Source organism: Aethalodelphis obliquidens, unplaced genomic scaffold, assembly GCF_003676395.1.
Source record: "Aethalodelphis obliquidens isolate GAN/ISIS:26980383/991018 unplaced genomic scaffold, ASM367639v1 scaffold58, whole genome shotgun sequence".
NCBI classification, from domain to species: Eukaryota; Metazoa; Chordata; class Mammalia; order Artiodactyla; family Delphinidae; genus Aethalodelphis; species Aethalodelphis obliquidens.
The window spans coordinates 8,603,440-8,747,618 of record NW_020838002.1 but is presented as its reverse complement, the minus strand read 5'-3'; the positions used below and the strand labels follow the sequence as shown (position 1 = coordinate 8,747,618).

General features: G+C 38.7%; 3 protein-coding genes across 15 annotated transcripts; 2 read left to right on the top strand and 1 right to left on the bottom strand.

The window, feature by feature from the left end:
* The first annotated feature begins 60,849 nt into the window (after window positions 1–60,849).
* Window positions 60,850–94,195, top strand: RNFT1 (ring finger protein, transmembrane 1). 4 transcript variants are annotated; one of them, XM_027087271.1, is made up of 10 exons: window positions 60,850–60,963; window positions 62,255–62,712; window positions 62,910–62,986; window positions 64,122–64,222; window positions 66,429–66,582; window positions 67,199–67,357; window positions 68,032–68,097; window positions 70,712–70,813; window positions 92,964–93,081; window positions 93,987–94,087. In XM_027087271.1, exons 2-9 carry the CDS (start codon window positions 62,310–62,312, stop codon window positions 93,057–93,059), a joined length of 1,158 nt encoding a protein of 385 aa, XP_026943072.1. In that variant the 5' UTR covers window positions 60,850–60,963; window positions 62,255–62,309; the 3' UTR covers window positions 93,060–93,081; window positions 93,987–94,087. The 4 variants fall into 4 exon arrangements, with proteins under 4 accessions (XP_026943072.1, XP_026943071.1, XP_026943069.1 ...); XM_027087270.1 differs by lacking the exon at window positions 92,964–93,081 and having other exon boundaries at window positions 93,987–94,195; XM_027087268.1 differs by lacking the exons at window positions 92,964–93,081; window positions 93,987–94,087 and adding an exon at window positions 71,693–72,587.
* RPS6KB1 (ribosomal protein S6 kinase B1) lies at window positions 74,477–113,190 on the bottom strand. Of its 5 annotated transcripts, XM_027087266.1 has the most exons (16): window positions 112,330–112,435; window positions 108,033–108,063; window positions 105,827–105,876; window positions 104,484–104,604; window positions 103,220–103,288; window positions 93,553–93,700; window positions 91,423–91,480; window positions 89,873–89,973; window positions 87,392–87,482; window positions 87,118–87,208; window positions 86,495–86,602; window positions 86,131–86,193; window positions 85,862–85,939; window positions 82,473–82,580; window positions 79,248–79,360; window positions 77,424–78,324 (listed from the first exon to the last, which is right to left on the bottom strand). In XM_027087266.1, exons 2-16 carry the CDS (start codon window positions 108,045–108,047, stop codon window positions 78,087–78,089), a joined length of 1,452 nt encoding a protein of 483 aa, XP_026943067.1. In that variant the 5' UTR covers window positions 108,048–108,063; window positions 112,330–112,435; the 3' UTR covers window positions 77,424–78,086. The 5 variants fall into 5 exon arrangements, with proteins under 5 accessions (XP_026943063.1, XP_026943064.1, XP_026943066.1 ...); XM_027087262.1 differs by lacking the exons at window positions 108,033–108,063; window positions 112,330–112,435 and adding an exon at window positions 112,916–113,190 and having other exon boundaries at window positions 74,477–78,324; XM_027087263.1 differs by lacking the exons at window positions 108,033–108,063; window positions 112,330–112,435 and adding an exon at window positions 112,916–113,190 and having other exon boundaries at window positions 74,484–78,288.
* A 178-nt stretch (window positions 113,191–113,368) lies between these two features.
* On the top strand, window positions 113,369–140,480 carry TUBD1 (tubulin delta 1). 6 transcript variants are annotated; one of them, XM_027087249.1, is made up of 9 exons: window positions 113,369–113,547; window positions 114,367–114,582; window positions 116,175–116,322; window positions 117,113–117,329; window positions 118,056–118,287; window positions 122,967–123,131; window positions 129,953–130,093; window positions 131,446–131,629; window positions 138,816–140,480. In XM_027087249.1, the coding sequence occupies exons 2-9, from the start codon at window positions 114,411–114,413 to the stop codon at window positions 138,874–138,876; spliced, it is 1,320 nt and encodes a 439-aa protein (XP_026943050.1). In that variant the 5' UTR covers window positions 113,369–113,547; window positions 114,367–114,410; the 3' UTR covers window positions 138,877–140,480. The 6 variants fall into 6 exon arrangements, with proteins under 6 accessions (XP_026943050.1, XP_026943048.1, XP_026943049.1 ...); XM_027087247.1 differs by lacking the exon at window positions 138,816–140,480 and adding an exon at window positions 133,836–136,984 and having other exon boundaries at window positions 113,371–113,547; XM_027087248.1 differs by lacking the exon at window positions 138,816–140,480 and adding an exon at window positions 133,836–136,984 and having other exon boundaries at window positions 113,371–113,620.
* Window positions 140,481–144,179: the final 3,699 nt, after the last annotated feature.

Genomic DNA, 144,179 nt, shown 5'->3' with positions numbered 1-144,179 from the left:
TCCCTTCTTCTTTCCTATCTCTCCAGAGATAATCACAATCCTAAAGCTGACTTATATTACTTCCATGCACACTTTTGTACTCTTTCTACTTATATCTATACTATCCATATTTACATCCATACTTTATGTCCATAAATAATATATGTTTATGTGTGGGGAAACATGAAGCCCAATCAGAAATTCCTTCCACTCGAGATGCTTTTCTTCCCCATTTCCCACCTTAAACAATAATTTGTTTTTTGTTTTAACAGTTTTTTCTTTTTTGTTTTCTTTTGTTTTTTGGCTGCATTGGGTCTTCGTTGCCGCGTGGGCTTTCTCTAGTTGCGGCGAGCAGGGGCTACTCTTCGTTATGGTGCACGGGCTTCTCATTGCGGTGGCTTCTCTTGCTGCGGGCTCTAGGCACATGGGCTTCAGTAGTTGTGGCACGCGGGCTGTAGAACGCAGGCTCAGTAGTTGTGGCTAGTGGGCTTAGTTGCTCCGCACCATGTAGGATCTTCCCGGACCAGGGATTGAACCTGTGTCCCCTGCATTGGCAGGCGGATTCTTAACCACTGCACCATCATGGAAGTCCCAATAATTTGTTTTTAATAAAACTTTGCTTTATCAGTATGAAATGACTCCAATTATAAATCTTGCACTCCAGATTAATGCATGTTTAGCTTTAAACCAAATAAAATTATAGAAATATAAGCCAAACCTCTCTGAAGGTTCCATGTAGAATAGTTTGCAATCCACATTTTAATTATGACTTTTAAAACATAGATCTTAGAAAAGTAATTACATCTTAATAAGTTTGTTCATTTATTAAATTGGATTTTACTCTAAAATATTTATGTTCTTATGTAAACAGAACAGATCTAATTAATCATGTCAACAAAGGAATGCACTTATACACAGAGATAAAATCTTTTTCTAAACCTTATTCAAATTTAAAGTGCCAAATCGTTGTTGGAAAAGAAGTACTACTTCTTCAAATTATTGCCAATCCTATCCCTTCAAATATTGTTTTTCAACCTGAAAATATAATTTATGGAGAGCTGTTACTGCAAACTACTACACCTTATTCGTACACATACAGATAGAGGATTACTAACGAATTGATGTCAACTTGAATGGTGAACCCATGCCATCTCCCACTGGTCACCACTTCTCTTCCTAAATAATCACAAACCATCCACTTTAAAAGCCATTCTAGGATTTTGTCTGCACTGGCTGCCAACCTTTTTTCTAGGATTGACAGAATTGAGCACCTGATTCATTTTGAAAACCAGCAAGTCTTCAGTCTTCCAGCATGTCTGTCGTTCACATTTCAGTGAAAATGATGCCAACAACTGAGTTACTGCACCTGTAAAATCTTTCATTCTTAGCTATAATCCCTCTGGGCCAAGAGCTTTAAACTCACTGAGATCATACAGTATTCTCTAAGCGTCACCACCACCATTGCTGGTCTCTTAAACATCTTATCACCTTTTCTGATCAGTATACCATTCTTCTTGATGGCAGCAAAGTAGAATTTGAATAGATCCCATCCTTCGCTTTTGCTTTTCCCTGAACATTATTCCATCCACATCAGGGAGTCTAGTTACTGCCATTGTTATTAAAAGCAAGGAAAAGAATAAAAGAGCTGGGTTCACCTTTTTCTAGTTCTTCCTTCTGCCATTGAGAAGCCATTAACATTCAGCTTCCTTCTTCTCTCCATACTTGTTTCCCCAACCATTGCCTCATAGGGAGATAAAGTCCCTTAGATTAGTGTAAGGGTTAAATATGGTAACATATGTAAAAGCCTTGGAACAGTGCTTAGCACATACAGAGTGCTCAACAAATTTTAGACAGTATTAATATTTACCCAAAATAATCTACAATTTAAAAGGAAAAATAAGTCTTTCAACAAATGATGTTGGAACAACTGAATATCAACATGCAAGAGAATAAAGTTGGACCCCCTTCCTCACACCACACACAAAAATCAACTCAAACTGATTCTAGACCTAAATGTAAGTGCTAAAGCTATTAAACTCTTAGAAGAAAATATAAGAATAAATCTTTGTGATTTGGGGTTAGGCAAAGCCTTCTTAGGTATGACACTGAAAGCACAACTGACCCAAAAAAAGGTAAGTTGGACTTCACAAACATTAAAAACTTTTGTGCTTCAAAAGATACCATTAAGAAAGACAAAAGACAACCAACAGAATGGGAGAAAATATTTGCAAATCATATATCTGATAATGGACTGGTATCCAGAATATATTAAGAAATGCTTACAACTCAATAATAAAAGACCAGTAGGGGTGTGGGAAAGGAGAATGGGATGAAGGCAGTCGAAAGGTACAAACTTCTAGTTATAAGATAAATAAGTACTAGGGATGTAATGTACAGATGATAAATATAATTAACAGTGCTGTATGTTATATATGAAAGTTAAGAGAGTAAAAAAGAAAAAAAAAGGAAAAAAGGACCAATAACCAACAACCTAAAAACGAATAAAATATCTGGATAGACATTTCTGAAAACATATACAATGGCCAAGAGCAAATGAAAAGATGCTCGCCATTAGGGAACGTTCAACATTATGTAAACATACTCATAATGTAGGGATTCTCAACATTGGTCATTAGAGAAATGCAAATTTAAGCCACAATGAGATACCACTTAACACCCATCATTATGTGAGTCAAAAAACAGATAATGACAAGTGTTGATGAGGATGTGGAGAAACTAAAACCCTTATTCACTACTGTTGGGAATGTAAAATGGTTCATCCACTTTAAAACAGTCGGGCAGTTCCTCAAAAGGTTAAACATAGAATTACTATGTGACCCAGCAATTCCACCCAAGAGAGATGAAAACATACATCCACACAAAAACTCGTATATGTATGTTTATAACAGCATTATTCACAATAGCCCTGAAATGGAAAGAATACAATGTCCATTAACTGATGAATGGACAAATGTGTATATCCATACAACGGAATATTATTCAGCAATAAGAAAGAATGAAAAAATGATACATGCTACAACATGGATGAGTCTTGAAAACATTATGCTAAGTGAAAGAAGCCATCACAAAAGACCATATGATTCCATTTATAGGAAATGTCCAGCACAGATAAATCTATAGAGACAGAAAGTACATTAGTGGTTGCCTAGGGCTGCTAGGGGGTTGGGGTCAATGGGGAGTGCTTACTGGGTCAAATGGGTATGAGGTTTCTTTTTGGGGTGATAAAAATATTCCAAAATTAATAGTGATGATGGTTGCATAAATCTGTGAATATACTTAAAAACCACTGAATGGTACACTTTAAGTGGCTGAATTGTATAGTATGTGAATTACATCTCAGTAAAGTTGTAGGTAGGTAGATAGATAGATATATAGATGCAGGAATTTAGGAAATTTCCAATGTTTAGGAAATTTAAGGAAGTTAGGTTCAGCCCTCTACTTACAACCTAAGAATTAAAGTGAGTGATAATGGTCTATGCATGTGAGTAGGAAAAACTCACTCTTCCCTCCTGTGTGTTTCTCCTTTACTACTCACACAGAACACTTCACTTGTGACACTTCTAGTCACCAAATGTGTGGATGTTTTTCCACCACAAAGCTATCCTCTGTGACATCACCTGGGTGTCCTATAATTCAATTCTGAAACTATCTACCTGGAGTTAGCATCAAATCTCACAGGATAAGGGCTCAGTCCCACAAGACTGCCCTCCCCCCACACTTCAGATGCCGAGTCCTAGCTTGTCACCTGTACTTCTGACAGACTGGCTATTGGCTATAAATCAGGGTTCCCATGACCCCCTTCTTGGCTTTGATAATTTGCTAGAATGGCTCACAGAACTCAGGGAAACATTTATATTTACTGGTTTATTACATAATAAAGGATATGATCAAGAATACAGACAACAGCCAGCTAAGGAGATACATAGGAGGAGGTCTGGGAGGGTCCTGAGCACAGGAGCTTGTTTCTGTGGAGTTAGGGTGCATCACATTCCACGAACATGGATGTGTTCACCAACCTGGAAGCTCTCTGAACCCCATATTATTGGCATTTTTATGGAACCTTCATCACACAGGCTTTCTTGACATTAAGAGAAGCCATTTTTGGCCTAAGCCATTTTGTGATCTAAGCCTGGCCACAATGCTACCGTTGAACAGGTCTCAGTAATTAACGATCTTAAGGGAACAAAAGAATGCAGAAGCAAATGGCTATTATCAGGGAAGAGAAGTAACAACAGCTAAGATAATATATCAATTGTAAAGACTCTCAGTTCTGTTTCAATGGTAAAGATTAGCCTGAAGTGCTCAACCACTAGATCAACTGGAACCTAAGGGATGATGATGTTGACCTTTTCTGATCCTTGTGATTTCAATCAACTCAAGCTTGGACTCTGTTGACTGCCCAAGCCCTTTCATGAATATGCATGTACCTTAGCTTAAAACTTCCCCAATTTTGCTGTTTGGGGAGACACTGCTTTGGGGAAGATCCCCATAGTGTTCTCCCATTTGTTATTTGGTTTTGAAAATTTATTTATTATTTGGCTGCGCCAGGTCTTAGTTGCGGCATGCAGGATCTTTGTTGCCGTGTGCAGGATCTTTTTCAGTTGCAGCATGCGGCATCTTTAGTTGCGGCATGCGAACTCTTAGTTGCGGCATGTGGGATCTAGTTACCAGGGATCGAACCCAGGCCCCCTGCATTGGGAGCGTGGAGTCTTAGTCACTGGACCACCAGGGAAGTCCCTTCTTCCCATATTTGGCTTGGTTGTATCTTTTGGTTCAACACCCACCAAGAGGCGAACGCAGTTTTTGGTTAACAGAACCACCCAGCTAAGGTACTCCAGGATTCCTGACACTCTGAAATGTGTGAGATAATAATTGTGTTTTAAGTCGATAAATATTGGGGTAATTTTTTATGTAGCACCAGACAACAAATACAGGGATATTATAGATGGTTCAGGTATTGTGTTGGACTATTCTGTCTTTTATGATCCCTTTGGCTTTGAGAAACTATGATCAGGTATGAGACGATGTACTTGCCTAAAAGATTATTCCCCTATGGGTAGTTAATACTAAGCAGATGAAAACAAACTGCCATTGATATACATTATTTGGGGGCTGCATAAATAGCTTTGCTATGTAGAACCTGACTTTAGTTGTGGTGATGAAATCATACTTCTGTAGAGTTGGTGTTAGCTGGAAGGTATGACAGGAAACATACCTGTCTCAGAAGGCTTTGAGATTCTAGAAATGAGAAGCAGCACTAATTAGAAAACTTGGGCACATAAAAACCATTCAAAGAATCCTGGACATCCACTCTGGGCATCTACTTTGCTTATTTCTTTTATGCTCTTTCTTGCTCTGGATCCATTTTTGGTTACCTGGTGAGGTTTTGGTTTTTTTTTTTCCTCCAGGCATTTCCTCATTTAATTATTTCAACAATATCTTGAGGGTGGTTTTATTACTACCACCCTTTTATACAGGAGGAACTGATCCTGACTTTGTCTTTGTCTATCCATTCCAACTCTCCACCCCTTTCTGGCTACCAGGTCTCTCTCTGCTCTTAGAATGCTTCTTACAGGTAGACCCACTATCCAACTCTTTACCATTTCTTTACTTTTGGTTCCACCCTTGCACCTCCATCTGCCTGGGCCTGACTGACTGCACCTGTCAGAACTTGGGGGTCATTATCCACTCCTGACCATGTTCCAGACCTAGAAAGTTTCCCATTTAGCCAATATTCCAGCCTGTCCTCTCCCTCCTTGCTGCCCTGGTCAATTAGTCCTAACACATGGACTCTGTGAGGTGCAGAAGGTGTTAGTGTAAAAAAAAAATAGGTGAGAGTCTTTTTTGGCAGGCTTCAGAGCTATATCATATTTTGAACACTCTCAAGTGGGGCACCCATCAAGGCTCATTCTGTCCTGGAAACCTATATTTTTGTGATTTCTACTCTACATCTTGTTGTATACATTGGATCTTTCTTTTACTTAACATCTTAAATAACTACCCAAGGTCTCCTCTCTGACAGGGAAACAATGAAACAATCTTTGGAGATTCATTTAAATAATTTATTTATAAAATTTTAAAGATGGTCTCTGAGATACAGCACTAGGGATTTCCCCTAAGTCTCTCAATACAAGTTTAATAAAATAGTCATTTTTCTTAGAGTTATAGGGCTGGAGAAGAATAGAGGCTGAAGAAATAGTGGTAGGGAAATAGAAGGTACGCATTTGCCTGTTTTCCTAGACTCTTTTTTTTTTAATTACCTATTTATTTATTTATTTATTTATGGCTGCATTGGGTCTATTGCTGACCGCGGGCTTTCTCTAGTTGCGGCGAGCCGGGGCTACTCTTCGTTGTGGTGCACGGGCTTCTCACTGCGGTGGCTCCTCTTGTTGCAGAGTACAGGCTCTAGGCGTGCAGGCTTCATTAGTTGTGGCACATGGGCTCAGTAGTTGTGGCTCGCAGGCTCTAGAGCGCAGGCTCAGTAGTTGTGGCGCACGGGCTTAGTTGCTCTGTGGCATGTGGGATCTTCCCAGACCAGGGCTCGAACCCACGTCCCCTGCATTGGCAGGCGGATTCTTAACCACTGCATCACCAGGGAAGTCCCCTAGACGCTTTTACTTTTAAGATTTTTTTGATGTGGACCACTTTTAAAGTCTTTATTGAATTTGTTACAATATTGCTTCTGTTTTATGTTTGGTTTTCTGGCCTTGAGGCATGTGGGATCTTAGCTCCCTGACCAGGGATCGAAGCTGCACCCCCTGCATTGGAAGGTGAGCTCTTAACCACTGGCCCGCCAGGGAAGTCCCTGTTTTCCTAGACTCTTAAACAAATTTTTGGTACAAACCAATGCCAACAACTGCATTAAAAGTAGATGAGAAAGAGTTATTTTGGATGAGTTTAGCACCTACAAAATACTCAAGTAAATTGTGACTACTACTTTCAGTCAAATAGATGATCAAAGACATCCTCTCCTTTTGATTCTAGTTGTTCGGATTCTATTGCTTTCCTCATCAGTAGAATTCACTGGGTGTACAGATAAAATCTGCAGAAACCTCAGCAATCAACAGGCAACTCCACAGCCTTTTAGCTATAGCGCTTTACCTTATTTTAGCACTTTATATTTCCCTACCACTTTATACCATGACATTCCTACACCAAAATCATTGTGTAAAATGAAATGTGAAGGGAAGCAGTTGTCAACCTTAGAAAGATCTGAGCATTTACACACCTGGATCCTTACAGTGGGCAGTTCAAAGGCAAAGCCATCTATCTAGTCAAAGAGGGAGGAGAGTTAAACTGAAATTATGACTATTCAGTGTCTTTATTACTTTGAAGACCAAAGTGTGTTTGATCCTTGCTCTGATACCCGCTTCCTGGTAACACTGTAGGGAGCAGATTGATGCATCTCAGAGTCCACTTTAGCATTTAATTCTTGCTCATACCACCTTCCCAAACAATCATGAGGAGCATAAAGAAGGAAAAGATTGTACTTAATAAACAAAAGTGATAGTGTGGGAAATAAATACTTACTTTTAAAAGTAGAGTTTTAAATTCATTTGGTCAATATAAAAGAAATACATCCTCATTATAGAAGATTTTGAGAGTGTCAAAAAGGAGAAAGATATAAAAAATCGTGTTTATATACCCACCATCCAAAAGATAACCATTAATAATACTTCACTGGATTTCCTTTTGGGCTTTTATTCATGTCAGTTTAAAAAAAAAAACATTCCTTTGATCATTTTATATATATATATATATATATATATATATATAGTGTGTGTGTGTGTGTGTGTGTCCTATTTTCACTTCCAATTATAACACAAGCAAAAATGGATACTTCAAAAGTTGCGAATACAGAGTTTAGTAAAAATATGTGTTTCATTTGAATTGGAAGTCAAGATTATAATATCACTTTGAACATCATAATACACATTTCTTCATTCTACCACATCCTTTTGTTGCATTATTTAAGTTGAATATTATATCTTTTCTAAATTTTGGAGAGTGTTATCATTTTGCACAGTGAATATGATTGTTAGCAGTTATTATATTTTATGACAAATTAAAAATGATGTTTTAAATTTGTTAGATTGCACTAGGTCTGACATTTATATCATGGAATATTTTATTCAACTCATTAACATATTATCAAAGATCTAGCATAACCTTTGACATGAAATAATTCTCTTTATAAGAATAATAATAGACTTCTGTGAATCAATGATTAAAAAACCCCAAATTACAAATATTTATTAAACTCTTCAATGTTACAGCAGTTTTCCTCCCACATACCCATACTGCAGTCTTGATATAAGACATATAAGGAGTAGTAATCAAGAATTAAAATTTTCTCTTTAAAACTGTCAAAAGCTTGCTACACCAGCATCCAGCAACAGGAGGAGAAATGTCTCCAGTCTACTACACTCCCCTCCAAGCCAGGTTTTAATTTGTTGAGAAGGGGGAAAAAGCCTATAAAAATCTTGGCAAAATACAGAGCTGCTAATTTAATCAATTTTAGTAGTTAAGGCAGTGATTCCAAGTGCTAACGCAATCTGTTGAAAGAACTAATTTCCAAGGGGAGATTCATTTATTTCTACTTTTTCTTGCCAGTTTTCCTATCTAAGGGTATGTGGGCAGCCATCATGCATCCACTGAGGGACACCCCCTCTCAAGGTTTAGTAGGATTAGGCTCTAACTCAAACCCTGAAGTAGCAGAGAAATACACTCTCCTTTTCCCAGGAGAGGGTTTTCCAGATGCCAATCAAGTATACCTCAGCTGATGTAGATACCTGCCTGAGAGTGCAGTAAAAACTAAAATCAGACTGAACCAAAAGAAACAGCTGGGTACCAGAGGTGGGGAGAGGGGGGAAAGACAGAGACAGACAGACAGAGAGACAGAGAGACAGAGAGAGAGACAGAGAGAGACAGACAGAGAAGGGGACGCTCTACTTCTTACCTGGCACTGAAATCTTCCAGCTCTCATTGCCTCTTGTCATTAAATTTTTTATAACAGTATAGTGGGGCACCATATTTTGATATATTGACAGATATGTTTATAATTCCTGCTAGTTCATTTATACCCCCATTTAAAGCTATACTGTGAAGCACTGATTACCTTGGAGAAGAGCTGTTACAGCAGGAAAGGTTTTTGAATATGACAAACCCAAACCCTGGAGCTCTCTGAGCATGGACAGTTTGGAAGATCTGTAGGTGCCACCTCTGAAAGTAAATAAAGTTTACGTGGACTGGAAGATGAAGAGAGAAAATCCAAAGGAAAGAAGAAGGTTTAGACACTGGTGGGTTCCTAAGAAAGAGTTCAGGGTCCTTCTCCAATTCTTCCCACGTGGTGTGAGGAACAGGGGTAGAGGAAACCTGTGGTGCATCCCCAGATAGAGCCCAAGGAGGTTTCAAGATACCAGAGTCCTCCTCACCCAGCATGGTGAGGGCATGGAAATATCTGTGCCTTGGCAGGTGGGACAGAGGCAGCCTTGAAGCATCCCTCGGGCCTCAGTGTGGCGTGGAGAGAAGCAAAATGTTTTCCACACACCTGAGAATAACACAGACTTGGGGCAGAAGCTTAGACACCCCACCTAGTTTTCTGCAGTCCAGGAATGGTGAGGGAACATGGAAGTAGGGAAAGAGAGTGTATCCAGAGAGGCTCTGCAGTCAGGAAGAGAGACAATGGAACTGCCACTTAGGCCAAAGACAGAGGAACTGGACAGGATGTGGTACACTCCAGCAGATGCTAGCATAGACTGATGAACAAGAACAAGACACTACCCATCCCCACCCTGATGCTGTGGCACTATATAAGGCCCCAGATGTCAGAGGAAAAGAGCAGTGGGAACCCTAAACTGACTAGGATTTAGTATCTGTCACTTGGCAGAATGATACTAAAGAAAGAGGAAATTAAGTTGTAGAAAAATGAAGAAGGGGGTTCCCTGGTGGCACAGTGGTTAAGAATCCGCCTGCCAATGCAGGGGACATGGGTTCGAGCCCTGGTCCAGGAAGATCCCACACACCGCGGAGCAACTAAGCCTGTGGCCACAACTACTGAGCCTGTGCTCGAGAGCCCGCGAGCCACAACTACTGAGCCCGTGTGCCACAACTACTGAAGCCCGCACACCTAGAGCCCATGCTCCCAACAAGAGAAGCCACCGCAATGAGAAGCCTGTGCACCACAACGAAGAGTAGCCCCCGCTCACTGCAACCAGAGAAAAGCCTGCGCGCAGCAACAAAGACCCAATGCAGCCAAAAATAAAATAAAAAATAAAAAATAAAAATGAAGAAAGGTACATTTCTTGAAAAATTAATTCATATATGATGAGATTTATGCCAATTACATGCATCCTATAGAATTTTCAATAAATGTACACCACAAACCAAACACCTTTCTAAAAATGTCATATGTATTACACTTTGAATAAGAGTTGGACATCATATAGGAGTATGAAGAAAAGAATATCATTGTTGTGTTCTGATCAATATTATGCTCAGATTGGAATCCCAGCTTTACCATATTTCTTTGGGGATGGGTTACCTATTTTCTTTCGTTTGTTCAAGAATGGATTGATTGATTCATCAAGATTCTAGAAATAACTGAAGGATTATGCTGTACTGCTAGCTTACACTAATGGCTCAGTTGGTGGACTGACAGAGCACTGTAATCATTTCTTCTAAATTCTTGTGACGAAGTAACCCAAATGTCATTACCAGTGTCTACTTCTCATCCACTTCCACATCTCTGCTATTCCATGACGACCTGGGATAAAGTCAGTGGGTGGGGACAAGGGTTGTCAGAAATCATAGATTAGACAAACCATAGGGGACTGAAGGAGAGCATTTATTTCAGTTCTTGCTTCTAACGTCTGCATCTAGATCATTCAAGAAGAATGATTATCTATTCTATTTTTAAAGATCCTCAAGGAAGGCAATCCCTAATAACCTGTTTTGATATATAATCTATATTTTGAGAAGGTCCTTCCTTTTAGCAAACCTAGACCTAAACCCATCTCCTTTTGCTCTCTTCTTAGTGAATTGTGATAAAAATACATTATATAGTTCTGTTTCCAAATGTTTTTGGCTTAAATATTGGATTTTGACTTAAAGATAGCATTTATTCTGCTATATATGTTGACCCTTTTAGAAAAAAGTTTCTGGATTAAATGAAGATTTTATAATTGGCAGATTACCAATTGCTAAAGTGGTGATTCTATGCTGTATGAGAAACTAATAGCTGGGGTACCTGGATTCTTCAGTGAAATGCTCTTTTTCTCAGAGGCTCCTTGTTTGGAGACATCCTTACAGGACCATACAGAGGAAGGAGGGAAGAAACAAGAAGTGGAACCTGAGGCAGGACACCTCATTACTTAACCCAACCCCCAAACAGGGTCACTTGATGGGTAGTGACTGTGACAGGACAAGCCAGAGTAGACATTTAGTGGTAAAATAGCCTCAAGTCCTGAAGTTTCTATGTGAACCTTGCAAAGGACATTACTCTGAGACAAGTATTTGAGATGAGTTAGAAAACAGAATTCCATCTGAGCCCAGTAAGAAAACCAGCAAAAGATTGTTAAGTGAGAAATAAAGGTTAAAGGTTAGTGGGAAATATAGTAAAATGTACTCAGGTGCTTATGGGTTTTGTTTAGCCCAATATTTCTAATTATATGAGCAATGCTGAAATACATTCTCTTTGCAAAAAAGCAAGCACTAGAATTATGGCTAAAGTCTCCTTTGGCCACCCCTTCCCCAATCCTATTAGTTTTCCTAGAGAGCTGGTCATTCCTCTGTGTTTGGGATATGACTCAGCTTTTCTGGTCAGTACAGCCCCTTCAACCTGGGGCAAGGGCAGGTGATGAAGTAGATGGTGGGGGAGAGTCAGTATTTCCTCTATTCTTAGACACTCAAAAGTTCAAAAGAGAGACCTTCAAGATGGCGGAAGAGTAAGACGTGGAGATCACCTTCCTCCCCACAAATACATCAGAAATACATCTACACGTGGAACACCTCCTACAGAACACCTACTGAACGCTGGCAGAAGACCTCAGACCTCCCAAAAGGCAAGAAACTCCCCACGTTCCTGGGTAGGGAAAAAGAAAAAAGAAAAAACAGAGACAAAAGAATAGGGACGGGACCTGCCCCTCTGGGAGGGAGCTGTGAAGGAGGAAAAGTTTCCACACACTAGGAAGCCGCTTCACTGGTGGAGACAGGGGGTGGGTGGGGAGAAGCTTCGGAGCCACGGAGGAGAGCACAGCAACAGGGGTGCAGAGGGCAAAGCGGAGAGATTCCCGCACAGAGGATCGGTGCCGACCGGCACTCACCAGCCGGAGAGGCTTGTCTGCTCACCCGCTGGGGCGGGCAGGGGCTGGGAGCTGAGGCTCTGGCTTCGGAGGTCGGATCCTAGGGAGAGGACTGGGGTTGTCTCCGTGAACACAGCCTGAAGGGGGATAGTGCACCACGGCTAGCCGTGAGGGAGTCCGGGAAAAAGTCTGGAGCTGCCGAAGAGGCAAGAGACCATTGCTTCGGGGTGCGCGAGGAGAGGAGATTGAGAGCACTACCTAAACAAGCTCTAGAGAAGGGCGCAAACCGCGGCTATCAGCACGGACCCCAGAGACGGGCATGAAATGCTAAGGCTGCTGCTGCCGCCACCAAGAAGCCTGTGTGCAAGCACAGGTCACTATCCACACTTCCCCTCCCGGGAGCCTGTGTAGCCCGCCACTGCCAGGGTCCTGTGATCCAGGGACAACGTCCCCGGGAGAACGCACGGCACGCCTCAGGCTGGTGCAACGTCACACTGGCCTCTGCCGCCGCAGGCTCGCCCTGCATTCCGTACCCCTCCCTCCCCCTGGCCTGAGTGAGCCAGATCCCCCTAATCAGCTGCTACTTTAACCCCGTCCTGTCTGAGTGAAGAACAGATGCCGTCAGGCGACCTACACACAGAGGCACAGGGAAATCCAAAGCTGAACCCCAGGAGCAGTGCGTACAAAGAGGAGAAAGGGAAATCTCTCCCAGCAGCCTCAGAAGCAACGGTTTAAATCTCCACAGTCAACTTGATGTACCCTGCATCTGTGGAATACCTGAATAGACAAGGAATCATCCCAAAATTGAGGTGGTGGACTTTGGGAGCAATGATATATATTTTTTTCCCTTTCAGTGTGTATGTGCATGCTTCTTTGTGTGATTTTGTCTGTATAGCTTTGCTTTTACCATTTGTCCTAGGGTTCTGTCTGTCCATTTTTTTTTTTTTTTAGTATAGTTTTTAGTGCTTGTTATCATTGGTGGATTTGTTTTTTGGTTTGGTTGCTCTCTTCTTTTCTTCTGTTTCTCTTTTTTTAATTTTAAAAATTTTAAATAATTATTGTTTATTTTAATAACATTATTATTATTATAATTTTTTTCTTTCTTTTATTCTCCCTTTTCTTCTGAGCCATGTGGCTGACAGGGTCTTGGTGCTCTGGCCGGGTGTCAGGCCTGTGCCTCTGAGCTGGGAGAGCCGAGTCCAGGACACTGGTCCACCAGAGACCTCCCGGCACCACATAATATCAAATGGTGAAAGCTCTCCCAGAGATCTCCATCTCAACGCTAAGACCCAGCTCCACTCAACGACCAGCAAGCTACATTGCTGGACACCCTATGCCAAAAACTACCAAGACAGGAACACAACCCCACCCATTAGCAGAGAGGCTGCCTAAAATCATAATAAGGTCACAGATACCACAAAACACACCACCGGACATCGTCCTGCTCACCAGAAAGACAAGATCCAGCCTCATCCACCAGAACACAGGCACTAGTCCCTTCCACCAGGAAACATACACAACTCACTGAACCAACCTTAGCCACTGGGGGTAGACACCAAAAACAATGGAAACTACGAACCTGCAGCCTGCGAAAAGCAGACCCCAAACACAGTAAGTTAAGCAAAATAAGAAGACAAGAAACACACAGCAGATGAAGGAGCAATGTAAAAACCGACCAGACCAAACAAATGAAGAGGAAATAGGCAGTCTACCTGAAAAAGAATTCAGGGTAATGATAGTAAAGATGATCCAAAATCTTGGAAATAGAAAGGAGAAAACACAAGAAACGTTTAACAAGGACCTAGAAGAACTAAAGAGCAAACAAACAATGATAAACAACACAATAAATGAAATTAAAAATTCTCTAGAAGGAATCAATAGCAGAATAACTGAGGGAGAAGAACAGGTAAGTGCCCAGGAAGGTAAAATAGTGGAAATAACTACTGCAGAGCAGCAAAAAGAAAAAAGAATGAAAAGAATTGAGGACAGTCTCACAGACCTCTGGGACAACATTAAATGCACCAACATTTGAATTATAGGGGTCCCAGAAGAAGAAGAGAAAAAGAAAGGGACTGAGAAAATATTTGAAGAGATTATAGTTGAAAACTTCCCTAATATGGGAAAGGAAATAGTTAACCAAGTCCAGGAAGTGCAGAGAGTCCCATACAGGATAAATCCAAGGAGAAACACTCCAAGACATATATTAATCAAACTATCAAAAATTAAATGTAAAGAAAAGATATTAAAAGTAGCAAGGGAAAAACAACAAATAACATACAAGGGAATCCCCATAAGGTTAACAGCTGATCTTTCAGCAGAAACTCTGCAAGCAGAAGGGAGTTGCAGGACATATTTAAATTGATGAAAGGGAAAAACCTACAACCAAGATTACTCTACCCAGCAGGATCTCACTCACATTTGATGGAAAAATTAAAACCTTTACAGACAAGGAGAAGCTAAAAGAATTCAGCACCACCAAACCAGCTTTACAAAAAATGCTAAGGGAACTTCTCTAGGCAGGAAACACAAGAGAAGGAAAAGACGTACAAAAACAAATGCAAAACAGTTAAGAAAATGGTAATAGGAACATACATATCGATAATTACTTTAAATGTAAATGGATTAAGTGCTCCAACCAAAAGACACAGACTGGCTGAATGGATACAAAAACAAGACCCATATATATGCTGTCTACAAGAGACCCACTTCAGACCTAGGGACACATACAGACTGAAACTGAGGGGATGGAAAAAGATATTCCATGCAAATGGAAATCAAAAGAACGCTGGAGTAGCAAATCTCTTATCAGACAAAATAGACTTTAAAATAAAGACTATTATAAGACACAAAGAAGGACACTACATAATGATCAAGGGATCAATCCAAGAAGATATGACACTTGTAAATATTTATGCACCCAACATAGGAGCACCTCAATATATAAGGCAACTGTTAACAGCCATAAAATGGGAAATCGACAGTAACACAGTCATAGTAGGGGACTTTAACACCCCACTTTCACCAATGGACAGATCATCCAAAATGAAAACAAATAAGGAAACACAAGCTTTAAATGATACATTCAACAAGATGAACTTAATTGATATTTATAGGACATTCCATCCAAAAACAACATAAAACACATTCTTCTCAAGTGCTCATGGAACATTCTCCAGGATAGATCATATCTTGGGTCACAAATCAAGCCCTGGTAAATTTAAGAAAATTGAAATCGTACCAAGTATCTTTTGCGACCACAACACTATGAGACTAGATATCAATTACAGGAAAAATTCTGTAAAATATACAAACACATGGAGGCTAAACAATACACTACTTAATAACCAAGAGATCACTGAAGACATCAAAGAGGAAATCAAAAAATACCTAGAAACAAATGACAATGAAAACATGACGACCCAAAACCTATGGGATGCAGCAAAAGCAGTTCTAAGAGGGAAGTTTATAGCAATACACTCCTACCTCAAGAAACAAGAAACATCTCAAATAAACAACCTAACCTTACATTTAAAGCAATTAGAGAAAGAAGAACAAAAAACCCCAAAGTTAGAAGGAAAGAAATCAAAGATCAGATCAGAAATAAAGGAAAAAGAAATGAAGGAAACAATAGCAAAGATCAGTAAAATTAAAAGCTGGTGCTTTGAGAAGATAAACAAAATTGATAAACCATTAGCCAGACTCATCAAGAAAAAAAGGGAGAAGACTCAAATCAACAGAATTAGAAATGAAAAAGGAGAAGTAACAAACGACACTGAAGAAATACAAAGGATCATGAGAGATTACTACATGCAACTATATGCCAATAAAATGGACAACCTGGAAGAAATGGACACATTCTTAGTAAAGCACAACCTTCCGAGACTGAACCAGGAAGAAATAGAAAATATAAACAGACCAATCACAAGCACTGAAATTGAGACTGTGATTAAAAATCTTCCAACAAACAAAAGCCCAGGACCAAATGGCTTCACAGGTGAATTCTATCAAACATTTTGAGAAGAGCTAATACCTATCCTTCTCAAACTCTTCCAAAATATAGCAGAGGGAGGAACACTCCTAAACTCATTCTACGAGGCCACCATCACTGTGATACCCAAACCAGACAAAGATGTCACAAAGAATGAAAACTATAGGCCAATATCACTGATGAACATAGATGCAAAAATCCTCAACAAAATACTAGCAAACAGAATCCAACAGCACATTAAAAGGATCATACACCATGATCAAGTGGGGTTTATCCTGGGAATGCAAGGATTCTTCAATATACACAAATCAATCAATGTGATACAGTATATTAACAAACTGAAGGAGAAAAACAATATGATCATCTCAATAGATGCAGAAAAAGCTTTCAACAAAATTCAACACCCATTTATGATAAAAACCCTCCAGAAAGTAGGCATAGAGGGAACTTACCTCAACATAATAAAGGCCATATATGACAAACCCACAGCCAACATCGTTCTCAATGGTGAAAAAGTGAAACCATTTCATCTAAGATGAGGAACAAGACAAGGTTGTCCACTCTCACCACTATTATTCAACATAGTTTTGGAAGTTTTAGCCACAGCAATCAGAGAAGAAAAAGAAATAAAAGCAATCTAAATTGGAAAAGAAGAAGTAAAACTGTCACTGTTTGCAGATGATATGATACTATACATAGAGAGTCCTAAATATGCTACCAGAAAACTACTAGAGCTAATCAATGAATTTGGTAAAGTAGCAGGATACAAAATTAATGCACAGAAATCTCTTGTATTCCTATACACTAATGATTAAAAATCTGAAAGATATTAAGGAGACACTCCCATTTACCATTGCAACAAAAAGAATAGAATACCTAGGAATAAACCTACCTAAGGAGACAAAAGACCTGTATGCAGAAAACTATAAGACACTAATGAAAGAAATTAAAGATGATACAAACAGATGGAGAGATATACCATATTCTTGGATTGGAAGAACCAACATTATGAAAATGACTATACTACCCAAAGCAATCTACAGATTCAATGCAATCCTTATCAAATTATCAATGTCATTTTTCACAGAACTAGAACGAAAAATTTCACAATTTGTACGGAAACACAAAAGACCCCGAATAGCCAAAGGATCTTAAGAAAGAAAAACGGAGCTGGAGGAATCAGGCTCCTGGACTTCAGACTATACTACAAAGCTACAGTAATCAAGACAGTATGGTACTGGCACAAAAACAGAAATATAGATCAATGGAACAGGATAGAAAGCCCAGAGATAAACCCACGCACATATGATCACCTTATTTTTGATAAAGGAGGCAAGAATATATAATGGAGAAAAGATACCCTCTTCAATAAAGCTAGTGGTGCTGGGAAAACTGGACAGCTACAAGTAAAAGCATGAAATTAGAACACTACCTAATACCATACATAGAAATAAACTCAAAATGGATTAAAGACCTAAACGTAAGGCCAGACACTATAAAACTCTTAGAGGAAAACATAGGCAGAACACTCTATGACATAAATCACAGCAAGATCCTTTTGGACCCACCTCCTAGAGAAATGGAAATAAGAACAAAAATACACAAATGGGACCTAATGAAACTTAAAAGCTTTTGTCCGGCAAAGGAAACCATAAACAAGACCAAAAGACAACCCTCAGAATGGGAGAAAATATTTGCAAATGAAGCAACTGACAAAGGAGTAATCTCCAAAATTTACAAGGAGCACATGCAGCTCAATATCAAAAAAACACACAACCCAATCCCAAAATGGGCAGAAGACCTAAATAGACATTTTTCCAAAGAAGATATACGGGTAGCCAACAAACACATGAAAGAATGCTCAACATCACTAACCATTACAGAATTGCAAATCAAAACTACAATGAGATATCACCTCACACCAGTCAGAACGGCCATCATCAAAAAATCTACAAACAATAAATGCTGGAGAGGGTGTGGAGAAAAGGGAACCCTCGTGCACTGTTGGTGGGAATGTGAATTGATACAGCCACTATGGAGAACAGTATGGAGGTCCTTAAAAAACTAAAAATAGAACTACCATATGACCCAGCAATCCTACTCCTGGGCATATACCCTGAGAAAACCATAATTCAAAAAGAGTCATGAAGCACAATGTTCATCGCTGTTCTATATACAATAGCCAGGACATGGAAGCAACCTAAGTCTCCATTGACAGACGAATGGATAAAGAAGATGTGGCACAAATATACAATGGAATATTACTTAGCCATAAAAAGAAACAAAATTGAGTTATTTGTAGTGAGGTGGATGGACCTAGAGTCTGTCATACAGAGTGAAATAAGTCAGAAAGAGAAAAACCGTATGTTTTTGTAAATTGTATGTAATTTGATATGTATTGAAATGTAAATTGATAGAGCCACTTTCGAGAACAGTATGGAGGTTCCTTAAAAAACTAAAAATAGGGGCTTCCCTGGTGGCGCAGTGGTTGAGAGTCCGCCTGCCGATGCAGGGGACATGGGTTCGTGCCCTGGTCCAGGAGGATCCCACATGCTGCAAAGGGGCTGGGCCCGTGAGCCATGGCCGCTGAGCCTGCGCGTCTGGAGCCTGTGCTCCGCAACGGGAGAGGCCACAACAGTGAGAGGCCTGCGTACCGCAAAATAAAAATATATATATATAAATAGAACTACCATATGACCCAGCAATCCCACTACTTGGCATATACCCTGAGAAAACCATAGTTCAAAAAGAGACATGTACCACAATATTCATTGCAGCACTATTTACAATAGCCAGGACATGGAAGCAACCGAAGTGTCCACTGACAGATGCATGGATATAGAAGATGTGGCACATATAAACAGTGGAATATTAGCCATAAAAAGAAACGAAATTGAGTTATTTGTAGTGAGGTGGATGGACCTAGAGTCTGTCATACAGAGTGAAGTAAGTTAGAAACAGTAAAACAAATACTGTACACTAACACATATGTATTGGATCTAAAAAAAAAAAAAGGTTCTGATTAACCCTGGGGCAGGGCAGGAATAAAGACACAGAGTAGAGAATGGACCTCACAACAAGGGGAGGGGGAAGGGTATGCTAGGACGAAGTGAGAGAGTAGCATTGACATATATACACTACCAAATGTAAAATAGATAGCTAGTGGGAAGCAGCTGCACAGCACAGGGAGATCAGCTTGATGCTTTGTGACCACCTGAACGGGTGTGATAAGGAGGGTGGGAGGGAGACGCAAGAGGGAGGGGATATGGAGATGTTCATGTAGCTGATTCACTTTGCTATACAGCAGAAACTAACACAACATTGTAAAGCAATTATACTCCAATAAAGATGTTTAAAAAATAAAATTAGGTTAAAAAATAAAATAGGGGACTTCCCTGGTGGTGCAGTGGTTAAGAATATGCCTGTCAATGCAGGGGACACAGGTTCAATCCCTGGTCCAGGAAGATCCCACATGCTGCGGAGCAACTAAGCCAGTGCACCACAGTTACTGAGCCTGCGCTCTAGAGCCCGCAAGCCACAACTACTGAACCCGTGTGCCACAACTACTGAAGCCCGCGCACCTAGATCGCATGCTCCACAACAAGAGAAGCCACCGCAATGAGAATCCCGCGCACCGCAAGGAAGAGTAGCCCCCGCTCGCTGCAACTAGAGAAAGCCCGCACTCAGCACCAAAAACCCATTGCAGCCAAAAATAAATAAATAAATAAAAATTTAAAAAATAATAATAATAAAATAATTTTTACCTTTTTTTTTTTTCCAAAAAAGTACCCTCTTAAGCCTTTTGGGAACAAATAGATAAGCAAATACAGTTAATCAGAACAGTGGATATTTGTAATTTGCCTCTCCAGCATAATAATAATTCCTTTTCCAAGTCACAGCCAGAGTTACTGCATACAGCTGCATAGGTTGTGCACCACACAACTCCAAGGGAGTCCCAATCACATTGCAGATTGTGTGAAAGGTAACCCTGGGAGTTGTGCAGCACACAACCTGCACAACATTCAAAGTAGACCTAGTCACAGCCGTAATTTTCCTTTGTGATTCACTGCTCACCCTGTCACAGTTAACATGATCTGACAGGGTATCACGCTAGAGTTAGAGCACATGACCAGGCCTAGTACATCCCATTCCCCTGGCCCCTGGGTCAGTGGTGGGCGCACGAACTAAACCTAAACTAGTCCAATCAGAGTGGATCTCAGGGATCCTTGGGAATGTACATCCTTATGGCATAATTTTCCAAATGAAAACCCCAACTTTTTTTTTCTCACTACTAGTCCCTAATGAAGACAGCAGCTATCAATTAAATGTGTCAAAATGAAGGACTCATGTTTTTTTCTTAGCAAGGATGATGGTATCTTCATTAACATAGTGACTCTCTTGTTTGGTCTCTCCTGTGCCCAGTTGACACCATTGAGATTGGGTTTCAAAGGGTCTTCTAGAAAAAAGTTTTGTCTGACAAAATGAGACTGAACTGGCATTGCCATAATCCCTAAGTAACCAGTCAAGGCTAGAACAAATGGATCAAAATGTACTGGAGGTAGTGAGTTTCCAACACCGCAGGTGATCAAATCGAGGCTGAGTGACTGTTTAAAGCATGTAGTAGAGGGGATTCAAATATCCACTGGGGGCTTGGACTATCATATTCCCAAGGTGATGTCTTCAATGTGGTCTTTTAAATAGTAAAGATATTCAAACATATGCACACAAACAGAAACATGATATTCTAAGAATTAAATAGACTGTGCTATCAATTTGCCTCCAGAAATCTTTGGAAGCGCGAGAGTGTGAAGATGCTTTCCTTTGTGGGGTATCATTCAACTGAATTGTGAAGCCAGTATGTCAAGATTATGAACCAGATTCTTGGGTGGTTTTCTTCACAATTTTGTTGAGATAGTCTACTTCTTTGTGCATTACGTTATTTTTATGTTACTAATTTTAAATTTTATGAAGCTTCCTCCTATATATTTTCCCTATGGAGCTATCTAAAAAACACATACACAACACAGTGACCAATTTTTTGTCATTTATGTCTTTTGCTTTACTAATTTATTTACAGATTTATAGTTCACTGACTTTCATAGTTTGAAAATTAATGTTAAACCAATACTTTGTACAAATTTATTATAGTTTTACTGTAAACTATTTTGCAATAGATTGTTTGACCAATGTGGCGTAAAACTCTGTTGTATATAAATGAACACATTAAGCAAGCTGAAGGCATAAAATCAGCTAGCACTCTAATATAGCAGCTTGTGAGTGTAAAACTATATAGCATTTTTATGTAGCATATGGGAAAATTGTGCAGCATGGGGGTTTTGAGTATTAATTCTACAGTTGTACTAAATCTAACATGACAGTCTCTATCTATAATCCAGCCAGATTTAAAGTGCTAAGTTTTCACTGATGCTGTGAATGCTGTATTATCTGAGTGGTGGTGTTCAAGAAAGTCCATCTTCATAAAGCAAGTTTAGACCCCTTAGCATCCATACATAGAAATCATCTTAACTACTGGGTATTCCAAAATGTAGTTTTCTTTAAAATTCAGGAGTGTTTCCAAAATTGCTCTACTATATTGAGCAATCTATTATCTTTTAAGTGGAAGAAAATACCTATCAATATAATGTAAAGTAAAAAACTTTTAAAAATTTTGATCATCCTATTTCTCACGGCTTAACTTTTATCCTTTTTTAATATAAATTTAGTTATTATTTATTTATTTTTGGCTGCGTTGGGTCTTCGTTGCTGCGCGCAGGTTTTCCCTAGCTGCAGAGAGCAGGGGCTACTCTTCGTTGCGCTGCTTGGGCTTCTCATTGCGGTGGCTTCTCTTGTTGCGGAGCATGGGCTCTAGGTGCATGGGCTTCAGTAGCTGTGGCACACAGGCTCAGTAGTTGTGGCGCACGGGCTTAGTTGCTCCGAGGCATGTGGGATCTTCCCAGAGCAGGGATCGAACCCGTGTCCCCTGCATTGGCAGGTGGATTCTTAACCACTGCACCACCAGGGAAGTCCTTAACTTTTATTCATTACCTGACTATCTTCTTTTGACAAATCATAAACTGGAAACTGCACAATTGACTTACATAAGGAAGAACACATACATAATAGCCACAGCATTTTTTAAAGGCACATACAAGTACAGATGAATGAATTTTCACAAAACAAACACATCCATATAATCCTCAACCAGATCAAGAAATAGAATGTTACTAACTCCCCAGAAGCAGCACTCAGACTCACTTCTAGTCACTAGCCACCACAACCCCCAAGATAACTACTATCCGCACTGCTAACTGATAGTTTTTCTTGTTTTGATACTTGATATAAACGGGATAATACATTAGTACTTTTGTGAATGGTTTCTTCCACCCAACTTAGATTTGTGAAATGTAGTCTTACTGTCATATATAGCTTGCTCCTTCTCATTCTTACATACTATTTCATTTTTTAAACATACCACAATTTCTTTCTCCATTATACTATCCATGGGCATCTGGTGAGTTTCTAGATTTTAGCTATTACAAATAATACTGCTATGAATATTCTGGAGCATATCTTTTAGTGAATATAAGTACATATTTTTGTTGAGTATATATCAAGGTACTATTTTAATTCTACACAAGTATGGTTAATACATCTACTCTTTATGTAATTATGTACTCAGCATCATGGACAATGACACCTTTTTTCTAGTCACGATGTTTGGAAGGCAGCAGACAGTTTTTCAGATCCAAGAAAGATACTGCATTTCAAAACATTCTAGTAAGACATTGGGAGCATATTTAGATTTTTACAGATTTAAGACCTTAACTCAGAAGTGCAAGAAATTAATTTTATTTTTATATCACTACACTTAATTCCTATTTTGAGCTACCATTCTGCCCAATGGGCAGGCACTTAATCTCAGTGAAAGCAGAATGTCCCTCTCCTACTTTTCCTGAGCTGCACCTAAATTCCGGAGATGGACATGATATTGGGGCCTCTAGTTGCCATCTATTCAAGCTGACATGTGTTCATTCCTACCCTGCTAGGTATTGGGATGCCTTCCTCCTTCTGACCTTTTTGGGTCTGCTGGCCCCTTTGCTGAGGTAGGCTCTCTCTCAGGCCTATTGCCTCACAATCCATGTTCACACTCATGAATAACATTCCTTTGTTCCCACAACCTTTTGGGCCCATAAACACTCTATTAGTCCAGAATGGAGTAGGCAGCCTGGTTCTGCGTCTATTCTACCAAATACACTGTTCATGGCAAGACCTTTATACTTTGAATCTTTTAGGCTTTGGGTTTCTGAAACTTAAAAGTTCAGGTTCTTGTAACTCAAAAGCTTTTCACTTGTATCATCCTTTGCTCAAAGCACTGAATTCTGATGACTGCAGGGGAATGGGGAAGTAGGTGGAAGGGAATATTGTTCCACCACTTAAATATATATTTGATTCTGTTGCTCCTTTGAACTCCTTTCATAACTTAATTTAAAAAACAAATACCAGGGACTTCCCTGGCGGTTCAGTGGATAAGACTCCGTGCTCCCAATGCAGGGGGCCTGGCTTCCATCCCTGGTCGGGGAATTAGATCCCACATGCCACAACTAAGAGTTCGCATGCCGCAACTAAGACCCGGCACGGCCAAAATAAATAAATACATAAATATTTTTTTAAAACACCAAGTGCCAAACAAAACCCTTTTACATTACTACCTTATCATAATCACAACTAGATTTACATCAGATTGAATTCAGTGTACAATTTGGTAAAGCTGATAGCTGTTTGTCGTTTCTGACACAGCTTAAAAATCTTGGAGAAAGAAAATTCAATAACGGCAAACTACTACTAGCTACCATTTATTGAGTACAAACTATATAACAGGTGCTATATATGTATTCCCTTATTTAACTTTTATAGCAACCTTACAAAGTAGGGTATGATTCCTTCATTTTATAAATAAGAAAACGGGAGGCACAGATAGGTGAACTAACTTGCTCAAGGTCACAAAACTAGGATTTGAAACTAAGAGCTGCTATGATAAACACCATGTTATACTATCTCAATGCAAGGATAGAATTTGGTAACTTTTTACTGCTTTCTCCATTAAAACATGAAAGTCCAAGAAGAAGTGCCCTTTCAAACAAAGAAAATTTGAGAGCTCCTTAGTACTGCTTTCTGGCTCCCAGTTCCCACAGCTTATTTGAACCTGGACCTACTATGTAAATATGGTGAACTATTTGTCACAATTTCTAAGGTCAGTTTGCAACATACAAAATTATATACATGAGGAAAATTACAAAACTCTGATGAAAGAAACCAAATAACTAAATAAATGCAGAGATTCCATGTTCATGGACAGAAATACTCAAGTTTTTCAAGATGTCAGTTCTTCCCAACTTGATCTATAGAGTCAATCAATCCCAATCAAAACCCTAGAAAATTATTTCGTGGATATTGACAAGTTCTTTAGTTTATATGGAGAGGCAAAATACCCAGAATAGCCAACTCAGTATTAAAAGAGAAAGACCCAGTTGGAGGACTGACACCTGACTTCAAGACGCACTATAAAGCTACAGTAATCAAGACTGTGGTATTTATAAAAGAACAAATAGATCAGTGGAACAGAGAACAGAGTGCAGAAATAGACCCACATAGGGATTTCCCTGGTGGTCCAGTGGTTAAGAATTGCCTTCCAATGCAGGGGACGCAGGTTCAATCCCTGGTCGGGGAACTAAGATCCCACATGCTGCGGAGCAACTAAGCCCATGAGCTGCAACTACTGAACCTGCATGCCACAACTACAGAGCCCACGCACTCTGGAGCCCGCATGCCACAACTAGAGAGCCTTCACACCACAACTACTGAGCCTGTGCTCCACAACTAGAGAGAAGCCCGCGCACTGCAACAAACAGCCCACACGCTGCAACAAAAGATCCCGCATGCTGCAACTAAGACCCAACGCAGCCAAAAGTAATAATAAATATTTTTTAAAAAGATAATACCATTAAAAAAAAAAGAAATAGACCCACATAAATATAGTCAACTGATCTTTGACAAAGGAGCAAGAGCAATACATTGGAGAAAAGATATTCTTTTCAACAAATGGTGCTAGAACAACTAGACATCCACATGCAAAAAAAAAAAAAAAAAAAGAATCTAGACAAAGACCTTACAGTCTTCACAAAATTAACTTAAAATGGACCACAGACCAGAACAGAGAACCCTCCTACACTGTTGGTGGGAATGTAAATTGGTGCAGCCACTATGGAGAAGAGTATGGAGGTTCCTTAAAAAACTAAAAATAGAGTTACCATATGATCCAGTAATCCCACTCTTGGGCATATATCCAGAAAACACAAAAACTCTAATTCAAAAAGATACATGCACCCCAATGTTCATAGCAGCACTATTTACAATAGCCAAGACATGGAAGCAACCTAAATGTCCATCAACAGATGAATGGATAAGAAAGATGTGGGAATATATATACAATGGAATACTACTCAGCCATAAAAAAGAATGAAGTAATGCCACTTGCAGCAACATGAATGGACATAGAGATTATCATACTAAGTAAGTCAGACAAAGACAAATATCATATGATATCACCTATATGTGGAATCTCAAAAAATAAAGGAGCTTATTTACAAAACAGAAATAGACTCACAGACAGAGAAAACAAACTTATGGTTACCAAGGGAGAAAGGTGGAGGAGGGATAAATTAAGAATTTAGGATTAACAGATACATACTACTATATATAAAATAGATAAACAACAAGGACCTACTGTATAGCACAGGGAACTATATTCAATATCTTGTAATAACCTATAATGGGAATCTGAAAAAGAATATATATATACTAGTATATATGTGTGTGTGTGTGTGTGTGTGTGTGTGTATATATATATATATATATATATATATATATAAACTGAATCACTTTGCTGTACACCTGAAACATTGTAAATCAACTATACTTCATTTCTGTTTTTTATTTTTATTTAAAGAAAATTTTTAGGCTGCACCAAGCGGCATGCAGGATGCAGGATCTTAGTTCCCTGACCAGGGATCAAACCTGCGCCCCCTGTAGTGGAAGTGCAGAGTCTTAACCACTGGATCACCAGGGAAGTCCCCAACTATACTTCAATTAAATATATATATACCCATATGTATCTATCTATATATAAATTTATTTATATACATATAAATTTATATATATAAATTTTTTGCATAGGAGAAAACCTAGATAACCTTGGGTTTGGCAGTGACTTTTTAGTTGCAATACCAAAGGCACAATCCAAGAAAGAAAAAATTGATAAGCTGGACTTCATTAAAACTAAAATTTTCTGCTCTGCAAAAGACCCTGTCAAGAGAATGAAAAGACAAAGCATACACTGGGAGAAAATATTTTCAAAAGACATATCAGATAAAGGACTGTTATACAAAATATACAAAGAACTCTTAAAATTCAACAATAAGAAAACAACCCGATTTAAAAATGGGCCAAAGACCTTAAGAGAAACCTCACCAAAGAAGAAATATAGATGGCAAATAAGCACATGAAAAGATGCTCCACATCATATGTCATCAGGGAAATGCAAATTAAAACAATGAGATATCACTACACACCAATTAGAATGGCCAGAACACTGACAACACCAAATGCTGGCGAAGACATGGAGCAACAAGAACTCTCATTTACTGCTATTTGTACTGCAAAATGGTACAGCCACTTTGGAAGACAGTTTGGCAGTTTCTAACAAAACTAAAGGTATTCTTACCATACCAATTCAGCAATCACGCTCTTTGGTATTTACCCAAAGGAGTTTTGTGTTTTAAGTCCACACACACACACACACAAATGTGCACAGGAACGTTTATAGCAGCTTTATTCATATTGCCAGAACTTGGAAGGAATCAAGATGTCCTTCAGTAGGTAACTGGATAAGTAAACAGTGGTGTCTCCAGAGAATGGAATAGTATTCAACACTGAAAAGAAATGAGCCACCCATCAGGCCATGAAAAAAACATGGAGGAATCTTAAATGCATATTACTAAGTGAAAGAAGCCAATCTGAAAAAGCTACATACTATACGATTTCAACTACATGACATTCTGGAAAAAAACAGAACTATTGAGATAGTGAAAAGACCAGTTTTTGCCAGGGTTTAGGAGAGAGAGAAGCATAATTAGTTGGAGCACAGAGGATTTTTAGGGCAGTGACACTACTTTATATGATACCATAATGGTGGATATATGTCATCACACATTTGTCCAAACCCACAGAATGTGCAACACCAGGAGTGAATACTACTGTAAATTATGAACTCTGGACAATAATGATGTGTCAGTGTAGGTTCATCAGTTGTAACAAATGTAACACTCTGGTGGGGGATATTGATAATGGGGAAGGCTATGCATGTGTAGGGGCAGGGTGTACATGGGAAATCTCTGAACCTTCCTCTCAATTTTGCTCTGAACCTAAAACTTCTCTAAAAAATAGTCTATTTTTAAAACAAGAAAAAATTATATATGAGCAAGCAGTCATTGAAACTGTTTGCAAAAGGCTTATGAACTAAAGTTGATAAAAGTTGTTCAACCATATGTGGTTATGTGCACACACACACACATACACACAGCCCTTACATAGCTGACAATCCCAAGTGCTACAGTACTTGAACAAATATCTGTAATGAAAATTAAGTTTAGTCAATGCCTTCAAAAATAAAGGCAGCTGACAGGATATATTGTACAGCAAAGGGAATATATCCAATATTTTATCATTTATAATTTTATAATAACTATACATGGAGTATAACCTTTAAAACTTTTGTATCACTATGTTGTATACTTGATACATATATTGTACATCAACTATACCTCAATAAAAAAAATAAATGCAGCTGGTTGTTTTATTTTTGTATTTTTTAAAGCATTTCTTAATTTTTTTAAAAAATTATTTATATTATTTTATTTTACTTATTTTTGGCTGCATTGGGTCTTCGTTGCTGTGCACGGGTTTTCTCTAGTTGCGGCGAGCAGGGGCTATTCTTCATTGCGGTACGCGGGCCTCTCATTGTGGTGGTTTCTCGTTGCGGAGCACGGGCTCTGGATGCACGGGCTTTAGTAGTTGTCCTTCTTGGGTTCATCAGTTGTGGCTCATGGGCTCTAGAGTGCAGGCTCAGTAGTTTTGGAGCATGGGCTTAGTTGCTCCGTGGCACGTGGGATCTTCCCGGACCAGGGCTCGAACCCGCGTCCCCTGCATTGGCAGGTGGATTCTTAACCACTGTGCCACCAGGGAAGTCCCATATGCAGTGTTTTTAGATCAAAGCTTTCTCATTGATACCACCTGCCAATGCAGGTGACACGGGTTCGAGCCCTGGTCCGGGAAGATCCCACATGCCACGGAGCGACTAAAGCTATGCGCCACAACTACTGAGCCTGCGTGCCACAACTACTGAAGGCTGCGGGCCTAGAGCCCGTGCTCTACAACAAGAGAAGCCACCACAATGAGAAACCGGCACACCGCAACTAGAGAAAGCCCACAAGCAGCAATGAAGACCCAATGCAGCCAAAAATAAATACATAAGTTAATTTTTTAAAAATTGAAAATCTTTAAATAAAATAAAAGCACTGGGGCTTCCCTGGTGGCGCAGTGGTTGAGAGTTCGCCTGCCATTGCTAGGGGACGCGGGTTCGTGCACCGGTCTGGGAAGATCCAACATGCCGCGGAGCGGCTGGGTCCGTGAGCCTTGGCCGCTGAGCCTGCGCGTCCGGAGCCTGTGCTCTGCAACGGGAGAGGCCACAACAGAGAGAGGCCTGCGTACCGCAAAAAAAAAAAAAAAAAAAAAAGCACTGGCTAGAATTAAGTCATTTTTATTTCACGACTTTAAACTTTTGCCCTGAAATAAGGGAACAAACCCCAGTTTTACATTTTGCTTCCTATTAACTAAGGGAACGCATGCTCACTACAGAACATTGAAACCTTAAAGAAAGACACAATAAAGAAAATGAAAGTTCTCCCATAAAATTATCTCCCCAGAGATTATCACTACCAGGAATATGGTACATAATTTTTCAAAATTTTTTTCTATCCAAATATGAGATCAGCGTCTATCTGTGTTTAAAAATACAATACCAACTCCAAAAGCCTTGGAGAGCAACAGAGAGCTTTATTGCATCTTTGAGAAAATGAATAACATGAAAATTACATTGCATGTCATTATAAAACTTCCGAAGTGTTCACTTTAGTTATTGTTCCTCCACATCACAAAATTGCTCTCTCTCTCTCTGTCTCTTCCTCCAAACTCATAGCCACCTTTTCTCAAAACTCCTTCCTCTTCCCTGTCTCTTATGTTTCCCTTTTCTCAAGTGAAGCAGTTTGTAGGTTTTTCTAGTTTTCAGTCAGACTGATCCCATTATTAATTAGTCAAGTAAATCAAGGACCTTTCCTCCTCAGAAAGATTAGGAGGGCAGCAGCAGCAATGGAAAATACTCATAATTTAACATTCTTTCCTTATCATACATGTGTGGCTTTATCTATTATATGAAGAGTTTTTTGAGTTATTTTAATAAAGATGAGATTATATTATACATTCTGCTTTGTGATTTTTCATTTAATATATGTTAAACATCTGTGGATGTCAGTATAAATAGATCTACATCATGTTTTATAGTCACTTAGCATTTCATTACGTAAGTGTTTCATAATTTATTTAGCCAAACCCCTACTGTGGGACATTTGGTTATTTCCAAACTTTTGCTACTTTATGTAATGCTGCAATGAATATTCTTGAATGAGTAGAGTAGAAGCCATCTCATCTAACTCTACTGGAACCAGTAGTTGGTTGGTTAATCAGTTCAAGCAAGGAATCATAAAAATTGATACAACACGTTTTAAATGCTTTAGATTAACTTTACACATAAATGTGCTCTTCTCCAATATTTTGACAAATAGGGTCTTTTATTTTGAGAATGAGTTCACTAATTACATGTAGTTTTATATCATGTTTCTTGCATAAACCATTGCCAAAACACAAGTTTTACAATTCCCCACTTCAGCTTTTTTTCAGTGTAAAGTTCAGTATCTGTTAGTGTACTTTAGAGAGGGAATTATAGTGTTGGTTATTCTGGGGAGTTGTTTAAGTGGAGACTGATTAAGAGAACTTCTACCATATATTTGTAAGATAAATTCTTAGAAATGAAATTAGTGGATTAGAGGGTATATGCACTTGAAACTTATACAGCTATTGTCAAATAGTTCTCCAGAAAGGTTGCCACAGTTTATATTCCCAAAAATATTGTGCGAGAGTTTTTATTTCTTAGATATCTGCACCAATATTGGATATAATGAACAGTTTAAATCTAACAATGCTATTTATTAATTTATTCAACAATATTTATTAAAATTTCTATGTATAAAATTAACTCAAAATGGATCATAGACCTAAATGTGAGAGTTAAAACTGTAAAATTCATAGAAGACAACTGCTATAGACTGAATATTTGTATCCCTCAAAATTCATATGTTATATCCCAGCACCCAAAGTGATGGTATTTAGAAGTGAAACCTTTGGGAAGTGACTAGGTCATGAAGGTGAAGTCCTCATAAATGGGATTAGTGCCCTTATAAAAGAGAACCCAGAGAGCTCGCTTGCCCCTTCTGCCATGTGAGGATATGGCGAGAGACAGCAGTCTATGAACAAGGAAACAGGTCCTCACCAGACAGCAAATTTGCCAGCATCTTGATCTTGGACTTTCCACTTTCCAGAAGAGTGAGAAATAAATTTCTGTTGTTTATTAGCCACCCACAAGTTTCTATTGTTCTTTATGATATTTTTGTTATAGCAGCCCAAACATATGAAGTAAAAAATACAGAAGTAAATCTCTGTGCTCTTAGGTTAGGCAAAGTCATCTTAGATATGACACCAAAACACAAGTGACAAAAGAAAAAACAGATAAATTTGACTTTATCAAAATTAAAAACTTTTGTGACAACACAGAGAATGGGAAAAATATTTTAAAATCATATATTTACAATGGACTTGTATCTAGAATATATAAAGAACACTTACAACTCAATTTTAAAAAGAGAAATAACCCTATATAACAGTAGGCAAAAGATCTGAATAGACATTTCTTCAAAGAAATTATACAAATGGCCTAAAGCATATGAAAAGATGCTCAATATCATTGGCCATCAGGGAAATATAAATCAAAACCACTGTAATATACCACTTCACATTCACTGGATGGCTATAATAAAAAAGATAATAAGTATTGGAGAGGTGTGGGGAAACTGGAATCCTAATACATTGCTGGTGGGAATGTAAAACGGTACAACAGTTTTGGACAACAGCCTGGCAGTTCCTTAAAATGTTAAACATATAGGGCTTCCCTGGTGGCGCAGTGGTTAAGAATCCGCCTGCCAGTGCAGGGGACATGGGTTCGAGCCCTGGTTTGGGAAGATTCCCATGTTCTGCAGAGCAACTAAGCCCGTGTGCCACAACTACTGAGCCTGCGCTCTAGAGCCCTTGCGCCACAACTACTGAAGCCCGCATGCCTAGAGCCCATGCTCCGCAACAAGAGAAGCCACCGTGATGAGAAGCCCGTGCACCACAATGAAGAGTAGCCCCTGCTCACCGCAACTAGAGAAAGCTCGCGCACAGCAATGAAGACCCAATGCAGCCAAAAATAAATAAATTAAAAAAAGAAAACACAGTCATACAAAAAATTGTAAACGAATGTTCATAGCAGCATTATTCATAATAGCGAAAAAGCAGAAACAATTCAAATACCCATCAACTGATGACCGAATAAATAAAATGTGGTATATTCATACAATGCAATATTTTTAAGCAATAAAAAGGAATGAAGTATGCATGCATGCTACAATATGGATGAACCTTGAAAACATGCTAAGCCAAAGAAGCCAGTCATAAAAGACCATCTATTTTAGGATACCATTTATATGAAATGTCCAGAATAAGCAAATCCTATAGAGACAGAAAGTTGATTAGTGGTTGCACAGGACCAGGAAGTGGACGAAATGGGAGTGACTAGTAATGGGCATGGGGTTTCTTTCTAGGGGTGATGAAATGTTCTAAAATTAATTATGATAATGGTTGCACAACTCTTTAGTATGTGAGCATACGAAAACCCATTGAATTATACACTTTAAATAGGTCAATTGTATGATATGTGACTTATACCTCAAAAAAGCTGTTACATTAAAAAAAAAAAATGTCTCGCAATGTTCTAGACACTACAAATACAGCAGCTGACATATGTTTTCCATTTACCCTTCCAGATTCACTCTCCACCCTTCTCCATCATGTGCTCTGCCCATAGGGGCTGATCTAACAGACCACATCAAAAGGGTTCTCAGGCCTTGGTTGAATTTGGCCAACAGGGAGCCCAGGCAGGAGATCAGAGTGGGAAGGAAAGTGGGATCATGATATTTATTCTTTCAGCTCCCTCACTGAGAGGGCACCTTGTGCCTGCTGTGTCTCTCCAATGAAAGTCACTGATCTTCCAAGAGAGGCAACTTTACATACTGTCCCTTTTAGGTTCTACTAACTACTATAATTATTCCTCTAGCCATTTTGGGCCTAAAGATGGTAACATCACAGCTGCTACCAGCCCCAGAATACTGTAGGAGTCTTTGTGGTTTCCCTATATTGCATCTTTGCAAATAACCCCTTAGTAAATAAATAACCACTTTGTAAATAAATCTTCCTAAAATTATTCTGAGCATATAACCTATTTTCTATTGAGACCTTTACTAAACCAGGCAGACAAGACCTCTGCTAGCTTAGAGTTTTCATTCCGATGATCAAAGAAGAGAAATTAATAAGAATATTCCAGGCAGAGGGAACAGAAAGTACAATGGTGCTGTTCCAGGTAGATGCTTGGTATGTTTGTTGTGTAGAAAGGCCAGTGTGACTAATGTGGAATGACTCAATGGGGCGTAATAAGAAAGGAAGTGAAGAGGTGGGCAGGGCCAGATCATACAGAGTCATATGCATACTATTATATTTTTACTTGTCTGATATATTTAACTAAATATAGACAAAACATGAATAAAAACACAACGTTCAGTATTTGTAATATAATCTGTTATTTGCATCCTTGATTTAAAAACCTTATGCTTTGTATTGTAGGATTGTCAAGTACTTTCAAGGACAGGAAAAAAGCTTAGTTTCTGATTGGAAAATACAAATAAATTAAGGTGATCAAATGTATAGCCATGTCTCGAACTGAAATATATATATGTTATTAACAAAGACAAATTAGAAAATAAAATTCATGATATACTTTCTTTCCCATCACATAGCACCGTAAAGGAGAAATCTTTTTCATTCAGAGCCCTGAGTCTTGTTTTGTTTGTTTCTTTCTTTTTTTACTTTGTTCTGTTTTTTAAAAAATTAGTTTATTATTTAAGGAAAAGAAACTCCTTTGAAAAAGTAGAAATGTGGAACTGGCCAAGCTGTGTGGGGTGCCTAATGAAACAAATCCTCCTGTGACAATGGTAGTATTTAAGTTGAAGAAAATTTGCCTATAAAACAAATCTTGCCATATACATACTGTTTTAGGGGTGAAAAACACCTACATTCTATATTCTCATTATAGCTTCTTTATAATAAAATACTTGTGGATGTTTATAGGCCTTCTCTTTGGAAAATCTGTGGGCAGCCTGGTAACTTTATATTTATCTGAAAGCCAAAGAACAAACTAGGAACATATCAGAGATGGGGAAAAGACTAAGGATAGTAACCAAAGAAATCAGTTGAGTTTCAAGTATAAACAAAGCACAAGTAACATTTTGTGGAGCAAAAATTCTTAAAAATAAATATTCTAACTAATTGTTTCTTCTTACACCTTATAGATAAATCTTTACCCATGCCATGCATAAAGATTTTCAATAAAGACTTGCCAGGATGAGAGTCAAAATTCTCTAGCATAAATTCACCAACAAGGGACTTCTTAAAATTTTTAAGACTCAATGTATTTACTCTAAATAATAGGGCATGTAGACTCACAATCTCTTTGCACCTTACTTTTTCCATCTCTAAAAGTATAGTAGTGGCTTTAACTTCTTAAAATTCTAATTCCTGGTAACAAATACTTACGCACTTCCAGTTTCTGACTGATTAGAGCGCCCTCATGTGTGTCTTTGTTGTAATGTTTTAGATATCTGAAAAAGATAGTATTAATCTCAGCAGCAATACAATTATAAATTATTTTCCCATTTATAATGGCTTCAAGTATCACTCAGTAAATGTTAAAGAGTGTGATAGTTCACTATCAAACTTTTCATATGCCAAATATTATTCTAAAGTAATGAAGTTATTATTTGTCTCGGTTCAAATTTTAATGACTTAAAGAGTTTTTTCTTTAAATCTTCTAAGATAAGTTTTTCACTATAATGTTATTTTATTATCATGCCTGAATGAAAAGATGTAGCCAATTAAGTTATTGATTATATGTGATAGCCTGACTATACATTTTCAGGGGTGGATAACAGCTCAAGGAGCCTAACTCAGTTTTTCCAAATAAAAATTTACTTGTCTAAATCATTGCAAAGAGATTTCTTTCTACTCAAAAAGACTGTATTGGAGGGAGCCAAAAGAGAATTTCATTTTTTGGAACTGTACATAAAATAAAAATCTCATAAACCTGATAATATTTTAAATGGCATTTATCCAACAAGTATTTATTGAGGGCTCCCACTATGTGCTAGGAATGAGATGTCAAACTGAGGAACCCAAAGTTACTAAAGTAAAGCAAAAAGTACTGTTTTTTTCTCCTTTTATGAAATGACTTAGTAATAAATGCCTCACCCAAGAGAGTTACTGTAAAGATCTAATAACATATGTAACCACATCTTTTAAAAGAGAGAAATGTTATTAAAATGTTTGCAAGAGAAACCTTGGTGATTCCAAGGACATATTTTAGGGGTTGCTTTGCGTGTGGAAAATCTTTGAACGTGAGGCTCTACTGACTTCTCTTTCGGAGGGGGGGGTCGCACTGCATGGCATGTGGGATCTTAGCCCCAACCAGGGATTGAACCCATGCCCCTGCAGTGGAAGCGCAGAGTCTTAACCACTGGACCACCAGGGAAGTCCCTCTACTGACTTCTTTAAATTAGTTTTTCTTCAAATTTTCATGACAGGAGAGAAAGTGGGAAGAGAGAATTTTGTCACCTAAGAAAAGAAGTCTGAACTATTATTTTCCTCATTGCCTCTTACCTTCTTTCTCTTTATAAGGCAGGGCATGGATTGGTTGGGGATACCAGTTAAGTCAAGAGGTCAGATTGGCTACACTAGACTAGCCAGAATGGAGCAATGATGCTAACCTGGCAGAGCCAGCATTTTCACTTTTCCAAAATACCTGAAACCAAAAACACCAGCAAAACCATGATGTACAAATGTAGGTAGTATATGATATGATTCTTAGTGATTCTCTGATTCTAGGCCCTGTAGAAAATTGAATAGACTGTTTTGGGGTCCTCCCACCAAGGGTTAGAATCCATTTCCTACTTCCAGCTTCCCCTTTCCTATCTCCCACATACCACAGCCTTCCTTTCTGCTGTCCTCTACCCATTCAGAATCCACCACTGCATTAAAAATAAAGTTCCATGTCCCACAATTCTGTCTTCTCCATGCCCCAGTATAAATTCCCATGGTTTTATGTGGCCTATTATTCAATTGTTTCCAACCTTTTAAAGTTTGATGACATCCCCCTCTCCTCCAATTTTTAAACTTACTATGGAAATTATTTAACATATCAAAAGTAGGTAAAAAAGTATAATGAATCCCCCACATACCCATCATCCAGCTTTAACTACTGTCAACATATGGGAAACTAAAAGCATTTTGACTTAGTTAAAATAGCATAACAATGGAAGTTCCCTGTTGTTCTAGTGGTTAGGATTTGAAGCTTTCACTGTTGTGGCCTGGGTTCAATACCTGGTTGAGCTGAGATCTTGCATGTCCAAAAAAAAAAAAAAAAAAAAGGCACGAGAGTGGGTAGTAATTAGAGAATCAAACAGAATTTTTGAAACAAAAATGTAATATTTAAAAGTACAAAATCAATGGAAAGATTAAACAGCTGAATAGTGACCTAAAGATAGTCCCAAAGAAATTACCTAGAATGTACAGTAGAGACAAAGAAATGGAAAGGATGAAAGAAAAATTATGGGTCATAGATGATAAAGTGGAAAGGTCCAATGTACACCTGGAGCCAGAAGGAGAAAATGGCGAGAACAGAGGAGAGGTCATATTTGAAAAATTATGACTGAGAATCTTCCATAATTAATGAAATTCAAATTCTGAGTTTGAAGAAACTAAATGAATCCCAATCTAAATAAAAAGAAATCCACACCAAGACACATCATTGTGAAACTACAAAAAACCAAAGATAAGAAAAAGATCCTAAAACAAGTAGAGAGAAATACAGCTTACCTACAAACGAAAATAACAGGATATTTCTCAGTGGCAACAATGGAAGCCAGAAGACAGTGGAATAGTATCTTTAAAGTCTGAGAGGAAAATAACTGTCAACCTAGAATTATGTCCTAGCAAAACCACCTCAAAAAAGATCTTGAAATAATGATATTTTCAGAAAGGCTGAGGAAGATACCAGCAACTAGGAGGTCAAATATCCTAAAGGTAATTCTTGAACTTTCTAGTGAGAAATTCTGAGGAACTGGGGTTTGTAAAAGGTGTGAAAATGCATAGGCTGAGAACACAAAAAGACTAAGGGGACATTGGCTCTAACCACAACTACTACCAACCCCACCTTCACTTTTAATCTCTGGAACATTTTGGTTACACTGGAGGTATATGGTTTACTTTTGCAGATTTCAGGGAAGGGAACACTTCTGCTCCATCTCCTCATGCTACCAACCCGAAAAGGCTTTCCTGGGCCCATAAGCTCTTTTTTAAAAAATTTATGTATTTAATTTATTTACTTTTGGCTGCGTTGGGTCTTCGCTGCTGCTCACAGGCTTTCTCTAGTTGCAGCAAGCTGGGGCTACTCTTCTCTTCGTTGCGGTGAACAGGCTTCTCATTGCAGTGGCTTCTCTTGTTGTCTTTTTGAGCATGGGCTCTAGGCGCGCAGACTTCAGTAGCTGTGCTTAGTTGCTCCGCAGCATGTGGGATCTTCCCGGACCAGGGATCAAACCCCTGTCCCCTGCACTGGCAGGCGGATTCTTTTTTTTTTTTCTTTTTTTTTTGCGGTACGCGAGCCTCTCACTGTTGTGGCCTCTCCCGTTGCGGAGCACAGGCTCCGGATGCGCAGGCTCAGCGGCCATGGCTCACGGGCCCAGCCGCTCCGCGGCATGTGGGATCTTCCCGGACTGGGGTATGAACCCTCGTCCCCTGCATCGGCAGGCGGACTCCCAACCACTGCGCCACCAGGGAAGCCCGGCAGGCGGATTCTTAACCACTGCGCCACCAGGGAAGTCCCCCATAAGCTCTTAGGATGAGTGGTTAATATGACCGGTCAGAGTCCAAGGCATTTATTGGGCCTATTTGCTTCTTCTTCCTGATTCAGGTCTCTCTTCTTTTCTGCCTGTTACTGGGGTCTCCTCTGAAGACTGTGCCATGTTAGTTTTGGAAAAGGGAGAAAAAGACATAACAGCTCCATAGTAGGAGTTATTGCATTCTCATCCTTGTATGTAGTTCCCTAAAGCTTCCTCAATCTCGGACGTCAAAGGGAGGAGGGGACACAGGCATTCCTTGGTCTCTGAATTAATACCGTAAAAATACCTCAGAACCTCATCTGTGTCCTCTAATATAGATGCTCATCCCTACCCTAAGGTAATGAAGACTAGCTGCCATCCCTGGGGAAAGGACAAGTGACTTCTCTGCCAAATCCAAACATATGAGAAATAACCTTTGCTAGGCTCATCTTCCTTATCTCAAAATGGAAGAAAAATACTGAACTCACAGGGAATTAAAGGTTAATCGTCTTGACGAAATCACCTACTACTATAAAGAGGCTGAATGTTTACTGTATTAGTATAGAAACAGGACAAAGTGCAAAACCAAATCTGGACCCAAATACATATTGAATTCAATATATGATAAGCATTCCAGATCAGTGGGAGAAAGATGACTTATTCAATAAATGTAATGAGACAACTGGTTAGACTTTTTTTAAAAGCTGAATCATTACTTTATACCAAAATAAAGTCCATATGTATCAAAATTTAAAGATAAAATATGAAAGTATAAAAATACTAAGGGGAACATGGATGAATATTTTTATAATCCTGGAGTGGAAAAGGCCTTTTCAAGCATGTGTTACCAAATTCAGACTGTATAAAGAAAAAATTTTTATAAATTTTGGCTACATGAAAAAAAAAAACTTAGACCTTTTAAAATGACATAAAATACTACTTTAAAAAAAGGAGACATATACCATGTTCTTGAATAAGAAGAATTAAAATCATAAAGATGTCAATTGTTCCCAAATTAACAATCCAACCAGAATACATTTATTTTTAAAAATTAACATATAAATGCAATTCCAGTCAGAATACACTGATTTTACATCAATAATGTACTGATTGATACATTGATTTTACTGGACAGTAACTTTAACATTCATATGGAAGAATACATGAGAATAGTTAAGAATATTTGGAAAAGAAGACCAGCAAAGGAAGACATGTCTTACCGTAATTCAACTTAAAATGAAGCTATAGTAAACAAGAGTATGCTATTGGCACAGGAATAGACAAATAGATCAGCAGAAAGTATGGAGAGTCCAAAACTGATTAAACTATACATTAGAATCCACCAAAGGACCAAGATGGTTTTATATATTACATGGTGCTGGAATAATTGAGTATACATTTGGAAGAAAATAAACCTATTTCTTATGGCAGACACTGATAGCTGCCTACACAATTTCCATTCAGAACCCTGACTTTGTTTAGGACAGCAATGTGTCCAGTCAAAACTATTCACCTCCCTAGACTCTCTTGAAAATAAGGGTGGCCATGCCCTACTAAATGAGACATAATTATAAGTCTAATGGGTAGAACTTCCAGGAAAGCTATTGTTTTCTGATAAAAAAGAAATTGCCTCTTACCCTTCTCCCTGAAAAATTCTTCCTGTCTATAACATAAATGTGATGCTTAGAGTATAGAAACTGTATTTCATGAGAAAGAAAATCATAATCTAAGGATTGTGGAACAGAAAGTGAGAAGCAGCCTAGATCCTTGATGGCATGGTAGAGCCACACACCAGTCCTGATCTTTTGCTTCTATTCTTCATGTTACATGAAAAAAATAAAAATAAAAAAACCCTATCTGGGGCTTCCCTGGTGGCACAGTTGTTAAGAATCCACCTGCTAATGCAGGGGACACAGGTTTGAGCCCTGGACCGAGAAGATCCCACGTGCCATGGAGCAACAAAGCCCATGCACCACAACTAACTGAGCCTGTGCTCTAGAGTCCACAAGCCACAACTACTGAGCCCGTGAGCCACAACTACTGAAGCCCGTGTGCCTAGAGCCTGTGCCCCACAACAAGCCACCACAATGAGAAGCCCGCGCACCGCAATGAAGAGTAGCCCCTGCTTGCCGCAACCAGAGAAAAGCCCGCGCGGAGCGACGAAGACCCAACGCAGCCAAAAATAAAATAAATAAAAAATTTTTTAAAATACTTAAAAAAAACACAAAAAACCCTATCTGATTAAGACATTGTAGCAGGGATTATATTATGTATAGCTGATTGAAAATTTTGATAAACTCAGCCTCTACCTCATATCATGTACAAAAATGAACTTCAGTGAATTAGATATCTAAATATAAAATAATAAAAGTGTGGAGGTGTGTCTGGGGAGACTGTAATTAAGAAGAATCATTGGTGCAGCCATTATGGAGGTTCCTCAAAAGACTAAAAATAGAATTACCATATGATCCAGCAATCCCACTCCTTGGCATATATCTGGACAAAACTATAATTCAAAAAGATACATACACCCCTATGTTTATAGCAGCCTATTCACAATAGCCAAGACATGGCAACAACCTCAATGTCCATCAACAGGTGAATGGATAACGAAGATATGGTGTACATATATATATATATGTATACACACACACACACACACACACACACACAAAATGGAATATTACTCAGCCATAAAAAATGAATGAAATAATGCCATTTGTAGCAACATGGATGAAACTAGATATTATGATACTAAGTGAAGTAAGTCAGAAAGAGAAAGACAAATACCATATGATATCACTTATATGTGGAATCTAAAACACTACACAAATGAACCTATCCATGAAGCAGAAACAGACTCACAGACATAGAGAACAGACTCATGGCTGCCAAGGAGAAGGGGGATGGGAGAGGGATGGAATGGGAGTTTGGGGTTAGCAGATGCAAACTATTACATATAGAATGGATAAACAACAAGGTCCTACTGTAAGCATGGGGAACTATATTCAATATCCTGAGATAAACCATAATGGAAAAGAATATTTTAAAATGTATATATATGTATAACTGAATCACTTTGCTGTACAGCAGATATTAACACAACATTGTAAATCAACTATACTTCAATAAAAAAAAACTTAGTAAGATAGATAGATAGATAGTTAGATAGATAGACAGATAGATAGATTACCTGGGCAGGGGGAGAAGAATCATAAAGGAAAGTGTTTCACTATTTGAAAATTGTTTTTTCTATCATGGAAGCATAAATAAAATCAAAACAAACAATAGACTGGGAAAATATTTATAACATATGAGTTACAGTCCCTAACATACAAAAAGTTTCTACAGACTAATGAGAAACAAATGACCAATAGAAAAATGGAAAAGGGATACAAATAGGCACGTTGCAAAAGAGGAAATTCAAATGTTCAATAAAAATATGAAAAGATGTTCAGCCTCATTAGTCAGGAAAATGTAAATAAAAACAAGAATAAGGGGCTTCCCTGGTGGTGCAGTGGTTGAGAATCTGCCTGCCAATGCAGGGGACACGGGTTCGAGCCCTGGTCTGGGAGGATCCCACATGCCGCGGAGCAACTGGGCCCGTGTGCCACAGCTACTGAGCTTGTGCATCTGGAGCCTGTGCTCCGCAACAAGAGAGGCCGCGACAGTGAGAGGCCCACGCTGCGCATGAAGAGTGGCCCCCACTCGCCACAACTAGAGAAAACCTTCGCACAGAAACAAAGACCCAACACAGCCAAAAATAAAATAAAATAAATAAATAAATTTATATTTAAAAAAAAAACAAGAATAAGATATCACTTGACACTGATTGGCAAAAATCATAAAGAGTGATAATATCTGGTACTGAAAAGGGTGAGTAAAGGAAACTCATAGATGCTGGTGGGAATATAAATTACTTCAACAAATTTGGAAAATATTTGAGCTAACAGTCTCAGTTTTGGGGAATCTATCCTGCAGAAATAAAGGCATTGAAATGCAAGATAAATACACTGAGAACACTGGGTATTACTATTGTGGCTATCATAGATTGTTGTAGTAACTGCCTTTAACTTGTTCACACCTCCTGGTATGCTTGCCCTTTTTGCAGTGTGATTTGCTGCTCCTCCCACTGAGAGTTAAAGTCTATTTCTCTACCTCTTGAATCCTGGACTTGGCCATGTGACTTCCTTCCACCAATGGGATGATACAAGTGTGGCACAAACAGAAGCTTAAAAGCAACTGTAGGGACTTCCCTGGTGGTCCAGTGGTTAAGACTCCGCACTCCCAATGCAGGGGGCCCGGGTTCAATCCCTGGTCAGGGAACTAGATCCCACATGCCACAACGAAGATCCTGCACATTGCAACGAAGATCCCATTTGCCACAACTAAGACCCAGTGCAGCCAAATAAATAAATAAATGTTAAAAAAAAAAAAAAAAAGGAAGCAATTGAAAATTGGAGCTTGCTCATTCTTGCTAATAACCAGCCTCTTGGAGGACGAGAGATCATGTGGAGAAGGCCCTGGTTATCCCAACCATCCTTGTTGAGGCCCCAGATATGAGTGAGGCCATCCTAAACCATCTAGTCCCAGCTGAGCTGGCCCAGACTAGAACTGACCAGCCAACTCAGAATTGTAAAAAATAATAAATATTTGTTGCTTTAAGTCACTAATTTAGATGACATGTTTCACAGAAAAAAATAATTGATACAGTAGTGAAACACCCAAACAGATAAAACGAGCTACCAAAAATTTGGATGTAATCAATGGGAAATGGTGAATGAATTGTTTCACATCCCTGTCACAGACTATTATGCAACTATTAAAGTGTTAGGATCTTCATCTATTCAGAGCAACACTGTCCAGTAGAAAGGTAATGGGAGCCACATGTGTAATTTTAAGTTTTTAATAGCTACATTAAAAACAGTAAAAGGAGATAGATGAAATTAATTTTAATAATCTATTTTATTTAACCCAATATACCCCAAATATTATCACTATAACATGTAATTAATAAAAAAAATTTTGTGTGAAATATTTTACATTCTCTTTTTTTGTACTAAGTCTTAGAAATCTGGTGTGTATTTTATACTTCAGTCAGTTTAATTCAGACTAGCTACATTGCAAGTGTTCAATAGCTACTCGTGGCTAGTGATTACAGTACTGGATGACAAAGGTCTAGAGGACAGCCCACAATGCATAGAAGTTACAGATTCAAATATGTGATTCTCTCCACAGCTCCCCCCCATTCTTTTTTTTTTTTTTTTTTTTGTGGTACGTGGGCCTCTCACTGTTGTGGCCTCTCCCATTGCGGAGCACAGGCTCCGGACGCATGGGCCCAGCCGCTCCGCGGCATGTGGGATCTTCCCGGACCGGGGCACGAACCCGTGTCCCCTGCATCGGCAGGCGGACTCTCAACCACTGCGCCACCAGGGAAGCCCCCTCCATTCTTTTTTAACAGAAAAGCCAAATAAGTGTACATAAGTATGCAGAATGGGATAGAGGGATGTAACCCAAGTTGTTAAAATTGTTTTGCCAGCCAGCCAATTGAGGTTGGAAGGAAAGGGAGATTATATCTCTTTATACATTCTTGTATTGTTTAGCTTCATTATAAAGGTATATTAATTTAAAAATTATTTTTAAAAGTTAAAAAGCATAAAATAAAATAAAACAAAAACAATGAGATAAAAAGGAGGACACATCAAAAGCTCCTAACTGAGGTTACTTTCTGGAGTCAGTATGAAGAAAGAATTTTACTTTTAATATAGGTCCTTTTCAAAAATATATTTATTTATTTATTTATTTATGGCTGTGTTGGGTCTTCGTTGCTGTGTGCGGGCTTTCTCTAGTTGCGGCAGGCGGGGGCTACTCTTCGTTGTGGTGCATGGACTTCTCACTGCGGTGGCTTCTCTTGTTGAGGAGCACGGGCTCTAGGTGCATGGGCTTCAGTAGTTGTGGTACATGGGCTCAGTAGTTGTGGCTTTAGGGCTCTAGAGTGCAGGCTTAGTAGTTGTGGTGAATGGGCTTAGTTGCTCCACGGCATGCGGGATCTTCCCAGACCAGGGCTCAAACCCATGTCCCCTGCATTGACAGGCAGATTCTTAACCACTGTGCCACCAGAGAAATCCCAATATAGGTATTTTTGCACTATTTGTATTTTACTTTTTAATATTTATTTATTTATTTTGGCTGCGCTGGGTCTTAGTTGCAGCATGCGGGATCTTTGTTGCAGCATGTGGAGTCTTAGTTGTGACATGTATGCAGGATATAGTTCCCTGACCAGGGATCAAACCTGGGCCCCCTGCATTGGGAGTGCAGAGTCTTACCCACTGGACCACCAGGGAAGTCCCTGAATTCCTTAAATTTTAACCACAACCACACCTTACTTTTTTACAATTTTAAGTGTTACATTTTAATTTAAAATACGGATATATTTTAAATATTTAATTCCTCATACTAAATATTTATTAAGCATCAGCTCTGATAGGCCCAGACTCATTAAGCCACAACAATTTTTAACTTATAGAATGTGTGGAAAATATTTTTGAACATGGAGAACTTATGGTGCTCCTTCTTTCTCATTCCATGTAAGGTCAATCTCCTACTGCCAATTATTATTCTATCAGGGAATGAAATATATGGAATCAGCTTGCCACTTAAAAACCTAATGTTACTTAGTAGCCAAAAATGCAATCTCCTAACTCCTGCCTTACTTCAGCACTGTCATTTTTTTATAGGGTACATAATATGAAGATACTGAATATCCTAAATCTTCTGTCATTAGTTTACAGGACACCTCTAGTATTATTTGCCCAGCATCCATATTGTTATTGTGTGAGCAAGCATCTTGCAAAATGTAACCTTGCACCCCTGGCCATAATTAATTCTGGAAGTGGGCATCTGGGTGGGTCAGAGCACATCTAAGAATATGTGGACCTTGGATCCAAAGAGTTGAGCCAGTCACTCTCCAGTAGCTGTTAAAGCTATAAGTAAAAAAATCTGGAGCTATCAGCAGTCTTGTTTCCCTTTGGGTGGAATAGGGAAGCAAAGGCAGTCAATCTGCAGAGACAGAAAGAAAAGAGAATTGCTCAGAAGGAGCAGAGAAGAGATAGAAAGTGAACTCTCATGACTTTTACACCCTTGATGCCAGGTTTTTCAGAGATTGATCTATATCTCTATTCTGCCTTCAGCATTATTTTTCTGTCTGTGACCCCTTTATCTTTCAATAAAAACTTCTTTTACAACTAAAGCCAGTTTAAGTTGGGTTTTTTTTTTTTTAACATACGACCAAATAATTCTAGCAAATACAAAGAAAGACAAATGTATAATGACTGCAGTTGGGGGTTTTTTCCCTATTTTCCATTTGTATTCTAGCATGACATTATACAACTTTCAAAATTTTTATTGAATCTGGGCTTCCCTGGAGGTGCAGTGGTTGAGAGTCCGCCTGCCGATGCAGGGGACATGGGTTCGTGCCCAGGTCCGGGAAGATCCCACATGCCGCGGAGCGGCTGGGCCCGTGAGCCATGGCCGCTGAGCCTGCGCGTCCGGAGCCTGTGCTCCGCAACGGGAGAGGCCACAACACTGAGAGGCCTGCATACCGCAAAAAAAAAAAAAAAAAAAAAATTTTATTGAATCTGAAATTTGCCTATTCATGATTGAGGCATTATTGGTTGCATACTGAGCATTCATTCCTCTACTTCCCTTCCTAAAAGAAAACTTATTTGTTCAGGTATTCACTCCTTTCCCCCAAGTAGCACACTAACTGAGGGAAAGATGGTCCATCCTATTGCCATGCATGGCATTTCCCTAGCAACTGTGTATTAAAAGTAATTACACTACAGGGAAAGATTTTTATTCTATGGTTAGAGGAGAGGTTTTTATGTCCTTTGGGACATAAACAAGGAAAACTGCAGTTTTATCTGCTGCTAGAAGCCATCTCACCACCATGAAGAAAGCAGGCATGAGGACAAAACCGACAAATTGAGGAGGGCAAAGGCCAGAAGAAACACAAAGAAACAGAGCCAGCATCTCAATCAAATATTCCATGAACTCTACCTCTAGAATTCTTATATAAGTAAGATAATAAATTCTTAAATTGTTTATGCCACTTTGAGGTGGATTTTCTGTTATTGCAGCTTAAAACATCCTCATCTTCTTCATCATCAAACATTATTTAATACCCATTATACATGGCAATGAGAAAGAAAGGAGGTATAAACCATTGTTCTTCTCTGAAGGGACTTAGGATCTAATTAAAGAGGACAGATTTATTAAAATATTATGTAATCATTTAGGTAACATGTTAAGTCCTAAATGAGCAATATGGATAAATAAATGGAGAAGATTCAATCCCTTCTATTGAAGTATTATTTTTTAACTTTAATGAAAATGTTTTTCATTTATAGAATACCTGATGCTTTTTTAAAAATCTGCCTGTTCTTTTTTCATAATATCCTATTCTTGCCTTGTGGATTCTTTTCCTTTCAGACCTTGAATAATTTAAGCATAGTTATTTTAAGGCATGGCAATGGGAATTTATGATGGATTCAAAGAAAGATAAGCAGTGCAATTTGGTTGGAAACATTTGCTACTCCATGGATGAGAATCACTGGCATAACCTGGGAGCTTATTAGAAATGCAGAATCTTGGGCTCTACCCCAAACTACCAAATCATAATTTGCATTTTAACAAGATCCCCTGGTGATTGGGGTTATTCATATAAACATGAAAGTTTGAGAAGTCCTGCTGTAAAGGAAGAGAAAGCAATAAAGTTAGGGAGGTTACTAAGACTCCTCTGCTATTTTAGATTTAAATTTTAGTCCTTTGTGGTAAATGAACACAACTAGTCTTCATAATCTCTAGTATAGGTTACTTAAAGACTCTGAAAAAAAAGCACTTATTTAATTCAGAAAGTACTTCTACATTTACAAAGCTTCCAGATGATTATTACTATATTATTATTACAACAATTATAACTTCAATATAAACAAAAGCCAGTTATCAGAACTTTTTAGTGATACAGATAAGTGGAAATTTACTCATCCACAGGTGAATGTATAAATAAACTGTGGGCAATCCATACAATGGATGCTATACTCAGCAATTTAAAAAAATGAACTATTGATTCATACAATAGAATGAATGAACCTCAAAGAGTATGAATTAATGAATAGTATGAATGAATCTCAAAAACATTATGCTGAGTGAAATAAGCCTTGCACAAGAGAATAAAGTTCTATAACAACTATATCCATGGTGAAAAAAAAAAAACTGATTGCTTTTGGCATTGGTTAAGGACAGGAATTGACTGGGAGAGAGCATATAGAATTTTTTGGAGTTACCAAAATATTCTATACCTTGATAAAGGTTAGGGTTACACCAGTGAATATATGTGTCAAACTCACCAGAATGTATACTCAAGATTTGTGCATTTCACTTTACATTAAAAAGTTGTAGAAAAATTGAACCCTAGTTAACAATACATATGCTGAAGTCTTTAAAGGTGAAGTGTACTGATAGCATATGCAATTTGCTTTGAAATGCACAAAATAATAAGATGATTTGATAGATAGATGGACTAGCTGGTTACAGACAGGAATGGTTAGTTATATGATAAAGTGAATATACCAAAATGTTACCTATAGAATATAGACTGGGGGGTGGGAGGATATATGGGTGTTCACTGTATGATTCTTTCAACTAATCTCCATATTTAAAAATTTTCATAATAAAATGTTGGGGGAAGGAAGAAAGTTGCAGAACATCACTGTAATTTTGTTTAAAAGTATAAAATGTCAGCTTCCCTGGTGGTGCAGTGGTTGAGAGTCCGCCTGCCGATGCAGGGGACACGGGTTCGTGCCTCGGTCCGGGAAGATCCCACATGCCGTGGAGCGGCTGGGCCCATGAGCCATGGCCGCTGGGCCTGCGCATCTGGAGCCTGTGCTCCGCAACAGGAGAGGCCACAACAGTGAGAGGCCCACGTACCGCAAAAAAAAAAAAAAAAAAAGTATAAAATGTGTTGAAGAGGACATATTTGTATATGCATAGATAAAGATATGAAAGCTACATACAATTGCAGAAATTGTCAAGCTGATCCTAAAATTCATATAGAAATGCAAGGGACCCAAAATAGCCAAAACGGTCTTGAAAAAGAACAAAGTTGGAGGACTGACACTTCCTGATTTTAAAACATACCACACAGCTACAGCAATCAGGACAGTGTGTTACTGTATAAAAACAGACATACAGATCAACAGAATAGAATTACAGCCCAGAAAAAAATCCTTACATTTACGGACAACTGATTTTCAACAAAGATGTCAAGAAAATTCAATGGGAAAGAGAGAGTCTTTCAATAAAATGGATATCCACATGCAAAAAATTAACTTGAGCTCCTACTTCACACCACATATAAAAGTTAACTCATAAAGGACTGCATGGACTTCCCCGGTGGCACAGTGGTTAAGAATCCGCCTGCCAATGCAGGGGACACGGGTTCGATCCCTGATCCAGGAAGATCCCACATGCCACGGAGCAACTAAGCCCATGCGCTACAACTACTGAAGCCTGCGTGCTTAGAGCCCGTTCTCTGCAACAAGAGAAGCCACCACAATGAGGACCACAAGCACCACAACGACGAGTAGCCCCCTCTTGCCACAACTAGAGAAAGCCCGTGTGCAGCAACGAAAACTAATACAGCCAAAAAAAAAAAAAAAAAAAAAAGGATCACAGACCTACATGTAAGATAAAGCTGTAAAACTCTTAGAAAAAAATAGAAGTAAATTTTTGTGAACCTTGAGGAATGGTTTCTAAGATATAACATTAAAAGTATAAGCAACCAAAGGAAAAAAATAAACTGGGCTTCATCAAAATAAAAAATTTTAATGCTTCAAAAATGCCATCAAGAAAGTGAAAGACAACCTACAGAATGGGAGAAAATATTTGCAAGTCATATATCTGATATGGAACTTGTATCCAGAATATATAAAGAAATTTTAAATTCAATAACAAGAAGACAAAAACCCCAATTTTTAAAAAGAGCATTTGAAAAGATGTTTCTACAGAAAAGACATGCAAATGAATGATAAGCATATGAAAAAATGCTCAACATCATTAGCCATCAGAGAAATGCAAATCAAGACCACAGTAAGATTCTACTTCACATCTATTAGAATGGTTATAATCAAAAAGACAGATAATAACAAATGTTGGAAAGGATGTGAAGAAATTGGGATACTCATACACTGCTGATGGGAATGTAAAACAGTACAGCCACTTTAGAAAATAGTCTGGCAGCTCCTCAAAAAGTTAAGCACAGAGTTACCATGTGACTCAGCAATTCCACTCCCATGTATACACTCAAGAAAAATGAAAACATATGTCCAATATAAAAACTTATATATGAATGTTAATAGCACCGTTATTCCTAATAGTCAACAAGTGCGAAACTCAAATGTCCATCAGCTGGTGAATGGATAAACATATTGGCATATCCATGTGATAAAATATTACTGGGCAATAAAAAGGAAGTACTGACACAGGCTTCAACATGGATAAACCTTGAAAACATTATGTTAAGTGAAAGAAGCTGTCACAAAAGACCACATATTGTATAATTCCATTTATGTGAAAAGTCTGTAATAGGCAAATCCACAGAGACAGAACATAGATTAGTGGTTGCTAGTGGAAGGGCAGATGGGGGAATGAGGAATGACTATTAATGGGCACTGGGTTTCTTTTTGGAGTAAAGAATATGTTCTAAATTTATGATGATGATGGTTACTCTGTGAATACACTAAAACCTACTGAATTTTATACTTTAAAAGGGTAAATTTTATGCTACGTGAATAATATCTCAATAAAGCTATTATTTAAGAAACACACTTAGAGTTTGTTGTCTGGTACACAGAGGTGACTTTCAGATCTCTGCCAGTAGCAAGAGGGGGAAAAACTGCAAGCGCAGTAACCGCTGCTAAGAAAACACCAGCAGTTTTTAATTTTATGCTGTCCTATATTTTGCTGTGACTCTCGTAGCTTTCAATAATGCTATACTTGAGGCCAAAACAGAAATGCCTTTCATATTTTATTATAACAGCTAAGCTGGGAAATAAACTCACCAATTGCTTTTTTTAAAAGGAAATGAGCTAAAAACAACATAGATGTAAGTGTAGCTTAAATAAACCTTTGCTCAGTAAGATGAATGTGTTCACAGGGAAAGGAGAGTTTGGTAGTAAAAACAGTTTAAAGTGTTACATTATTTTACTTTATTTTTTAAAAAGCATTTTGTTTCATTTACTGTGGATGGTCAAACATTTTTTTCTTTCAAACATCATTTTAAAACAGATGGTAAATCTGTTGGATAGTAAAAAGAAATAACATCTTGTTTCCATTTTCCTATTCCTTCCAGTTCATCTCTTTATTGTAAATCATTTTCCATTGTTGGAAGATACTAAATTTAAATCAAACTGAAAGGAAAAAAAGCATGTGGCTATATTCATAAATTTGTGTTTCTTAGCACTGCTGCCTTTTATAGCCATTTTATGAAGAATATTTCAAATTGATCTATTCTTTCTGGATCTGAACAAATTGAGTTTCTTTTCTTGATCAAACAGATTTTCAAGAAACCTATTTACAAAAAGAAAAAATATGTAATTATGATATATAAACATTTACATAAATTTTAATACTCTTCCATGAGAAAAGATCTGAAACTGGTAAACATTTAAGGAATGGTATTAAGTTTAATTTGTAATGATAAATAAATAAGATGTACAGTGCTTACCATTTTCTTAGACTAAAGTGCTGTACATGAGAGTGTGTATTATGTATGCGGACATACATGCATATATGTAAGTGTATAATACTCACAATTATGTAAATTAATAAATAAAAATTCCTTACAATAACTCATTACAATGAGGCAACAAAGAAAAAGCAAGGTTAAGCAACTTCTCCAAGCTGAATTCAGGGAGTCTGGCACTACAGATGATGTTTGTTTTTTTGGTTTTTTTGTTTTTTTTTTTTGCGGTACGCAGGCCTCTCACTGTTGTGGCCTCTCCCGTTGCGGAGCACAGGCTCCGGACGCGCGGGCTCAGCGCCATGGCTCACGGGCCCAGCCACTCCGAAGCCCCCAGATGATGTTTTTGATAATTACTCTAGGTACATATCAAGAGCTCTGAAAACATTAAACAAACCAATAGACCCTTCCTATCTTCTATTCTGAACTGCCCTTTATAAAACACGAAGAACTTCCTTTGGACATATGATGCATCTAAAGTTTATTGTAAAGTTCTTCTACTTTAGAAGGTAACTAATTTCTGGTTTTGAACCTTCTTTGATCTGTGACAAAACTCTCTAGGTTTGATAAATCCAAATAATTTTTCCATCTAAACCACATTACTTTAGGATCAAGTATAAATACATTTAAAAAGATGCATTGGAGGGCTTCCTTGGTGACGCAGTGGTTGAGAGTCCACCTGCCGATGCAGGGGACACGGGTTCGTGCCCCGGTCCGGGAAGATCCCACATGCTGCAGAGCGGCTGGGCCCCTGAGCCATGGCCGCTGAGCCTGCGCTGCGTCTGGAGCCTGTGCTCCGCAATGGGAGAGGCCACAACAGTGAGAGGCCTGCGTACCGCAAAAAAAAAAAAAAATAATAGAGATGCATTGGGGATGTCACTGAGGGAAGACTGCGTCTAGAGGTAGGGCCAGAAAGCCACAAAGGACCAGGAAGCACAGGACCAGAGTGGCTGGCTGCCCTGGAGGTCCTGCTCTCATGCGTAATGCTACCCTAGCCACCCATCCCCCTCCTCAACAGGGATCTGAGAATGTACCAAGAGTCCCCCCAGCCTTAGCCAGGGGACCCTATATATAGGGTCCATGTGCAATAGGGAGGGATGTCTTCTATTTTATGCTATCCCCTAGCCACCCACTGTTGGAGCAGAGTGAGAAGGTATTTTCAAGACAAAGCACAGGTACCACAAACAGAAGTTGTGAAGTTGCAAAAAAAAAAAAAAATTGAAAATAGGTTAATAAATCCATATCTGGTCTTCCCTGGTGGTGCAGTGGTTGAGAATCTGCCTACCAATGCAGGGGATACGGGTTTGAGCCCTGGTCTAGGAAAATCCCCCATGCCGCAGAGCAACTGGGCCCGTGAGCCACAACTACTGAGCCTGCACGTCTGGAGCCTGTGCTCCACAACAAGAAAGGCCGCGACAGTGAGAGGCCCGTGCACCACGATGAAGAGTGGCCCCTGCTTGCCACAACTAGAGAAAGCCCTCGCACAGAAACGAAGCCCAACACAGCCAAAAATAAATAAATTTATTTTTTTTAAATAAATAAAAAATAAAAATTAAAAAATCCGTATCTTTATTTTCCTGGAGGTAAAAGAGTGAGCTACATGATGGAAATAAATTTTTATATAAGGAATGTATCTACTTTGATACTTTGGACTTTTAGCTTTAAAAAAGCCAAAGAAAACATACTTTTTAATGTTATAAAGATAATCAACTTCATACAACTAATTTCCTTGGAACAATTCCCAAAAGATATTTTTATTTTGGGAGAGAGACAAAAATTGCCTCCCTATACACAAGTTCTACAACCAGATTGCTCTATGACATTTTTCCTAAAAGCATTCATTTTAGGAAACATGGCCAACTTGTACCAACTTCAACTGAGTTATAGTTAATGCTTGGAATTTTGTGTTAAGAAGGAATCTTAGGATGAACAAGAATGAGATTGATATAAGAGGTGGCCAAGAGGCTGAAGTAGGAGGAATCTGAACTTACCTCCTCCCACAGACACACCAAAATTACAACTACTTACATAACAACTATCTATGAGAACAACCTGAAGACTAGCAAAAAAGATCTTCACAACTAAAGACATAAAGAAGGAAACACAATGAGATGAGTAGGAGGGGCAGAGATGCAGTATAGTCAGGACTCACACCCTGGGGGTTAGTGACCCACAACTGGGTAGAGTACTACAATTGTAGAGGTACTCCCTAAGGAGTGAGGGGTCTGAGCCCCATAGCAGGCTCCCCAGCCCAGGGGCTCTGCACTGGGAAGGCAAGCCTGCACAACATCTAGCTTTGAAAACCAGGAGGGCTTATGTTCAGGAGAGCCACAGGGCTATAGGAAACAGAGATTTCGCCCTTAAAGGGCACATGCAAAATCTCGCACACTGAGTCCCAGTACAGAGGCAGTAGTTTGAAAAAAGCCTGGGTCACACCTACTTTCGGATCTTGAAGAGCCTACCAGAGAGGCAGGAGGCAACTGGGACTCACCCTAGGGCTGGAGACAGTGGCAACACATTTTTGGGAGCTCCTCCTGCCATGATAACACTATGCTGGCAAGCGCCATTTTGGAATCCTCCCTCCAGCCTATTTAGAGCCAGGGGCCCAGCCCCGCCCACCAGCGGCTAGCACCAGCCCTGAAGCCCCCAGGCTGTGCAAACAGCTGCACAGAGACCTGGCCCCATCCTCCAGCAGGCCAGTACCAGCCCTGCACCTCCCCAGGCTACACAGTTAACCACACTGGAAGCCTACCTCACCTTCCAGCAGGCCTTGAAGCCACAGCACAAGGGATGACCTCATAGCCAACTGGGGAGGGAGCCCTGCCTACTAGCACGCTTACAGCAGTCAGCCCCACCATAAGAGGAGGGCGCACACAACCCACTAAGGGAGCACTGCTAGAGCATGTAACTCTGGTGACCAAGGAGAGCATGCTGCTGGGTCCCATAGTACGTCTCTTACATAAAGCCACTTTTTAAAGATCAGGAAATATAACCAACATACCTAACATGTAGAAATGAACAGAGAATTGGGCAAAATGAAGAGACAGAAGAATATGTTCCAAATGAAGAAACAAGATAAAACCCCAGAAAAACTGAGCGAAATGAAGAGAAGCAATCGACTAGATAAAGAGTTAAAGGTAATGATCATAAAGATGCTCACCAAACTTCGGAGAAGAATGGATGAACACGAAGAGAATTTCAACAGAGTTAGAAAATATAGAGAACAACCAAACAAGCTGAGGAATACAATAATTGAAATAAAAATTACACCAGAAGGAATCAAGAGTAGATTAGACAATAAGGAGAAATGGATCAGTGATCTGGAAGACAGAGTAGTGGAAATCACCCAAGCTGAACAGAGAAAAGAAGAAAGAATTTTAAAAATTGATGATAGTTTAAGAGACCTCTGATCAAGTGTATTAACATTTGCATTATAGGGGTCCCAGAAGGAGAAGAGAGACAGAAAGAGGCAGAGAACTTTTCTGAAGAAATAATAGCCGAAAACATCCCTAACCTGGGAAAGGAAACAGACATCCAGATCCAGGAAGTACAGAGAGGCCCAAAAACATGAACCCAGGAGGTCCACACCAAGATACATTATAATTAAAATAGCAAAAATTAAAGATAAAGAAAGAATCTTAAAAGCAGCAAGACAGAAGTAAATAGTTATATACAAGGAAAATCTGACTTTTCAGCAGAAACATTGCAGGCCACAAGGGAGTGGCATATTATATTCAAAGTGATGAAAGGAAAAAAACTACAACCAGGAGTACTCTACTCAGCAAAGAAAAAAACACTACAACCAAGAATATTCTACCCAGCAAGGTTATCATTCAGATTTGAAGGAAAGATAAAGAGTTTTACAGACAAGCAAAGCTAAAAGAGTTCAGTACCACTAAACTGGCCATATTAAAGGGACTTCTCTAAGCAGAAAAGGAAAGGCCACAGTTAGAAACTTTAAAATTGTGAAACAAAAAAACTCACTGGTAAAGGTAAACACACAGAAAAGGTAGATCAACCACTTATAAAACTACTAGGAAGGTTAAAAGACAAAAGTAGTAAAATCCTCTTTATCTACAATAAATAGTTAAGGGATACACAAAACAAAAAGATGTTGATATGATGTCAAAAACATTAAACATGAGGAAGGGGTAAAAGTAGTGAATTGTTAGAATGTGTTTGAACTTAAGACATCATTAACGTAAAATATTCTCATATATATGTGTGTGTGTGTGTGTGTGTGTTTGTGTGTGTGTGTGTGTGTGTGTGTGTGTGTGTGTATATATGGGGGGAAGAGTTACATATATAAAACTCATGGTAACCACAAACGAAAAATCTATAATAGGTATACACACAAAAAAGAAAAGGAACCCAAACATAACACTAAAGATAATCATCACATCACAAGGGCAGAGAGCAAAAGAAGAAAGGAACAAAAAAGAACTACAAAAACAACACCAAAACAATTAACAAAATGTCAATAAGTACATACCTATTAATAATTACTTTAAATATAAATGGACTAAATGCTCCAATCTAAAGATACAGAGTGGGTAAGCGCCACAACAACTGAGCCCACGTGCTCCGGAGCCTGTGCGCCACAACTAGAGAGCCCACATGCCGCAACTACTGAGCCCGTGTGCCATAACTAGAGAGAAGCCTGCCCGCTGCAATGAAGAGCCCATGCACTGCAACAAAGATCCTGTGTGCCTCAACTAAGACCCGATGCAGCCAAATAAATAAATAAATATTTTTTAAAAACCAAAAGATACAGAGTGGGTAAATGGATTCTTTTTTAAAGAACCATATATATGCTGCCTACAAAAGACTCACTCGGATTTGAAGACACACACAGACTGAAAGGGAATGGCAAAAGGTATTCCATGCAAATGGAAACGAAAATAAAGCTGGGGTAGCAATACTTATATCAGACAGAATAGACTTTAAAACAAAGATTGTTTTGAGGCAGAGACAAAGATGGACATTACATAATGATAAAGGGAAACAAGAAGATATAACAATTGTAAATATATATGCATCCAACATAGGAACACCTAAAAACATAAAGCAAATACTAACAAATGTAAAGGGAGAAATTGACAATAACAGTATGGGACTTTAACACCTCACTTACATCAATGGACAGATCATCCAGACAGAAAATCAATAAGGAAGCTCTGGCCTTAAATGACATATCAGACCAACATCAATATAAATATTAATATATCTATTAATGCCATTAATGTAGGTATTAATAGATATATAGAGAACATTTCATCCAAAACAGCAGAATACACATTATTTTCAACTGCACATGAAACATTCTCCAGGATAGATCACATGTGAAGTCACAAAACAAGTCTCAATAAATTTAAGAAGATTGAAATAATATCAAGCATGTTTTCCAACCACATGGAATGAGACTATAAATCAACTACAAGAAAAAAACTGCAAAAAAACAAAAAAAACCAAGTGGAATCTAAACAACATGCTACTAAACAACCAATGAGTCACTGAAGAAATCAAATAGGTAATCAAAAAACACCTGGGGATAAATGAAAATGGAAACAACTATCCAAAATCTATAAGATGCAGCAAAAGCAGTTCTAAGAGGGAAGTTTATAGTGAGACAAAGCTACTTCAAGAAACAAGAAACATCTCAAATAAACAACCTAACCTTACACCTAAAGCAATTAGAGAAAGAAGAACAAAAAAAAGCCAAAGTTAGCAGAAGGAAAGAAATCATAAAGATCAGATCAGAAATAAATGAAAAAGAAATGAAGGAAACAATATCAAAGATCAATAAAACTAAAAGCTGGTCCTTTGAGAAGATAACGAAAATTGATAAACCATTAGCCAGACTCATCAAGAAAAGAAGGGAGAAGACTCAAATCAACAGAATTAGAAATGAAAAGGGAGAATAACAGACACTGCAGAAATACAAAGGATCATGAGACATTACTACAAGCAACTATATTCCAATAAAATGGACAATGTGGAAGAAATGGACAAATTCATAGAAAAGCACAACCTTCTGAGACTGAAAAGGAAGAAATAGAAAATATGAACAGACCAATCACAAGCAATGAAATTGAAACTGTGATTAAAAATCTTCAAACAGGGGCTTCCTTGGTGGTGCAGTGGTTGAGAGTCCGCCTGCCGATGCAGGGGACACGGGTTCGTGCCCTGGTCCGGGAAGATCCCACATGCCGCGGAGCGGCTGGGCCCGTGAGCCATGGCCGCTGAGCCTGCGCGTCCAGAGCCTGTGCTCCGCAACGGGAGAGGCCACAACAGTGAGAGGCTTGCGTACCGCAAAAAAAATAAATAAATAAAATAAAATCTTCAAACAAACAAAAGCCCAGGGCCAGATAGCTTCAAAGGCAAATTCTGTCAAACATTTACAGAATAGCTAACACCTATCCTTCTCAAACTCTTCCAAAATATAGCAGAAGGAGGAACGCTCCCAAACTCATTCTACGAGGCCACCATTACCCTGATACCAAACCAGACAAAGATGTCACAAAGAATGAAAACTACAGGCCAATCTCACTGATGAACATAGAGCAAAAATGCTCAACAAAATACTAGCAAACAGAATCCAACAGCACGTTAATAGTATCATACACCATGATCAAGTAGGGTTTACTCCAGGAATGCAAGGATTCTTCAATATACACAAATCAATCAATGTGATACATCATATTAACAAACTGAAGGATAAAAACCATACGATAATTTCAATAGATGTAGAAAAAGCTTTCAACAAAATTCAACACCCATTTATGATAAAAACTCTCCACAAAGTGGGCACAGAAGGAAGCTACCTCAACATAATAAAGGCCATACATGACAAACCCACAGCCAACATCATTCTCAATGGTGAAAAACTGACCATTTCCTCTAAGGTCAGGAACAAGACAAGGTTGCCCACTCTCACTGCTATTATTCAATATAGTTTTGGAAGTTTTAGCCACAGCAAATCAGACAAGAAAAAGAAATAAAAGGAATCCAAATCAGAAAAGAAGTAAAGCTGTCACTGTTTGCAGATGACATGATACTATACATAGAGAATCCCAAAGATGCTACCAGAAAACTACTAGAGCTAATCAATGAATTTGGTAGAGTAGCAGGATACAAAATTAATGCACAGAAATCTCTTGCATTCCTATACACTAATGATGAAAAATATGAAAGAGAAATTAAGGAAACAATCGCATTTACCCCAGCAACAAAAAAAATAAAATACCTATGAGGAAACCTTCCTGAGGAGACAAAAGACCTGTATGCAGAAAACTATAAGACATTGATGAAAGAAATTAAAGATGATACAAACAGATGGAGAGGTATACCATGTTCTTGGATTGGAAGCATCAACATTCTCAAAATGACTATACTACCCAAAGCAATGTACAGATTCAATGCAATCCTTATCAAACTACCAATGGCATTTTTCACAAAAGTAGAACAAAAAATTTTACAGTTTGTATGGAAACACAAAAGACCTCGAATAGCCAAAGCAATCTTGAGAAAGAAAAATGGAGCTAGAGGAATCAGGCTCCCTGACTTCAGACTATATTACAAAGCTACAGTAATCAAGACAGTATGGTACTGGCACAAAAACAGAAATATAGATCAATGGAACAGGATAGAATGCCCAGAAATAGACCCACGCACATATGGTCACCTTATCTTTGACAAAGGAGGCAAGAATATACAATGGAGAAAAGACAGCCTCTTCAATAAATGGTACTGGGAAAACTGGACAGCTACATGTAAAAGAATGAAATTACAACACTTCATAAAACCATACACAAAAATAAACTCAAAATGGATTAAAGACCTAAAAGTAAGGCCAGATACTATAAAACTCTTAAAGAAAACAAAGGCAGAACACTCTATGACAGAAATCACAGCAAGATCCTTTTTGACCCACCTCCTAGAGAAATGGAAATAAAAACAAAAATAAACAAATGGGACCTATTGAAACTTAAAAGCTTTTGCACAGCAAAGGAAACCATAAACAAGATGAAAAGACAACCCTCAGAATAGGAGAAAATATTTGCAAACAAAGCAACTGACAAAGAATTAATCTCCAAATTATACAAGTGGCTCATGCAGCTCAGTATCAAAAAAACAAACAACCCAATCCAAAAATGGGCAGAAGACCTAAACAGACATTTCTCCAAAGAAGATATACAGAAGGCCAACAAACACATGAAAGGATTCCTGGGTCATAAAACTCAGGAAAATATTTAAGGTACATAAATGTACTAAATTTACAAATATACTAAAATTATCAATGTACTAAAACATATTGATGCCTCATTGTGGTGGTAGCTGGATTATGTGAGATTGAGTCTCTTTCTTCTGTTTCTTAAATTCTCATAAATTTTAAAGTTTAAAATAAAAATATCCATGTTGTAGTTGGAATGATAAAATATATCAATATTAAACAAATAAGTCTCCTTGAAAAATTCATTACAGCCCAGATCTTGGCTTCAGCCTTTGCTACAGACCGAATTTTTGTGTCCCCCACAAAATCCATATGTTGAAATTCGACCCCGGATGTGATAGTATAAGCAGGTGGGGGTAGGTGATTAAGGCATTAAGACAGAGCCCTCATGAAGGCGATTAGTGCCCTTATAAAAGTGTTTCCAAAGGGCTCCACCACCCTCCAACCATGTGAGGACACAGCCCGAGACAACACTCTATAAACCAGGAAGCAGGACTCACCAGACACCAAATCTGCTGACACCTTGATCTTGGACTTCCCAGGCTTCTGAACTGTGAGAAATAAATTTGTTGTTTATAAGCCATCCAGGCTATATCTTACTGCAGCCCAAACAGACTAAGACAGACTCACTGACCCAGAAATCTAATTTCTCGGGAAGACTTACATTAGTGAAGCTCATGGAGACATATACACACACACACACACAAAAGCAAGTATCTTGCAATATCTCAAGGGGAAACAGATCTAATACCGGTTGGTGGGGACTGGGAGAGTGCCTTTCTAACCAAGGGAAATGGTTTGGTAATAAAATTAATATGATTTAAGTACAACCTCAAAGTGGTTAATTCAGGTTAAACAGTGGATTCAGTTGTACTCTGAAATAGGAGAAAATAAGGTGCAAACAATTTCATGATTAAGAAGCCTAAAAATTCACACACCAGCAAACTAACTTGCGCAAAGTTGTGAATGGTTTTAAATCAGTGACCAGTAAAAAGACAAACTATCACTTTTCCCACTAGATATTCAACTCATGACATGTGTGTATATGTATGAAAATTCACCCTCTCTAGTGAGGGAAGATTGCACACCTCAAGCGTGGCACGGATTTTTAATTTCAAGACCTAACCACCAAGAGTTACTTACTTCACGTCAATTTCTAGAAATTAAAGGTAAAAAACTTGAGGTTCAAAATAGAAAGGCTATTGGTGGTTGTGGGAATGGGGCAGACTCATGGAATACAATTAAGTATCATTTAGAATATATTTTGGCTAGAGACCAAGAGGCAAGGTTCTTCGTTTCTTTCGTTTAAACTTTTTCTTAATAAATCTTTTATTTTGGAACAGTTTTCGGTTAACAATTATAGCGAAGATAGTACAGAGTCCCCTATACCCCATACAAGACAAGTTTTTTAAACTCTAACTTCTACCTCCACCCCTCCCACCACCCAAACCGTCCCCCACTTCTCTCCGATTCTATCTCCTCAGGTTTCAGCAGGGCCTTGTTCTCACAGTGCAAAGTTAGGATTGTAACGGAAACCCAGTTCAGTTCAAACTTCACCGTCCAGCCACAACTGGGTCAGCTGAGCTAGCCGACACCAGAACACTCCCGCCCCGCCCAGCTCTTTCAGAGGCGCTCCGACCCCTCGCCAACGTGGCTCCTCCAACTGAGGTCCCGGGAGACGCGAGCCAAGCGGGACCAAAGCGCTGGGCAGCTTCCAGAAGCCAGGCGCGCCGGGAGCAGGACCAGGTGAGCACCCAACAGCACGCTCCTCCCTCGAGGGGAGGTTCCGAAGGCTAAAACATTTTTAACCTCAAAACTTCCAGACCTTTAACCGGCTTGGGGCGAGTTACACAAACCTACCCACATTCGCTTATTGTTTAACGCAGACGCCTCCGGGCGCTTCTCGGCCACAACCGCCTCTTCACAGCCAACACCCCCAGACGGCCTCAGCCCCGCCCCGTCGCCGCTGCCAGTCCCTCGCCGCGTCGCGCGGGGCCGGGGCGCGCGCGCGTGAGGACGTCCGGGAGCGAGCGCGCCGCCGCCGCTGCCGCCGAGCTGGGCGGGAGTTGTTGGCGGTGGGTCTGAAGGTGATGGCCTTGACTGAAGGCCTCGAGGCGGCATCTCCCGCTGTTTCTGCAGTCGCTGCCCGGGACTCGGTGCGCTCATCGTCATGAGAGGTCAGGCCTGGGGGAAGCGGGCGAAGGAGGCGAGGGGCCGCGGCGAAATGGGCTCTGGGGAGAATAACTGAGGCACTCGAAGGTCGAACGTGGGAGGAAAAATCTGTCCTGGAGATTCCGGAAGAGCCCGTTGCGTTTACTTTTCTTCCCTTTTTCTCCCCTTTCTTGCTCGTACTTGGAGGAAAGCGGGAGGGTTCTGTTTTTATTTGTGGAAGAAGACGCTGAAATTCTCCCGTCCAGCGTCGGTCTTCAGAGGTTGGAGGAAATAAATAGCAGTCGTGGCGTTGGAGCATCAGTGAAAGCCTCTAGTGAATGGCACTAAAAACCAAACCGCCCAACAGTAACTGAAAAAAAAAAAAAAATAGAAAAAAAATTCCAAACCTAGGAATGAAATAGAATGACACGGAACATGCCCTGACGTTAACCCCAGCTTCCTCCTACAGAAACGGCAGAAAGGCTCAGCGTTTCGTCAGCTGGATCCACGACGGCTACCCACACTCGTCATTTAGGGATCTTTCCGTGCCAGTGTACTCTTTCCCGACGCCCCTCCCCTCAAAGGTGGCATTTTTAATGTGCAGACTACGTAATTATCCTTATTCAGAATAAAGAGTCACTTAGCAATTACATGGTGACTCCCCAAGTCTTCCTATTTTAAAGGTATTTAGGTAACATCCTTGGGGGGGACAGGAAAAGGTAATACTCTTGGTATTAATTATTGGAAACTTTTTTATTAGCTTTGGGAAAGCTGTTTCAGCATAAAACGAAATTTGTAGGTCACCTAAATGAAATGTTTATTAGTTCTCCATGATGATACTTAATGAGGAGTTAAGATTTGATGCTTTTTTCTTCCTAACCTTTCCACACATTAAAAAAAATACTCTTATTAGATGTAGAATCTACATCAGAGATGAAACTGTTCCAGTTGAACAAAGTAAATGTATTTAAGTGTTCTAGTATGATTGAGTACTAGTACTCATATTATTAACATCTGCTGAGCACCAATATTTTGACTGTTTTGCCAGTTCCTTCTGTCATTAGAGAACTGGAGGCATCTGAAGCTAAACTTTTTTGGTAGCAGATGTTCCCTAAAGCATAGTTTGCCTAGGGCAGCAGAGCCTTCGCATAAAGGGAGAAGATGGAGGAGTCTAGTAATAAGCAATAGATAACCTGGAAATAATTCATGTACTGTGACTATCAGCCTCTCCTTTAGTGAATAAATTATTCCTAGTGAGCAATATATTGCCTGTACGTAATTGTTCACTTAGAATATTTTCTGCGCTTTGATTTTTAGGAGACAGAGCCCTGAAGCAAAGAAATCTGGATCACAGAAAAAGTATTCAGGGGTCATGCAAGCCAACTGTAGCCAACTGCACAGCCCTTCAGGAGCTGCAGGCAGTGAGGATGCCTCAGCCTCCCAGTGTGTCCAAACAAGATTGACAGGAGAAGCTTCCTGTCTTTATTCTGGAGATGTTCATATTCAGATAAACTCCATGCCTAAAGAATGTGCTGAAAATCCAAGCTCCAGAAATGTAAGGTCAGGTGTCCACGGCTGTACCCATGGATGTGTACACAGTCGCTTACGGAGTCACTCCCACAATGAAGCAAGGCAACCTGATGATACCGAGATGGAGTCTGGAGATCGTGGTAGTAGCTCCTTCTCAGAATTCCGATATCTCTTCAAGTGGTTGCAAAAAGGTCTTCCATATATTTTGATTCTGGGTGTCAAACTTGTTATGCAGCATATAACAGGTAGGGTATAATAAAACATCGAGCTGTTTCATTACTATATGCAGCTAATTTTCTTTCTTTATTGGTAGTCTACTTTAACCTATGTATTTCAGTTTCTTATTTTGTTAGTTTTTAAAATTGTATATGCTTCCTTTAAATTCATGTCATGTTAGCTCTTTTTTTTTCCTTTCAATTAACTGGACCTTATTTTCTAACAGGAATTTCTCTTGGAATTGGGCTGCTTACAACTTTTATATATGCAAACAAAAGCATTGTAAATCAGGTTTTTCTAAGAGTAAGTATAACCAGCAACTAAAAAATTATTAAATGTTTCTCCCTGTAGAATTATATACTCATTTTTGAGAGAAATAGGAGTAAAGATAAGATAGTTTATTTGATAAATTTAAATAGATATAATGTACCATCCATGATATATTAAATGTTGTTATCTAAATGACCTGGAATAAGTGATCTGTCCTAATACTGAATTGATTCACCTTATTTTCTTTGTATATTGGGTTCCTGATAAAGAAAAACTAGACAGAAGGATTAAAAGGTTTAGAACACACTATTTGATCTGATTTGTCAAGTGCTATCATGTTTTAAGTTAGTTTGACCGTACTAAGTAATATAATCATCATTAAAAACTTCAGCTGTTGTACTATAAGATTTAAAATAGTCAAATAAAACGTACACTGAATAAATGGGTATTGAACTATTTATTTAGGTTTCTCTTATTTAAAGAAAACTAAACCCAAGAAGTTTTTCCATAAGAAATTATAAAAGATTCCTATTCATGTAAATTATTGGGAAAACAGGATTAGTTTATAAAATTTCAAGCAACTTTCAAGGGTTATATCTGTGTAAAGGATAATACATTTTGACCTGAAAATTCCTAGTTAGAACCTATCAAACCATAAAAGTTTAATTCAGGGTTTAAAACTAGTAAAATTTTTAATTAAACCAGTAATTAAAACAATTATAAAACTGAAATTAAAAACATTTTATTAAATTCTTATTGAATTGAGAATTTTTAAAATTATATTTATAAACCCTGGCAACATAAATGCAGTTTTTAAAAGTCTGTTTTGTTGGGAAGGCAAAAATAGGAAGCCGCAGAAGTAAAGTTTTTATTTACGTAGGTCCTTTATGTCAGTCTGTAGAAGATTTGGCTTTGAAACGTAGGTAATGTTACACAATGAGGAAACTTGTATTTTAAAAATCTGTTTATGTGTTTTGTTTTTTTCACTAAAGGTATGTAAAATAGAATGTGATGATGTACAATTTAACAAATATTCTGTATTTTTATTAAGATAAATTAATCTATTAAAATGTTCTAAGTTAATAAATTAGTCATTAAAATAGTTTAATGATATTTAAAATTCTGGCATAATTCAAAGTAACAAATTATAAAATTGTTTATTTTTCAGGAAAGGTGCTCAAAGATTCAGTGTGCTTGGTTACTGGTATTCTTAGCAGGATCTTCTGTTCTTTTATATTACACCTTTCATTCTCAGTCACTTTATTACAGGTAATTAGAGGTCCAAGTGCACAATCACATTTTTATGTAATCGTATATTCCATAGCACTTTGCATATATCTTACTTGCACATACTTAGAGTTCAATTTTTACCTATCTGTCTCTTTCCAAGATTGAGCTTAAAGTGACTTACTCACATTTTTATACCCAGTGCCTTGCCTCACAGCAAGTGCTCAATAAATACTTAATTTTTGATACTTAAATTTTTACTTATATAATCAGTAGTTACTAAATACCATTAGGTTGTTGTTGGTGATCTTTTTTCGTTTTTCATTTTTGATAAATAAAAATTGTATATATTTAAAATATATAACACGTTTTGATATATGTATACATTGTGAAGTGATTACCACATCAAGCTAATTAATATATCCATCACCTCCCTTAGTTACCTTCTTGTGTGTATGTGTGATAAGAACACTTGATCTTTGTCTCTAGAAGACGACTTGCTAAAGGACAGTAGTTGATAAGTTTCCATGTCAGATGGAAGTGTTCTGAATTTTCAGCTTTAATCAGATAATTAGAAGTCCTGGTTTCAGTGGAGTTGGAGAGATGTGGACAAATCTGGGATATAGTTTGTAGGTGTAGCCAGTACTACTCGGATTGGATTGGGTGAGTAGGTAAGGGGGAAGAATCAAGGGTGATACTGGGTTTTTTTAGTCTAAGCAACTGGCTGGGTGGTGGTGCCATTTACTGGGCTGGGAAAGACTGGGGAAGGAACTGGTTTTGAGGGAAAATCAGTAATTTTGTTTTGAACATGTTAAGTTTGAGAGGCCATGTAGAACTGTTAAAGTGATTATAGATATTTGTCATGAGCTCAGAGTAGAGGTTAGGGCTGTAAATTTTGGTGTTATCAGCATATGGTTGATATTTAAAAACCAAGGAACTTGACAAGACTAGTCAGGGAAAGAAAGTATAGACAGAGGAGAGGGCCCAGGACTGGACATGCCCACAATTAGCCAGAGGAGGAGAAGCAAAGGAGACTTAAGAAGGAACCATCAGGGACTTCCCTGGTGGTGCAGTGGTTAAGAATCCGCCTGCCAATGCAAGGGACATGGGTTCGAGCCCTTGTCCAGGAAGATCCCACATGCCGCGGAGCAACTAAGCCCGTGCACCACAACTACTGAGCCTGTGCTCTAGAGCCCGCGAGCCACAACTGCTGAGCCCGTGTGCCACAACTGCTGAAGCCCTTGCGCTGAGAGCCCGTGCTCCACAACAAGAGAAGCCACCGCAATGAGAAGCCCGCGCACCGCAACGAAGAGTAGCCCCCACTCACTGCAACGAGAGAAAGCCCATGCGCAGCAACGAAGACCCAATGCAGTCAAAAATAATAAATGAATAATTTTTTTAAAAAAAGGAACCATCAGTCACATATGAGAACCACTAGAAGAGAGTGGTGTCAGAAGTCTAGGAAGAAAGTATTTCAAGGAGAGAAGAGGGGGAAAAAGTGACCTTCGAATTTAGCAAGAGGGAGGGAGTTGGCGATCTTGACAAAAACAGTTCAGTGGAAAGGAGGGGTTAGATTCCTGACTGGAGTTGATTGAAGACAGATTGGCAGCTACGGAGTATTTGTGAGTTTTTTAGATTATAGGCTAGAAAGATATCAATCATGACAAGTTAGGAAGACTCGTTCTTTGTGGAGGGAAGATTTGAAATTCAAACATTTAAGAAGTTTTTAAAATAAATTTATTTTTGGCTGCATTGGGTCTTCATTACTGCGTGTGAGCTTTCTCTAGTTGTGGTGAGTGGGGCCTGCTCTTCCCTTGCAGTCTGCGGGCTTCTCATGGCAGTGGCTTCTTTTGTTGCAGAGCATGGGCTTTAGGTGTGTGGGCTTCCATAGTTGTGGCACACGGGCTCAGTAGTTGTGGCTCACGGGCTCTAGAGCGCAGGCTCAGTAGTTGTGGTGCACAGGCTTAACTGCTCTGCGGCATGTGGGACCTTCCCAGACCAAGGCTTGAACCCGTGTCCCCTGCGTTGGCAGGCAGATTCTTAACCACTGTGCCACCAGGGAAGTCCCTAAAAGGTCTTTTTAAAATAAGCAAAATGATCTTCCATTCTATTTACATGAATTCTAGCATCTTGCCAAACTCTTATTTTTACACATCAAATTAAATATTTGGTAGCAAATTTAGAACCCCCATCGACACTTTTATCTTTTTATGTTGCTCTGGTAAGTTTTGATGTTTTCTCTTGGTAGCTTAATTTTTTTTAATCCTACTTTGGACTATTCGAGCTTCTGGGACGTACTTTGGATCGTTGGAATTACAGACTTCATTCTGAAATTCCTCTTCATGGGCTTAAAATGCCTTATTTTATTGGTGCCTTCTTTCATCATGCCTTTTAAATGCAAGGTAAGAAAGTAATATGTTTTATTGGAAAGATGTTAGCAGACCATATTAATGCTATTTAGTCTTTGCTTAAATGATTCCTTATATAATTTTTCAGTTTGCTCAATAACCTAATTTTAATTATCTATATTATCTCAGACTGGCAGCTATTTGGTCAAAGACTTGAACCTAAATATTAATCTATTCCAATAAAATCAATTATATTTGCTTTGGAATAATCTAAGAATGAGTCCCCACATCATATATGGGAAAATATATATTTATACTTCTGTTTTCCTCCAGGGCATTGTTAATTGATAACTGACTTAGGCAGTTATTCAGTGTTTTTTCATATTTAATGAAAACTTTAAATTTTTATAATCAGCAAAATGTTTTATTATACATAAAACATTCAGTCACTCTTTAGAAATTCTTTGAAAACAGACCACTCAGTGACTGTAATATCTAAAGAACCAAGTTGAGGTTGTCAGTCATAACCATTATCATTATGAAGATTAATTTTATAGTTGTGTTATTGTGCCATATACCCATGATGTTCTCAGCCCAATATGAAGTATTTGCATTGTGCATGTAAGTACCTTGGGTGGCTCTATTTGTTTTCTTTTTTCTTCCTTTTTAGGGTTATTGGTATATGGTTTTAGAAGAATTATGTCAGTATTACCGAACTTTTGTCCCCATACCAGTTTGGTTTCGTTACCTTATAAGCTATGGGGAGTTTGGTAATGTAACTGGATGGAGTCTTGGGATATTGCTGGCTTTACTCTACCTCATACTAAAAGTAGGTAACATAATAAATCTTATCATTTATAATGATTCATATAATACTGTTTACATATTTTACATATGACTGCTTTTCTCTTTATATATTTTATAGTTTATCTTCATATCACTAGTTTGAAGTAATGGCAGATTCTATATCTACTTAGAAATGGAGAAATGAAAATAGGTATCTTAATCCAGTGGTTCTCAGATTTTATTGGGGGAGTGGACCTTTAAGCATGGATTATCTAAGGTGGAGGGGAACAAGAAGAATAGAACATACCCATCCCCTACAGTAGCATCTCTCATACACATAATTCTCAAACTAGTGGAGTATCTTGTCCTGTTCCCTCTATGCCTGTTCCCCTCAGCTTAATCACTTTATGAAACGTTAAATAGGTTAAGGACATGTGAACCAGATAAAATTGCCTTGCCTTTGATTTAGTTGTTTATATTTATCTTGACCAAATTGTAACTCTGGGCATTCAGATGTACTTCATTTTGGTTAACAGTTGGCTGAAACTGATAAATAGAGTAAAATATTCCATAATTGGACTTTAAATATATTTAGAATGAAATGATTAGTTGTGATATGCAATGAGCATAAAATTAATATCAGTATTTGATATTAGCTTTGATCTCTGAGTTTAGCAGGTAAGGCTCTTTGAACAAATGAATTATTTTCTCTTTCAGCTTCTGGACTTTTTTGGACATCTGAGAACTTTCAGACGGGTTTTAAGAATATTTTTTACACGGCCAGTAAGTATTTTTTAATCAGAAAAAACACTTTTTATCTTTCTTTCTACATTATAAAAATGTTTTAGTTCAGCAGTTTTACAAATGAAGATTTCATAATTACGTGAAATTATGTAAGTTTTCATAAGTACTTCTTGTACTTTGGCATTTGGGGCTGTGATGATATAGAGGTTTTGTTTCTGTGATAAGTTTAACTTGCACATTGACAACCACCTGATAGTTGATGAAGTACTTATATATTTGAGTTTGCCTCTTGCCCTTTCAAATCACTTGACATTCTTAAGGGTTTATAAACATTCCCTTAAAAATCTTATGAACTTTTGTTTCTCTTCCTTTATTTAAGCCACAAATAGTAGCTTTGTGTATTTTCATTAACTCCTATTCAACTTCTGTGAAAGTGCTTATACTATAATTTATTGTGTATATGAAGAAAGCTCATTACCAAAAATCATGTCCCTTGAAATTTTCTTACTGGAAAAATTTCCCCAATACGCAGTTCTGTATGCACAAATAAGTTCATGACAATAACAGTAAATTTAACAATAACAAAACAATTTTAACAATAAATTGAGACTCCAATGTCAACTGTAACTTTATTATGTTATTCTACTGATGTAACAAACTGCAGAAAAAGGGTATCATAGCCCAAATGATAAATAGCTCATTTGCTATTTAGTAGCCTCAGAAGTTCTCAGTATATAAGAGTGATCACCAGGTTTCAGAGTTTGATTCTCAGTTTTGCAGTCCATTAGGTACTTAACAATTATGTGGTCAGGACTCAGGGGAATCTGATGTACAAGAATGCCAGTCTAATAATATATGTTTAAAAAAAAACAGGATTATACCAACAAAGTGGAGTAAACTAACTGGCCAGGGCACCCTTTCCTAAAGACAGTAATGTATTAAGTTTTTTTTTTTGCGGTACGTGGGCCTCTCACTGCTGTGGCCTCTCCCGTTGCGGAGCACAGGCTCTGGACGCAGTGCAGGCTCAGCGGCCATGGCTCACGGGCCCAGCGGCTCCGCGGCATGTGGGATCTTCCCAGACCAGGGCACAAACCCACGTCCTCTGCATCGGCAGGCGGACTCTCAACCACTGCGCCACCAGGGAAGCCCTGTATTAAGTTTTGCTGCATCCTATTCAGACTTCTTTCTTTAGATAAGATACAATAAAATTGAGACTTCAGCTTTTGAGTTTATTCAGTTGATTATGTATCGGCCACTTTGCTGTAGCAATTAATCTAGTAAGGCTTCAGCTGAAATACTTTTGATATTCTTTCTCTGTGAAGCATAAAGAGACTATCACAGATCACTGTTTTATTCCTGGGATTCTCATGTTCCTTAATGTTGCCCTGAAAATGGCAATCATCATCAGGGTGTCTTCACCTGAAGGGAGTCTGCAAAGTGCCAGACAAGAGTGCTATTTTAAAAGCTTGTCAGCATACATATCTGCAGTGTACTCTGCTAAATGACATTTATTGAAGGGAAACTGGCACCAAGATCATCCGTCAGTATCTCAGTTTGTTTCTGGAATCTTTAACATGACCAATCTCAAAAAAATCTTCATTTTCAATGTTTTCATCCGTTGAGTCTTAGTTTGATTTTGTTAACCCTCGATAACAAGAAGTTTAGGTCACAGCTTCAGGTTGCTGAGTCAAGTCATGCTTTTGCTCTCATTACCATGACTGAAACTTGGGTGTTCTTTCTTTTCCTCAGCCACCTTTTCCACATCATTTCTACAGAAAGCCGATCTCATTTGTAACATTTTGTCACATCTAGTTAATGACTAAATTCTACTGAATTTGGTAAGGAAGTTATTAAGATCTTAAAGAGATCAGAAACTTTTTTTTAGGACTTAAGAAGAAAAGGAAATTCAAAGATTTGTGTTATTATTCAGTTTGACAGTATAAGTCTACCCAAGTGACATTTTGCAATTACAGTTCTTCTGTAAAATTTTACCATTCTTTCGTAGTACTAAATGCTCCAACTTTTGTGATAAGTAAGGATGATAATTAAAATTATTTTTAGATTTAGTGGCAGGATACTGTTCAGTGGTCCCCAAACCTCCTTCACATTGAACTCATGTGGAGAGCTTTCAGGAATTAGATTCCTGGGTTACATCCTGGTATGTCTGGACCTACTGAATCAATCACCAGTGTGGAGCACAGAAACCTATTTTTAAAGTAGTCTCTACATGAGTTACATTCAGCCAGCCAAGCTCTGGACTGACTTTTTTGAAAAGTGTCATAGGTAATAAGTGGGCTCAATTTGGCAGTACTGGGTCACATAGTACATGAATATAGATTGCATAATGCTGTATTATATTTCAGATCGCTTAGTCTCTTGAGCCATTTGAATTTGAAGCACTGTCATTATTTGGGAATCCAATGAATCTAACAATCTTCCAGTATCCTATTATGTATTACATAGCGAGTTAACCTTGATGCAATCCATCCAGGCATCATTCTGCATACATAGTTCAGCTCTGAAATGTTTATATCCTTTGGGAGAGTTTTCAAATGCCTAGTTCCTTGGAGATTTGAGAAATACAGTACCATCTATGTATTTAAGGAACAGAAAAGAAAGAAATTTGTAGGAACATAACTTCTTATCTTTATAGAGTCACGGAGTGGCTGCCAGCAAGAGACAGTGTTCAGATGTGGATGATATTTGTTCAATATGTCAAGCTGAATTTCAAAAGCCAATTCTTCTCACCTGTCAGGTAACTGTATTTTTAAGCAACCTCAATACAGCACTTCTCTGTGATCTGCAAACATCACATTTATGTTACTTATAGGGAAATATACACTATTCAGCAGAAAGTAGCATTCAGGGCACATACTACTAATTTCTTATTTGTGATTAGGGGTTTGGTAGGTTAGTTAAATCTTGCCCCTTAGTTCTAATGATTTTTTTTTTTTCTTTTTGCGGTACGCGGGCCTCTCACTGTTGTGGCCTCTCCCGTTGCGGAGCACAGGCTCCAGACGCGCAGGCTCAGCGGCCATGGCTCACGGGCCTAGCCGCTCCGCGGCATGTGGGATCTTCCCACACTGGGGCACGAACCCGTGTCCCCTGCATCAGCAGGCGGACTCTCAACCACTGCGCCACCAGGGACGCCCAGTTCTAATGATTTTTATGTAGAGGAGTGTATAAAGGGGGAAAAAAAAATTCAAATGGCATACTGGATACCAAAGTGACTGGGAAACAGACTATTTTTAATAATTGAATACTAGTCTTTTAGAATAATACCAGCATTTGTTACTGGACTGTATAAGGCCCTTTCCTATACTTTATTTCAGTAACCCTCAAAGACTTTATTAAGCTGTTAGTCATTATACTTGATCTTAAAGTTATCACCTGAGGATAGCTTGTATTTTATTAAAAGTGGTTAAACGGATAGTACAAGTCAGAATAATACTTGTGCCTCACCACGAACACCGCTGTGTTCTTGAATGTTATACTTTGTTTTCTCACTTGTAAAATAAAGGGATTAGTGTCCTCCAAATTCCCTTTCAGCTCTAGAGTATGATTCTCTGCAATGTGATGAATTTAAAATTGAAATGTTATCAACTATAAAATCTAGTTCTTAATTTCCTTACAGCATATATTTTGTGAAGAGTGCATTACCTTATGGTTTAACAGAGAGAAAACATGTCCGCTGTGCAGAACTGTGATTTCAGACCATATAAACAAATGGCAAGACGGAGCCACTTCATCACACCTTCAAATATATTAAGTTCTAAACGTAATATTAAGGCCACAAAACACTAATTTTATTTGGTTACAGTGACTATTGGTAAAGACATTAGAATGGATTTTCAGGGCTGGAAGTTAAGGAAAATGTTTCCAAATGGTTTTAGAATATTATAATAAGGCAAGTGTGTAGTCCAGCTTCTCAAAAGATTAAATGAAAGAACCCTATATTTAAAAATATATATAAGTAATGTTCAACATAATGCATATGCAACATTTATTCTATCCTAATTATCTGACAGATAATTGCAGTGTTAAATTGTAAATGTGTTTTCTTGTTAATGTTACCAAAATGACAACTGGATAACTAGAACTAGTGGTTTTAGAGGAATTCAGGTATTCTTTCCTGACACTGTTTTCGGAATAAAGAATATTTTTCATAATATTTTTAAGATACGCATTACCTGAAAGTAGAATTTTCTTTAATATTGACTTTTATAATTCCCATTCTAAAATTTCTCATAAAATTTGTATTTTTAAATGAATGCTCTAAATGCTATATTTTACCTGTACAATCAGATTTTTCTAAGGAAGATTAATTTACTGAGGATGAAATATTTTAATATTGTATTATTCTCTGTAGTGTGATTAGCAGTCATTGAGAACAGATGGTTTAAATTCCTTTTCTTTGTGGACTTCATACATACAATCCTGCCATCAGCTTTAATGTTCATGGTCTTGCTTTTTGGAAAGTGCCACGGACTTTCTTGGATTATTAAAATAATTCACATGGATTACAAACAGCTGGCTTCACTGATGATTTGAATTGAGTGACAAACAAGAGCAACTCAAACACTTAGAAAAGAATTCCTCGGGACTTCCCTGGCGGTCCAGTGGTTAAGACTCCGCACTTCCAATGCAGGGGACGTGGGTTTGAGCTCTGGTCGGGGAACTAGGCTCCCACATGGTGCGTGGCCAAAAAAAAAGAAAAAAGAAAAAAAAAGGATTTCCCCGTATAACTAGTCTTCTCCAGAAGAGTTTTGGAGTCTCATGCTTGAATCACCATTACTTGGGAGGTTAAAGCTTGCACTCAGGCCAACACAAGCTTTGGAGAGTGTGGTTTGTTTGTCTACAGGTATTTGTGCAGGGTGGTGGAAAGAGAATGAGGCACTTTCTCTCTCACTATGAAACCTCTAAGGGAGGATGGATCTATACCAGAAATCCAAAGAACTGGTTATTATATATATTTAGATGCAAGGCCTCTGCCCATTTTCTTTTTTACCATCTATCAGTTTGCACACAAGAAAAAGATAGTGGTGGGAAGTAGAAGCTACGAGGCAGAGGTAGAAAACAAATTTGCAGTGCTGATAAGACAAAGATTAAACCAACCTGGATTAATAAGGATAGTGACCAACCAGATACAGGTTAAACCACTTTTCATGCCTTATGGCCACCCAAATTGACAAAAGAACATTAGCCTGTAACTTTTCTCCCCAGGTGAATATTGCTAGATTATAAGTGCAACTGTTCCTGTTTATTCAGGATGAAATACTTAACTATGTTACATACTTTGAGAACCACTGCAAATACTAAAAAACAAGCTTACTTGGCCTTAAATCACCTTCCTAACTTGGTGGTGAAGCTAATAGTTGTTATTTAGGTATGCAGCAGGGGATAAGTGAGAAAGACAATTTGAGATTAGAATTTGGGTGTGAAGGATATGCTGACTTCTTGATAAAAACATAAGAATAACACCTTAAACACATAGGTTACTTCAGCCCTAATACCTACTTACCACACTTACTTACCCTATGGCCATATGGATAGCTTTGTTTCTTAATATGACTGAATAACAAAAGAAGTCCCTGGTGGACAGTGGGGTTTTTTGTTTTTGTTTTCTTAACAAACAAGAAAGCAGTTCACATATGAGTTTAAAAGGAGGAAAATGTAACAGGAGAGCTTTGCCATTCACTAGTAACATTGATGAACTAGAAGCATTTCTCTTATTTTTATTCCTTCACCTCAAAAACAGGAATAGGGATTCAAACCCCATTTATTCTGTGAATTCAGATCACATCCTCTAAAAGACTGTTTTATCAACATCAAGAGTCACTACTATGTTTTATAAAAAAGTACGTTTGAGAACTTCTGTAGAGAAACCATCTTGGCAAGTGTGATAGAATTACCTCATAAATAAGAGGTGGTTTACACAAAACACCCATCTTACAGTAGATATATCGAGACATTAGTTAAAAACAGATTTGTCCACTATGTTATTTTGTTCATACACATCAGGTAATGTAGTTGACAAATGTGGCTGGAAAAACTGTTGTATGTTAGCACAAGAAAGTCTTCCATTGTTTTTATGTGAAGCTGGCTTTCACATAACTTTTCACATGAACTTTTTTTTTTAAGCAACCAATTCAATTCTACTATTTGACAGAACTTGGAAATCACAGATGTTTAACACCTAATATAAAATCAGTACTAAAACTTGTTATAAATTTAAATTGCTTCAATTTCGCCACAAAAACAGTTTTATGACTGTCATTCTTCACATAAATAGTTTATTAAATATGAGAATCTGAACACATCTGGCATGTTAATGGGAAAAATTATTGAAACCACATGTGTACCTGATAGTTATTTCTTCCTATCTTAGGATAATAATAATTTAAAAAAATCACTTCTATTTTATGTTCATTCAAATTTGCATTTAATTTCTATTTACATTCAATCAATCTGAAATCAAATACTTAATACAGTAAACTAAACAAGATGAAAAGCAGAAAAGGTGTTACCCTCAAAGCACTCCTAATAAGGCAGCTGAAGAATTTACTCTGGTAGATGCAAAGCCAACTTGGGGTAGGAAAAAAAATAATAGTTTAAAGAGCAAACACAGATGAACCCATCTTTCAAATGTTACTTTAGATAATCCACTGATATAATACTTGTGCTACAGTGGTAAATTAAGAATCACACATGAAGAATTCTGTATCAATCAGCAACAGACCACAGGTCATGGTGGAACAAATACTTTATGATTATTTTGTCCAGCTTGCTAGTGTCTACTCCTATGAAAAAAGGTAGATGTTTGGACATTGATGTTTTTATTTGAGGAATTAACCATTTCCACAGCCTCAAAATCCATTCTGCATAAATCGAACATTTCTCATGAGAATAATCTTAGATCTAGCCCTTATAAGCTAGGAACCATATGACTAAGTAACCAAAATAGTTAGGTGCTATATTAAATATAAAATCCAAGGCTTGGGATATTAATACTATTGAAGATGCAGCTTATTTATAATCATTTATTTCTTAAAGAATGTTGAATTTATGGAGTATCATACATGCATTCTTCCCCCCCCAATTACCTTCTATCTCAAAAAATAGTACGGAAGAATCCTTCTTGAAGGATTCAAATTAGTTAAGACCATAAAGGGGAAAAAGAAATAACAGTTTTCCTAAAAATCTGGTTCAAGTTCAATAATTAATACTTTACATTGTTAATCACAGCTGGTTTATAAATCTCAGTTTATTCTGTAATGCTACAAACCTTATAAAATCAAAATTAGTAAACTTCAGTTCTCAATGATTATATTTTAATTAAAAAACAGCATGTATAAAATAAAAAAATATCCTGTAATAGCTGATTTTAAAGAAAATAATCAAGTGATGAAAGAAAAACACTTAATCTCTTTATACACTTACCTGGAATAATCATAAAGAACTTTCTTAGAAACTCAAGACTAGTATTATTGACATATATTTTTAAACTATGCTTGGGTTTTTACAAATAAATATAGGGTAAGCCATATTGCATAGGTGTGTGCTTTCTGTCTGTGACACTAAAGTGGCACTTGACATGTTTTCACAGTCATAGTAGGAATATCCATTTATGAAACAATTTCTCAATAAACTTGCCACAGTATAGAAAATTAACTTCACTGAATGTTAAGTTTGAAAAACTTATTTGTGTGGATGGTAGGTGTGCAATTAATACTTTTTATGCAGAAAGTTACAGTGTTTGCCACTATTGCTGGCAGTACTAATTATGAAACTGGTTTAACTATGGGGTGGTTATAGCCAGCCAATCACAGTGCAAATGTTACTAGCAAATAGGACTGAGGAGGAATATTTTGGTGTAAAACTTTCACTGGAATTTGGTCAGGCAGTCAACACTATAGTTAGTAAACTCATTTGAAAACAAGTATCAGAGTAGTACAAGCCATTTACAGTCTGAAATGAAGCCTGTACATATCACCATAGCTTTTTGGGTTCTGTTTTTCAGACATCATAAACTGTCAGAGAACAAAGACCTGCACTTTAAGTACAATTTCTGCCCTTACCATTATTTAGTTTCTAATTTATTAGCTACAGTTATAAAGTTCTCAGTAGACTGCTGCAATAAGGGAAGAGGAGGTCTAGAGGGAGTGATTTAAAAAAAAAAAAAGGCTTTCTGTCCGAAGATGAGCTGTTATCAATTGTTTCATTTATTGCCACAATTGAAAAGGTATATTTCCAATCATTTTTCATGGTTCTATTTTTGCTTAATGTCATAGGATTTCATCTTATCTCACTCGAACCGCCATTTAAATAAGCAAAGCTTTTTCTGGCTGAATTCAACATGCATAAATAATTTTATGGCTTGGATCCTATGGCTCAAAAAGGTTTGGAGAACATAGCAAGCAGCATCTATTTAAAAAAAATCATAGGGTTGCAAAATATTACAAATTGACTTTGCACACTCAGACTGAAGACATTATAAAAGACAAACAAAAAGGTGGTAAGACTCAACTGCAACTGCATGATCATCTATTATACCAGTATGCACTGAAATAATATTTTTATAAAGCTCTGCAGATATTAAACCCTTTCACCAGCTAAAAGTCAGGGAAACGCTCTCTTTAAGGCAGAAGTATTTAAGAAAGGTAAAGTTACTTTTATTTTTATTCTTTGTACCTGTAAATCACTTATGTAGACTTCATTACAATTTTCAAAAACATAGTGTCTTGTTAACATGTTTCCTAAATTAAGCCACTGAGTTTTCTTATTCACTGTGGAAGACATTCATCAAAAGGCCATCAAATACTTTTACAATCAAAAAATGTAGCCCCAATATAGGAAAAAAAAATACCTTTTTTCCTTTTAAAACCGTTGAGGAAAAAATGTAAGGAAGGCAGACACCAAAAACAGTAAAAAAGAAGTAAAACTTAAAACCTTACCAATTTGCTGTAAAGAGATTATACATAGAGGGTAGACCGTGGCAACACCCCCTTCCCCTGGATCTCCCTCCTCTCTCTCTCACTTTGCCGCCCTCGATATGCATTTTATCCTCTCTTCTGTCCTTCTTCAGCCATAGGCTGAACACATTTCACGTCTTGAACCAAATACTGGTATAAGGTGGCGATATTTTTCCAGTGCAATGCAGGCCCAGGATAAGGATGAAATGTAGGACATACAACTTATGCCCATTCCAAGGCTTCCAGTTAAGCTTAGCACATAATAGTACTGCAAGTAGAAATGATTAAATAGATTTTTTTTCCCTAGTATTACAGACAGGTATTGCAGCTGGGTTACTGAAAATAAACCCCAAGTCCACCCCAATCCCTCAAACGAGCCACAGCTGTGGTTAACAATGATTCATTTGCATTTTTATTATTTCACCAAGAGAAGAAACAGAAGTTGTCTGGCTTTCTTCACACCAATAATTTCGCATTTTAAAGTTTGGGATGTTTTCCATAATGAGCTGAATCAAAAATCTATTTGAAAAATATATATTTATATAAAAAAAGATTCAGGTTGTTTGCACGTAAAACATCAATTGTTAAGTTTCTTTCGTCTTTGATTCCATGTTGCTGGAAAGTCTGACCAAGCTTGCATGCTAATTTGTCCTTAGTTGCAAGTATTACAGGCAAACTCATACTTTGCCTAATGAAAGGATAACCCCTCTTCGACACAATCAGAACTCAACAGTGATTCAGAAGCAACATCCTACCCTTAATACTGTCAGTTTCGAGCCATCAACATGAAATCCTTGATAGGTTGAGAGGATGTTGCTAGGAATCAGTTAATTGATGTGCCTAAGAGTTCCGCAGTACTATTTTCACTTAAGTTTTTTTGCACCATTGATTGATTTTTTAAAATCCATGTTTATTTTTCCTCTGTCCAATGTGTTCTACGTAATGACACTGACTCTTCGAGACTGTCATTTTGAGTCTTCTTGTTTCACCCTGCGGGATGCTCACACATCCCCTCCCCACCTTTTTTGCCTTAAATTCATTAAAAGCATTGCTCTGTCATAGATTCATACGCAGGTGTTCTGGTCGTTTGGAGATCATGGGAAAAGCTTGTTTTTTGTATGGCCCGGAGTTCGGCTGTCGTATTGGAAGTGGTGCTGAAGCTTCCCCACTCGTCGTCACATCCATCTGCTCTATTCCACTTGTTTCCATTGGGTACTCCACAGGCGCCTGAGGATTTGCCGTGCTGGCTGAAGCACCTCTTCCCCAGAAATCCCCAGGAGAAAATTTGACAGGGCTTTAAGACAAGGAAGAGCTATCATTCGTCTCAAGTACTATCTCAACAAGGAACATTTCCCTTACATTTAAAGGGAGTGGGGTAATGTGACCGTTTTTTTTCATTTAATTTCATTTTTGTGTGGATTAATACAAAAGCAGAAGTTAAGCCATTTCTCCCCTAGACTAATTGCTAGTTTCCTAACTGGTCTCTTTTACCTCTCTACTTGCCCTCATAAAACCGTCAATGATACTTACTTTTTTAAAAAAATCATTTTCTCCCCCACTTAAAACGGCTGCTCATTGCATTTAGAATATTTCTCCAAACCTCTGCCATTCTCTTCCTCGCTCACCACACTTCAGGAATGTTGACCTGCCTTTCGTTTCCAAGAAAAAGGCCAAGTTTTTTCCTCCCTTCTGCAGCTTCTGCATGAGCTGTTCTTCTACCTGTAACATCCTTGTATTTCTGTATTTTGTATGGCTAGCTATTTCTCCATGAATAGGAGTCCCCTTGTTATTTTTTGCATTCTAGTATCACACTCTATTTTTTTTCGCATAGCATTTGGCGCTACTTGTAATTACATATTTTATTTCTTTGTTTATTTTGACTCTCTCTCACTAAATTGTAAGCTTCATCAGGACAAGGACAATTCCTGTCTTAATCGTGTGTCCCCAGAATGTAGCACAACCCCTGGTACACAATAAATGCTGAATGAATGGTTAAAGAGTACACTTTCCAGTGCAACGGCTTATTTTCAGGAGGGGAGGTAAACTATATAGCATATTATCGTTGATTAGTCACAGACTAGTCACTTGCAATATTAGAAGGTGTAGAGCTGTGCTTATGTCAAAGAGAATGACAGATCTTCCATTTATGTAACTTGGCATAAATTTCTTAAGCAATGCTCTTCCAAGTTAAAAAAAAGAATAACAAAGTCTGAATACCTGACAGGTGTTCGTGGGCTGCCAATAAATCTTCGAGGTGACCGGATTTTTGGTTCAAAGGAAAACTTTTCTTTCACGCTTTCAAGTACAGATGGAGCCACATAGGTAAAACCCTGAAAGACAGTAACAGTGGACTACAGAATAGGATTTTGTCATGTACATCAAGAAAGTGTGGTGGTTCAATCTCTGACACACCAAGACAATGATGTACACCTAAAATCACCAATGTAGATACTATCCAGTCTCCTCAATCTCATTTTACACCCGTTACCTTCTTTCCAGTAATTTCTTGAGGCACAGACCTCCAGAGAGCAGAATTCTATTGAGCCGCATATGCCAGCAAACAAAATTTCACTCTACTGAAAGGAGGAGAACAAAACAGGAAGATGCAGGCTCTACATTAAGATGTTAAATACAGGGCTTCCCCGGTGGCGCAGTGGTTGAGAGTCCGCCTGCCAATGCAGGGGACATGGGTTCGTGCCCCGGTCCGGGAAGATCCCACATGCCGCGGAGCGGCTGGGCCCGTGAGCCATGGCCGCTGAGCCTGCGCTCCGCAATGGGAGAGGCCACAACGGTGAGGCCCGCGTACCGCAAAAAAAAAAAAAAAAAGAAAAAAGATGTTAAATACAAAGATAAATGCAAAGAAAATTCTAGTGTTCCTAGCCACATGCATATAAGCAACTAAGATTATCACCCCCAAACAGTTTCTCATTATTAGGCCAAAGTCAAAATAGAATTCTCTAACTTGGCACATGTGATCTTTCTGGTTTTATACCAATGAATGGGTAGATTCAGATTTTCCTGATGAATAAGGGTCAGCATTGTGAAAACTTAATTTTAACAGACACTAATGCAATTTTGTTAGCTTTAGTTCTTTCTTGGACCTTGCTATTAGGCTACCAGCTATCATTTATCTTGCTGTTCATGTTCATCCCTTTAACAGTTAATCTTATACCTATCTTCCCTTCTGTTTATTCTTGTCACTTATGAGTAGGCATTTGAGTTATAATAAAAAGACTCAGTAAGGCTCTGGGTGAAGTCCTAAAGAGTAAGGTGCAATTCTGTAGAGCATATGCTTTGTTCTGACAGCTACATGTGGACTACGAAGGCCGTTTCCCCGCATGTTCTTGTGGGCTAAAGCTATAACTACCAAGAGGACCAGACTGTGCCTTAATCATCTTTGAATTTCCTTGAATTCTAATAGGAATTGAAATATTAATTGAACTGAAGTTACTACAGCCACAATCTCCAGATAAGTGGGCTGTTACTATTTTAAATTAATTTTAGTGCTCGCTTAAAACAGATACACGTTGTGTACAGAATTCTGGCTACAACCTAACAAATGAATTGTTCTTGTATTCATTAGTTAGCCAATTCAAGTAATTAAGAAAAGCTCAACACGGATTTCCCTGGTGGTCCAGTGGTAAAGAATTTGCCTTCCAATGCAGGGGATAAGGGTTCAACCCCTGGTCAGGGAACTAAGATCCCACATGCTGTCGGGCAACTAAGCCTGCGTGCCATAACTGCTGAGCTTGTGCGCCTCAACTACAGAGCCTGCGTGCCACAAACTACAGAGCCCTTGCACTCTGGAACCCACGCGCCACAACTACAGAGCCCACGTGCCCTGGAACCCGCGCACCACAACTAGAGAAGAGAAAACCCGCACGCCACAGCTAGAGAAAAGCCTGCATGACACAACGAAGAGCCTGGATGCCACAATGAAAGATCCTGCATGCCTCAACAAAGATACCGCAACTAAGACCCAACACAGCCATAAACAAATAAACAAATAAAAAGATCAGCAATACTTTAACTGGAATGAAAGCTTAGATACATAACTTTTGCCACCACAACTTTGGATTTCTTTGTAGTAAGGTGTTTCTAGACTTTTTTTTTTATGGGGGAGAACAATTGTCAAACTAGCTAAAACTCTATAATGCCCAGTTGAAGAAAAGGTCTGTATGTTAAATCAAAGGTATAAATTCCACATCAGTAGAAAACAAAATTCCACATCATGAAAGAAAAAAAGAAAGCAATGACACAATTAAAATGAATCATGCCTACTTCCCTAACTGATAAGAGATTGTACTAAGGGGGATACAGTAACTTTGCATCATGCTGACATAAATTTAATAACATGCATTCATCTTTCCGTCTTATGTAATTAAAATGCTATAAAATTGTATTTTGCATGTATATTCTTATATCACCATATAATCATACATTTATAGAATTATTACTATTCAGTGTTGTTTACTGAAAAGCATACTGTACTATGGTGACTTAAGTGTTATTTTGCCCATACACAATTTTTGTATTCCATGCTAACTTTAGAACTGACCCTCCACCCCCAAAGATACAACACTACTGTGGTGTGTTATACTGAGAGCATTATTATTATTTTTTTTTTTTTTACTGAGAGCATTATTTTAAAAAAAAGTTTGAAAATTAAGTTAGCAACAAATCCAGTGAACTCAGAAACAAATAAGGAAGAAAAAAAAACTTCCAAATGATTACTTTCCCCATATTCTATTCTCCCTAGGGATAATCCAAAAAGAAATGACAAAGGATAATGACAAAGGAAACAAATGATATAAAATCGGGTAGATATTCACATGACATGTAATTATAGTAATAAAATAAGCACTAGGCAAATAATATGCAATGATGGTCATCAGATATAAACCTATCATTTCTGTTAATCAAAATCTAAAATTTTGTTTTTCTATCTGAGGAGACAAGGTATAAATCAATACAGATACCTCCTCCTTAGGATTAATCTGCTTACAATCACATATGAACCAATATATTTTGATGTCAAATATTCACAATCAACAGGTTAAAAATCCCCTACAGACAAAAATCTTTAGCTGTTTCAGGAATAAAATAGTTAACTATGAGCTCTTCTTCTCCTACTGCTATGACTGTGTGGGTTTCAGTTAAGATGCTGAGCCAAACATTTTAAGTCAGTGGGCGATTCAAAAAAAGGAATCATATACTCTGACTCTAATTGCTAAAATGGAATGCTGGATTATGAAAATGAATTTTCTAACTTATCAACAAGTTATAAGGGGATAACTTTTAAAAAAAAGCACCTCAGGTTATCTACATAAACTATAAAGCAAGCAAACTGAAATTTTCTTATTAAAAAGGGCGTTTCTTACTGAAAAGGGCCCATCCTCATACTTAATTTCCCATGGGTACATCAGAAATTCTTTAACTCACCAGAAAGACCTGGTTGGCACTTTCACTGAGAGTTGAGTCATCTGGGCTGTCAACAGGTGTCTGACGTGTAAACTTTGAATCAAACTGACTCACATCCTCTTCAGATTGCTTTATAAAAAACAAAATGATTAGAAAATGGTGAACAGACTACATTATACATATCAATCAAATGCATTACATACATTAGAGAAGGCTCTAGATAGATCTCTTTTCTCAGGGTTTGACTGTAATAAAGTAGCAAAATAGCCTTAGCAGGCACAGATTGAAAAATAAATACAGGTGAAAAGTATCAAAGGTCAAACTATATCTTTAGTACACAGTTATCATTCCTATTAAAAATCTGGGGGCTTCCCTGGTGGCGCAGTGGTTGACAGTCCGCCTGCCGATGCAGGGGGCGTGGGTTCGTGCCCCGGTCCGGGAGGATCCCGCGTGCCGCGGAGCGGCTGGGCCCGTGAGCCATGGCCGCTGAGCCTGCGCATCCGGAGCCTCATCCGGAGCCTGTGCTCCGCAGCAGGAGAGGCCACAACAGTGAGAGGCCCGCGTACCGCAAAAAAAAAAAAAAAAATCTGAATATCTTCCCTTCTCACAAAGCTTCAGTGTGGCTAGCCCACTGGCGAAATCCCTTTTTAGAGACAATCTGCACAGTTGGCAAATTTGTAATAAACTTGAAGCAGAGTTTAAACACAAAGCACATAATATGCTCTAGTTGACGTTTCTTCCCATACCTTATTTCATTCCTTTAAATTTCTCAAGGAGCAAAAGTAATATTCTACTCTGCATGAGTATATTTTCTTGTGGAGGAATATTATCACCCAGATCTAACCACCAGATCTGTTTCTTTAATTTCTTCTCTCTGTTACAACATCAGACCATGTGGTTGTGTCAAAAGAACCCAGCAACCGGGACTTCCCTGGCAGTCCAGTTAAGACTCCACGCTTCCACTGCAGGGGGCACAGGTTCCATCCCCAGTCGGGGAACTAAGATCCCGCATGCTGCGTGGCCCAAAAAAAACAACTCAAGAACCTACACAAAGAAGCACCCAGTGTCTAAAGATGGGAAAAACTGAACATCAATAAAAATAACTGCAATGAATTGAAACACAAATACATTAAACAGCATGAGTTCATAATTATACTAAAAAAAATCACAATTCATTGGCCAATTTTGGAAGTTAGGGAACTAATTCATTATTCTGCAAACTGGGAAAGAAACATTTATCCTGCCTTTCCTGTATAAACTGCACCTCAGGTAACCAAACAACTGATACAAGAGTATCTTTTCACAGAACAATTCCACCTAATAAAGAATGAATAACAGTATTAGAGTAAGACAATTTTGCAAACCCCTAATGAAATCTTGGAACTAGGCTATAGATTCTCAACCTTGGCTCTACTGACATTTTGGGCCTGATCATTCTTGTTGTAGGATGTTGTCCTGGGCATTATAGGATGTTTAGCAGCATTTCTGGCCTCTATCCCCTAAGTACCAGTGGCACTCCTCCCTAAGTTGTGACAACTTGTCTCTGACATTGCCAAATCAACCCTGGCTGAGAACCACTGATATAGGCAATAATCAATGACCACTAACTTTTTTTTTTTTTTTGCGGTACGTGGGCTTCTCACTGTTGTGGCCTCTCCCGTTGCGGAGCACAGGCTCCAGACGCACAGGCTCAGTGGCCATGGCTCACGGGCCCAGCTGCTCTGCAGCGTGTGGGATCTTCCCGGACCGGGGCACAAACCCGTGTCCCCTGCATCGGCAGGTGGACTCTCAACCACTGCGCCACCAGGGAAGCCCCCGCTAACATTTTTTTAAAAAATGTAAGTACATGTTATATCTTCTGATCAAAATATATAGTACCAAAAGTTTAATCTGAATCAGATCTAAACTAAACCTAAACTACCAGTTTCCAGAAATACAAGGAACAGATGAACATGGCTGAGGACAACATGGGGTTAAAATCAGCAAAATCAATGTGAGGACCCCTACAGGACAAACAGTCCAGTTTCTTCAGTAAGTCCTCAAAGGAGGAATTGAGAGAGGATATCTATAGATGGAGAGACCTAAGAGACATAGTAACCGAACTATATAGGTCTTGACTGAATCCTTACTGAAACAAACCAACAGGAAAAAAAAGAAACAATTGGGGAAACTGTCAGCTTTTTAGTTGTGATGATAGCACGGTGGTTATGTTTACGTTTAAACAAGATGACTTAGTAATTTTTGAAGCTGGATAGTTGGTATATGAGGGTTAATTATCCTTACAGTTATATACGTTGAAATTTTAAAGCAAGTCACCTGGTGCTCCAGGACCAAATAATCATCATCATTATCCTATTCCTTCTCCTCCACCATCATCTCAAGAAATAGAAAAATAAACTATCTTTTCTCAAATTTTGAGATGGGAAGAAGACAAGAACTAATACGCTAACTCATTTACTCATAAGCATATTGTTATGGTTTGAAGTATGTCCCTCCAACAGTCATATAATGAAGTTCTAACCCCCAGTACCTCAGAATGTGACCTTATTTGGAATGAAGGCCATTACAGATGTAATTAGTTAAGATAAGGTCATACTGGAGTAGGGAGGGATCCTAACCCAATATGACTGGTGTCCTTACAAAAAAGGGAAAATGTGGACACAGATCTACACACAAGGAGAATGCCACATGAACATGAAGGCAGAGATAGGATGATGTTCCTACAAGCCAAGGAATGCCAAAGATTGCCAGCAAACCACCAAAAGCTAGGGGAAAGGCATGAAACAGTCTCTCACAGCCTTCAGAAGTAACCAACCCTGCCAACACCTTGATCCCGAACTTCTAGCCTCTAGAACTGTGACATAATAAATTTCTATTTAAGCCACCTAGTTTGTGATACTTTGTTATAGAAAAGCAAATTCAAAATAGGGTTGGGTTAAGCAAAACAAAACAAAGCAAATAAACACAAAAGTCCTAAGTACTTGAGATATTTAATCATCTTAGGCAACCAACTTTAAACTAGTTAATATAGCCATCAATTGCTGCTGGCAGTAGTTCCTGAAAAGACTGCACAGAGGGACTTCCCTGGTGGCGCAGTGGGTAGGACTCTGCACTCCCAATGCAGGGGACCTGGGTTTGATCCCTGGTCAGGGAACTAGATCCCACATGCATGCCCCCACTAAGAGTTCGCATGCCGCAACTAAGGAGCCCGCCTCCTGCAACTAAGACCTGGTGCAACCAAATAAATTAATTAAAAAAAAAAAAACTGCACAGAATAAAGATTCTGAAGAGAGGATAGACCAAAGTTTTTGAACTATTAATAAATATAAAATGTTTCTGAATGGTCTGATATTTTCTTATTGTAAAAAAGTACCAGGTCCCTCAGATTATATGCTTTCATGAATACATACCAACAGAGGTTTAAAGGGGGGCTCTACCTTCCGAGCCAGCAGTTCTTCCCAGTTAATATGTCTGAAGAACGGATGAGCCTGGGGAAGAACAAAACAAAAGAGCAGGAAGAAAGGTTAAGGGGAACAGACTTCACTGGACTGACTGATCAGCCCATTTGAAGTTACCAATCACAAAATAAGCTATACTTATAAGCAACTACATATAACCTTCACAAATACATAAAATAGCATTATCTTCCCCACAAACCACCAAGCATGCCAATCCCTACTTGAACTTCTCCAGCGTCCCCAGGACCAGCTCCAAGACGAGAAGCAGCATTTCTTTTCAGCAGCTTTAGGGAGGAAAAGAAACACACTGATGAACCTTACCTAGTCAAATTGATTATTTTTCTTTATAGAATTTGCATGTCTATTTTGCCTTACGAATGTATGATTTATTAATTACTTCTAAGTATCGTTTGGGAGTAAAAAGAAAATCTTTAAACAAACAAATTTGTCCTTTGCCTGCAAAAACTGTAGGCTTTTTTGTCAACACCTGTGTATGATTCTGTAGTCAAAATGTATATTCAGTTCTATCTATTTAAATCCTAGTAGTTGAAGCTTATGGTTTGAGTGCCTATTTTAGAACCCTACCTTTTTAAGCAGATCTCTGGCTTCTTGTGTGAGGTAGGGAGGCAAATTGAGTTTACATTTGAGGATTTTGTCAATTGTTTTCTTTCTATTCTCCCCAGTGAACGGGGGCTAAGAGTAGAAGAGAGTGAGAAAAATCAGCATAGAAAAAATCAAATTTTAAATAACAGAATTATTCATTTCCTGAATTAGTCAGTTACGCATAGAGATCAGAAATGTATGTTGTGATATGGGATGCCTGCTAAAGACCTGTAGTTTTTGAGCAATGGCACAGAGAAAATAGCAACGTCCTGGAAGCAACTGGGTTGCCACCATTAACTTGGTGTGATAATGGGTGAGCCATTTGATTTTATGCTTCACTTTCTCCATTTCTAAAATAAGGGCAGTATCTGTTTTACCTCTGTTTCACAGGACCACAGGCCATGACATAGATCATCTAAATGAAAATATTTATAAAAGTACAGAGGCCCATAATACTACTAATGAAGCATCAGTAGTGTTAGATTTTTTAAAAATAACTTAATTGGTAACATTTTCAAAAAGCACAGGAAAGATCTCTTGCTGTAATGACTTAATAACTACTCAGCACAGACCATAACACATGCAACTTTTAACTGTGCACCTACTGCTCCAGTCAGCATGTCATACATTAATGCTCCCAGACTCCACCAATCCACAGCACGATTGTGGCCACTTCTCATCAAGATTTCAGGGGCCCTACAAGGAGAAAAATAATATGCCTAAAACATTCACTATTTGCCTATCATCTGAATTAAAATTTTTAAAACAGTATACAGAACCAAGTGTTGCTACAGAAAATTTAGCACACTATTATTTAAACCAGGTAAAAGTTAGCTATTATCCCCAAACCAGTAATATTTCTTTGAACATGCAGCTCACATGTATTCTATTGTTCCACAAAATGTGTGTGTGACTGTTCCATCATGAATAGATTCTTTGCATAGTCCAAAATCTGTTAGTTTCACATGACCTACAATGAAAGATTATAGATGGTTATTCTGAGAATTCTATGTGCAATATTTGAATGTATCATACAAGACAATAACCTATCCTTCCATTTTACTTTTTCTGCCTTAAATTTATTTTTTGAGACATCAAGAACTAGCAAGGTTCCATCCATAAATGGGATGCTAAATAACCCTTTAAGGGTAGGGCAAAATTATCTTTGCCGGGACTTCCCTGGTGGCCAGTGGTTAAGAATCCGCCTGCCAATGCAGGAGACATGGGTTCAAGCCCTGGTCCGGGAAGATCCCACATGCTGCGGAGCAACTAAGCCCGTGCACCACAACTACTGAGCCTGTGCTCTAGAGCCCACGAGCCATAACTACTGAGCCCGCATGCCACAACTACTGAAGCCCATGTGCCTAGAGCCCATGCTCCACAACAATAGAAGCCACCGCAATGAGAAGCCCGCGCACCGCAACGAAGGGTAGCCCCCACTTGCTGCAATTAGAGAAAGACCGTGCGCAGCAACGAACACCCAAAGCAGCCAAACTAAAAAAAATTATCTTTGCCAATGATATAATCTATCTAGTAAAGGTAAAAGAAAGATGAGAAAAAGGTGAAAAACAGCTTGTCTAAGGCTCTAGCTTTACCTATACCAAGAATCCTTTACCATCCTGAGCAAGTAAGTCCTGGGAAAACTTGATGAAGTCTGGATTATGTACACAGACCATAAAAAAGATCTTCTGCATGTTAAACGAAGGTGTGACACTGTACTTCAAACATATAGCTTTTATCACCATGAACTGTGACCTGACAGTTCTTAAAACAGACTTAGTCACTATAACAAGTTAGCTTATTCTGCCAATGCAGTTTGGAAAAAGAAATGAAATTGCTGTATGGCATGGAACCATCATCTTTGATCCAGAAAGTGAAAAACTCATCACCTTGGGGCTTCCCTGGTGGCGCAGTGGTTGAGAGTCCACCTGCCGATGCAGGAGACACGGGTTCGTGTCCCAGTCTGGGAAGATCCCACATGCCGCGGAGCGGCTGCGCCTGTGAGCCATGGCCGCTGAGCCTGCGCGTCCGGAGCTTGTGCTCCGCAACGCGAGAGGCCACAACAGTGAGAGGCCCGCGTAAAAAAAGAAAAAAAAAAGAAAAAACAAAACAAAACAAAAAAACTCATCACCTTACACAAAGAACATCTCAGTTCAAGTTTAGCTTTAATGAACTGTCATTAGCTATCCAGTGGTTCAGCAACCCCAGGGACCCTACTGTTCCAAGTTTATTTCGAGAAAAGAAAAGGCAATGGACTATTAACTCAAATGTAGGTATGTATTTTACTCTGACACAGAAGAAGAAATATGACCTTTATTTTCACAGAGCCACCTGATACACTCAGGTTATGCATCAAAGAAATTAACTAGTCACTTCTCAATTCTATCCCTTGCCTTAGAATTCACAATCAGAATCTAAATTTGTGGCAGTGGGGGCAGAACTGGGAGAGAGAGATACACAGATACCCATAATGTATGTGGTTAAGTACATTTCTCCAAAAAAAAAAAAAAAAAAAAAAGGGGAAAAGAAAGGAAAGCAAGAAACCCCCCACTATCTGAAACATTTATTCTGGCATCAGTTGTCCATAAACCATTTTCTGTACAAGAATTTAAAACCATTAACTACCTCTTGCATCATTCGATAGACATCTAAGGATCAGCAGCTGCCACCAGCCCCCAGATACCCGAGTTGGTTGGTTGCTCCTTTGGGATGTGAGTGAATTGCCAAGTCTAGCCAGCCCAGATTACTCTCACATAAGTTGAACTGTCTGTAGCAGCATGCAGTAATGATCAAGGCTCACTTTGCTGTAGCTATAGCTGCACAGAATATTAGTCTGTCTGATTTTTATGTCTGTTGTTGTTGCAGACAGCAAGAATAAACTGATGCCTACTAAATATTTTACCTCCAAAGTTATATCAAATATTTTGGTCCAATTCTAATCCTTTCCTTTTTTATCACATTAATAAAATTTACCATAAAAATATTGCTTCTAATACTTATGCATTTCATCAGTAAAGAAAACTCAATTTATAAAGTTAAGATTCACTTTCCAATTTAAGGAACCAACCAAAATTAGTATTTGGACTGGCTTCTGGCTCACCACACTTTATGTAAGGATTACAAAAGAATGACAAGCTATAAAGAGTAAGGATTAAACTAGAAAAGGTAGCTGTGGCCAGTTATCCTCAATTCTCTTTAATCTCATCAATCATAAGTACAAGTATCATGATGCTATAAGTTCTGAGGGAGCAATGTATAATAACTGACGCATAAATATGGGGCTCTGAAAATGACCATGACCTGTGTGGGAAGATTTTAAGATGATTATTTACTATAGAATTGTTTACAGTATATCTCCACCTTGGTGATTAAGCATGATATTCTCCGGCTTCAGGTCTCTGTAGATGATCCCCTTTTGATGTAAATGCCCCAAAGCCATGGAGATTTCTGCCAAGTAAAAGCTGGAAACAAAAGTGATTTAATAAAATTAAAAAGAGTAATCTACTCAAAGCAGTTTATGTATGGAGCAAAATTCCTTGAAAGAAATAGACATGCACCAAAGACCAAATTAGTGGGAGTGGGGGTGGGTATGGGGAAAAGAGATGGCATAGGATGCTGCCAAAAGGCATGGAGACATTTACGTTTCACTCATTTAGTGAAACTATGTTTTATTTCATCATTAGAACATATTGCTAAAATTGCAAAGAAGTCCAGAATATGCCAAACTGTCACTGGTCGTGTTTTGTTCTGTCTATGTAGGAACTAGGCCAATAGTCATTCAGATCAAAGCAAATTTCTCCCACCCACCCCCAATTTTTAAATCCCATAGGAAATAGGAACTTTGTTATTCTCAGAGATCAAGTCTTAGTTTCAAAAATACCTTATAACCTGACCCTTAGAAGCCCACGCATCCCTTACTTAATACAGCTGCATATTTATATACAGCTCATGCCCACAGTGTCTGCCCTCCCTCTTGCCAGCCAGCCCACAACTATAAACTGTGTGACACTCAAATTTATCTACCTCAAAAGAATAAAGGGCTGAGTCAACCCTGTCTGGATTCGAAAAGCACAAGGCACTGCAATACTGGCTGCATAACAATGTTGCAATCCTGCAGATTACTCCAGGATGGAGAGGGTGTGTCCTAGAGGACTGAGGCAGTTTCACAGCCAGCAGGACCACAAACACAGCCTCCAACATGGCTCAGAGAGCCTCCTCCAAAAAGGGCACTTCATCCCTAAGGCTCTTAAATGCAGCTTCTGTGTTAGAAAAGGCCTGAAATTAAACAATGGAATGCAGTTTGGTAATTAAGGTAGAAAAAAACATTTAAGTGTTTTCTATTCAATTAATGTGTAGGATAAACTGATTTATTGTTACCCAATACTGTCATCTCACAAAAGGGTGTGTATATTTTTAATTTGAAGCAGATGCCATCTTAAGAAATATGAGGGTAGATCCCATCCTGGCCATTGAATCAATCCACAGATGATATGTGCAGGCTTATCACCTCCCTAAGACTGCACCTTGGGAACTGGAAAGTCTACAAAAAAAGAGGAGATGATTTCTGATACTTTCCATTGCTCCACACATAAAGTTTTACTGGAAAACCACATTCACCCAGGGCCAAGGCAGGCAGCTTACCAATTCAAGGAAAGAAAGCCCCAGTGAGAATGGTTCTGTTAGGAACTGGTGTGAAGAACGTTCCACCCAAAGCCTGGGGGCAAAGGAATGATGTGACCTCCAATGGCTGCCAAGTCCCAAAGCTGCTTCTCCCTCTTAGAGTCCTGAGTGACCAACTGGCTCCAGAACAATTTACTGAATCATCTGGCTGCCCACAGTGGGAACAGGACTTTGCTTTTAATTATATGAATTATTACCTGAATCCATACAACCACAAAAATTTCACTTACCAGGCTGTGTCTTCCATAAATATTCCTTCTCTTTCTAACTGCATAAATAATTCTCCTCCTGTAAAGAAAAGAAAAAGACATTAGAAACAAAGCAATCTTTTTTTTTCCAACAATCCATTCTAATGAGAGGGTTTGTGCTTTCCTTTTAGCCATAATTAAAAGACATCAACCCTTTAAAAATAAAAAACAGATCCTAAACATTACAGGTTTAAAACTAAGTCCTCAGTATTCCATTTTTAGCAGTGTTCTTATTCTTATGTGAAATATACAAGTTTTGGAATTCTAGGTTTTACATCTATAAACTTCAAAATATTTAGATTCCAGACCTGCGGTTAAAAAAAAAAATCTTGATTAAAGCTTCTCTAACATTTTACCGGCATTTAGAAAAATGTTAGTATGTAATTAAACCATCCTTGCAAATTAGTGAATGCCCATATTCCACATTTTTACAACTCTTAAACTGCATGAATTTGGCAATGTCCTTGTAAATAGTATGGCACTGTTTGAATATCAAAATAAACAATGATAATAAAGTGTGATATCCTACTGAAAAATCTTAGAATCCATGAGTCCACAATGATGTAAATCAGTGAATAGATAAATGGAAAGCTCTTCGTTACAGCAGAATGCCAAATAATAAATGAAGAAGCCATGATGGAGTAAGAAAAATCACTTGGCAATCATCATAGTTAATTGTTTCAGGCAAGAATCAATGGATGCTAAAACTGTATGTGAAAGTTTGATGAAAGATGAGATATTTAAATAATTTCAAAGTATCTCCTCAAGATACTTACTAATTACAAAAGGAAAATTTCACCAGAAAAAAAACCTGGCAGACATCACCTTATACATATGATCAAAGTTAACGTCAACAGTAATGGAACAAAGATACAAATATCATGTACCTCTTGCTCTGATACACAGAGAAGGATACAATGTCACTTCGATGGTCCTCCCCAAAATGCATAACCTGAATCTAATCCTGAGGAAACACCATATAAGCCCAAACTGATACATTCTACAAAGTAACTAAACTGTACTTTTCAAAAATGTCAAGGTCATGAAAGACAAAGAAAGACTGAGGAACTGTTCCAGATTAAAGGAAACTGAGAGAGATTATTGTATTAATGTTAATTTCCTATTTTGATAATTTTAGTACAGTTATGTAAGATACTGTCTTTAATTTCAGAAAAATATACATTGAAGTATTTAGGGGTAAAGGGAAATCATGTCTGTGACACTCCCTTAAAGAGTTCAGGAAAAAAATTATGAACATATATACACATATGTGTGTGTATATACACATCTATATACACACACGTACATATACAGAGAGGGAGAGAAAAAGAATGATGAAACAAAACAATGTGGTAAAATGATAACACTTGGGGAATCTAGGTGAAGAGTACTTGGGAATTCTTTGTCCTGTTCTTAGAACTTTTTTGCGGAAATCTGAAACTATGTTAAAATAAAGGTACAAGAAAAAAACAACCGTCACAAAAAAGTGACTAAATTCTGCAACTTTCTGTTCCATGTTACAGGCTCTTGTGAAATCTGTTTTTCAGAAAACTCAAGTGTGTTTGCTGGAAATAGATACCTGTGATCTTGAAATGCTATGGGGTACCACAAATTCCTAGGAGGGGGTAAGCCCTGGAAAAGGTGGGTGATTTCCAATGTAAACTGCAAAATCTATCAATAAGACTACATTAAACAAAAAACTCTTCTGTTTAAAGATGCAATACCAAAAATACTCGTTACCTTAAATAACACTCTTAAGTTTTCCATGTCAGTTTACAAAAAAATAAATCAGTGGTTTATTTGAATTATATTATCTTACCCAAGTGTAGTCAATTTGATGGCTATCAATTAGCTGTTTGCTCTTTTAATTGATTACAATGGGATTAAGATAAAATATTACAGATGGGGAAAAAGACTTAACCTTTAAAGTTTCCTTCACATTTGTCTGCAAAAAGAAACACTTCGTCACATCTGAATTCCTTATGTCAATGTATTTGTCAATTTTAGGAACTATTTGGTCACATTGGGAAAAAGCATTTTTCTATTGGAAAATAATGTTTTGACCAAGTTTCTGGAGCTAATGCAAATAATTACACCAAGCTGTGTACTGACCGCTGAGATACTCAAGGATGAGGTAGAGTTTTCCACCAGTCTGAAAGGCATAAATTAAATCCACAATGAAGGGATGCTTTACTTCCTCCAGAATATTCCGTTCTGCTTTTGTATGAGCTGTATCTTTAGCATTTCTTACTATCATTGCCTAAAGGAAAAGAGATGATCTATAAGAACAAAGTAGTAGACATTTTTATCCTATAGTAACTGGAAAATCTATTTTGTGCTTTTCTTGCCAACATTAAACTATTAATCATAGTTCCCACTGGAGACTGAGATGGGGTAATGGAAGACATTCACTTCTTATATACATCTGCACTGTTTGGATTTTTTGTAGTAAACATGTAAATGAAAACCTAAATAATCTGTTTTAATGTAAATAGATCAAATTTATTCATATATTCACTAACTGTTGAATGTCTACTATTTTATAGGCTCTTAACAAGAAAGCAGAACCAACAGAAGGAGTCTCTAGCCCACAGGAGCCCAAAGTCCCAGGGAAGAGAGATGAGTCAATGGAGCTAAGCACAAGGTGCCATGGGAACTACATCTGACCTGGCAAGAAGTCTTCCTGGAGGTGGAGATACCTAAGCTGTATCATAAAAAGTTATTAAGATGAAATGTAGAGGGTATTAAAAAAAAAGGCATTCCCAGTGCAAAAGAGGCTTGACAGGACGGGACACGTCTTGAGGATCTAAAAGTAGTTCAGTATGGTTAGAAGTGGTTAGGACATGTATTAGGCTGGACATATAGGAAATGGAAGGCCTGGGCATCTAGGCAAAGGCATTTGAATCTTATTTTAGAGGCAGAGGAGAAATGCTGAGGTAAGGTAAATGAATAACCTTTGGCTTTAAGAAAGACAGTTCTAGTAGCAGTGTGAAGTTTTAGGGAAGAAATGACACCATTTAGAAGGCTAGTAAACTAAGCAAGAAGTAAAACCTGTAACTAAGAAAATGAAGGTGGGGAAAAAAAGGGTAAAAGTGCATCATTAGCACTCGCTGACTAAGGAGATACGAGAAGAAATGATGATACCATGGTTTCTGTGTAAGTAATGGTGTCATTCAATAACAGGAAATGGAAACAAAGAAAAAAGTTTTGGGAAAATGATATATTGCTTTGGACATGCTAAGTCTTAAATTCTAAGTTCTTGTACACCTCTAGTAACATGAAAAAGCGTATATACGTGGCCATTAGTTGCAATATTATTTGTAAAAGTGAAACATTAGAAACAACCTAAATGCCCATGCATAGGATACTGCATGAAAACCCTGTGTAAGAAAACTGTAAAAAGAATGAGGAACATCTCTGAAAGCAAGGTGCAAAAGAGCATATATGGCACAGCAGTAACACAGTATGCTACCTTTTGTGTAACAGTGGAAATAAGAATATATATAATAGGTACATGCTTATATCTGCAATAATGAGCACACCTAAATTAAGCCAAAAGCTAATGATACAGGGAATTCCCTGGCGGTCCAGTGGTTAGGACTCGGCACTATCACTGACAAGGGCCCAGGTCCGATCCCTGGTTGGGGAACTAAGATCCCGCATGCCATGTGGCGTGTGCAAAAAAATAACAGTAACATAAAACATCCCAACAAGAAACCTATTTAAAAAAAAAAAAAAGCTAATGATAGTGGAAAGGAAGGAAAGGGAATGGGACCTCTGAGTAAAACCTGAAGGGTTTTATCATTCATTTCTTTTCTTACCTAAATCAAATATCATTATTGTGATTATTAAATTCTGAACCATGTTAATGTTTTATACATTTCAAAAATAAAATTAAATCTGGATGGGGAAGGGAAATAAAATTGAATACAACAGAAATACATAAATTTAATTGACTATTACTTTGATAATTTTACCACAAAAGGAAAAAAAAGATATTTAAATAACTTTACATTGAACATTCTTAGTGACATATATGTAAGCATAAAAAAAATTGCCAAAAAATCTTAAACCACACTTAGTAGGTTTATAGCTCCTCATAGTATTGGTATTATAATTCTCAAACTATTATGCACGTATTGTACAACTAAGCAAATGAGTAAATGTACTGATGTTGTTACCAGGCTTTTCTCACTGTGGAAAAACAGAGATGCAAATGTAGGCCGAGGAAAGAAGAACCCTACGGAATTGGACTGAAATTAGGAATATCAATATGTAGCCATGATTTAAAACAAAAACAAAACTTCCTAGCTCTGTGTACTGAAAGAGCCAGGAACAATGAGACTTCAGTAGCAAAAAGTATAGCTTGGCACCCAGATCTTGGTTTCTCTAGCAAAAAAAAACAGGGTTCCATGGAGAATAAGACGGTTCTAGGCCAGGGTCAGGGAAAGTGCAAGGTAAACCTGGAGCACGCTATTATGCAGAAAGTAAGGAACTGCTCAAAAACTAACAGGGATATGTTAAAAGGACACAGAAGCCATCTTAATGGAGCTCTCTCTAGCAAAACCTGGGAAAATTTGCAGACCAAAATTTGAATAGTGAAAGAAATGGATAACACACTGAAAAAATGTCCATACTAGTTAAAAAAATTAAATTTAAAAAAGCAAGTATGAAAAGCTCTTCTTTACAGAAGAATGACAATATAGAAAAAAATGATAAAAATAGAAAAGTCTCCATTTTATAATCACCAGAGTATTATTTGATTTGGCTAAGAGACAATGGATAATAAAACCATTGGGTGTAGAAGATTATTAGGACAGAATATTAACACAATCTCTAACTTTCATTCCATAGATACTTTTTAATTACAGAGGGAAAAAGGTATCGGTAGAACGGAAAGTTTGGTGGACACCACCTTAACAAAGTGATCAAACTCAGTCTCACCAAATAATGAGACAGACCAACATTATGTGCTTCCTGAGCCCATGCACTGAGAACACAATGCTCCTGTAAAATATTCCTGCAGAAAGCATTTAACCTAAATTTAAAATTTAAGTGTTTTCATGAGGAAACAATGAACCATATCCAAACTAGGGATACTCTGCAAAACAACTGGCCCAGAGTCTTCAAAAAATGTCAATGTCATGAATGACAAAAAAGTAAAGGAAACTAAAGTAAAAGAAACTAAAGACACAGTACTCTACAGTAAAGGAAACTAAAGACACAGGACTACTCAATGCAATGTGTGATCCTTGATTAAATCCTGGATGTTAAAAACAAAACAAAATAGATATAAAGGAGATTACTGACACAACTGGGGAAGTCTGAGTATGGACGATGTATTAGAAAACAGTATAGTATATCAATGTTAAATTTCCCAAATGTGACAATTACACTGTAGTTATGTATGTAATGCCCTTATTCTTAAGAGATACATACTAAAGAATTTAAGGGCGAAGTGCCATGTCTACAAATAACTTTCAAATTGTATACCAAAAAAATTAAAACTTTGAATACACACACACATACATACTGAGAGAGGAGAAACTGAGGGGGGGCAGACAAAGAAAATATGGCAAACTTAACAATTGGTTATCACTGTACTATTCTTGTAACTCTTTGGGAAGTTTGAAAAATTTCAAAGATGCATTATTTTTTAACTGTTCAGAAGGTTTAAATTTTTTAAATAAATAATTTTGAGAAAGTCTGAGAAGAGGCCAAGAAGAGAAGATGAAGAAATAGTAAAGAAGAATCATAGAAGTCAAGGGAGCGGAGTTTCAAAATGCTGTGGTCAATAGCTTCAATATAACAGGGAGGTAAATTAAGGATGAGTTAAGTAAAGACGACTGGATTCAGCAATTAGGAGATCACTGGTGATGTAAGGGACAAGCATTTCATCAAAAGAATAGAGTTGTGAAGTCAAAATATAGTGAGTGAAAAAAATAATAAAACATGACTTCTCAAGAAATTCAGCTATGAAAGGCAGAGACTGGAAGCTACCATAGACCTCGAGTGAAGAAAGGATTTGTTTTCTAAATATGGCAAAGACATGAATATATTTATATAATGAAAGAAGTTAGGATAGAGGATGGAAAAAAGAGGCAGAAGTGATAAAGACCCTGAACAGGCAGAAAGTGATGGGATCCAAAACATAAAGAGAGTGTTTAGCCTTGGAAAGAAGGAGGAACACATCTCCCACTAAGCCTGGACAGAGGGAAGTAAAGACAGGTGAAAATGTAGACAATATGGTACTGGGGACAAGGATTAGAACAGGAAGTTGAAGGGAATCAGATCTGACAGCCTCAAATAGAAAGAGAGGCAGTCTGCTAAAAAAGAATAGTGGGACTGATAGTATAGGCTCTAATAGTTGTAGAGAATGGAAGGAGTTGTCTAGGGACATTTGGTGAGTTCTAAGTGTCCACATGAGTTCGGGACTATGAATTTGTCCCAGTAGCCATTTAAAAGTTTCTGTGATTTCTGCCAGTGATGTTCAGTAACTGAGATACAGGAATAAAGGAGCATTAACAAATAAACTGATTAAATTAGAACTTTCCTGAACATAAGGTCAATGGGATAGCAGGTGACTGAAGTGGCAGATCATGTTGATTAGGCTAGATTAGGAATAAACTGAAATTAGAACGGGGCTAAGAACTTGAAGAAAAAACAGAAAGATCAAAGCACTAAAAGGGCTTAGGGCCAAAGACCAGGCATTATGGGAATAAGTAAGTGAGAATGTTACTGCTCTATTATAGTCCAGTGTTTCAGGGGTGGAGGACACAGCTATGGGGGCTGGTGAAGTGGAATGGAGGTGAATGCTGACGAGTTGGGATCAACAAGAAATTAGAAGACTAGGCAATTGATTACTTATTTAGTACAAGGACATGGAAGACACCAGGGCAATAAGACTTGGGAGTGGGGGAAAAAAGACTGATAAAAGATAAGAAAGCAGTATAGGCTTAAACCTCAAAGTAGAAAAGGTTTTGACCAGAGTAGAGGAGAAATTGCAAGGCTAAGCTTATCAGTTCTTCCCTTGAATTACACAGTGAGCAGAGCGAGAGGCAGAGACTACATTTGTCTCAAGTGCTAAATCCTAATGTCTAGCAAAATGCCTGGCACACTGGAAAGTCTCAGTTGGTTCAATAAAAGAAGGAATGAAAGAAGTATGACCAATCTGTGAGTTACAAGCCTTTGGCCAAAGGTTCTAAAATTTACAGTGTGAGCTGAACTAATGCCATGGGCAATAGTATTTTGCTTCCAGAGTACATTTTTGTTGCAACTGGTAGGGTAGAAAGATAGTTGTTGGAAATAGTCTTTTCCTCAACTTTCCACTGTGAACAAGTACCCAAATGGGACCATTCTCATAATGAGTAAACAATCCCAGAAGTGCTAAATCCAGACAGATTGTCCAGATGTAAGCAACTCATTTAAGACAAGGGGACATCTGGTTTATTCTGATTTCATCTTTAAGGCTAGAAAGAGGTATATTCTTACCCATACTCAGGTCAAGAGGGTTAGTACTCTGCTTTAAGGATAACAAAATCAAAAGAAGAAACTCAATGGGAGTACACAGTCATCTTACCTAGCGATTTAGAAATTAAAACCTTGGACCTAACCCTAGCAACCTTTTCACTTTCATTATTTTCTGCTGTAAGCTTGTTTTCAGGAACAGCAAGGAAAGAATGAGACAGTGCTCTTTGCTCAAGGAAAGAACCTAGGCAGGCTTGGGGAAAGCAAAAACCAACAGTGGGAAGGAATGGTAACTAAGCAAAAGGAGAGGCAAGCAAGTCAGGTTTTAGATGCCTGGGCACAAAAAGGAAGCCTGACAATTAGAAGTAATTAGGTGTATGGATTTCCCAATATACCACACCCACTCACCATCAGTATTAAAAAAAAAAAAAACCAACACCCTCTTCTTTCCATTAAAGATACCACCCTCTTCTTTCCATTAAAGATACCAGTGCCAGAAACATACTTCACTTAAGATATAATTATGGGGACTTCCTTGGTGGCACAGTGGTTAAGAATCCACCTGCCAATGCAGGGGACACGGGCTCAAGCCCTGGTCCGGGCAGATCCCACGTGCGGTGGAGCAACTAAGTCCATGCGTCACAATGACTGAGCCTGCGCTCTAGAGCCCGAGAGCCACAACTACTGAGCTCATGAGCCACAACTACTGAAGCCCACGCACCTAGAGCCCGTGCTCCCTAGCAAGAGAAATCACGGCAATGAGACGCCCACGCACCACAACGAAGAGCAGCCCCTGCTCGCCACAACTAGAGAAACCCACATGCAGCAACGAAGACCCAACACAGCCAAAAATTAATTAACTAATTTTAAAAAAAGATATAATTATGACTAATTTTTGCTCAGCCCTGATTATCAGGCATGTATAAGCAACATATCAAAAGGAATGGATTATTCTAAGAATCTTGACCAGTACTTCTGTCAACATTTCTAGAATAAGCATTATTATACTGTCTTTAATTTTAGACCTAACATATTTTACAGATAAAAAAATCATTAATCTCGGACTTCCCTGGTGGCGCAGTGGTTGAGAATCTGCCTGCCAATGCAGGGGACACGGGTTCGAGCCCTGGTCCGGGAGGATCCCACATGCCGCGGAGCAACTGGGCCCGTGAGCCACAATTACTGAGCCCGTGTGCCAGAACTACTGACCCTGCATGCCACAACTACTGACGCCCACGCGCCTAGAGCCCATGCTCCGCAACAACAGAAGCCACCATAACGAGAAGCCCGTGGACCGCAGCGAAGAGTAGCCCTCGCTTGCCACAAGTAGAGAAAGCCTGCGTGCAGCAATGAAGACCCAACGCAGCCAAAAAAAAAAAAAATTAAATTAAATTAGGAAATCATTTGTACCACTTAAGTAAAAATCAGGAAGAAGATAGGACCAAAATATTACAAACGCTATAATTTTTTTAAAAAGTCATTTTGATTGTCTTTTAATAATAGTTTTCTACTAAGATTTGTTTTAAGACAGTGAGCTCTTTTCAGAAATCAATCCCAAACAAAAAGAACAAGAAACCAAACATACATAATCCATCTTCAATAAAACTAAGAAACACGTGTAACTCCACATCTCAAAAGGTGAAGACAGAATGGGGATAAAGCGATAGTGCATGACTTAGTATACTGGTGTATGATCAAACCTAAATGCCTGCAAAGAGGCATAACAAAAGAAGTTGAATCCATCTACAGAACCCTAGCAGGGTTCAAAAATTAGAAGCAAAAATAAAAGGAAAGAAAGGAAAAAAACTGGAATTATTAGGGACTGCAGAAGGCAGAAGGTGGAGGACTGAAAACAGGGAGATTATCTGAAAATCTCTACAAGGAACAGATAAACCAACAAGATTCCCATCCCCACACTAACCAGCCAGGGAACTACCTCTTAGAGTGATGTAGTGTCCAGAAAAAAAAAAAGAGTGAAGGATCAGATACAGAGTACAGTGCTAAAGTAAACACGTGACTTCATTACTCAGCCATAAAAAAAGAATAAAATAATGCTATTTGCAGCAACATGGATGACCTAGATATTATCATACTAAGCGAAGTAAGTCAGACAGAGAAAGACAAATACCATATGATATCACTTGTATGTGGAATCTAGGAGATGACACAAATAAACTTATCTATGAAACAGAAAAAGACTCACAGACATAGAGAACAGACTTGTGGTTGCCGAGGGGGGCAGTGCGGGAGGGATGATTTGGCAGTTTGGGATTAGCAGATACAAACGAGTATATACAGATGGATAAACAACAAGGTCCTACTGTATAGCACAGGGAACTCTAATAAATATCCTGTGAGAAACAATAATGGATGAGAAAGAATATATATATGTGTGACAATCACTGCTGTACAGCAGAAATTAACATAACATTGTAAATCAACTATACTTCAATAAAATTAAAAACAAAACAAACAAACAAAGTGACTTCAGTGAAAATCTGGTGTTGAAAGGTGAGATCTCCATCTCCTCTCTGTCATCCAGCTCCAAAATGCTTTTTCTAGGCAAGAGAATAGAGGATCTTTCTCAGTACCCACTGAACCATACCAGAAGAAAGACCTTCAGACACCGATATTTGGAAGTTCTTAGTCAACTGCCAGCTAATCTCATGACTGCACTACAGAGAAGCCGACACACCTATAACTTCTGATCAGCTTTTCAGAGTTCCACTCTTAAAGGACACCAGCCATCTAAAGAAGGCCTCTGACATGACAAAAAACCACTAAATCAAAGTCAAAGAAAACAGGAACTTAGAAAAGAGACACATGCATGGAACAAAAGAACATTTCAAAGAATTTATAATTAAAACCCTCTGAGGAATAAAAGAAGATACTGTACTCACAAAATAGGTTGCTATGAAAAGAAAAAACAAAAAGAGCTTTGGGGAACCACAAATATGATAGCTTAAAAAAAAAAAAAATCAGTAAGGGAATTCCCTGGCAGTCCAGTGGTTAAGACTCCGTGCTTGCATTGGCAGGGACCCACGTTCGATCCCTGGTCTGGGAACTCAGATCCCACAAGCTGCATGGCACAGCCAAAAAAAAAAAATCTGTAAAATGATTAGAAAATTAATTTCTAGAAAACTCTCAGAAAGTTAACAAAAAGATAAAGAAATGGACAAACGGAAAGGTAAGAAAAATAGATGATCAGTCTAAGAGGTCCAACATCCAAGTAAATGCAATTCCAAGAAAAGAAACCAATAGGAGGAAATTATCAGAGATAAAAGAAAATTTCCTGGAGCTACAAGACTGAAACTTTCAAGATTGAAAGAGTAAAAATAAATAATAAGAATCAAAGCAAGACACATCACTGCAAAATTTTAGAACATTAAAAATAAAAAGAAAATGTTAAATATCTTAAAGAAAAATAGATCTAAGGATTGGGAATCAGATGGCAAGGGACTCCTGAACAGAAATGCTGAAAGCTAGACGAAAATGGAGCAAAATCCTGTGTGAAAATGATTTTCAACTTCAAAACTGCATCCATACAAACAAGTATAAGAATATAATAAGAAAATTTTCAAATATGCAATATTTCCCCCAAAATTTACCTTGATTCAGTTCCTCAGGAACCCACCAGTAAATGGTCACCAAAGCAAGGGAACGAGACACAAACTAAGAAAAAGGAACATATGGAATCCAGGAACCAAAGATCCAACACTGAAGGAGTCAGGAGGATTCCAAGGATTGTGGTGCAGGGAAAGTCCAGTAATGATAGCTATGCCTAGATAACTATCAGTACAGGTGAGAACAGGAGGACAGAGGTTCCTATAGGATGTCTCTAGGAAAATAAATGGAACTAGTAAATTATCTAATAAGTGTGATCATAGAACCATGGCCCGAAAGGTGTTTTACAGAGTTGATGGAAGGTGTGAGAAGACAATAGTAGATAGAAAGAAAATGAAGCAAGATGAGGATGGGAAAAAGGAAGAAAGGAGTAAAAAAGAATAAAATAGGAAGTCAATGCATAATTCTAAAACTACTGAATTAAGTCATAGCAGAACTTGCTTATTACTTAGAAATACAGAGACCAGAACAAAGGGCTAAAAGAGTTACCTCAGAGGAGAACTGAAACAGCTCTCCTCTCCACCCTCACCAAGCAGAATAAAACAAGAATAACAATAATGAAGTGTATCCCACATTCCAAGAAGACTTATAATTGTGTCAGAAATACATTTTTTGACTGAGAATTTTAGACCAAAATATGGATTTTATAGCAATTAAGAATATAGTTGGGGAGGAGGGGAGAAATCACCTTTTTAAGCACCTTCATGGCAAATATTTTCCCGGTATTTGCTCCTGTTACTTTTCGTACTTGAAAAACCTAGATGAAAATTAAAGTGTGCGTTATTAAAAGCTAAATTATGCTAGTCACAATCCCTTAATTCCTACTTATAAAAACAAACGATATAGCAGTCTGTATTCTTACAAAAACTAGTACCATGAACGACTGTGTACAAAAATGATGAGCTAAGAGATTATATTAAAGATTTAGTAGTGAAAAGTGTTACACAACATGGGACTTTCCTGTCTGTTCTGCTGACATCTGGTGGCAAAGCTGGGCAATGACCATCCTATAACAAGCACTCGGTGTTACTTAAAAAATCCAAGTTTTCATAGAAAAAGCTATATTCAGGTTTCCCAGACACACAGAAATTATAAAATATTTCATAAATTCTCAGGGATGCTTCACATATAACTATTTAATAATAGTTGACAGCAATTACCTATTCCTTAAAATGACTAGCTACAATACATTTTCATGCAACAGCTAAAATGTCTGATTCACAGTGCATGTGTTACACATTCAAGATGATTAGAACATATTAGAATATGTCCTTAAGCCTAAGAATAAACTACAAATGTCATGTTTTGCAAAAATGAACATTACACGATAGCATAAATAGTTCTCAAGCTTAATCCTAACTCTAAAATGCTATCCAAATTCTGTCTTTTGATAGAGAATGGGAAGGTATAAATTTTCTTGGGCAGAACACACAGAGGTGAGGTCTTAAATTAGAAAGCCTCTGGCAAAACTATGAAACTAAGAGGTTCTCTTCATTTTTCTTCTCCCCTCTTATATTCTTCAGCTTCCCTAACTCTATTGCTCCAAATACTGCAAGTCCAAGAAAACTAATTTAGATTAAGGTCTCAGTAACAGATACCAATTTAATGTGCCATGCCTCTTGAAAGTAAGCAGTAGTTTGTTTTTTTAAAGGATACCAATAGATGGTACCATTTAACCAAAGGAAGGAATGAATCCTCTAATAGCAGACTTTGCCTGGCACAGCTGTCTACTTATTTATTCCACAAATATTGACTGAGTGCCTACAATGTGCCGGGCTTTTATGTGAACGGTGGTAGGAAAAGAACTTCTGTATAGCCCTCAAATAATACCAGGTAAGTGATCATATCCTTTGCTGATAGCTAACAAAGATTGAAGAGTAGTGCTGGAATCAGGGTATAAAAATTAAGCCACACAGGACAGACAACAGCTCTCATTTCAAAATACTTCCTACCTTTCCATAGCCCCCTTTACCAAGTACTCGAAGTAGCTCAAAACATTCTGGTCTGATTTTTTCTGGCCCTCTGTTCACACTAGTTTCTGAGATTTCAAATTTCTCACAATGCTCCATGCCACTGGGAAGAAAAGCAAAACCAAAAGTAAATTTGCAAAAAGTTAAACTACCTTTAGCATACTGTTAGAAAGAGAATTATAATCCAATTAAGTAAAAGGAAAAAGGTGCATGATAACAAATATAGTATCCGTGCTCTAAGTAAGCTAATGATTCAATGACATGGTAGGTCAAGATTAGGGTGGCTTGATAACTGCTTATCTGCTTGTTTACAGAACATGCTATTGATTATTTATTTTCATAAGCATCAAGCATCCCCAAACTAAGATAAATTAGAACACGTTTATTAAGCTGACAAAGGGAAAAAAGTCTTCTAGTTATTCAAATTTAGTTCATTCAAAATATCTATGAGATCAGCTGTTATCCAACTTCATTTGGCAACTTCAGAAAATGAGAGCTTTCTAAAGGTACCCAATTAGTTCAAGTCTTTAGCTAAAAATTCTTGCTAATAAATTATATCCATGCATCTTTCCACATCTGCTTAATTTAAAGACTCCAAAAAGGGAGGCAATTTATCTGTCACTTAAATGCTTTCTCTATGAGTGATCTTCTCAGTCTGCCCACAATCCAAGGCCTTTTACTTGAAGATGGGGTACAAAGCAGACTAAACACCATACTCACCTAATGAAGCTTGCCTAAAATGACATAAAATTGAACAGATCTCTGTTTGGATGATGTATTACAAGCAAAATAAGAAGCATCTGAGGGACTTCCCTGGTGGTCCAGTGGCTAAGACCCATGCTCCCATTGCAGGGGGCCCGGGTTTGATCCCTGGTCAGGGAACATGCCGCAACTAAGAGTTCGCATGCCGCAACTAAAGATCCCACGTGCCAAAATGAAGATCCCGTGTGCCTCAACTAAGACCCAATGCAGCCAAGTAAATAAATAAATAAGTGTTAAAAAAAAAAAAAAAGCATTTGATTTGGGGAGCATTTCTAAAATATTTATTTTTTCAGTAGGAAAAGGTGGTTCTCTATATTAAACTAATAAAAGTTCCTTAACACACGCAGACTCATATTCAGTATACTCTAAATTTGAATAATCTTTTTCTCAAAATGCATACATGATCTCAAAACCCCAGATATGTTATGATATTCATGCCAAACTCAATAAACCAAGTCTGTATATATGACTAAATATTTAAAAACGGGTTATTGAGATCACATGATGGCTATAAACTACATAAAAGAAAGACAGCACAGTGAAACATTTTCATATAAACTTACAGTTCATATGGTCCAACTCCCCCATGGTCCATGCTTTCATTTAACTGACCCTGAAAAATATGTTAAAGTTTTAAAAATAAATAACCTCATAAACAAGAAATTAAAGAACTTACTGCTTCACCCCATTACTGAAGGACAATGAACGAAATAAACCAGCTTAAAATTCTCTATACTTTAATAACAGGTAAATGTGGTGATGAACAAAATAAGGTGCACAAACAATACTATGGGATTTCACTTTAATGTGATAACTAAGCTACAGATGCTACTCATCAAAGATCTACAAACAAAACCAGGAGATCGGGCTTCCCTGGTGGCGCAGTGGTTAAGAATTTGCCTGCCAATGCAGGGGACACGGGTTCTACCTCTGGTCCGGGAAGATCCCACATGCCACGGAGCAACTAAGTCCGTGCGCCACAACAACTGAGCCTGCACTCTAGAACCCTAGAGCCACAACTACTGAGCCCGTGTGCCACAACTACTGAAGCCTGTGCACCTAGAGCCTGTGCTCTGCAACAAGAGAAGCCAGCACAATAAGAAGCCCGTGCACGGCAACGAAGAGTAGCCCCTGCTCGCCACAACTAGAGAAAGCCCGCGCAGCAGCAACGAAGACCCAACACAGCCAAAGGTAAAATAAATAAATTTATTTTTTTTAAAAAAAGGTGACCGTTTTCCTTCAAAAATTACATTTATTCAAAATATGTATTTTGTATATTACAAAACTAAAGGTACTACATTCTAAGTATGAGTTAATCAAATGATTTACAAAAAGTGCTATTCTGATATGCTTTTGATAATAAGACTAACATAATGCTATAAACCTTATTTAACTACAGCCTAACTAAGCCTAAAGTAACCACAGCCAGTCCAAGATATTGTAGTGTATGATATGGCTGATCAAAGCAAAACAATTAAGCAACACTCTCATATTGTGAGGAGTCATGCTGGCCAAACATTTATTCTGACCGTAGTATAAATGAGTGCAAAACTTAATTAACCTCTGTACACTAGCAATGAACAATTCAAAAATGAAATTAAGATAACTCCATTCACAGTTGCATCGATAAGAATAAAATACTTAGAAAAAAAATTAACAAAAGAAGTGCAAGCCTTGTATATTTGCTACTCCAAAACATTGCTGAAAGAAATTTTAAAAGACCTACATAAGTCAAAAGACATTCCATGTTCATGGATCAGACGACTTAACGTTGTTAAGATGGCAATACTAAATAAATTGGTCTACTGATTCAACTCAATCCTATAAAAATCCCAGGTTCCTTTCTTGCAGAAACTGTCAATCTAATCCTAAAATTCACTCAGAAACACAAGGGGCCCAAAATAGTCTTGAAAAAGGAAAACAAAGTTGGGGGACTGACACATCCTGATTTCAAAATGTACTACAAAGCAACAGCAATTAACACAGTGTGGTACGCGCATAAGGACAGAAATATAGATCAATGAAATAGAACTGAGAGCCCAGAAATAAACCCTTCCATTTACGGTCAACTGATTTTTTACAAAGATGCCAAGAAAATTCAATGGGAGACAGTCTTTCAATAAATGGTGTTGGCACAATCAGATATCCACATGCAAAGATTTACTTTGGACCCCTATCTTCACACCATACATCAAAATGGATCACAGACCTAAATGTAAGAACTAAAACTATAAAATTCTTAGAAGAAATCTAGGAGGGAGTAAATCTTCACAATCTTGGGGTAGGCAATGACTTAAGACAGAACACAAAGGGCACAAAAGAGTAATGAAAAAAGTCAATAAAGTGAATTTACTCAAAACTTAAAACTTCTGCACTTCAAAAGATACTACGAAGTGAAAAGAAAATCCACAGAATAAGAACATATAAAGAACTTCTACAACTCAATAATAAAAAAATAAATAACCAAAGTTTTAAAAAATGGGTTAGGATCTGAATAGGCATTTCTGCAAAGATGACATACAAATGGCCAATAGTCACGTGAAAGTATGTTCAACATCATTAGCCATTAGGGAAGGGCAAGCCAAAACTATACTGAGACACCACTTCATATCAACTAGGATAGTTATAATTAAAAAGACAAAAAATAACAAGTTTGGCAAGGATGTAGAGAAATTGGAACCCTCATACACTGCTGGCAGCAACGTAAAATGGTATAACCACTTTGGAAAACAGGTTGGCAGTTTCTTCAAAAATAAAACATGGACTTACCACATGATCCAGCATATCTACTCCTTGGTATCTACCCAAGAGAAATGAAAATACATGTTCCACAAAGACTTAGGCACAAATGTTCATAGAAGCGTTATTCACAATAGCCAAAAAATGGAAACAACTCAAATGAACATCAACTGGTGAAATGATAAATGTGGTTAATCCTAACAAAGTAGGCTCTAAAAAATTAGAAGTTTAAAGTTTTTATTAAAAATTTTAGAATAATTCAAAAAATATTTAAGTGAACTCATCTTTCTTCAAAGATACCAGCACACAGTCAAGACACACAAAGAAAACTGACAGCATTCTTACACAATGGATGTTCAAATGACCCCTCAAAACAAAAGTTTTTTAGTCAGAACTTGCTCACAGTGTAAACAAGTCAGGATGAAGTCTAACACCAAGGATGTATGTTTCATTATTAGACCTAGGCAAATGCAGGTGGCAGTATCAAGGGGAAAAAATTCTTGCAGTTTCAACTTGATACAGTTTCTTCTGTGTGTGGGGAGGGGCAGATAGGGGTGGTTATGGTTAAAGGGGTTTTTTTTGGTTTCTGGTGCTTCATACAATCACCTATGATGGCTTCACTTTAAAGACAAAAGGCTAACTTCTATAAAACTGATATTATGTAATTGTTTTTTTTTTTAATATTCGCTTTACTTAATTCTAAATTAAAGACCACAGAGTAGTTAACACTGAACTATGACTTTGAAGCCACCTAGAAAGATAATGACCTGTGGCTATGTTTCATTTCCGGAGGCAGCCAGGCCTGACTTACCACCTGCATCTGGGCTTGTAAACTACCTACCGTTACCTTCTGGAGCAGAAGCATTTTGAGGCACAATTCTTTTCTACTACTCAATGTTATCTTTAGAAGTCTTATAGCAGAAACATCAAGCTACCATATAGGACATACTGACAATTCTCCTTCGCAGGAAACTTTATTCAGATTTTTTTTCTGCCTTAAGCTTTATGACCCATCCAATGTTTTTGGTGTGCGCCACTACGACTGACAAAGTAGAATCCTCCTCATCTAAGGTACTATACAAGATACACTGTTTCAAACTAGCGCATCAGAATGACTATTCACAAAGTTTTAAATTAAAATTGTATATAAATTCAAGTTAATATGCCTTAAGTCCCAATGAAAGAGAGCACATTTTATAAAAACTTAAATAAATTGTTACAGAATGGGTGAAAAATATCCTTAATCCAAACATTCATTAAATCATTTATCTACTTTCCTGGCTGTTCACAGATATTTTCTTATAAAATAAGATTCAGTAATTCAGATACATTGGGAAAAAGGAGTAAACCTGGCCCCAAATCTTGGGCTATTTAAATATACTTAAAGGTAAGTATCTATTAAAATGCAAGATAAGCATTGATAATGAGATATTCACAATCGTGAATATTTGAATACATATTATCTATTGAATATATAGCACTGTTTTTCAAAACACTTTTTGCTCTATAAAACTTTAATATCCCAATCTGAAATTCATACTACTAGTAAGCCGCTGTGACTATTTCAAATTTTGAATTAGTAGAGTAAAAATTAAGGATTTTTTTGGGTTTCCTTGGTGGCGCAGTGGTTAAGAATCCACCTGCCAATGCAGGGAACACGGGTTCGAGCCCTGGTCCGGGAAGATCCCACATGCCGCAGAGCAACTAAGCCCGTGCGCCACAACTACTGAGCCTGAGCTCTAGAGCCCGCGAGCCACAACTACTGAAGCCCGCGTGCCTACAGCCTGTGCTCCGCAACAAGAGAAGCCACCGCAATGAGAAGCCCGCACCGCAACAGAGAGTAGCCCCCGCTCGCCGCAACTAGAGAAAGCCCGTGCCCAGCAATGAAGACCCAACGCAGCCAAAAATAAATAAATAAAATAAATAAATTTATTTTTTAAAAAATTAAGGATTTTTTAAGTTGCATTCACAATTATCTATTACTCTTTTAACCTGTGTCTCCACAGAAAGCAGACGTTTCCAACATTTTCATAATCTAATGAAAATCTCTAGAGGAAAACTTTCCCTTAGTTTCAACTCTGTTCCCAAATTATATTATCACCAATGAAACAGAAAAACAAACAAAAAAACCCTTTCACCCATTGGTTTTAATACAGTATTTAAAATGTATTAAATCTCCTCATCTTTTACTCACTGAAGAATTAACTATTCTATGTAAACACATATATTTACTAATACAGATTCACTCAGTGTAACATACCTAAAAAGGTATATATCTCTAAATAGGACCAATGACAAAAAGAAAGGAAACAAACAAACAAACTACAGTTCTAAAAATGCAGCACCTCTAGTATAACTGTATTTATTAAGTCTCTAGGCATAGATGAGGGTAAATTTAAATGATTGGTTCCTTGGCAATGAGTTAACACTGACAAGCTATATTTCCATAAACTAGCTAACGACATAATGTGCCAGGATATTTTGAGAGTACTTTATATACTTTATCGCGTGTAAGCTTCATTTTATGGAGAAGAAAGAAGTGTCAGGGAGATTAAGCAATTTATTCTAGATCACACAGTCAGTGAGCATGGCTGGGGGGATCAGAATTCACTTTGACAAACCACAAACAGGTACATTACAAACAAAACTAGTAAATGCATGAAGAAGCTATGCAATGAAGCTTGCTGAATTGAGTCAAGAAAATACTACCACTAGTTATCTCTGTGGTCTTGGGCAATCATCTCTCTGGCCAATGCCTCAGTTTCCTTACTATAAAATGAAGAAGTGAGGCTACTCCGATATGCACCAATGTTTAAAAAGCTTGGATATAAATTCACAAATAGCCAGAATATTAATTATGTTATTATAAATTCACAGTTGTCAGATCTTCCAAGAATCTAAATTTCTCTCATTTTTCAGAATTTTAAATCTTACTTTAGAGAAACCTGGATGTCACTGAATCTCCTTGAGTGGCCAACCCAATTCCACCCCAATTCTTTTTGCTTGTCCAGCTTGCACCTCTTAGAATAACACACTCAAAAGAAACAGTTCCACTCCAAAAGCATTGCTAAGTAAGATATATTTTGCTGAAGGCTCTTCCTCAAAATCCTCTTTAATTACCTTTGCTCTTTCCCCAAAGCTCCTCTCCCCAGGGTGGTGGCCACATTTCTTTTTCTTTCTTATTCCCAACAATTTCTCTGGCCTCTTCCACACCCGTTCAAAATTCTCAAAATCCTATTTGCTTGTACCCAGCAAAACAAATGTCCAGGAGAGGTCCCAGTTCATAACGGAAATCTTAATATAGTATTTTACTTCCAGCTGCTAATAAAACCATGGTCTGGAAATTCTGTAAGTTCAACTGATGAAGATTTTATAAAATACCCTTCCTATCATTTTCTCCCCTGCTCTGCTCCAAAGCCACTGCTATATGGGGCCAATATAATCGATGAGTATGTTATTTGTAATGAAAGTAATCCTACGTTTGTTTCAAATTGTATTCAGTGTTATCACATGTTCCATTAAGAGGCTAACTGGAAAAAAAAAAGAGGCTAACTGGAATTCCATATGCAAACATATTAAAAAGTACACATCTCAACACCCACCTTCCGAACTGTCTGATTTTGATTTAGACTCCTTTGATTATGAAAAGGGCAGTATTACTTTAGCCCACTTAGTTTCATGAAGTGTTCAAAATTCTTTATATGTAGCATCTCAATCTTTGGTCAACAAGCAGGCAACAACTTACTTGCCAAAGGAGGAAAACAGGGTGAGGAAAAGAAAGGGAAGCCCCTTCTGTAGTTAGAACAAACATCTGACATCAGTCATTAACCCACGTACTCATCTAGGCAATGGAATTTAGAATCTAAATTACCGTGAGGTTATCATTGATGGTCATTTACCCAGAATCAGGGATTTAGCATGACAACACCATTTCTGAACGTCAGGTACAATCTGTGATTTTTCAATAAATTTATCTTGAGAAAAGAATCTTGAATAAAGAATAACAAACTACTAAGGCAGCAAAGGTAAAACCAAGCTATGCATTAGGAAAAACAATTCTAAATTTAACACCCTAAATTACAGAAAGAAAAGCCCTCACACCACCATTCACAAGTCTCAGTGCAACCAATTTATTTTTGGCAAGCCAAATCACAGCTGTCAACGCTGGTTTTTTTCCACCCTAAATTACATCAAGTATTTTGAAAAAATGTAGACATCGTCAACTGGGGTAAAAGTAAGTTACAAATGCCGTGTGTCGTTATAAATGCTTTAAAAAAAAAAAAAGTCACAAGGAAGGGGGTTTAAAAAAAAAAGCAATCAAACAAACCCTGGAAGATGCGGCAGAGCCCCCTTGCTCCCGAAATAAAACTCCTGGTGGCTGTAACAGCAGCGGCAGCGCTACTCCCGACAGAAGTTTTCAGCTGTCACTTCTAACAGCTGAGCGCTTCCTAGGAGAGAAGCGACAGGCCGAGAGAAGTGGTTGTGGGAGGTCTGAAGATGGAACACTTAGGGGAACCCTTCCACACTTCACCTGCACTTACGGGCCACCCAGCAAGCGCAGTCCCCTCCCCCCAACACTCGCGCCCCGCACACTCAAGTCCAGTAGCTCCAGGAATCGACCACGCGCCCTTCCTCGTTCCCTCCATAAACAAACTGCTCCCGGCTGCACCGGTCTGGGGCTATAAGGGCACAAGCCGCACCTGCAAGCTCCGCAGCAGCCTCGCACCTACGGCCAGGTCCGCACCGCCTGCCCCCCCCCGCCCCCCCGCTTCTGGCCGTGCAGCGCCTCGGCTCCTCCTGCAGACTGCTCGCGCCCCGCTGGGTCTCCGCGCTCTCGGACGCGCCGCGCTTCCAGGGCGCGGGCCGCCGCCCCGGCCCTGTCACCTCGGGCCCCCCGGGACCCCGGGCCTCACCCCCTCCTCCAGCTCATCCTCAGAGCCCGCGTCCTCTGGCTGGTCCAGGTCTATGTCAAACACTCCTGCCATGTCCTCAGCTTCCCTGTCTCGGAAGTCCGGCGCTGGGTAAAAGCCGTCCCGCCTCCGTCGTCGCCTCATGGGCCCGGACCCGCCGCAGCCACCACCGCAGCTGCCGCCATCACCGGCTGCTTGGGCTCAGTGCGTCTGCGCCTAGGCCCTAGACTGGCTCCTCAAGTTCAGCGCTGGAGCATGCGTACAGGACTCTGTGAAGCCGAACCGTGGGCAATGAACATGCGTAGAACTATCGCTGGGAGCCAGGTACTGGCAGAAACATGCGCAGAAGCCCAGCCGAAGCCTCGCTCGGAAGCCAGATCATGCGCATTCTCAGCTAAAGCGTCTGATGGACAGTGAGCATGCGTACCATATCTGAAGTTGATAAATTGAAATTGAACATGCGTAATTAACCTTTCGGAATAGGAAAAAAAACCCACAACAAATCTCGTCGTCTGTGGAACATGCGCATTCGTTCTCTGTAATGTTTTTGGTATTGAAAGTGAGCATGCGCATAATAAGAAGGTTGCCACTCTGAAGTTTGAACCGGACAGAAACGGCTGATCCTGAGGCTGTCAGTGAGTGGGGTTAATGGGGAACTCCTGGGGCGGCGTAGAAAGGGAGAACTTGGCTTTGCTATTTACTAGTGCAGTAAGTATGCGAAAGTCGCATAACCTTTCAGAGCCTGTTTCCTTCTCTGTAAAATGAAAATAACGATACCTGTTTTTGTAAGGTTGTTTGATAATTGTTAAGTACAGAGTCTGGCTTACAAGCCACAGCTCTTTCCAGTGCTGCATAGACCCGGTGTGAGGTCGTTACCAAAAATTGTCTCTTTTCAGTGTTAAAAGTAGTGGATACTTCCTCTAATATTTCATCTGGTCTTTTTTTCCCCAAGCTTCGTCTTCCTTGCTGTCCTATCTGAGCTAAATACAAAGACTTTCTTGTGTTACTGTAGTTACCAGAACAGAAAGGCGATTGGTGGAGAAAGTCATTATTTGAAGAGAGAAAATTAATGTTAATTAAATGTGCTACTGTTGAGCTCACTTCTGCATTCGCTCTGTCCCTGTGGTGTGAACTGTACACTACGAATTCCTTTAACCAGAATTTGTTTTGTTTGTTTTAAATGCATGCTTAGGAAAATAGCGATTACAAATGAGATTTTGGAAACTATTGAGCTGTGTATGAATGGTTTTGCGTAGAGTAACCCTGAATCCCGAAACCAACTTCCTTGAATGATTGGCTCCTTAGACAACATAGCTATTGTGTCTATAACACCATAGACATATATAGTACTTACAAATTATATTTTTCGTGATGTATATTCACATATATGGCATTTTATTTGTTCTTTATTGGTAATGTAGTGGCTCTCAAAGACTCTATTTTTTCTATTACAGGTTGCTCACTGTTTTGGGGGAGTAAGCCTGGTTTGTGTCTCAGCATGTCAATAGTAACAGTACAGCTTGGTCAATGTGGCAATCAGATTGGTTTTGAAGTGTTTGATGCTTTATTTAGTGACTCACACTGTCCCCAGGGACTCTGCTCTAAAAGGGAGAATGAGGCATATCAAGCATCTTGCAAAGAAAGATTCTTCAGTGAGGAGGAAAATGGAGGTATGTGTGGTCCACAGACCTCTCCTTTACTCTGACATAACCAGCCTCTTCAAGGCCAGGCCCTCCACGTGGTGTCTGAACCCCGTCCCCTTCCATCTTACTACGGAATGATTTTGCTCTCAGCCCTTTGTTTCTATCTTAACGTTTGCCTCTCCAGTGACATCTTCTCCTCAGCACGTGAGCATGCTCAGATCATGCCAATCTAAAACCAACCAAACAAACAAAACTTAGCTCTTGACTATAGCTTTTTTCCTTCCTCATCTCTTTGCCTTCTCATCTAAGATTCTCAAAGGAGAACCCTCTTTAACCAACTGTAATCCTACTTCTGCTCTACAATACCACTGAAGCTGTTCTATGAAAAATTCCCAATGATCTCTTAATTCCTAGAGCCAGTAACTGTGTTTCTTTCCTTAATTCACTTAACTTCTCTACCATATTTGATAACATTAACTATAAAACTCCCTCCTTGAAATTCCTTCTGCTTAGGCTCTGAACTTTTCTTCTCCAGTGGTTGCATCTCAGCCTCTCTTCTGTCCTCACTTGTATAGTTCTCTCTGGGCAATTTCAGTGACTCTCAAATTTTGCTACATCTTTTATACTAGTGACTCTCAAAACCTCTAGCCTAGCATCTCTTCCAAGCTGCAGACTGATTAGTGAACATCACCTGCGTCTCTCATGTGTCCCTCAGACTCAACATCTCCATACCCAAGGGCATTCATTATTTTTCCTTTAAAACTTAGCTCTGACTGCCCACATACCATCAGACATCAAGATCTGCGTAGTTTACCTCCTACTCATCTCTTGAAACTCTTCTCCCTTTTCCATCTTCACTTTCATTGCCTTAGTTCTGGCTCTTGTCCTTTCTCACCTGGACTGTTTCAAGACAATCCTCCTGAGTTTCCCTGCCTGGTCTCTTGTGTTTATCACATCTATCATCCACACTACCGTATTAAAAAAGACATCTTTCCTCCCCTGCTTGAGCATTTTCAGTGGTTTCTCATTGCCTAAAAAGTAAATTTCAAGGTTTTTAGCATTGCATACAAGGACTTCCAAGATCTGAGCCCTGCCTGCTTTCTCTCCCCATCCATCACTTCTTATACCCCCTCTTTCTCCATCTTCTGCTTCAGTAATCCTGAGATGCTTTTTTTGCCCTTGGTATTTTTATACCTCTGAATAAAAATACTACTCTGTTAGTGTGGATTTGCTGTGGGTCATATCACATCATACTGTGATTAAGTGTTGATGTATTTTATCTCTCCCACTGGTCCTCCTAGGGCTGGATTGATGTTGTCTTTGTCTCTGTGTTCCCAGCACAGTACATAGCACATAGTAAGCACTCAACAGATGTTTGTAGACTTGACCCAGTCATCATTTTAGCCCACGTTTATTCAACCTGCCTAGCACAGTGCTAGGCATTATGACACATCTGCATATACCTGCTGCTGCCCACCTGAATTTCTAAGCAGAAGGAAAGTTCTTCCTATCCTCAATCTTTGATTTTTTTTTTTTTTTGGACCTAGAAGTTTATGCTCTGAGTTAACCCAAATAAGCCACGTGCAATATTTTTCTTTTGATTTTTTTTCCCTCTCTAGTTCCAATTGCTCGTGCTGTACTTGTTGACATGGAACCTAAAGTTATCAATCAAACACTGTCAAAGGCTGCCCATTCTGGCCGATGGAAATATGGCCAGCATTCATGCTTCTGTCAAAAACAAGGTTCTGGAAACAACTGGGCATATGGGTAAGAATAATTCCTCATGATTTTCAGTTTAGATACAGCTGCATAGTTGATTAATAGTATAGTTACAACTGCACAGTTGATATACCAAACACATAATTTTGAAATTGCTGTTTTAAAATGTAGAGTGTGACTTCACCCAGAAGACGCTCATTCTGTCTCGTGTACATCTATGCTTAAGGTTCAGGTAATGATGAATCCAAGGATCTCTTGCAGCAACGTTTTCTACTTCTTCACTGTTGTTCTGCCAGCTAACTTATTGTCAATACAATATCTTTGTCTGGCAGGTATTCCAGTTAATAGGAAATATGCCAAGGCAGTAGTATTGCCTAGTGTTCTTTGGAAAATTCCAATGCCTAGGGCTCACTTCTAGAAATTCTGGTTTAATTGGTTTGGGATGAAGTCTGAATGTTGGGATTTTTCAGAGCTTCCCTAGGTGATTCTAATGTGCAGCAAAGTTAGAACCACTGCTTTAGGAGTATTGTTATGAATACTGAATATTATGTTGTACCGTAAACTTGCAGAACTACCTGGTAATTGAAGTCTCCAGCCTAAAGGAATGGACTATAAAAGAGAATTTTCTACTCTCAGTAAATTTACTCTCCTAGCGGTCCTATTCACCTGTTAAAAATATTTAACTTGTGTATCTTAAATTTCATCAATCAGGTACCTGTACCTTTCTTAAGAGTTAGTTCACTTCCATAGGTTTAAAAAGCCTTTGCTATCCTATATCTTTCTCTGCATTCCATCTCTGGTTAAATTGAAAGGTGTTTGTTTCTTTTGCATTGCATAGATACTCTGTTCATGGACCTAGGCATGAAGAATCTATAATGAACCTAATCCAGAAGGAAGTGGAGAAATGCGATTCTTTGAATGGTTTTTTCATCATAATGAGTATGGCCGGAGGCACAGGATCAGGGCTAGGAGCCTTCGTTACACAGAACTTACAAGATCAGTACTCAAACTCTTTGAAAATGAATCAGATTATATGGCCTTATGGAACTGGTGAGGTATGAACATGTCAATTGAAAAATTTATATTTTGTATTCTTTGCAGTTAAATGTAGGTAAAAGATTGATCTCATCCTTTCTTTGGAAATGTTAAGTTACTGTGTAAGGAATGATTATACAATATGGTACTTTCATGTACAATTCATTTAACTTTGCCAAACAAATGAGGTGTCCTTATTCATAAAAATTCCGAAGAAGACAATTGTGCATCTTCTCTCAGGAACCCATTCCTGGTTCAGTCCCTCTGGCTACAGCATGTAAAGCAGGGACCTTGGCCTCATCGTGCCATTGCCAACCTTCAAAGAATTTTCATTTCTTTCCATTGAAAGGAAATTTCTGTATAGGCCAATTTCCTATTGATCACCCTAGTAGGAGAAATAATCAAACAGAGGTGAAATAAGTCAGTATAGGAAATGATGTAGGAAGAAAGTGTGATAGTAATAGTCATCATTTATTGAGCCCTTACTCAATAGGGGCACTGTTCTTAAGTGCTTTACTTGCATTCTATCATTAATCCTTACAACTCTAGGAGGCTGGTATAATTATTATCCCCATTTTACAAACGAGGAAACTGAGGCATAGAGAGATTAAATAACTTGTCAAAGATCTTATAGCTAGAAAGTGAAAGAGCCAGGCTTTGAACCTAGGCAGGATGCCCTTAGAGTCTACCCTCTTAACCACTGTTCTCTCCTGCCTTTCTTATCTTTGACCTTTTTTTTCCTCCAGGTTATTGTTCAGAACTACAATTCCATTTTGACACTTTCTCACTTGTACCGATCTTCAGATGCCCTCCTTGTTCATGAGAATGATGCTGTTCATAAGATCTGTGCGAAACTGATGAATATCAAGCAGATCTCCTTCCGTGATATAAATCAAGTCCTCGCACATCAGCTGGGAAGTGTGTTCCAGCCTACTTACTCTGGGGAAGGCTCATTTCACTACAGAAGAAACCCACTAGGTATTTGTCCTCCTTTGTGCTACTCGTAGAGAAGTCTGATGTTCTGAAAGCCTGAAGGTTGTTCTTCTATGGCTCTTCCCCTCTGCCTAAAGATATACTCAGGTCTCCCTCATTTCGAAAACCTTCCCAAAGAGCAGCTTAGCTTTATTGAATTTGTTTCAATATTGCTTCTGTTTCATGTTTTGCTTTTTGGTTGCGAGGCACCTGGGGTCTTAGCTCCCCCACCAGGAATCAAACCCACACCCCCTGCATTGGAGGGCAAAGTCTTAACCACTGGACCGCCAGGGAAATCCCCTTTTTTTTGTTCTTTAAAAATAACTTTGAGATATAATTCACATACCATACAACTCACCCATCTAAAGTGTACAATTCAGTGTTTTCTAGCATATTCACAAAGTTGCACAACCATCATTTTCATCACTCCGTACAGAAGTGGTTCTTTTTTCAGGTTATTTGTCAAGTGGTGCTTTATCCATTCAAATCATCTAGATGCAGAGGACTCCGTAATCTATACCCCCAGTCCTACTCTCTTTCCCAAATAGTTGCCTATCCCAGTTTTCTTAGTTGCCATCTGCTTCTTCAGATTTAGCATGTTCTGAATGGATTCATCATTTGCTTCCCTGTCTTCACTCCCCAGCCCCCTCTTCCTCAATTCCTGTCACCTGGATTTCTCCCACTGTCCTCATATCTCATCAGTATGCTCAGACTGTTGGTACCATCTCTGCCAGCTGTCTGCATTCTTCCCTACTTCCCTCTCTCTGATATTGGTTCACTTGGTCAGTATCTCTCAACTAATATTGCATACTCCCCCTGAATACAAAGTTCTCTTTATTCTCCTCTCCCTCTCCCTCTCTCTCCTTTTTTTTTCCATGAAAACCAAAGCTCACATCTACGTGGACACTCCTGGCTTAAGGTGGTCCTATTACTGCTTTCCTTCCTGTTGCCTGCTTCTTCCCCCTGCAGTCAATCCGTCTTGCACACTGGCCCCAAATGAGCCTCCCCAGTGCACAGATCTAATCCTGTACTTTACTTAACCCTTATTCTATGGCTCATGCATTACCTGCCAGATTTGTCATAATTCCTTATGCCCTGAATCCTAACTTTCCGTTTTCATCACCTTCTGCCACCTCTGTATAGATTCCCCACCTACTTTTCATCCTGTCTCCACTTTTTTCTTCAATCTGGTACTTCCCTGCCTTGGTCCCTTTGCTCAGTGTTCCTTCTTCTTAGAAATCACTTCCTCCTTCCCTTCTTCACCTCTACTGAAACCTTACTCTTCCTGTAGGGTCCAATTCAAGTGATAATTTTTCCATAAAACTTTCCTACTGAGACCTTTACCTAAAGTAACCCTTTTTCTCTGAACTCCTGTGGCATTCTGTATCTCTTTTATGTCACTTAATGTTTTCTGCCTTTATTATTTCTTTAAGTGTGTTTGCTTATCTTTAAAAGTAACACACACACATTTATTCAAGGAGTACAAAAGAATATGCAATCAAAAGTAAATCTCCCTCTGGCCCCTTCCCAGATGCTGCACCATGTGTTTCCTTAGAGGATCTGTCATATGCATGTTTTATAGTCCCTACTAATTTGCAGCTTCCTTGGGGACATGTGTCTTTTTAATTTCTCTGCATTCCACAGTACTTACCATATTGTACATCTGTTCATTCAACCAGTAGTTATTGGCTTCCTGCTATGTGCCAGGCACTATGCTACATGTTGGGGATTCAGTGGGGAACCAATGCAGACATTGTGTTCACATTAAACAAATAATTACACTAAGAACATATAATTAAAAACTGAGTTAAATGCTCTGAAGGAAAGGAGTACAGATCCAAGAGAATGGGTCACGAAGGAACCAGACTTAGGCTGACGAGGTGAAAGAAGGCTGCCCTGAGGAAGTAACACTTGAGCAAAAAGCTGGATGAAGACTTGGAGTTGACTAAGCAAAGGGAGGGAGAAGGGAGTAGCATGTTGGGGGAATAGCATGTGGAAAGACCCTATGGCAGAAGGAAGCGTGGCCCTTTCGGAAGAGAGAAATCCAGTATCACTGGAGCACAGAGAATGGTGTGGGGGATGATTGAAACCTGAGGCTAGAGCGGTGAGCAGGGGCCGACCTTGCAGGTCCTTGTAAGCCATTTAAAGGCCTCCTCATTAATCTCAGAGCAGGGGAAAGCCACTGAAGGATTTTAAGGAGGTCGTTGGCATAATCACCTTTATTTTTGAAAAATTCATTGCCTGTGGAGAGCTGGTTGGAGGTTGAGTCTGCAGGCTGGTCCAGTTGTTCCTTGGGGAGATTGTGATGAACTCGGTGAACTGCCCTCAGAAAATCCAAGCCATCAGTTCCATGAGCGCTCTCTTGACTCCCACTACCATGTACAAACTATAGGGCACTGGGTCCACACTTGCCCTTCACCTTGTGTCACAGTGGGAGAAGTATCCTGCTTCTATCAAAGGCCAGCCTCTCGCTTGGGTTCTGGGTCCCATTCCCTCTGTCTTCTCAGGGACTTAATTCCTCACTCATCTCTCATCCTCACATGTCATTAACCCTCTTTCCTGGGTCGCTGCCATTACAACGGCTCTCTGGCATCTTTCACACCAAAGAAGCCCTCCCTTGACATCACCTCTCGTGATTTCCCCACTTATCTGTCATTCTTTAGAACCACTGTCCTCAAAGGGGCCTCCATTCTCCCTGTCCTCATTTCTTCACCATCTATTCACTCTTCAACCCACTCTGATCTAGTTTCTCTTCCATCACTTTTCTAAAGCTGCTTTTCTTAATAGGTCGCAAGCATGTTCACATTGTCAAATTCACTGGCCCGTCCTTATTTTATCTCAGTAGAATTTGGAATGGTCGATGCCTTGTCTTCTGAGTCTCCTCTTCGTCTTTTGTGACAGCCCCTCTCCTGATTTCCCTCCTTATCTCAATGACTATTCCTTTTATTCCCATTATTTTCCTCCTTCTTTGGCTCCTCCGTTTCCTAAGCTCTAAATGCTGGTCTTGAACCCTCTCCGAAGGTGACTGACCCAGTCCCATGGCTTTCAACACCATTTGTTTTCTCCAGCTGGCCAGTTTCTCTCCAACTCTGACCAATTCCCTAAGCTCTAGATGTCTATATCCAGCAGCCTTCCCAACATCTATGTGTACACGTTTCATGGTCGTCCCGAACATAATGTGTCTAAAACAGATCTCTTAGCTTTCCCCCAGAAGAAGCCTGTTTCCTCCTCGATCCTTCAATTGCTCAGTTTTAAAAACTTAGGTCCAGGGAATTGCCTGGCGGTCCAGTGGTTAGGACTCGGCACTTTCACTGCCATGGCCCGGGTTCAATCCCTGGTTGGGGAAGTAAGATCCCGCAAGGTGTGTAGGAATATGCTATAACAAGAATTCCATAGACTGACCGGCTTATAAACAGCACAAGTTTACTTCTCACAGTTCTGGAGGCTCAAAGTCCAAGATCAAGGCACTAGTAGATTCAGTGCCTGGTGAGGGCCCGCTTCCAGGTTCACAGATGGCCGTCTTCTCACTGTGTTCTCACCTGGCACAAGGGACGGGAGACCTCTCTGGGGTCTCTTTTATAGAGACCTCATCTCCCAAAGGCCCCACCTCCTCCTGATGCCATCACCTTGGTGGTAAGGATTTCAATATATGAATTTTGAGGGACACAAACTGTCAGTCCATAACAGGGTTTGACAAAGTCAAGAATGGTTAAGATGAGAGTGGGTAAACAAGAACGCTGGGGGGGAAAGCAGATTTTAACAATTAATTTGTGCGTTAGTCCTCAGGAATTACTTGCTGACTGCTGCTTGTTTATGCATGCTGTGCAATAGGATTCAGCTCTAGGTATTTTACAGAAGAGGATTCTTATGTTTAGAGGAAACTCCATTAGCCACAGGATCAATTTGTGCAACATTTTGTAGATGTTTGTGTCAAAATTTGTTCTTAACGTTAGGACGTAGGATATGAGTTTGCACTCAACGTTATCATAAAATTTAAATTTCATGTTATGGTAGAAGATTTTTCTTTCTCCTCTAGGTATTTTATATAAATATATAAAAAATATATAAAATACATAAAATATATGACATATTAAAAAGATAAGAATATTTTAAAAACATATAAAATAAGCTCTGAATGAAAAACAAATTAGCCTTTCTCCTTAATTCTGTTTCATTACAAATACAAGGTTCTAAAAATAGGTGTATTCCTGTGTTCAGGAGTTACTAATCCTGTCTTCTTTCCCAGTAAAGTTTGATGTTAAGAGGTTCTGATTATTATTTAACCAGATAAAATAAATAAGAGATCTAGGAAAATTTCTAAGGGACTATTGAGTGAACACTGAATGACAGACAATAAAAGCATATTACGTCTCATGCTTATTTTGTTTTCCTGGGGTTTAGCTAGATATTTCACTGACATTTCCAGTTTCTTAGCTAAAAAGAAATTCTCGTTTCCTTTTGGCAAAGTGTGTTTTTTCCACTCATGCTAAAATAGGCGCCAAAATCAAGCAAGTATGTGGTCTTTAATAGACATCGTCTCTGAAATTGTATTTACATTTTAAGCAATTTTGGCCTTGGAGGAGAAAACACATTTGGTTCCCCAAGCCATCAAATCATGGCTGTGTATGAGTCAGTGGAAACAACGTGGAATTTAAAAATTTAGTTCAGATTTTTTTTCTTTGCAGGAGACTTAATGGAGAATTTAGTTCCCCATCCAGAATTCAAGATGCTGGGTGTTCGTAACATTCCTCAAATGTCTGAGAATTCACTGGCGTACAGCACATTTACTTGGGCTGGCCTCCTCAAGCATTTGAGACAGATGCTCATTTCTAATGCGAAAATGGAAGAAGGTAAAGGGTATTTTAAAAATATGCAGCCCACAAGCTGGGAAAAATGCCTCTACTGGAGTTCTCAATATAAACTGGCTTGATCCAGTTGAAATAATGGTGCCTTCTTCTGACCAGGGAGGCTCCTGCAAAAAACTCACCAGAACATCCGGGGAGGATTTCTTAATCACTTCACAGTTTCATTTCTCAAAAAAATTTCAGATGAGTGTGACATTTATTTTTATTTTATTTTTATCAAAGTAATATATGAACATAGGTTTTTTTAAAAAAATCAAGGAGTCAGAACTCACTTAAGTGTCTATTTAAATCTGTCCATTGCGTTGTGTGTAAATTACATCTCAATTAAAAAAAAAAAGTCAAGTAATTGTCCAGTATGAGTTTATAATGAGGAAGAGAACAGCCTATTCCACACTTCCCCTCAGCCCAGCAGAAACTGCTTTCAGTGTTTTGAGATGTTTCTCCTGGAATTTGCCCCCATATTTCTAAATATCTTGCATATTCCGCTATTTGTTTTATTTTCCAGGTTTAGATATTATCAGTTGCCTTCCTAGCATGAAGTTGAGAACTGAATCTTCTTAACACCCCCCTATATACACATCCACACACCTTTCCCTCCCTCCTCCCAATCTAGTTAAAGCATACTTTTGGGTTAGATCAGTTTTCATTGTCTGTGTTATTTTTGCTATGTAGATATTATTCATAGTTGAGCCATGTACTGTATACACAGATCACATTTTATTTCATGTACAGTTTATTTTTTCCTCCTAGAGTTAATAGTTAAATTTATTTGGTCGATATTCTTTGTACCTATTACAAATTTACCCCTAAACTTTTCCATAAAAATGAAACCCTTCTCAGCATGTTCAGACCTATCAATCAGGTAATCTTATTACTTGCATTATCTGCTTGGAGATATCCCTTCCGGAGGACTTCACCCTGCTGTTCCAGTCTGCACAGGTTACTCTCCAGGCTTAATAAGCAGCCAGCACTGGCATCTCTGCCTCCTTCTTTATTCTAGCCCGTTTCCTAGATTTCAAATCTTCCTCTTTCTGGGTTAATTCCCTCATGGATAGTACCCTCCAGGAGCTTCCTAAGAAAGAGTACAGGGAAGGTAAAAATTTTAAGGCTGCAAATGTCATTATCCTACTTTTATATTTGATTGGCCAGGATTCGAGGCTGGGAATCATTTTTTACTCAGTGTCTTGAAAGCACTGCTCGATAGCTTCCAGCTTCCAGTGTTACTGCTGAGAAGTCCCCACTTCAATCTGATTCCTAATCCTGTTTTATTCTCTCTTGTATCTTTTAGGATTTTCTCTTTGTCTCTAGCATTCTGGAATTCCTTAGTGTGGATCTTTCATTTATCTCAGTACAATGTAAACTTTATGAGGGCAGAGATTTTTGTTTTGTTTACTGCTGTAGTTTCACAGCCTCACCGGTTTTTAGCCTTTCCTGAGCAGAAACCTTCTTCTCGGATGGAGGGTGGGGCACTCCCCCTAGTGCAGGAGTGGGGAAGGGTCTGGGGCTCTCACTGCCTCTCATACAGATTTTTAACTACTCCTCCTTTAGAAGCGCCTGGCCTGCTTCCAGGACCTCCACTGTGGACAGAAAGTTCAGATTTCCCTGGTTGCTAAGTCAGTAACCATTGGTTCACTTGCTTTCCAGCTTCCAAATTTTTGTTGCCATTATTTTCCTTCCATTTTTTCTTGTTTATGCCTTTTAAAAAAATCCCTGTGTTGTTAGTGAGATTTGGGGAGTAAACTGGTATGTTCAGTCTGTCGCATTTAACTGGAAGTCACTACTATGTACTATTTGGGGAGCATATATTTTACCACAAATTACAGTAAGTTAGGTTTCAATACTATGAAAGTGGATTTCCTCTATATTTACTTGTACTACCTTACAGACTTTAGATCATAGTGCCTGACGTTTGGAGAAAAGTAGAAAGTTCACATCTTAAGTAATGCTTCCTGAACTTTTTGGCCACAGGACCTGTTTTTCTGGCAATACCTATTATCAAGGAACACAGTGTTCCTCAGGGTACTGTAAGACGTGGTGCTCTGAGCCCTCTTAGGTCGATAAACCAGTTTGTTTAGTCATTTTCCCATATAGGAATTCAGAGTGTCACCATTTTTTCACAGTTATAGAGTTTTGAACACTTAAATGTTTTCATATAAATATGAACATATGAATAAATATATTTATGTCACTAACCAGGTTGAAGGATATAGTTTGAAAACTCTTCATATGTTATCAGAATGCTGTCTATGAAGATTGACCCCATTAAGATCATCATCAGCCGTGTATCTGTTTCTACATGTCCTATAGCAACAGGAGGAATGAGTGGCCCAAGGGGGGCAAGGCAGAAGTTACAATGTCTCTTATGACCTAGCTTTGGAAGTCACATACCATCATTTTGCACCATCCTTTTGGTTGTTAAGGTCAGCCCTATCCCATGGGGAGGGGACCACACAAGGGCCTGAATACCAGGTGGCAAGGATCATTGGAGTTCATCTTGGAGGCTGGCTACCACCCTCTGCCCTCTGTCCCCTAATGAATCATGTCCTCCCATTTGCAGAATGTACTTAACCCTTCCCAAGCACCCCCAGAGTTAGCACATCAGCCTATTAGCACATTCTATTAGCACATCAGCCTAAAGTCCAGAATCTTGTCATCTAAAAGCAGGTGCCAGTGTGGATTTACTTTCCTCAGGTGAGATTTCCTGGGTATAGCTCTTTAAGTACACCCCACCCCCAACAGACCATGGTGGAACAGGTGTAGGATTTTACTTATTTATTTTTAAGTTTAATTTACAACACCTTATTTTTAAAATTTATTAGTTGATTTATTTTTTCTAGTTTGGATCAATTTATTTATGTGAGGACTAGAGAGTCAAAGTTCTAAGGGTGTATATAAACAGACTTTAAAAAATAAAACTAGCATCACATTATATGTATTTTTTGTTCTGCAACTGTCTTTCGCCATAGTATTTTGTAGCCTTCATTCCAATTCATTCATTTAGACATGCCTTATTCTTTTTAGTAGCTACATAGTTTTCTACCATATAGGAGCCCTAACTTATTATATGCACATAGATTAAAGAGTCAGGTAATTCTACGAAGCTGGTTGTTAAAACTTTCAGTTCATAACCTTCTTCTATTGTCTCCTTCCCAGAGGTCACCACTTTTCAAAACTCTTTCGCTATTTCTTTTACTGTTTTTATCTATTGCCATTTACAGATTTTTCAATGATTTAGGTATTACCTATTTACTTCCCACCATGGAGGGTTAGGATTTAGCTTTTTTCCAACACTGGGCCCTAAGCTCTAAAACACACTCTAGACAGGCTCATCCTTCTGATATGGTAGTAAGTGTCATCACTGGGTTAAATCGATATTCAGCTTTACATTATCATGACCAAGTAAATGCTATTCACAGCTGAGCAACAAAATATCCTGTGATTACTTTTCCCTTCCTGTATAATTTTTTTGTTTTCTTTGGAGTTAATAATTACCTTGTTTTCTTGTTTGCTTAGTTTTTCTATGTACCTGTCAATTATTCAACACTGTTTCTCTACTTACCTAAATTTTTTCTTGATATACAGGCATACCTTGTTTTATTGCACTTTGCAGATACTGTGTTCTTTAACAAATTGAAGGTCTGTGGCAACCCTGCATTGAGCAAATCTATTGGCACCATTTTTCCAGCAACATTTGCTCACTTCACATATCTGTGTCACATTTTGGTAATCTCGCAATATTTCAAACTTTTTCCTTATTATTATATTTGTTATGGTGATCTGTGGTCGGTGATCTTTGATGTTACTATTGCAAAAAGTTGCTATTGCTGAAAGTTCAGATAATGGTTAGCATTTTTTAGCCATAAAGTATTTTTTAATTAAGGTATGTACATTTCCTTTTAGACATAATGCTATTGCACAATTAATAGATTACAGTATAGTGTAAACATAACTTTTTTTTTTTTGCGGTACGCGGGCCTCTCACTGCTGTGGCCTCTCCCGTTGCGGAGCACAGGCTCCGGACGCGCAGGCTCAGCGGCCATGGCTCACGGGCCCAGCCGCTCCGCGGCATGTGGGATCCTCCCGGACCGGGGCACGAACCCGTGTCCCCTGCATCGGCAGGCGGACTCAACCACTGCGCCACCAGGGAAGCCCATAAACATAAATTTTATATGCACTGGGAAGCCAAAAATATTTGTGTGACTCACTTTATTGTGATAATTTACTTTATTGCGGTGGTTGGAACCAAGCACACAAAATCTCCAAGGTCTGCCTGTATCCAAGTATTCTGTCAGTTTCATCTTCTTTAAGAAATCTCCCCTAGAGCCTTCTGACCTGCTTCAATCTAGTTTTTTTTGCCCTCTCCAGCCAGTGTACATTTGTCCTTCTGGATATTCTATTTGCCTGTCTGTTGTGTTGGATATTCTGCTCAGAGGGTTTACACAAAGCCCCAGTGATCTGGGGGAAGAGGAGGGAGGGGACATGGTTTTCCTGGTTTGGTATGTTTCCTGCCCTTACCTCTGCCTGGTGTTCTCCAGACTAGAGTCTCTCAGTCATATCCTCTCCAGAAAGTAAACCTTTAGTTTTCTGCTAGGGTGGGGAAGAGGCAGTTGTCATAATAAACAGACAAGTTTAGCAACATTCCTTAAGCAGGAGTCAAAGGCAGATGTGCTTTACATGGTTGCAAAGCCAGTTTAAGAGCCAGTGACTTAGTGTTTTCATGGATTCCCTTAAGGAATGCCGCACCACCTACTTTCTGGAGGCACAGAGCACAATAATGTGAAAACACATAGGCATCATTAATGCTGAAACAAAGAGTGATAAAGTCACTGAATGTGAAAAAGTTTTAGGAAAACCTTAAGTTATTTCGTTACATATATATTTTTATATATGCTCAAGAATGATATATGATTTTTAAAAATATAAACTTACTCTAAAAGAACTCTTCAATAAGTGTAAAATTTAATAATCTAAGTGAATAATTTAATTTTTTTTCTAATCAGTGGTGACTTGGATGGAAGGAAATATAATATTGTGGATTTATACCCCTTTTTTGTTACATGGATTGTAAATATTTTTGTCCATCACTTTTGTCTTTTGTATGGTATTTTTCACTATATGGAAATTTTACCTTTTTATGTGAGCAGACCTGTAAATCTTCCTTTATAGATTCTGAGCCTTACCTACCCCAAAGATATAAAAATATTCTCTAGTATTTCCTAGTATTTTCATAGTTTTATATTTAATATTTAAATTTTAACCCATCTGGGATTTATTTATTTAATTTTTATTTATTTGTTTATTTATTGGCTGTGCCGCACAGCATGTGGGATATTAGTTCCCCGACCAGGGATCAAACGTGCCCCCTGCAGTGGAAGCGTGGAGTATTAACCACTGGACCGCCAGGGAAGTCCCTATTTTTGTTTTAATAAATTTATTTACTTTATTTATTTTTGGCTGCATTCGGTCTTTGTTGCTGTGCGCTCTAGCTGCGGTGAGCAGGGGCTACTCTTTGTTGCGGTGCGCCAGCTTCACATTGCAGTGGCTTCTCTTGTTGTGGAGCACGGGCTCTAGGTGCGCAGGCTTCGGTAGTTGTGGTACACAGGCTTAGTTGCTCTGCGGCATGTGGGATCCTCCCAGAGCAGGGTTCAAACCCATTTCCCCTGCACTGGCAGGCAGATTCTTAACCACTGTGCCACCAGGGAAGTCCCCTCTATTTTTGTTTTTGATCATGTATGTATATTTTTAAAAAATAAATTTATTTATTTTTGGCTGCATTGGGTCTTTGTTGCTGTGCGCAGGCTTTCTCTAGTTGCAGCGAGCGGGGGCTACTCTTTGTTGCGGTGCACGGGCTCTAGGCATGCGGGCTTCAGTAGTTGTGGCATGTGGTCTCAGTAGTTGTGGCTCACAGGCTCTAGAGCACAGGCTCAGTAGTTGTGGCTCACGGGCTTCAGTAGTTGTGGCTTGTGGGCTCGGTAGTTGTGGCTCGCGGGCTCTAGAGCGCAGGCTCAGTGTTGTGGCCAGTGGGCTTAGTTGCTCCGCGGCATGTGGGATCTTCCCGGACCAGGGATCAAACCTCTTTTCCCTGCATTGGCAGGCGGATTCTCAACCACTGCACCACCAGGGAAGCCCTCAATTTTCAATCCTATTTTTGCTTTGTGTTTCTACATCCCTTAACATTTTTATATGTATTTTGTTTATTTGTTCATAGAGACATACAGAGTGAAGTTCAGTCTTTATAGGTGGATAGTTCTATGAATCTTGACACACTTAAACGGTGTAACCACCACCACAATTGAGACAGAGTATTTCCATGTTCCAAAAAGTTCCCTCACACCCCTTTGTAGACAGCCTCTTTCCTCCACTCCAAGTCCCAAGCAACTATTGACCTGAACTTTATTCCTATGGTTTTGCCTTTTCCAGAACGTCCTGTAAATGGAATCAAACAGGATGTAATCTTTTGAGTCAGGCTTGCTTCACTTAGCATCAGGCTTCTGATATTGATCCACATTGTCACGTGTGTCAGAAGTTACTTTCTTTTTACTGCGTTGTAGAATTGCATCCTTTGCACCTACCACCGTCCTTTAATATTCGATGAAGACTATTTCATGCCTTTCTCAGGACTGAGTAGTTTGAATCACTTTAGGTCAACCAGATAAGAATGTTTAAATTTTTAGAAGAACCCCACCCTGCCACAACTTTTACTTATCAAATGGAAATTTATATAAAATACACATACTATAATACATCTTTCTCTTCTTGTTCAAGGCGATTTGTAAAATCTCTTGCTCTTTTTTTTCTTTTGGTAGGTATTGATTGGCAGGTACGGCCTCCTTTATCAGGACTTCCTACGCGTGGTAAAATGTCTCTCAACAAGGAGTCTCATTTTAACACTTCCATTGCTAACTTGGTCATCCTTCGTGGGAAAGACGTACATAGTGCGGAGCTGGGTAAGCAAAGTTAAGGTGAAAATTAAGATGTACGTTTTGCACATGTACATGGTATGCATGGTAAAAAAAAAAAAAGAAAAGAGAAAGAAAAAAAAGAAGTCCCTGAATTTATTCTTAAAGAAAGGAAAATAATAACTCCATATTTTAGTAACAAAATGTAACCATTGTATCAGTAAGTGTGTGACTGGATACCAAAATAGATGTGGTGTAAACAAGAGGACAAGTTTAATTCTTTCTTCCTGAATCTGGTTGACCTGTCATCCTCACCTCGTGGCTTTGTCCTTAGTGCAAGGCATCTGTTTGAACTTCAGCCATCAAATCACATAGGAATAAGCAAAGAAGGGCAGGCCTGGTCCTCTAGGGTCACACACCACACTTGTGTTTCTATCCCTTCGACTGGGACTGAATCATGTGCCACATCTAGCTGCAGGGGTGGCTATGAGCACAGTTAAAATTTGGTGGTTCTGTTACTAAAGAAGAAGGGGAGAACAGGTATTGCAGGACAACTAATGGTCTCTGTGACAAGCATTGGTACAACGTTTTCAGGAGGTTGAAAGAGCAGTACTCTTCTTAGCTTTCTTTGTGTTTCTATGGCAAGTCTCTGGGATTATATTATCCTTGTCTGATGATTCCAGCAGCATCCAATTGGCTGCTTCTAGCTGTGATATAAAGAAAATCAATCTCATCCCTGTAATACCTCTTAAATAAAAAACTAGTAATAATTAAAAAGAGATCAAGTCAATCAGATGGTGTACTTTCTTCATTTTAGATTTTAAAATGAGAAAGTTAATAAAAGGATATATAAAGTAATCTAACCTCCAAAAATTTACCCACAGCAAATGATGCAGGTACACAGAGGTGTAAAGATATTCACTGCAACATCTTTCACACTAACAGAAATGTGGGAACAACCTAAATGCCCAACAATAGGAAATGTGTTAAAGAAATTATGGTATATTCATAGAAGCTTTTAAAAATATGAGTGATATTTACTGACACAGAAAAGAGGTTTACAACATATTGGTGAATGAAAAATGCATATTACATAGGGCATGTATGTAAAATTATAGTACAAAAGCGGGTCAGCAGACTGTTCATAGTCTGTCTCTGGGTGGTAGCATTTCAGCTGTTGAGTTGGCTTTTAAATTTTCTTCTTAATAAATACTTTTCTGAATGGTGTGGATTTTTTTTTTATGATGAATATGGATCATTTATCCAAAAGCAATATAAAGCTAGTTTCAAAGAGCAAAACAAAAGATTTCTGGTAAAATGGATACAAAAATATCTGTTTATTAATTTGTTTCAAAACTGATGATTTATGATGTAAACAGTGCCTTGTTATTTTACCCTAGGAGCATTTAAAGATCCAGCTCTCTATACTTCCTGGTTAGAGCCTGTTCATGCTTTCAGTGTGTGGAAAACCCAGCGAGCCTTTAGCAAATATGAGAAGTCTGCCGCGTTGGTCAGCAATAGCCAGTTCTTAGTAAAACCACTTGACACGATTGTGGGCAAAGCATGGAATATGTTTGCTTCAAAGTAAGTAAAAAATAAATCTACAAACCTTTCCTAACCTTAAGCAGATAATATAATGTTAAAACACTAGGCAGGATCTGGAGTGTCTTAGTCTGTTTGGGCTGCTATAACAAATAGAGCATAGACTGGGTAGCTTATAAACCAAAGAAATTTCTCGAGGCTAGCATGTCCAAGATCAAGGTACTGGCAGATTCAATGTCCAGTGAAGACCAACTTCCTGGTTCATAGGTGGTGTCTTTTTGCTGTGTCCTCAAATGGCAGAGGGGCAAAGGAGCTTTCATGGGCCTCTAATCCCATTCATGAGGGCTCCACTGTCATGACCTAATCACATCCCAAAGGCCTTACCTCCTAATATCATCACCTTGGGAGTTAGGATTTCAACATACGAATTTTGGGGGAACACAAACATTCAATCTATAGCATGGAGTAAGTACTTTGTAGGTATGAAACTTTGGGCACATTACTTCAGGTTTCATTTCCTTTTTTGTACAATGGACCCAAAAGAGAGGATATATGTGGTGAGGATTAAATGAGATGATAATGTAAGAAACCCTTAGTACAGTGCATGACTAGTAAATGCTCAATAATTGTTCCATGGTATTATTGTTGTTGTTGGCTAAACGAGTAGTTTCTTTTTAAAAAAATTTACTTATTTGGGGCTTCCCTGGTGGCACAGTGGTTGAGACTCCGCCTGCCGATGCAGGGGACACGGGTTCGTGCCCCGGTCCGGGAGGATCCCACATGCCGCGGAGCGGCTGGGGCCGTGAGCCATGGCTGCTGAGCCTGTGCGTCCGGAGCCTGTGCGCCGCAACGGGAGAGGCCGTAGCGGTGAGAGGCCCGCATACCGCAAAAAAAAAAAAAAAATTTACTTATTTGGTTGCACCAGGTCTTAGTTGTGACTCCAGGACTCCTTTAGTTGCAGCTTGCTGGCTTCTTAGTTGCAGCATGTGGGCTTCTTAGTTGTGGCTCACCAGCTCCTTAGTTGCGGCCCACAGGCTCCTTAGTTATGGCAATGGGAACTCTTAGTTGCGGCATGCATGTGGGATCTAGTTCCCTGACCAGGGGTCAAACCCAGGCCCCCTGCTTTGAGAGCACAGAGTTTCATCCACTGCGCCACCAGGGAAGTCCCTAAATGAGTAGTTTCTAAATGAAATGAAAGTAAAGTAGAAATTTCACTATAAGGCAGGGACAGTAAGATAGTTTTCCAAAATAAGATCCTTGAGAATGGAAGAGATCCTGATCTTGCTCAGTAAGAAACATTGCAAGTTCAACTCTACTTGGTACTAAGAAATGTCTGCTTGATTACTAAGAAATGTGTTTGTTATCCGGTTCCCTGACCTCTGCCACAATTACTTAATGTTAAAGCAGAATTTCTCAAATCATTGGGTAAGCCTGTACTTTGATTAGCTAGGATTCCCAAGGGCCCCCCATCCTGCACATGGCCATTCCATAAACCCCTACTCCTCAGGACTGTGAACTCTGTGTCCTCTGTTGGTATAGTTCTCGTCCCACTCTCATTAAATGGTAGCAGCTATTATTTCATCAATTTAGTTCATGTCTGCCCTTGATATTCTTTTTAACATGACTTCTCCTGCCTCAGAACATTTTGGGGGACTGGAGGTATTAAGAGGATCACCTGGCATTAGTGAAAATTAAGTGTTGTCTGAAAAACACTTGGGAGGCTTCACTTCATTCCTAGAACTGGACCAATGTGTTTCTACAGTTTCACGCCTTAGATAAAACTTCTCAGGCACTTCTTAAGAGTTTATATTGAACACAGTCACCTCCTGTAGGGTGTTGAATATGTGCTGGGTAGACAGCCAAATCTGAACATGCTTCTTTTTCCTATGTGCTGCTTCTTTTTTTTTTGGCCATGCCGTGCGGCTTGCAGGATCTTAGTTCCCCGACCGGGGATTGAACCCGGGCCCTGGCTGTGAAAGCACCAAGTCCTAACCACGGGACGGCCAGGGAATTCCCCTCCTATGTGCTTCTTATTGTCACTCTCTTGGACACTAAATAGACAGGGAGCTTGACACAAACTTTGAGAGTTTGCTAACCTTTGGAGTAAACATTGAAGCAAAGGCAAGACTTTTAAAAGAGTCTGCCATCTGCACGTGTTCATGAGCTAGGAAAGGTCTATTTATTATTTGATTTTGAGTTATTCGTTTGCCTGAGATTTTTATTTCATATTTTCTGTTTCTTTCACCAGAGCCTACATTCATCAGTACACAAAATTTGGAATTGAAGAAGAGGATTTTTTGGACAGTTTCACATTGTTAGAACAGGTTATTGCTAGTTACTGCAACCTCGGATTTTGAACAATGGGGAAAATTTACCTTAAGTCATTTTTGGACTAAAGTACTTGCAATACTACTTTCTCCGTAAGGTTTTTCAAATTCCTATCTGCTAATGTAACAAGGTTAAATGCTGATTCCTTCTCCATACTATAGCCACAGAAAAGGAGAAAAACCTTTCATGTTTTCCATGAAAACATCTACTTGAAATTTTCCTTTGTAAGAAAAAATATTGGTACTTCTTTAAAGAACTTTGGGAATACTTTGCTGAGATGTTAGAACTCTAGAACTATCAGAAAAGGAAAACTTCCCTCTTTATTCCAAAAAGCATTCACTAAGTATGAGCTAAACTTTCATAGCACAATTTTAAGCTAAGAAATCGCAATTCCGTATTTAAATATATTCATCTTTGAAGTGAATGTTTTGAACCATAAGAGGGAGCTGTTGTCAAAAGCTACAGGGTGAACATCTATTTTTGAATATTTTATTCTAAAACGGTAAGATTTTCCACTTTAAGCAGCTATTTAAAAATAAATGTCAGGACTTCGTTAATAAACGTTATATCATGCTTAAATACAAAAGTAAATAAGCAAATGTTTCCTTTGTTTGCTGTTCTTAAATTTTCTGGGCATCAGAAAATTGGGTTTTTCTTTTAGATCTTAGAATGCCAGAGCAGAGACTGATTTTATTCAACCAGTGCTTTAAAATTACTTACAGGTATTTAGCTGGTGTGGAAGACGGTTATATTCTTTTCGGTAAAAGGGGTAAGAGCTTTCGCCAAAATTTCACTATGTTGAGAAAATTACCACCAAGTAAATATTGTCCTAGATGAAACTGACACATACAGATGTTGGTTTCATTCAGAAGGACAGAACACATTTGGAAATTTGCAACTGAGTTTGAGGGGAATGGGGTAGTTCAATAAAACACATCACATGCAATGTATTAACAAATGTAAAATGGCAAACAAATAGGAACATTTTGCCCTTTCTGCCAAATCTACCAGTGGTTTCTTCCTTTTCTTTCCATATGGAAATGATTACCTTTTTGCTGTTTTTCTTATCAACTGTTGCTATGATTTAAAATACTGAACCATATCTTATTTCTAAGGAATGTAAAAAGTGGTCTGTTCAACTGCTAAAAGGCACACCCACTGCTGTATTTTGTTAAGCCAAGAATACTAGAAAATAATGAGATTGTAATTTTTACAAAATAAAGTTAAAAGTAATAGTTTAGCATTGCAGAGATCCAAAGACTGAAACAGTTTCCCGAACTAAACCAGCATTAATGAAGATCTGTAACCAAATTACCTCACTAGGGGGTAGGCTGATTCTGAGGAACTTTGCTACAAGTTAAGCTTAAAGAAGGTTGTAAGTTGAAATCATTTTATATTTGAGAAAAGCATGCATGCGGTACCAAGTGGGACAAATATATTTCTAATTTGGCAACTCATGGAATCAATGGCAGGTGACTATTGGAAGTAAGCTCCAATTAGAAAGAGCCATTCACTTATGTGAGTTGACCCTTTCTTATGCACGTTATTGTTTAATGCACAACTGCATTATTTGGTGTGTGTGGATACCTAAATATTTGCAAAATTGTTTTAAATGTTTACATTGAAATTTTTTTCTTGTCTATTTGGAATAATATAAAAGTGTTTGCTATTAGAGTTGTGATAACTTAAAAATTAACACAAAGAAGTTGATGCCAAAGCTTCAAAATAAGGGGTGGCATTGGAAATGTACTTTGATTTGTGTGGAGATAATGGCCAATCAGCCAGGACAACATTAGAATCATAACTTCCTGGGCATAGAGAGCCAAAAGCTTTGAACATGTAATTTCTTAGATTACTGGGTAACTGGCGTACTATGTGTCACTCAGACATTATCCCACACAGCCAAGATGCACCTCTATAGGCAGTGAGTACAGTATAAATTCAAACTGTTTCTTATTTTCAAACCTTTTCGTTCTCCCGCATTTGTGCTTTTCTTAAGAGCTCTTTAAGCGGTAGAACCTGTTTCTTCCCATTCATTCCCTCTTGCTTCTAGCTTTGAGTACTCGCCCCGCAACCCCTCACCACTACTATTCAGTCAGCCGACAATCCCTTTCTCCTTTCTTTAACCTGTCACTTAGAACTCAGTAAGTGTGCCTGTGATTCACTATTCTCAGTCCCTTCATTCATTCAACCAGTATCTATTCACTGCCAGGCACTGAACAAATGCTAAGTATATGGGGATCAATACCACAAAGTCTAAATGAAGAAGCTTACAATGTACTTAAGTTTCTTTCCATGCCTGGTGCTACGATTCTGGCTTCCTAATTATTGCTTATTATCTTGCCCATGTCCATGTTCAGTTTTTTTCTTTTTTTACAGTAAAGATGTGGTACAAGGTAAAGAACCGTGAACTGGGACCTTTAGTCTAGGCTTTAAATTTGTCTGAAGCCTCCTCACTGGCTCTGTAGACTTTACTGTGCAGTGTACATACCAGTGATTCTTCTCCTGACCACCATGTTTATCACACTTGCATTCCTGTCCAAAATTTTGTTTTAAAACATGCTCCATATGTTCCCATCCCACTGTTCTCTCCGCATGAGCTCAAGGTTTGGCAGTCAACCCTTCCTTGTTCTTCCACCTACCTTCCAAATATGGCTTTGCCCACTAACTTGTCATTTTTGCAAATAATCAGTTATTTAATTTAAGAGATATTTGCTCATCTGTATCAATCACATTGTTTCCTATGGGTTTTAGGAATGTGAGCTAAAAAATCTGGCTTTATATTTTTAACTAAATAACTTCCTACTCCTACACTCTGAAATGTCTCAGACGATGCAATGTCAACCTTATTAATAAATGGAATCCCATTTCCCCTGGCAGGAATGTTAAGATAAACAATGTAAATATTTTAAGTTTCTGGAGAACGCAGTGTTGGGTCAGTGTTGCAGAAGATATGGCATTCAAGGGAGAAGAGGGAAAAGAGAGAAAATCCTAATCATTTAGACTCTAGGGAGCCAGTGAAGCCAGGGAAGAGATGAAAAGGAAGGTCAGGGGAACTGATGATGATTCCCAAAGAACTGCTAATAGCTTATAAGCATTTAAAAAAAAAAAGAAATACTCGATGGTTTTTGAATTATGGACTTTACCTAATGATAAAAAATCTAAGACTAGCTTACAAGATAGCATGAAAAGAAACAAGAAGCTAAATTACATGTCTCTTAGCAAATAATTCTATGTTACCTGAATTTTTCTCCTTTGCCAATGATGGAGCCAATACAATGGATACTTTCATGGCTCTCTTGTCCTATGAATTTAATTATTTACATGGTAAGTACACAGAAATTCAAAGATTTTTGTCCAGTCTTTTTGTCCAATATTGGCTGTCCAATAAGGTAGCCATTAGCCACATGTGGTCAGTAAGTGTAAAATACACACTGGAGGGCTTCCCTTGTGGCACAGTGGTTAAGAATCTGCCTGCCAATGCAGGGGACACGGGTTCGAGCCCTGGTCCGGGAAGATCCCACATGCCGCAGAGCGGCTCGGCCTGTGAGCCATGGCTGCTGAGGCTGCGCGTCCGGAGCCTGTGCTCCGCAACGGAAGAGGCCACAACAGTGAGAGGCCCAAGTACCGCAAAACAAACAAACAAAAAAAAAAATACACACTGGATTTTGAAGATAATACAAATAAAATAATGTAAAATATTAATATCTTAAATCGTGGAAATGATATTTTGGACATAATAAGGTAAATAACTTATTCAAATTGGTATAATACCTGTTTTTTTTACATTTTAAAGTATGGCTACTAAAATTTTAAAAATTAGATATATGACTTGCATGATATTTCTATTGGACAGAGCTATTCTAGACACTCAGGAGCAAAATCCTGGGAATTGTAGAAACTGGAGTTGAACAAAGCTTATCCTTACTAGGTGAGAGTTCATGGGAACATGATAGTAAGAAACATGACATGAGGCAGAAAGATGGAAGTTTTCCTTTTTTTAAAAAAAGAAGGGCCTTGCTTAAGCTCAGCTCCTGTGAACAGTATGAAAGAGGCAGGATATGAGCTTAATTCCACAAACATCCATTGAACACCTGCAAGTTAAGACACTGTGCAAAGATGGGGAAATAAAAAAACGAGGTAAACCTGGCCCCTGCCCTTTAGGAGTTCACCATTTGGTATATTCCTTGCTGCAGATCATATGCTTGACTCATGTAGAGACTCTCTGTTTGTTGAACAGATTAATATAAACGTCTGAAAAACTGTGGAAGAGACGTAAAGCTGCAAAACTACAGACACACAATAAAGCCTATTAAAGGTCCCATATTAGCAATAGATCTCACAACTATTAGATGAAACTAAGGACCTGGAAATGTAATTAAAAATATTCTGCTTCTGAAGTCATCTTATATAATTAAGAGCCACTTAAGGCAATATAAATTCAAACAATATATTAAAAGAGAGTGTACAACTGCCTTTGTTTGCAAGTCCTTGCCTAAAATCTAAATTCCTGGGCTTCCCTGGTGGCGCAGTGGTTGAGAGTCCGCCTGCCGATGCAGGGGACGCGGGTTGGTGCCGCGGTCCGGTTAGATCCCACATGCCGCGGAGCGGCTGGGCCCGTGAGCCATGGCCGCTGAGCCTGCGCGTCCGGAGCCTGGGCTCCGCAACGGGAGGGGCCACAACAGCGAGAGGCCAGCGTACCGCAAAAAAAAAAAAAAAAAAAAAAAAAATCTAAATTCCTTGTCCTGGAATTCTAAGCCTTCTAATGTTTGGCCATTCCCCCTCTCCCACTGTTTCTTTTCTGTGTGCTGTAGTAGCCAAAGCTGACAGAAATGACTGTTAAATGTGGTTATGAGAAACACATAGATTCATCTACATGGTTATGTTTAATTTTGTTCAGTAAGGACAGAGGTGGAACTATCACTAACCTGAAGATACAGATGAGAGACACGCCCCAATGATCCTGCCTGCCCCAGCTCTGCCCCCACTGCTAGGATCCCAAGACCAAGAAGAATGGGAGGCTCCGAACATTTTTGAGCAGGACTCAAAGGACACGTGCTAGATTTCATAGTAATTTCTTTGGGATAATATCTTAGGGGATTTCCTTCTTTTTTTATATTATGCATTTCTTTGGCTTGCATTTTTTTTTAAGCAAAGCCATAAAAAACCAACATAAAGATAAAATAACTCAAAAATGATTTTTCAAAGGACGTTAAGACCTGGAGACAGTTTGAAGAACGGAGGAATAAGTCAAATGAATCAGAAGGCAGCAACAAGGGGTGGAAGTAATAGGCATCCTCATCGTTCTGTAAACTATCACAGAAATAGGGTGTAGGAATTATAGGATGCTCCAGGGGCAGAGGAGGAAGGGAGAAGTTAAAGATAGCTTTGGGGTCCTACTGTCTCAACATGTTCTTCTAATGAACATTGCCTACTGCAGGGAAGACTAGTAAATATATCAAACACAAAGTCTGGGAGCAGCCTGAAAAGAGGTGTATAAAGTAGGAAATCATTTATGTATGAAAGAACCTTTTATTTCTTCCTTGCAGAGACCAGGGATGTCTTTTATGCTCAGACAGATTATGTTTGAAGAAGAAAATGCAGAACATCTGCAAATTTCTTTGATCTCTACATTTTTCTACAAGCACTATTTTTCAGCTTCCTTTTTTTTTTTTTCCTTCTAAAATTGTGCAAAGTACTCGCACACCTGTGCTTTTACCAGATAGGCATCTTATTTTGTCTGATTCCATCAGAAAGCCAGGAACAGTCACACCCCAAATCTCAAAGGCTTCAAAAACTGTGGACCTTCTTGAGAGTGGAATACTCGAGTTTTGTGCCTCTCTTCTCTACCAAAGGATTATTACAGAAGTAAATCTCTCTCCTTCTGAACTCTGGTGCTTCTGGTGAATGGTATGATTGTGGTCATATGTCATTTATTCTGAACTCCTATCCAGCCAACTTCAATAAGCGTAACTCACTTACTGAAACATGTAAACAACCCCGGCACCAAAGCAGCCAAATGGAAAGCCGCCTTTACCACATGCTCTAGAAGGTGTAATAAAGCCGTGACTCTGCCTTTTGGCTTGGCAAAGGCAGTTGGGAGGACGCCCTCGTACTTACTTGGGAATACTAATGACATCTGGGTTCTAGGTGGCTGCCACTGCTGTCTAGGCTAGCACTACTGGAATCTTGGACTCTAGTAGAAATATACAGGAAATCACACTGCCAAACTTTTCTCCTTATAAAGACAATCTATCCAGGAATTACCATCCTCCCAGTTCTCAGAGGGAGGAGCCATTGGCAAAGCAGGCAGGATACAACTGTGGAGAGGAATTTTAAAGCAGTTTCCTGTGGCTCCAAGGTCCAGTCACAGTGCCATTCTTCAAGAACAGTGCTACATAACAAGGTGAGGCTTAGATGATCACTTACAGAAAAGTACAGAGGACATACTACTCTAGAGAATTCTCTGAAAAGTCAGGTTAATTCTCTGACAGGGAGTGGTTTGAAGAGTTAGGAGAACTGACATACACCCCTATACTAGGCCCCACCATTCTATTGGTATCTTCCCTTCATATGTTCAAAACGGAATAGTGACTGTCCCTCTCAAACTTGGTCCTCCTCCTATATTCCTGGCTCAGTGATCAATGATTATTGCTGTCTTCTCAGGGTTCTCTGGTTCCTCCTTCATGTATACTCCACCTCTTTCACTCCACCATTACCTGGACTCTACTTAGGTAGCACCTCCTGCCTGCCTTTGAATCTCTGCTGCTGCTTCACGTGGGCTGTTGCAATATCCATTCAGCAAATACTGTGTGTGACCCCACCCTGTGCTTGGCTCTGAGCATACAAAGGAGAGCACAATAGTGTCTGCCCTTATGTGGCTTAGGTTCTAGTGGAGGAATGAGCAAAAACAAGAAAATTGACTAGTTGTGAATTATATGTAGGTACCTTAAAGGAAACAAAACGAAGCTAGGCAGAGAATAAGAGGTAGAAGGCTCATTGGCCTTGTCTCACAGCTCCCTCACTGGCGCTTTCCTGGTGTCTCTCACAGGGCTTTTCCCTCACCCCAACCCCTACCTGGCAATTCAAGTGCCACATCTTCATGAAACCTTTTCTGATCCTTCCTAGTCAGCAGTTTTCTTCCTCTTCCCATTTTTTTTTTTTTTCTTATGGCCTTCATCTTACTACTCTACATTGTAGTTACCTGCATATTTGCATAACCCCCAAGAAGACTGTAAACTCCTGGAGGGAGATCATTTTTCAACAGCTTTGCCTCTTCCCTATAGTACTTTAAATTATTAGAGAATTTTTTTTTTTTTTTTTTTTTGTGGTACGCGGGCCTCTCACTGTTGTGGCCTCTCCAGTTGCGGAGCACAGGCTCCGTACGCAGGCTCAGCGGCCATGGCTCACGGGCCCAGCCGCTCCGCGGCATGTGGGATCTTCCCAGACCGGGGCACGGACCCGTGTCCCCTGCATCGACAGGCGGACTCCCAACCACTGCGCCACCAGGGAAGCCCTAAACTATTAGAGATTTAAAAAGTGAATAAAAAAAATTTTTTTTCCCCAACGTGGCTAATACCACTACTGGCCCTAACTGTTTCATAGGGTTGTTATGAAGATCAAATAAAACTCAAGATGTGACAGTGCTTTAAAAAAGAAAAAAGGTCTGTACCTTTGTACGGATTGCTTTGTAATCATAATTATACCAAACATCACTCTGGGAACCTGCCCACACAGGATGGCTAAGAGCAGAGCTGGCTTTTCCAACCCTTGGTATAGGGACACACAAAAGCTGTTCATCTGTTTAAATGCAAAACTGTTTCGCCTGTGGCCTTGATTTTCTGCTGTCTCCCTTTTCCCATCACCTACCTTGTGATCACAAGATGAAACAAGTAAGCAGACGCTTGGACTTTTGCACTGGACTTTTCCGCAGAACTGAGTGGCTAAGAGCCAGAACACCTAGATTTGAATTCTTGCTCTACTTCCTTGCTTCCTCCAGCAAATCACTGAACTTCTCTGCCTTAATTTTCTCATGGGGCTGTTGGAGGATTTAAAGATTAAATACAAAACACATAAAACAACATTAGAAACAGTGCCTGGTACAAAGCAAGCAAGCAATCATCAAAGTTACAGTAAATCCACTGTGCTTCCTGGTACAGGGCACATCAGAGGAGGTTCCTGGGAGCTAATCTTGATTGCTGGTGTTGTGTGATTGTGTACAAAGAACATACTGTGGAGGGGACATGGGAGTGGGAAGGGCCTGGTGCAAGGGACAGGATGGAGCAGTGCAGTCTGAAGAGCGTCAAGAGTGTGGCCAAACCATGTGAGGTTAGGTAGAGAAAGTTTGGCTGCTGTAAGAGGTTTAGGACTGTCAGTCAAGTGAAAGTGATTCTCAAGGTGCACTAAAAAAATGAAAGGCAGAGAAGGGCCTCCTCTCGTTATTTTTGGCTTTCATCTTTTTAAGGTGAAAAGAGGTTGAGAACAGCAAGGTTCTCTGGTGACATGGAGCGTTGGGCTTCAGCACTTACTGCCAAGAGAAGTGAACCTGAGCTGCTCTTTGCTTCCAACACCACCTGGTGAGGAGCCAGAGAAAGACAAGAGTAATCTGAATAGTCATTCCCCCACCTTTGGGGAAAGGCGCAACCCATCCCTCTTTTCAAATTCACTCCACAAAAACAACTTTTCCCTCCATCAGAAACAGACTGGGACACAATTAGGCAACGCTGCTGGGCTGAGTCAGTCAAAAGTGCCTGAAGGAAAAAGCTGCTCATGCTGCTCCCTAAAGGGGGATAGATGGCAACAAAGGGAAATAACGTTTGGGGTTAGGGGGGGGGGGGGGGGGAGAGACAGGCCTCCTTGAATAAACAAGGCTTTTCCCCAAAGGGCTTTGGGTGGAAGGCCATCAAAGCAAGCTGTCCATACTCCTCCCTGGAAACTCTCAAAAGGCCATGACTGTTAGCTTAGACAGGTGGCCCAGGGGTCCCTCTCGGCCAAAAATGCCCAGAATAAGCCCGAGCCTTCCCCTCAAGAATTCAGGAATACGGTTTCCAACACAAACAGATACTACATTGTCGAAATAGTGCTGGAGTGTGTCCAAGCCTTCCCTTTATGTCCTTTGAGTCATTTGGAAATGGTTAACAAACGGGTTGAACACCTGGGCTGATTACCCCAGAAGGGGATTTCCAAACAGACTCTATGCTGTAAAATCATCTCTTCCCTTCCCAAAGCAATTCAGTTCCACTTTCTCTGAAGTGTGCCCTAAAGATTCCAAATTTTCTAACTAGGATTGATTCTAGGCTTACTAAATTACAGCAGCAACTGCTGCTGACACAAAGAAACAAGGAGCCAAGCAACTCTGTGCTTTTTAGAAAGGTTTTCTTTAAATTAAGAGGAACAGATGTCCAATGTTTCAAAAAGCCACACATTTGTGGATTTGGCCGACAAACCCTCCAAGCTGCATTTCATTTCTGTTCCCAGAGAGTCAGCCAGCCACTTAGAACTGACTCACTCTCTCTGGGCCACAGTTTGGGCCAGTATCTCAACTACAGAACTAGAATCCCAGATCTCAAATAAATCCAGGGTGTTTGGGTAGATAGTGGGGGCCATCTAAAACAACTTTTTTTAAAATTTTATTTTAGTAGTATCAACACCCACACAGCAAACTGTGGAAGGCTAGTAGGTCAAAGAGAATGAGTAAACAGTTGGCACTTTCCTGTCCCAGCGCCACAGTTCTAAAGGCAATGAGTAAGCAGCTATCCAGAACAGGTTCTTGTTATAATCCCTCTTATGAGTACTGGTTAAATATGCAAATACATGTAGGTTATATGCTGCAATTCAAGTCCTCACCCTCAAGGCAAATGCATTACCTTAGGTGAACTCCTGGCCTTGCTGGGAAGGGAGGGACAGGAACCCAAGCCCCTGACTACCAGATACAAATGACTCAACTGCTTCTAGAATTTTAAAGTACACTATGTGCTTTCTTTTCTTGCTGTCTTTGAGAATAAAGGAACAAAACACTTCACATGCAGCAGTTTTGTGTAGCATTTCATTTACTATGTTTTGTGACTACCAGAGACACTTTGATCATGTGAGTTAGAGACGGAATGTTACTTGGCTTTCAAAAATGGCTATTAAACTCGTGCTTAGGTTGTCTTAACTTTTTGTGAGCACATTAATAACTAATTATCAATAAAATAAGCCAATCTTGTGTGTTTTTGTAACAGGAATGAGACTTTCAGGTCTATTGGGAAAGACCTGGCATGCC

What these genes read in the sequence shown, in the direction of transcription:
- RNFT1 (XM_027087268.1), top strand. Translation starts at nt 62,310, where the DNA reads ATGCAAGCCAACTGTAGCCAACTGCACAGCCCTTCAGGAGCTGCAGGC. An exon ending in TGTTATGCAGCATATAACAG is followed by an intron (nt 62,713 to 62,909) that starts GTAGGGTATAAT and finishes ATTTTCTAACAG; the next exon opens with GAATTTCTCTTGGAATTGGG. An exon ending in TCATGCCTTTTAAATGCAAG is followed by an intron (nt 66,583 to 67,198) that starts GTAAGAAAGTAA and finishes CTTCCTTTTTAG; the next exon opens with GGTTATTGGTATATGGTTTT.
- RPS6KB1 (XM_027087262.1), bottom strand. Translation starts at nt 113,056, where the DNA reads ATGAGGCGACGACGGAGGCGGGACGGCTTTTACCCAGCGCCGGACTTC. An exon ending in GGAGTTGGACCATATGAACT is followed by an intron (nt 104,605 to 105,826) that starts GTAAGTTTATAT and finishes TTTTCTTCCCAG; the next exon opens with TGGCATGGAGCATTGTGAGA. An exon ending in GTGCCAACCAGGTCTTTCTG is followed by an intron (nt 79,361 to 82,472) that starts GTGAGTTAAAGA and finishes ACTGTCTTTCAG; the next exon opens with GGTTTTACCTATGTGGCTCC.
- TUBD1 (XM_027087247.1), top strand. Translation starts at nt 114,411, where the DNA reads ATGTCAATAGTAACAGTACAGCTTGGTCAATGTGGCAATCAGATTGGT. An exon ending in CTACAGAAGAAACCCACTAG is followed by an intron (nt 118,288 to 122,966) that starts GTATTTGTCCTC and finishes TTTTCTTTGCAG; the next exon opens with GAGACTTAATGGAGAATTTA. An exon ending in TAATGCGAAAATGGAAGAAG is followed by an intron (nt 123,132 to 129,952) that starts GTAAAGGGTATT and finishes TTCTTTTGGTAG; the next exon opens with GTATTGATTGGCAGGTACGG.